Source organism: Moschus berezovskii, chromosome 28 (genome assembly GCF_049115385.1).
Source record: "Moschus berezovskii isolate FMDL1 chromosome 28, NW_MosBer_1.0, whole genome shotgun sequence".
Lineage (NCBI taxonomy): Eukaryota > Metazoa > Chordata > Mammalia > Artiodactyla > Moschidae > Moschus > Moschus berezovskii.
Genome location: NC_142487.1, coordinates 23,866,894 through 24,011,072, shown reverse-complemented (window position 1 = coordinate 24,011,072; position 144,179 = coordinate 23,866,894).

Genomic DNA, 144,179 nt, shown 5'->3' with positions numbered 1-144,179 from the left:
TCGAACCAGGGTCTTCTGCATTGCAGGCAGATTCTCTACCAGCTGAGCTACAAGGGAAGCCCAGACATAGGTACAGATATGAATATATAACATATATTCATAAAATACATTTTATAATTATATATATATCAGTTCAGTTCAGTTCAGTTCAGTCGCTTAGTCGTGTCCGACTCTTTGCGACCCCATGAACCACAGCACGCCAGGCCTCCCTGTCCATCACCAACTCCCGGAATTCACTCAAACTCATGTCCATCGAGTCGGTGATGCCATCCAGCCATCTCATTCTCTGCCGTCCCCGTCTCCTCCTACCCCCAATCCCTCCCAGCATCAGAGTCTTTTCCAGTGAGTCAACTCGTCGCATGAGGTGCCCAAAGTATTGGAGTTTCAGCTTTAGCACAAGTCCTTCCAATGAACACCCAGGATTGATCTCTTTTAGAATGGACTGGTTGGATTTCCTTGCAGTCCCAGGAACTCTCAAGAGTCTTCTCCAGCACCACAGTTCAAAAGCATCAATTCTTCGGCGCTTAGCTTTCTTCACAGTCCAACTCTCATATCCATACATGACCACGGGTAAAACCATAGCCTTGACTAGACGGACCTTGGTTGGCAAAGTAATGTCTCTGCTTTTTAATATGCTATCTAGGCTGGTCATAACTTTCCTTCCAAGGAGCAAGCGTCTTTTAATTTCATGGCTGCAATCAGCCTCCGAAGTGATTTTGGAGCCCAAAAAAATAAAGTCTGACACTATTTCCACTGTTTCCCCATCCACTTCCCATGAAGTGATGGGACCAGATGCCATGATCTTCGTTTTCTGAATGTTGAGCTTCAAGCCAACCTTTTCACTCTCCTCTTTCACTTTCATCAAGAGGCCTTTGAGTTCCCCTTCACTTTCTGCCATAAGGGTGGTATCATCTGCATATCTGAGGTTATTGATATTTCTCCTGGCAATCCTGATTCCAGCTTGTGCTTCTTCCAGCCCAGCGTTCCTCATGATGTACTCTGCATATAAGTTAAATAAGCAGGGTGACAATATACAACCTTGACGTACACCTTTTCCTATTTGGAACCAGTCTGTTGTTCCATGTCCAGTTCTAACTGTGGCTTCCTGACCTGCATACAGGTTTCTCAAGAGGCAGGTCAGGTGGTCTGGGATTCCCATCTCTTTCAGAATGTTCCACAGTTTATTGTGATCCACACAGTCAAAGGCTTTGGCATAGTCAATGAAGCAGAAATAGATGTTTTTCTGGAACTCTCTTGCTTTCTCCATGATCCAGCGGATGTTGGCAATTTGATCTCTGGTGCCTCTGCCTTTTCTAAAACCTGCTTGAACATCTGGAAGCTCACGGTTCACATATTGCTGAAGCCTGGCTTGGAGAATTTTGAGCATGACTTTACTAGCGTGTGAGATGAGTGCAATTGTGCAGTAGTTTGAGCTTTCTTTGGCATTGCCTTTCTTTGGGATTGGAATGAAGACTGACCTTTTCCAGTCCTGTGGCCATTGCTGAGTTTTCCAAATGTGCTGGCATATTGAGTGCAGCACTTTCACAGCATCATCTTTCAGGATTTGAAATAGCTCAATTGGAATTCCATCACCTCCACTAGCTTTGTTCGTAGTGATGCTCTCTAAGGCCCACTTGACTTCACATTCCAAGATGTCTGGTTCCAGGTGAGTGATCACGCCATCGTGATTATCTTCGTCGTGAAGACCTTTTTTGTACAGTTCTTCTGTGTATTCTTGCCACCTCTTCTTAATATCTTCTGCTTCTGTTAGGTCCATACCATTTCTGTCCTTTATCGAGCCCATCTTTGCATGAAATGTTCCCTTGATATCTTTAATTTTCTTGAAAAGATCTCTTGCTTTTCCTATTCTGTTGTTTTCCTCTATATTACATATTCCTTATATATATTCCTTCCTTGTGCATGCATGCTCAGTGATGTTCCGCTCTGTGCATCCTATAGCCTGCCAGGCTCCTATGACCATGAGATTTTCCCGGGAACAATACGGAGTGAGTTGCCATTTCCTCCTCCAGGGGAACATTCCAATTCCTGGATCAAACCCAAGTCTCCTGTACTGCAGGCGGATTCTTTACTGCTGAGCCTCTAGGGAAGGCCATATATACTATATACCTACCTATATGTGGCCTGAGAAGGCAATGGCAAGCCACTCCAGTACTATTGCCTAGAAAATCCCATGGATGGAGGAGCCTGGTGGGCTGCAGTCCGTGGGGTCGCTAAAGGTCGGACACGACTGAGCAACTTCACTTTCACTTTTCACTTTCACACATTGGAGAAGGAAATGGCAACCCACTCCAGTGTTCTTGCCTGGAGAATCCTAGGGACGGGGGAGCCTGGTGGGCTTCCGTCTATGGGGTCACACAGAGTCAGACACGACTGAAGTGACTTAGCAGTAGCAGTAGCAGCATATGTGGCCTGCAGAAGGAAATGGCAACCCACTGCAGTATTCTTGCCTGGAGAATCCCATGGACAGAGGAGTCTGGCGGGCTACAGACCATAGAGTTAGACAGAACTGAAGCAAGTGAGCACACAGGCACACACATTACCTATATATGTATATACTATATCTACATAATATCTTCATCTCTATGTGTATTATATAAAGGAATAAACGTTACCGTGACCAAGGACCTTCTAATATCTACATATTAGCTGACTGTCAAACCTAGCCATCTTGTTAAAGTCTAGATGAAGTATATTTTTGCTGCTATTGCTGGTATCATTTTAGTGAGTTTCCAATTATAATACATGTGTGATTGCACATGTATTTCAACTTTTTCCACTTTTTGCTTCCTTACCATACTTTATCTGATTCTTTTTTGCTAACTTCTAACTGCTTTTGGAATGATGGAGTTTCCTCTATTCTCATGTTCTCCTCTACTGGTTTGTAAGTTTCTATTGTTTCAGCTATTCTTAAATTTTTAACAGGAGTCCAGACCTAAGAAGGCCCAAAGTTAAATCAGTGTTTCTACTCTGCTCTTAGATGGCAAGAGCCTTCAAATACTTTAACTCTGATTACCACCCTCCCACCATCCACACTATTTTGTCCAGTAATTTTTTCTACCTTATTTTCACATCCTTTCGAATCATCATAATTGTTATGGCTATTTTATACGATCATTTGTTGCCCATATACACTCACGTGTTCACCCGTTCCTTTGCTTACCATCTTGCATCTGCTTCCTCTGGAGTTGAAATCCTTTTCTTCCTGAGCTGCATCCCGTATTCTGTGCTTCCGGCACGGGGCTGATGGCGGTGAGCACTCAGTTCTCAGCTGATCATCTCTTTCACTCTTATTCATGAGTGATAGTGCGGCTGGACACAAAACCTACAGGCTGGCAGTGGCTCCCCTCGGTGCTTTGAAGACTGTCTTCCTCATCCTCCTGCTGCTTCTGAGAAGGTTACAGTCAGTGTCAATGACAAACCTAGACAGCGAATTAGAAAGCAGAGACATTACTTTGCCGACAAAGGTCCGTCTAGTCAAGGTTATGGGTTTTCCAGTGGTCATGTATGGATGTGAGAGTAGGACCATGAAGAAAGCTGAGCACCAATGAACTGATGCTTTTGAGCTGTGGTGTTGGGGAGAAGATTCTTAATAGTCCCTTGGACTGCAAGGAGATCCAACCAGTCCATCCTAAAGGAAATCAGTCCTGAATATTCATTAGAAGGATTGGTGCTGACGCTGAAGCTCCAATACTTTGGGCACCTGATGCAAAGAGCCAACTCATTAGAAAAGACCCTGATGCTGGGAAAGATTGAGGGCCGGAGGAGAAGGGGACGACAGAGGATGAGATGGTTGGATGGCATCACCGACTCAACGGACATGAGTTTGAGCAAGCTCCAGGAGATGGTAAAGGACTGGGAGGCCTGGCATGCTGCAGTCCATGGGGTCGCAAAGAGTCAGACACGACTGAGCAAGTGAACAACAACAACTCTTTAAGATTTTCTGTTGATCTTTGGCATTTTTATAAGCTGTGTCCAGGTATCACCTAACCCCACTCAGGCCTCCTAAACCTGAGATTTCGTATCTTTCTTCAAACCTGGAAGATTCTAAGCCTCATCTCCTCACAGGCTCCCTCTGCCCCATTTTGTCTCTTTGTTTACTCCTTTCCTTTATTCCTTCTGGCACTCTCCTAAGAGCACTCTTCCTCTCCTTCAAAAGCTATTTTTCTTGTCCTACTCTCTCTGAGCTACAGTTTGGGAAAATCTTGACTGAACTGTTAGGATCCCTTAGTTAAACTATCTGGTATGCTTTTTACTTCACTATCTTCAATTTTAGAAATTTAATTTCAAAGCTTCCCATTCCTTATTTATGCTGTTTTATGCTATTCTGACTTCTTTCCTTAGTCGTTAAACATATTTAGAGTCTTCCTCTAACAGTCTATGACTTGAAGTTCTCTGGGTTCTAATCCTTTCATTTTGTGTGTAGGTGGGCTGTCATCCACTGGAGACTGTTTCCTCCCTGTTTCATAACTGTGGGCTAGGCACTCATCTTTCGGGTCTCTGACCCACCCCACCCCAGCATAATGTGCTGTCATGCTCAGCTCTTTAGTCCTTCTCTGGGTTGAAGATTCTCTCATGCTCCTTACTTCTTTAAGGACTCAGCTGTCTACTTAGAACATGTTTCTAAATATTTTGTCCACCTTTCTGGTGTATTTTTTTTTAATAGCAAAACTTCCTCATATTATTTAATCCCAACTTTTGCAAGAAGCAGATGTTACATTTACAAGAATTAAAATGGCAAGGACAAGAAGACATGATGTAAATGGGGTTTCCCTGACAGTCCAGTGGTTGGGACTCTGGGCTTCCAGTGCAAAGGGCACCTGTTCATCCCTTGTTGGGGAACTAAGATCCCACAAGCCACATGGCACAGCCAAAAATGAATAATAAATAATTTTAAACTTTTAGAAAAAAGACACGATCTAGAAGGAAATTAACTAATGAACTAAGAAACTAGAATATATGCATTGTTTGCCCTTCCCAGAACTCTCTGTCTGGCTTACTTGGATTCATTCTTCAGCCTCCACTTAAACAGTTCTTCCTTAAGGAAATCAGTCACTTCTTGTTTCTAATCCCACTACTCTATTTTCTATTATCCTATCACAACTCCCACGGTGCCTTACTGGAAACATTTACCTCCTGAACATCAGGAAGGGAGACCGAAAATGAACAAGCGTAAAAATGTTTCTGTGAACAGTCCACACACGTGAAGATAAACATTATGGGAAAACATAAAGCCTGGTGAGGAGATGGGGTATGATCGCATGAGCTGAGCTCTGGTGCCTAGACCAGAGACCTGAGCGAGACGGGGGAGCGGACAGAGGTGTGTCTGGGGGTGGAGCACAGCCCCCTGCAGTGATGCATGCACTGTGTTTGGGGAGAAGGCAGTGGGAAGGGAGGGGTGGGCGACAGGAAGACGGGAAGCCAGGCAGGACAACATAGCAAGGACTTCAAGTCTCGTTACGGGTGAAGTTTGATGCCCCTGGAAGGTGTTTGAAAGATCTGGCACACGTTTCAGAAGACGACCACTGATGACTCTGTTGCCACCAGAGCAGAAACAGGGAGACCCAGTTAGCAAACTGAGGCAATTGTTTAGGCAGATAAAGGACGGTGGCTTGAGTCCATCAGTGACCTCAGGGGTGGAGAGAAGTGATCGGATCCTGGATGCACTCTAAGGGCGGCGTCCAGCAGATTCACAGACCATCACTCTAGCTCTGCATTTGTGGAGGGGGGGAGGGAAGCCTTGGATAAGTGAACGAATGCCTTGTCTCCAGGTCCTCACAGACACCGTTCACAGTGTTGAAATGGAAACGGTGTGTCTTGCTGTTGCAGTCCAAGTTGGCCTAAAAAAGTTAATAAATAAAGTAAAATAAAATAAGGTGGGCCCAGTTAAATACCGTTCGCCGCACTGTATCGGTACTAGATCTCCCGCTTTCTGGCCCACTACTTGATTCGCTTATTCAATCATTTATGTTACTTTTGGGTAGATTTTAGACCTATTATCCATCTTATGTGAGAACTCAGAATCGCTCATGTCAGCTCCCTGACCAGCACTCAAATAGGCCATCAGTAAATTTGCCTCAGTCATTCATTTGTTCGGAAACCCTTATTTATGTTTTTAAGAAAAATGTACTTGGCTAAATATTTTAGTTTTAGAATGAACACTGGACAGTTTTCACTTTATTGTCAATTTGTTTCAGGACAATGTTCATCAAAATAAACTGTAAAGTTCACTGCTCAATAAAACACATCAAGACACATCTTCCAAACAACTGGCCTCTTGAAACAATACAGTGACTATTTAAAATGTTACTGTGGACATATCCACCATAGCTTTTAACAGATTTCAAATAAATTTAAAAGTGACAGAGATAAATGTCTTAAATGAATCTGTAAATTCATTGATAATTTTCTAATCAATCCCACTCTTATTCAATTATCTTTTGAAAATTTAATTAAAATTTTAATGAATGCCATTTATGAACCACAATAATGTCTTCTAATTATGGGATCACACCAAGTGAAGTCTGCTGTTCCCAGAACGACCAGTTAAGATGTCCAGAATCACCAAGGATACTCTATCTTTTCTCTATAATGTACATAACATAGAAAATTGCCCTTGTGATTAGTATGGTTTATGCTTCATATAGTGCATTAGCAGCGTCTCAAATGCTGACACTATAACAAGTGGATGGCTACACAGCCATGCCAAGCAAATCAGTGCCAAATGTGTCTGGCTTCCATGGTGGCAACCTCACAGAAGACATACTGTGACTTAAAAACGTTGATTCAGAGGAAAACTTCACAAATCACAACATGCTGGCTTGGAAGGAACTTGAAAGACTGTGTTTCCAGCCCTACATCCATCTTAGACTTTACTTGATTTGGAACGGCTACACTAATCTTCGTAACACATTTGGATTCCAACAGTCTGTGGGGCTGTGGACTGGGGTGAATCTAGAGATGGTGGAGCCACCTTACTGGTCTCGAAGTTTCCCACAGGTTGCTTATAATTTGCAGTTGGCTCCCCCACCGAAGCCAAATAAGACCTCTAAGACTCTACCTCGCTTAAGAGAAAGAACATGAAAAGCAGGGTGCAGCTTGTGTGCTGCACTCAGGCTGTGTTGGAGACGAAGGGCAAGGATAGTGAGACCATCTCGAGCATACATTAACAGACCCCTTCTTGCGAGATCACGCCGAGGGAAAGCAAAGGAGTTTTCTGTTCTGTCCTTGAAAGGAATGGAGTGGCCTCAGCCAGAGCACTTTTTCCTCCCTGTGCAAAACATTCTACCCTTGCAGCACTATAAATGGAGTTCGTAAGCTTGTCTTCTCTCTGCCCCCCTCCCCAATCCATTCTGCACGACAGTGAGTCTTTTCATCCTTTCACAAGGTTACCTTCCCATCCAGAGAAACCTGGCCCATACCAGGCTGTCATCCACGACAGTAATCACTGCATCAGCCTTCGGTTAACGATCGTGGTAGCTAACATTGATTCCACACTGATGAGAGCACAGTATTACATCACTGAATTTCATGGTGCCCCATGAGGTAGGTGGCAGGGATAGCTGCGTTCCACAGATGAAGGCGTGGCGATTCAGAGGGGTTGAGACTCATCCCACTGCCTACCACCAATCAGCTCCAGAGCCAGAATTCAGATCAAGTGTCTGATTCCTACCCCAGTCATTTAACCCCCTAATGAAAGCACGTTTGATGGCCACAGGACGGTGGGGATTGCTACACTGAGAGCGCACGCACCTGTCCGCACACCTGGCACAAGTTCTTGGAATTCCAGACACCCCTTAAAGCACAGGCTTATGTCAACAAGAGTGTTCTAGAGGAGCTGAGGTTATCTGGGAATCTGGCTGCCAGCGTTCAGTCTCTGATCTGCCCTGCTCCGTCCAACAACACAGAACGGCTTTCTTGCCAGCAGCCAGCAGCGCAGGGCAGCCAAGACTAACAAGTGCAGGCTACGGGACCCCATGAATAGCACCATTCTCTGCTGGCCAACACTGGCCCCATTGTTTCAGGCAATGAATAGAGCTGTGTGGAAAAAAAAAATTCACACACGAAGCAAAAGCAGCAAAATGCGTCTCTTTGCGATGGTTTCGAGACTGGGTGAAAAATCACTCTTCACCTGGTGCTGATCTACATATTCTTTCACAGACAGAAAGCCCTTTCTGGCAAGGGAGGAACCCTTCTCCAAAAAAAAGAAAAATTAGAAAGTTACAGGTCACGGTGCAGGTGAGAGCATCAGGACTCGGCCCCGAAGCTGAACTGCGTTTATTCATGACAACGCGAGGGAGCAGAGAGGGATGGGGCCTCGTGCAGATTTAGGGTCATCGGGCTGCTTTCCCACCACCGTCTTCATCTATTCAAGACAGGCAGGTCTCACCTGCATCTTCCCGGATGACAGAGGGCAAGTTAAGCACATAGCAGTAACTCCTGTAGAGTCCCAGGCTCTCATTTCAAGGTAAATATTAATAATTGCCAGACTCCTACTTCCCTTCCAGGGTCAGGCTCAGTCCCTTTCAGAATCATTTCTGGTTTTGCCTTGCTGGGCTGCAGTCATGACAACCAAGGGAATCTATTCCTATCTCTGTCTTGTGGGCACCCGGAGATGAAATCAGAGTCCCACCAGCCACTACCTTAATGTAACTTCGACACGTGGAAAATCGATTCCTCTCTTAAGATCAGGCACTAACATACTTCTCGACAGGCTGGTGAATTCTAGGTGAATCGCCTTCTCAGCCTCAAACTATGTGTCAACTCACCGTGGCAAATAGATGCCCTGTGATCCAGTCATTCCTAATAGAGTGCTGAACACAGGATTGTTTTGTCCAACCTAGTGAAACAGTCGGCACATTCAGTCTCCCCAAAATTGATTTCCCTATTTTTTAAAATAATTCTATTCATCTATTTTATTTATTTTCGGCTGTGCTGGGTCTTTGTTGCTGCGTGGGCTCTTCTCTAACTGTGGCCAGCCGGGGTTGCTCTCCAGTTGTGGTTCGGGCGTGTGGGCTTCTTCTCCTTGCAGTGGCTTCTCTGGTGGAACACAGGCTCTTGGGCTTCAGTACTTGAGACTCACTGGCTTCCAGAGCACAGGCTTAATAGTGTGGCACACGGGCTTGGCAGTGCCGAGGCACGTGGGGTCTCCCCAGATCAGGGATCAAACTCGTGTCTCCTACATCACTAGGTGGATTCTTTACCACTGAGCCACCAGGGAAGCCTGACATCCCTATTTCTGTAGAACTTTCAGAAGCAGCCTCATATAGTGACAAGGGCACACTTGGGCTTTGGATGCCAGCCGATTGAAATCCCGGCCTGTAGAAGATGTGAAGCAGCTCTGAAGGGTGACTGTGCTGTGTTGTCCTGGAAAGACCCCATTGGTACTTGATGTCCTGATGTAACTGTGACTATTACCTTCTTTTACTCCAAAGAGTGTCCCATTTATTTTTTTAAGTCTCTATTGAATTTGTTACAATACCGCTTCTGTTTTATGCTTTGGATTTTTTTTTGGCAGCAAGGCATATGGGATCTTAGCTCTCCGACCAGGGATCAAACCCACATCCCTCTTAAAAACTGAATGACCAGGGAAGTTCCAAGATTGTCCTGTTTAAATAACAGATGCTAAGATCACCCCCAGATTATGCCACTTGAAGCAAACAACTTAACTTCGGTCAGCCTTGCTTTCCTCCTTTACTGAATCAGAACAATACCATCCACCTCCTAGGACTAGCGTCAGTGTCATCGAGAATATACGTGCATCTCCCCAACCACTGTCTGAGGCATAGCAGGGACTCAATAAAAGTGGCTATTACTATTTCTTCCGGAGAAAGCGCTGTAGGCAGTGTTTCCAGGTGCTTGAGAAATCATTGTTGTTGCTATTCAGTCGCTAAGTTGTGTCCGACTCTTTGCAACCCCATGACCTGCAGTACACCAGGCTCCCGTTGTTCAATATCTCCCTGAGTTTCCTCAGATTCATATCCATTGAGTCAGTGATGCTATCTAACCATCTCACCCTCTGCTGTCCCCTTCTCCTTAAATCGTGGACCACTGAAATAAAACATAAATTTTAAAAAATTGAGGGAATAGCATTGAGTCCCTAAGGTTTTATTTCGCCAAATAAAGACATTAGAGGAAAATATATGCCCCCAATTGCAGACATCTTTTCATGAAATACAGGTTATTTTTAAAGCTGAAAATGGAAGAAAGAAAACCTTAGGATAAAAATCCATTTAATTGAAGGCACTTATAATTATCTTTTAAAACTATTAATATCAGAATTTGCCACTCCAAAATATGCCGCTTTGGCATAGGATTATTTTGAGCTGAAGGCAATTGAGAATGAACAGATCCAGGAAAAATTCTCAGCCTTTCCCTTATCTGCCTAAAAAGAAGGAATAAATTTCTTTGTGAGGAAGGTACCCCTACCCCAACCAAGGACAGAAGAAAGATTCATCACTGAAGATGGGTAGCCAAGAGCAAGATGAGTTTTCATAAGCAGATCTTACTAAAACAGACCTTATTGGACTTCCCTGGTGGTCCAGAGATTAGGACTTCACCATCCAGTGCAGGCAATATGGTTCAATCCGTGGTCAGGGAGCTGAGATCCCACATCACGGCCACAAAACACAGAACAGAAGCCATATTGTAACCAATTCAAGAAAGACTTTAAACATGAGGAAATGGCAACCCACTCCAGTATTCTTGCCAGGAAAATCCATGGACAGAGGAGTCTGGAGGGCTACAGTTCATGGGGTCACAAGAGTCAGACACGACTTAGTGACTAAACCAATACCACCACATTAAAAAAAAAAAAAATCTTAACAAAGCCAACCTTGCTGCTGTGCTGTGCTGTGCTGTGTTGCGCTTAGGTACTCAATCGTGTCTGACTCTTTGCCACTCCATGGACTGTAACTCTGTCCATGGGGATTCTTCAGGCCAGAATTCTGGAGTGGGTTGCCATGCCCTCCTCCAGGTGATCTTCCGAACCCAGGGATCAAACCTAGGTCTTCCGTATATTCTTTACCGTCTGAGCCACCAGGGAAAGCCAAGAATACTGGCGTGGGCAGCCTATCCCCTCTCCAGGGGATCTTCCCTTCTGTTTATTCCCCCAGGAATTTCCTAGTCACTTCCCCACAGCTTATTGTCCCTAGAAGCCCAAACTTTACTTTTGTTAAGAAGGTATAAAAGCCCTTGGGTCTAACTGCTTTTTTTAGTTTCACTTCTTTTCTGTGAACTCTCACACATGTTAGTTTTAATAAAACCGTGTGCCTCTTCTCCTGTTAATCGGTCTTTTGTAAGTCTCATTCACACGTCCCCACTCACTACATCTACGAGGGTCAAGTTTTATCCCCCGACACTCCCTTTACTCTTCAGGCAGCAGCCCCATGAATGTCCACAGACTCATCATGGCCCAGAGTCAGAAAGCTGGGAAAACACAGGCCTGGAGCCACATAACTCAGTCTGTCCCGTTCCCCATCCTGTCCACCGACCTCTTTTCCTTCCTATCGTCTCATTCCCACACTTCCCAAATATTATTTTCATCATTTGGCAACTTCATGATATTAAGCATTCTTCACTCTTTAAGCCCAGTGCTCAGCAGGCTATGGGTGCTTTCAAAATACGTGGCTGATTTCCAACTTCATGTCTTCTTAGGTAAAAATTTAAATTTTACCAGCTTAGTTAAACATGATTGTTACTCCAATTCACCTGTGTGTTTTTCTGTATGTTTTGGATATTATTGGAGATCCCAATCAATATAGCAAAAATGTAGGTGATTCAATTAAAAAAAAAAAAAGCTTTGCATCGTGCCTGTAAGAAAGTGGCTGCCATGCTTCATGTATGCATCCTCAGTGTTTTTGGCATCATATGACTTAGTTTGGCCTTCAATCTGTACAGAATTCAGGAGCAAAATCTCATTTTTCTTCCCCCTTCAGCTTTCTAAAACACTCACCTTCGATAAAAAGTTGGGAAAAACTGATTCAAGTACACGGCTTTAAGAAAGAAATGAGAATATCTTCAGGAGGTCTCCCCACCTCCATTCAATTTATTTTTTCCTCTGAATGCCAGTTAATACCTGCAATGACTTTTCTTGCATTAACCTAACAATGCTTTTAAAGATTTAATATTACCCTCTTTTCCCTCAAATAATATTTGCATAAGCCATAATTAAGTTTTTGGAGCCTTATTTTTAAAAAAAAAAAAAAAAACCTATTGAAAGAAATAAAGCAGTGAGGCAAACACTGTAAATTGGAGGAGCTAATCACACAAAAAATGATAATAGCTTCCAAACTGTTAAGTCAAAGTTTACTTATATTTCCTGAATATTATGACTATTAATATTTTAAGATCTATTTATACTAAGATATATCTTTGCTTTCTAATTTGCTCTTTTATTCAAAATGTTCTTTAACAGTGAAAATCTTGTAAGCCAATATCATAATCAAGCTATTGAACTTTTAAATTGAAGCCAGGTTCTTTTTAATCACCTCATTTTCAAACATCGGGAGATGAAAAAGCACTTATTCTAAGATGCAAATTTTTAATTGTTTAGGAAAAAAGAAGCTTCTTTGGACCTGAAATACCAATATGAAATGCCCTTTAACAAATATGAATCTTTTGAAAAGATGCAAATTCATCATTATGACTTCAAGTCTACCATTAATTTTCTATTTAATACAAAATATTACATTTCATTGTATTACCATTTTGTATTTTGCTTTATCAAAGTCCTCAGCAACTTTACAAATTCTTTAAGGAATGGAAATGTGTAATTTGAGCTGTGTCTGAACCAGCACTCACCCATCTTGGTAACCACACAATTCCTGTCACAGGAGGTTGATAAGCAAATGACAAGAAAACTTACACACAGTTTCACTACATTTTTCATACAACATAAATTCCAGCAACATTTACTTTGATCAGTCCTGTCACTGGAATGTGTTTTGCAGGGCTCCACAAAGTTCATTAGATGGTTTAAATCAGAAGGGCAGGAGGGGAGGGCAATGAGCAGGATACCTCCGTAAAACAAGGAAAGAATGAAGGAAAACCAGCGGCTGAGACAAGATGGCCGCCCCTGGACTTGGGCCCATTCAAGTCCTCCTAACACAATATTTTCTCAAAAATTTGGGCAAAAAAATCACATTAGCAACTTCTTTTTGAAGGAGACAGTTGTTTTCAATATTTTGCACAATCAAATGATAAAATGACAGGAACTTTAAATTAAACCTTAGAATGCTACCAAACTAAGCTTTTTGTGCAGAGCTGGGCTGGGAATAGCCCTGCAGACATTTCTTCCTTTATTTTTTTTTTATCAACTTAACAAATGTTTGTTTTCAATTCGTTTTTGACAATGGATTTAATAAACTCTTTTACCTAGTTAAGATTTATGAAAAGTGTTTCTCCCTCCACTTATCTCATTTCTAGAATGTGTCATTTGCATAATGGTAAGACAGGGGCATTTTCATTCTTGCCTTTCAAGCACTTCCATTCTAATTTTCATGGTAATAGTAAGTGCACTTAGCAACAATGGTCCATTGATCCAGCGTGTCTCCTACCTGCCCTGGAGCAACTGGGCAATTGTTAACCATAGAAGCCACAAAACAGATAACGGAATCGACCATTAGTGTAAAAGCGCTGCCTATAATGGTTTCAATAATAATTAATATGCAGGATAGCTAGTCCTGTCACACACCATTTCAGACTAGAATTGCATCTGTCAGTCCAAATCCTGACTCCATTCGGGGCATCTAGCACCGAATCGAGTTAGACAGCTAACTGAATTAAAACAAAAATCTACAGATGCATGATAAATGCACAGGATGTTATGTCACACATGAATGACTCCTGTACAGGCCAAATGACAGATGTATTTCCGCGACTCCAGGCCAGGCTCCAGCTCAAACCACTCTTCATTTATCAATAATTGGGCCCTAATTTCATTTGGCAGTGGTGGAGCAGCGTGCTCAGCTTCCTCTCCAATAGACGAACACTAATTAGACTTTTTTGGGGGGGAGGAAGGTGGGAGCCAATCTTCTGATTTTATTTTAGATAGTTAACGATAAGCAAGGTTCGAGCTTGTCCTTTGGAAGGGAAGGGTCTGTTTCACCCACAGCTCATTATTAGTGATAATACCGTGCAGTGGGAACTCTTCAATTATTAATGTTCCAATTTGATAAAGATGAGACACATAGAAGAAGCCAAGTGGAAAAAGAAATATGAGGATGGATTGAGCTTATACATCAAGTCTCTTAAAGCACTTGCTAACTTTTCTTACATTTTGCTGAGTTTTACTTTGATTTTTAGGTCTGTGTATGAGAGAGAGAGAAATACACAGACAGACAGATTCACAAACATCTTAGATGGAAAAACATTATAACAGAAACTACAGAGCAGTTCTTTTGTAAACGGAGAAAACTATTAGGATTATTTTTTCCAGTTATCAGTGAATTTTCAGATGAATTTTAATGTGCTTGCTTTTATGTTAGATGAATTCATTGTTAATTGTCAGTAAAATGCCTAAAAGTTCCTAAAAGGGTTAGTGCTCCCCTCTACCATCCAAGTAGGAAAAGCCCTCCCCCAAAGGGTTTCCAATCATGTGTACAAGAGAACACACTAAGTCTCTCCAGTCTTGTATAAACCACCACCAGAATCACCAAAGGTACATGGAAATATCTGTCTGTTGGGCCTTATCCCCACACCCACCCCCAGCTTACAGCTGCATTATGGGGATAAACATTCCTTCTCGCAAGGCTCACAGAGTCCAGCTATTTACTTGTTCCCTTTTTTAAGCAACAGGTAAACTGGCATGGCAGATCGTGCGCTCTGGCTTTGCCCCGCATGCACCTTTCTCTCTTGAAGTTGTTGTTGCTGGTGGCTCATTGGGATTTAGAATTGGCTCTGCTTTGCAGAGTCTCTTGAACTTCCTGCCTCTCCCTCCAAACGCCACCCACAATGAGTGGCAAACGGGTGTCCCGCTTCTCCCTCAACTGTGAAGCACAAGCTTCAGGTCAGCAGGACTCTTAGAGATCCGCTCTTGAGATGATGCTCTTCCCTACCACTCAGACAGGCTTCAGGATCACGTCTGTTATCCTTCACTGGCATGGGTGAGGTGGCCATGCTGTCCGGAGGACTGACTGCTATGCCCAGATGATCTGTTGAAGTTGGCCGCCTGATCCAACATACAGCATAATTGAGGAGGACGAGGAACAGAATCCGTTCCCGTTTCACCCCAGTAACTATGCCAAATTCAACAGAGAGCTCTCCATATGGTCGAGCACAAGTGAGGTAATGTGGATATTATGCCATAATAAATGAAGTCTCATAGGTTTCAATGGCTCATAGTAGCTATCAGGAATCTTTCCTAGCAACTCATGGGAAACTGAGCAGCACACCATAAATGGGAAAGCCATAAATAATTTTTCAACTCCACCAGGGTTGTGGTGAAACACTGCACTTGCATTATTCACTCTAAACACTGGCACACATGGCGGCATGGCTGCCATCTTGTAAGCCGCCTCCCCTGCAGAATGCAGGGCCACTGAAGGATTGGTGCTGGGCTTAAATGTGCTATTTGCAGTTCCAGAGTAACGAGATTCTTAAAGAATGTTGATACTTGTACTTCTAGGAGATATTCAATAAGAAGTTGAGTATTCTACTTCTTAAGAAGAAGTTGAGTATTCTACTTCTTAGAAAACTTAAGAAGAGTAGGAAAGTAGAGTATTCATGGGGTATATCGCAAAGAGTCGGACACGACTGAGCGACTGAACTGAACTGATCGTATTATTACCTAAAATATCCGTTGACTCTCCCTGTGTGTGTTAGTCGCTCAGTCGTGTCTGACTCTCTGCAACCCCATGGACTGTAGCCCTCCAGGCTCCTTTGTCCATGGAATTCTCCAGGCAAGAATGCTGGAGTGGGTTGCCATTTCCTTCTCCAGACTCTCCCTCTGGGTGGATTCTAATGGATTCTACAATATTTCCTTACCCCATTGACCCTAAGCTTGGCCACATGACTTGACCAGTGAGATGGGACTGAATGTGTCATTTGTCCATTCTCAGCATGAGCTCTAAAAGCCATCATGTGATTCGGCCATGAGGTCAGAACACCCCAGAGAGGGGCTGCTCCATCAGCCTGGATCTCAGAGGGAAGACATGTGGAGCAGAGCCCCAGCCAGCCCATGGATGATAAGCATGTAACCTGAGCAGAACGAAACTGTTGCTGCTGTCAGCCACAAAGATTTGGGGATAATTTATTACTGCAGAGTAATTTACCTTAAGATGGCTGATATAGATCATAACACATGTTTAAGATAACATGGACTATTTCATTCTAATTACTTTAACATTAACATTAACATTTAACACTGGCAACCCATGAACCTGAACAAATGATGATAAGAGGATTGGTTTTCAGTGACATACATCCTAGTCTCAGCTACCACTGACCCTTCCACTTGCACATGATTCTTTGGACTGACCTGCAGCATGTGTCTGCCATTACTTTCGCTTGTGAGGCTGATGGTGTGTCCCTTTCTCCTGCCTGTGTGATCTTCTCCTCATGTCTCCAGTACAGTGTCCTTCCCTCCAGGGTCCCTTTAAAGAGAGCATGCAGAGGACTAAAAAGCATTTCAAGATTTGCTGATCTGGGCTGGAGTACACTAGTGCGAGTGCATAGTGATAACACAGTCACATTGAGCTTGCAATCTGTCATGTGCAAAAGGAATCGAATTAGTTGTCCCAAATCCCTCCTGGAAAATGCATGCCCAGGGATACTGTACTCGGGAAGAGGTTCCGAGAACTGAGTTTGAGGTCAAGGGTGAGGAAGCCTGGGCTAGAAGTCTACACCGGGTAGGGCCATGATCTCTTAGGATGGAGTCAAGGAACCGGCACCTAAGTGAACACACTGAGCAGAGCGATGGGTTCAGGCATAATGAGCCTGGAAACCAGAGTTCAGAAGAAGGCGGGGAAAGGGAGGGAACTCTGCGTGAGGGTCCCAGAGGCTCTGCTGAGCCCTGAGGCATCACATAATGTGCTCTTGGTTGCCCTTGGGGATGGAGGTTTCTGTTAAGAACCCAAACCTGTTAAGCCCTTCATCAGCCTACTGTGTTTATGTGTTGACACAAAACTGTTGTAGCTCTTGCACCAGGGTGTATGGTTGTGATCAACTTCTAGAAAGGTGAGCCTGGAAAGCAGTAGCCCAGACCCGTGAATATCCTTGACACTCTGCAAGGTTTCTGATCTGTGCCTCCAGGGTTCTCTCAGAGGCCTGGAACTACTCATCATGTCCTGGACCAGAGCCTTTCAACGGAAGAAATGAGGACAATTAAACTGGGTTTTTCCTAACGTTCAGTTCAGTTCAGTCACTCAGTCGTGTCCAACTCTGCGACCCCATGAACCATAGCACGCCAGGCCTCCCTGTCCATCACCAATTCCCGGAGTTTATCCAAAACTCAAGTCCATTGAGTTAGTGATGCCATCTAACCATCTCATCCTCTGTCATCCCCTTCTCCTCATGCCTTCAATCTTTTCCAACATCAGGGTCTTTTCAAATGAGTCAGCTCTTCACATCAGGTGGCCAAAATACTGGAGTTTCAGCTTCAACATCAATCCTTCCAATGAACACAAAATTGATTTGTGTGTGTATATAAATTTATATAACTGATGGCTTTTGGTCTTTAAATTTACCTTTTTTTATGTAACAATGATGATAATATTTGTTCATTTTTCTACTTTAATATCCTCATTTGGTAAAACAAAAAATAGCAATTCCAAGTCAGCCTAATTTTTATTTTCACTGGCATGTGAAATCAAAATCTGGGAGTCACTGATCCACATGGCAGTTTGCCACACTGCCAAGGTTTCCATTGGATTACTACCCTGGTCACAGAAAAGCTAAGAGATTTACCATAGACACAAATCTGATGACACTGGGTGGACCTAGGAGATGGGAAAGATTAAGTCTTTTCTCCTCTCCTGCCTGTAGACTCCCACAGCTGGGAAGACTGTACAAGGACAGAAACCCATTTTATCTAGGACTTTCAAGGACTCTGAGAAAGCACATATGTATGTGCTTTCCCCTGGTGATTTTGCAAATGACCTCACCCAGGACTGATCTTTAGAATGGACTGGTTGGATCTCCTTGCAGACCAAGGGACTCTCAAGAATCTTCTCCAACACCACAGTTCAAAAGCATCAATTCTTCGGCGATCAGCTTTCTTCACAGTCCAACTCTCACATCCATACATGACCACTGGAAAAACCATAGCCTTGACTAGATGGACCTTGGTTGGCAAAGTAATGTCTCTGCTTTTTAATATACTATCTAGGTTGGTCATAACTTTCCTTCCAAGGAGTAAGCGTCTTTTAATTTCATGGCTGCAATCAGCATCTGCAGTGATTTTGGAGCCCAAAAAAATAAAGTCTGACACTGTTTCCACTGTTTTTCCATCTATTTCCCATGAAGAGATGGGGCCAGATGCCATGATCTTCGTTTTCTGAATGTTGAGCTTCAAGCCAACCTTTTCACTCTCCTCTTTCACTTTCATCAAGAGGCCTTTGAGTTCCTCTTCACTTTCTGCCATAAGGGTAGTGTCATCTGCATATCTGAGGTTATTGATATTCCTGTACCTAGAACGTCACTAAAATCATAAACTTGAAATATCTGTTCTTTGTGATTAGTAGTAATCTTCTTGGTGGCTCAGGTGGTAAAGCATCTGCCTGAAATGCGGGAGACCTGGGTTCAATCCCTGGGTTGGGAAGTTCCCCTGGAGAAGGAAATGGCAACCCACTCCAGTACTCTTGCCTGGAAAATTCCATGGCCTGAGAATCCTGGTGGGCTACAGTCCATGGGGTCGCAAAGAGTCAGACACGACTGAGCAACTTCACTTTCACATGCATTTCTTAGCCAAAAAAAATTCATTTACAACATATACTGGCTCCTCTCCTACCTCTTTGGAACAGTTTCTCAGAATTGTCTCCTGTGCTATAGTCCCCAGTAAAAATCTAATAACACTTAAACTCATAACTTTTATGTTGTGTGTTTTTAAGTTGACACCCCTTTATGGGTAGAGCTTACTCATATTGTCTACATCTCCTGAAGAATATCTGTGCTGGTTAGCATTTCTTGTTGCTGGTGTAGAGGGGGAAAATAATTTTTCCTCTACCTTTCTGAATTCTTAGCTGAGACCCCTGTGACTGGAGACAGATCAACAAGAGAAAATAACCATCAAAATTTTATCAACATGTGTATCACATGGGAGAGTCCCAGGGAAAAATGAGTAACTTTTAGGGGTGGCTTAGAATTCATACTTGAATATCATCTTAATTAGGAAAAGGAAGGGAGGATGTATGCCTCTTAAGGGAGAGGAAACAATTTTTAGAGAAGATGAAAGAGCCCCCAGAAAAATAGATGGGTGGGAGGGGTGATGTTTGTGGCAAAGTCTGTCTGGGTGTGGGGCCTACTTCTGTCTCCAGGATAAGAGGTGCTCTTCCCTAGTTAAATACACTCCCAAGTCAATGAAGTGCAAGTTGCTCAGTTGTGTCCGACTCTTTGCAACCCCATGGTCTGTCCATGGGATTCTCCAGGCAAGAATACTGGAGAAGGGTAGACATCCCCTTCTCCAGGGGATCTTCCCGACTCAGGGATCAAACCTGGGTCTCCTGCATTACAGGGAGATTCTTTACTATCCTGAGTCAGCAGGCAGGCCCAAATATACTCCCAGGGCGGGGATTATGACAATGGAGTTCCTTCTAGAGGATCCGGTCTTCAGGAAAATAAAGCAGATTCAAGGAAAGTCTCCCCTGCATTTGCTTTTTTTCAAGTGCCTACAACTCAAAATAATCAATATAGCAAAGTGGCATATTTTGGGGTAGTATGTCCTTCACTAACAGCAACGACTATTACTGCTTTCACTGAAAGGATTTCATTGAAAGGATAAGGTATCTTTTCAAAAACTACCTTTGGGATCGTTTCTAAAAATCAAACTATGGAGAGAAAATAGAAAGATACGAGTTGCTCTAAGGACCTAAGTTTCAGGAAGTTAATCTTTGCAGCATGCCAGCCTTGGGATGAATCAACTCCAATTTTTTTTTAATCTTGTCATGCTGTCATATTTAAATTCCAAAGAGGGTCAAATATCATGGCTAATGTCATGCACCCATCCTTTTCCTGAGGAGGGCAGGACACCCTATTGGACAGTTTCATCAGAATTGTAGGCAATGAGAGAGGAAGTCCCCCAAAAGGAGGCTGAGGGGCTGTGACCAGAAGGCAAGGGGTGGATTTTGCAAGGACAGAATAATAGATGCCCACTGCAGTCTCCAAAGAGATCTTTCTGCTCTGCATTCCAGACTTAGGTCTCCAATGAATTGCCTGTCTACCTGCCCCCGCCCCCCGCCCCCAATCAAACTGATCCTTAGCAAGACAGTATGTTGTCTAGAAACTCACACACTCAAAAAATCACTGGCCTGAGAGGTACTTGCTATTTCAGCAAAAATAACATCTTAACTTAAAAATCATTTCAGGGTTGCAAAAATTAACTCTGCCTAAGGGGAAGGTGGATATGAGTTTGAGTGAACTCCGGGAGTTGGTGATGGACAGGGAGGCCTGGCGTGCTGTGATTCATGGGGTTGCAAAGAGTCAGACACAACTGAGCGACTGAACTGAACTGAACTGAAGGGGAAGGTGGAACTGCCTTGGGTTTTACCATGAGGGAATTTAACAAATCTGATCAGTGACCTTAGGGCAAACTGTTGAATGGTAATAAGAGACAAAATTCTGGCTTTTAATCATATTATCTCTCCCAAATCATTCACCAACCTGAGCATTTTAACCAGCCAAATAATTGTGGCTGAGGCTCATTCGGGCTCCCACTGTAGAAGTCAAAGACACCAAAGGGAAAAAAAAAAATGTGCATTTGAAAACTTTATAGTGATATTTAACTGTTTAAGACAATATTCTGAATGATATATCTTACATGAAAGCTAACATAACTTTTTATTTCTTATGACTGAATACTCCACAGATTATCTTATATCTTAGGATCAGTATATGCTACAAAGCTGGTTCTAAATATAATACTTACAGATGATTTCTAAAAGAAACTTCCTTCTGGTAGTGAAAGAGTGTATCCCATCTCATTTAATTTTTGATTATTTAAGAATATTTGGATTTCACATTATTTTATAGCATTTTGTGCACGGCCATCAAAAAAAAAAATCTTAATGAGTTTTTAGTGCCATAGGCCTTATATTGTTTTGTGTTTTGTTTTTTAGTTTTTTTTTTTTGTACACATAGCCAATTTAATTTTCAGCATAGTAGAAAATAGATTTTTTTTTCCACATTGCAAAAGAGGGAAAACAGCTTGTTAGAATTGGATGCATGACTTTTACAAAAGAGAGTAGGTGCCTTGTTTAAATGTATTTTAATGGAATATGGTAATAGATTAATTAGTTCTGAATTTTCTAGCAAGTTATTTCATGCTCACCATTCCACATGCAGGTCCCACAAGATTTAAACAGAAGTTAAAACTCGTCGTGATAACCTTTGCCTCTGTGCCCTTGATAATCATCTGCTCTCTTTTGTATCGATTATCGTGCCAACCTGTCAGCTCTTGGATGCTTTATGCAAAAAGATGAACATGCTGACAGCCAGAAAGTAGGCAGGGAGGTGGAGGATAGGGGATATTAGCAGGAGTACTCCCCTTGTCTCCTAATAATCAATTGAATTCCTCTCAGAGTGCATGGTTTGAGCTTGGAATGAATCGTTTGCAGTCTGCTCAGAAATACGGAGTCATATGGAAAAGCTGACAAACGTTGGATGAACACAAAGATTTCCAAGGCGTTCTGTTTTAAAAGTACAAAGGAATAGGAGAAAAAGAGGCACTGAATCTTTGCAAAGTTGAAGGTCCACAGGCTTTTACCATCTTCCCTTCCCATACCATCCCCTGAGCCATTAGAGTGTTTCAAAAAATAGTACATTTGCCCTTGATTGGAGAGTCAAGCCAACCTTAGTTCAGTTCTGCCTCTTTTATGACCTTACCCCGAGGGAGGTGCTGGGCAAATGGTCCAAATTCTCTCAGTCTGAGTTTTCCTGCAGTGGAATTATGAGGATTAAATGAAATAATACATTAAAGCTTTTGGTCTATAGAAGGTGATCCTTTAGCAGCTTTAAAATTAGCTGTTATTTAATGAGAGGCTATATGTCTCAGGCACTTAACATGTACTTATTCCATATATAGGAATTCCCAGGTAGCTCAGTGGTAAAAAATTCACCTGCCAATTCAGGAAATGCAGGAGTTTGAGCCCTGGGTTGGGAAGATCCCCTGTAGGAGGAAATGGCAACCCTCTCCAATTTCCTTACTGGAAAAATCCCATGGACAGAGGAGCCTAGTGGGCTACACTACATGGGATCACAAAGAGTTTGATATGACTGAACAATTGAACAAAAACAAATACACCTTACTAACAAAATTTGAGACTTTAAAATGTGAGTCATGAAAGCAAATCGGAACCCCAGAAAATTAGATCAACCATCACAATTTCAGAAATATTCTCTACTTACTACTTCTATCAGGAGCACTAATATTATTTTCATATCTGATATATATATATAATGCTTCTTAGTACCTCAGGAAGGTATACGAAAGGCAGGATGGTACACTGGGAAACCTGCTGGACTTGAACTCAAGAGATCTGAGGTCCAGGCCCTACTCTCCATGACTTCTCAGGACCTTCATGTCCTTATTTGAAAAGCGCATCTGATCATCTCTAAGGTATCTTCCAGTTCTGAGACTGAAGGATCTGCATCAGCTCAGGGGCACAGTAACACAGATCACATGCTTACTTTTCTAATTGCACAGGTAGCAGTGTGCCTAATTTTTAATCATCACAGATAAAAATAAAGGCATGGAAACCATTCTCTTCCCTGCCCATGTGCGAGCACTCGATGGTCATTGCCTCTCCAGCCTCTCATGGGGTCCAGCACACAGCAGGTGTTCCCTCAAAGGTCACTGAGAGCCACTGCTGCTGCCAGGGATGACAAAGAGCGTGATGACCATGAGACTGATGACCATGATGGTGAGACAACATCCCAGGAGGCCAAAGGAGAATGTTTCTGGGGGCTGCTTCTTGCATGTCACACTTTTCCCCTCTACTTACTCTAAGTTTATTTTCAGCAGCTAACAGAGGTCTAGTTCAGTTCAGTTCAGTCGCTCAGTCGTATCCAACTCTTTGTGACCTCATGGACTGCAGCACACCAGACCTCCCTGTCCATCACCAACTCCCAGAGCTTGCTCAAACTCATGTTGATCAAGTTGGTGATGCCTTTCAACCATCTCATCCTCTGTTGTCCCCTTCTCCTCCTGCCTTTAATCTTTCCCAGCATCAGAGTCTTTTCCAATGAGTCAGTTCTTCGCACCAGATGGCCAAAGTATTAGAGTTTCAGGTACAGCATTAGTCCTGCCAATGAATATTCAGGACTGATTTCCTTTAGGATGGACTGGTTGGATCTCCTTGCTGTCCAAGGGACTCTCAAGAGTCTTCTCCAAAACCACAGTTCAAAACCATCAATTCTTCAGTGTTCAACTTTCTTTATGGTCCAACTCTCACATCCATACATGACTATTGGAAAAACCATAGCTTTGACTAGACAGACCTTTGTCAGTCAAGTAATGTCTCTGCTTTTTAATAAACTGTCTAGGTTGGTCATGGAGAAGGAAATGGCAACCCACTCCAGTGTTCTTGCCTGGAGAATCCTAGGGACGGGGGAGCCTGGTGGACTGCCATCTATGGGGTCGCAAGAGTCAGACATGACTAAAGCGACTTAGCAGCAGCAGCAGCTTGGTCATAGCTTTTGTCCCAAGGAGCAAGTGTCTTTTAATTTCATGTCTCCAGTCATCATCTGCAGTGATTTTGGAGCCCAAGAAAAAAAGTCTGTCACTGTTTCCATTGTTTCCCCATCTAAGTGATGGGATAGGATGCCATGACCTTCGTTTTTGAATGCTGCGTTTTAAGCTAGCTTTTTCACTTTCCTCTTTCACTTTCATCAAAAGGTGATTTAGCTCCTCTTCACTCTGTGTGTGTATGGGCATGTATAACTGGACCACTCCACTGTACACTCAGTTCAGTTCAGTTCAGTTCAGTCACTCAGTCGTGTCTGACTCTTTGCGACCCCATGAATCACAGCACGCCAGGCCTCCCTGTCCATCACCAACTCCCAGAGTTCACCCAAACTCATGTCCATCAAGTCGGTGATGCCATCCAGCCATCTCATTCTCCGTCGTCCCCATCTCCTCCCACCCCCAATCCCGCCCAGCATCAGAATCTTTTCCAGTGAGTCAACTCGTTGCATGAGGTGGCCAAAGTACTGGAGCTTCAGGTTTAGCATCAGTCCTTCCAATGAACACCCAGGATCGATCTCCTTTAGAATGGACTGGTTGGATCTCCCTGCAGTCCAAGGGACTCTCAAGAATCTTTTCCAGCACCACAGTTCAAAAGCATCAATTCTTCGGCGATCAGCTTTCTTCACAGTCTAACTCTTACATCCATACTTGACCACCATAGCCTTGACTAGACAGACCTTGGTTGGCAAAGTAATGTCTCTGCTTTTTAATATGCTATTGGTCATAACTTTCCTTCCAAGGAGTAAGCGTCTTTTAATTTCCTGGCTGCAGTCAGCATCTGCAGTGATTTTGGAGCCCAAGAAAATAAAGTCTGACACTGTCTCCACTGTTTCCCCGTCTCTTTCCCATGAAGTGATGTGACCAGATGCCATGATCTTTGTTTTCTGAATGTTGAGCTTTAAGCCAAACTTTCACTCTCCTCTTTCACTTTTATCAAGAGGTTTTTGAGTTCCTCTTCACTTTCTGCCATAAGGGTGGTGTCATCTGCATATCTGAGGTTATTGATATTTCTCCCGGCAATCCTGATTCCAGCTTGTGTTTCTTCCAGCCCAGCGTTCCTCATGATGTACTCTGCATATAAATTAAATAAGCAGGGTGACAATATACAACCTTGATATACTTCTTTTCCTATTTGGAACCAGTCTGTTGTTCCATGTCCAGTTCTAACTGTGGCTTCCTGACCTGCATACAGGTTTCTCAAGAGGCAGGTCAGGTGGTCTGGGATTCCCATCTCTTTCAGAATGTTCCACAGTTTATTGTGATCCACACAGTCAAAGGCTTTGGCATAGTCAATGAAGCAGAAATAGATGTTTTTCTGGAACTCTCTTGCTTTCTCCATGATCCAGCGGATGTTGGCAATTTGATCTCTGGTGCCTCTGTCTTTTCTAAAACCTGCTTGAACATCTGGAAGTTCACGATTCACATATTGCTGAAGCCTGGCTTGGAGAATTTTGAGCATGACTTTACTAGCGTGTGAGATGAGTGTAATTGTGCGGTAGTTTGAGCATTCTTTGGCATTGCCTTTCTTTGGGATTGGAATGAAGACTGACCTTTTCCAGTCCTGTGACCACTGCTGAGTTTTCCAAATGTGCTGGCATATTGAGTGCAGCACTTTCACAGCATCATCTTTCAGGATTTGAAATAGCTCAACTGGAACTAATATAACACTGTAAATAAACTATCCTTCAGTTAAAACAAACAAGAAACAGAACATTGAAAACACTTCTTGGGATTCTTGGAAACACATGGATCAGGGGTTCTGGGCTTCCTTTAATGAAGGACCCAGGAAATTCAGTCTAACATAAATAATTTGAACATTAAAGAAAGTATGATCTCACAAGATACCAGAGGCAGGTAAGCAATATTTGGAATCAGATATTTTCTAAGAATTTTATGTTAGGGAATATTATATTAGCTTGCATTCTTTGGAAACTAAGGTTTAAACTACCCCTGTGTGTTTCTGGCTCCCCAAAGCTGTCTCTTCCCCTCAGAGACAGCATCTTCTCTTTCACGCGCCTCAGCCAGTGAGCAGTCAATGACCACCTTTTGAACGAAATCTCACCAAATTAAGATCAGGGTGCCAGTGTTCTAAGTCCCTTTTCATATTCCAAATAAATCAGTGTAAGAACTAGAAAGGTATCTCTCAACTCACGTAAATCCCATTTGATTTTTTTCTTGTTTCCATTTATTGATTCTAGAGAACATCTGTCCTGAGTTCATGAGTCTTGTCTAATTTCTGTTAAAATTGCTTTGCTTAGTTACCTATAGCAATGATTGTGAGCAGTCTCTGTGGTTCTGAAGTAAACTATATTAGTAAAAATGCCATGCCTTTTTGGGTAATTGTCTCATAATTTACTGTGGAGCTAATTTTCAAAACTCTTATAGATATTAAGAAAACACGGCATAATTTCTGACGCTGCACTGTATTTTATTTGCAAGTCTCCACTCTTTCAGACCTTTTAAAAATAATAGTAATCCATCAACCAAATATTTAGTGAACAGGGCTAAGTCTGAAAACCATGTCTCCTGAATTTCCAGTCCTGGGGCAAACCACTACTTATGTAGTGGTTTCTTATAATAAATGCATTAAAGACATTAAATTAGAAAATACTCATTAGAATCAGTGGTGAGAATAACATTGCCTGGAATACAAATTGTCTAATCTATTGCCCTATAGTCCCAAACCCTCTATTCTGGTTAGAAAAAGAGTCCTCACTTTTGTTCTTATCGGTTTATCAGTGTTTACTAATGCAGAGGGCTTCCCTGATGGCCCAGTGGTGAGGAATCTACCTTCAATGCAAGAGAAACAGGAGACACGGTTCTATCCCTGGCTCGGGAAGATCCCCTGGAGGAGGAAATGACAACCCACTCCAGTATTCTTGCCTGAAAAATCCCCTGGACAGAGGAGCCTGGTGGCCTACAATCCATGGGGTCGCAAAGAGTCAGACATGACTGAATGACAGAGCACAGCATTAATGTTGAGAGAATGATCACTTCTTATATAACCATTAAGTAATAAGCTCAGAGAAATTACATGTGCAAATTTTTCTTTATTCACAGGTTTTCTTCCCCATACCTACTTTTCTAAAGTGATTAAAATGAAAAGCATTTCAAGACCTTCTTTCCATCCTTTAAAAGTGTTTAAAGAAGAGTCCATAGGCACTGTGATTTCCAAAGACAATCTTAATTAACTGTACTCCTTGAATGAAAGAAAAATGGAAGCAAATAGCAAATGTGATGGGCCATGGTTTAAATGCACCTTACTCAGTGGTCGCTCCTCAGGATAGCAACTAAATTTGGGGTTGTTTTCTACTTACATTCTGTTGATGTTAACTGCACAGGAAAACTTCAACTTACAAACTAAAGGTTTTAGTCCTAAGCCCAAATATGTTATAACAAACGTTCCTTCAAGAAATAGTCTCTAAAAGAGGATTTTCCCCTCCAAGTGGGAAAAACAGGTTTTGTATCCAGACACATTCAAAGCTGATGGCTCTCAAACTGAAGTGGATAGATTTCAACTTAGAACCTGGAGTTGTTAACTTGATTTTGCCGTGTTTTTAAGAGAACTTTAGAAGAAACTCACATATAGTTTCTTTGACACACAATGTGTGGTTTGGAGAGTGTTTTGAAGACTTTCGTGTAAATTAGTCAAACACTATATTTGAAGGCATAGGATAAATCTTCAAAACATATACACAGCTTTAATAATTGGTTTGAACCAAATTAAAAATGTTTGGAACATCTGTGGCAATTGTCTCCAAGTTCATCCTCCAGTTTTGAGAATTTAAAATCACATTTGACATTTTATAAAGTTCTTTAAATTGGTTCATAGTCCTGCCGAAAACCCTATGTTTCCTTTAACATAATTTTGACCCTCCATCATCTTGAATAGAAATCCACTGAATAAAAAAATCAATCAGCCAAGCTGGCCATAGAAATTGCTTTTTATAATGTGGGCTTTCAGGAAACTTACAGACTTATGTATTCACATTTTAAACTGATAGACATCAGGGGAAAGTGCTTAATAAGATCCTCTCAACCCTATTGCACACTATGTACGAAAATTAATCTTCTATCTAAAGAGTAAAAACTATAAAACTCCCAGACAAGAACATAGAAGCAATCCTTTCTGACCTTATGGTAAGTAATGATTTCTTTGATATGACACTGAAAGCATAGGTAACAAAAAAATAGATAAACTTTGTCAAAATTTTAAAAAACTCATGCCTCAAAAGACACCATCAAGAAAATGAAAAAACAGCTTAAGGAATGGGGGAAAACACTGACAGATCATGTGACTTCTAAGGGACTTGCGTTAAGAATAAATAAAGAACTCTTGTGTGCTCAGTTGCATCATACTGAATGCAGATGCATGGATTTAGCCCACCAGGCTCCTCTTTCCATGGGATTTCCCAGGCAAGAATGCCAAAGTGGGCTGCCATTGTTTACTCAAAGTCATCTTCCCAACCCAGGGATTGAACCCACATATACTGCATTGCAGGCAGATTCTTTACTATCTGAGCTACCACTCAACAACAAAAAGAAAATCTAATTTTAAAAGTGGGCCAAGAATTGAAATAGACATTTTCTCTGAGGAAGATATATGAATGACCAATAAGCATATGAAACGATGTACAATATCATTAGGCGTGTGACTAGAAAATGCACATCAAAACCACAAGAGGTACCACTTCAAATCTACTACAGTACCTAAAATTAAAAAGGATGTTGAGTCATACACTGCTGGTAGAAATGTAAAATGATACAGCTACTTTGGAAAATAACCTGGCAGTTTCTTAAAACCGTAAACATAGAGTTACCACATGACCCAGCAATTCCATTCCTAAGTATGTGCCCAAGAGAACTGAAAACTTATGTCCACACAAAATCCTGTACATAAATGTTCAGAGTAGCATTACAGATAATAGCTCAAAACTGGAAACACCCCAATGTTCATCAATTGATGAGTGGGTAAACAAAATATTGTATATTCCTATAATGTAATATTAGTCAGAAATATGAAGGGAAAAAGTACCAACACATGTTACACACGGATGAACTTTGGAAACATAATGCTAAGTGAAAGAAGCCTAGCACAAAAGGCTGCATATTGAATGATTCAATTCCATTTAGATGAAATACCCCAACTAGACAAATCATAGAAACAGAAAGTACATTAACAGGTTTCCAGAAGCTGGTGCTAGGGGAGAATAGAGAGTGACTGCCAACGGGTGCTGAAGATGCTTTGAAATTAGATGTTGTTGATAGCTGTACACTGCAGTAAATACATTAAAAACTGCTATACTTTAAAAAGGTTAATTTTATTTTGATAAGTCATTAAAAAATATATCCTCTTGTAACAGATAGTTCTTTCTATCTTGTATATCAGTGAGGGTGGTTGGTCCACCGGTCTATACAGATAGCAGTTTTTAACAACACTGCCTCTTAGGACAATAGATTAGCTAATTCAGGGCAGGGGGAAGGTGTTTCATCAGTCAAGCATGAGACATAGCATTAATACCATCAACTCGTGTACCAAATGCTCATCCTTTAATTGGTAGCCATTGCAGTCTAGAGACACATCCTTTATTTTAAAGTCAACGGCCTCTATTCTTCACATCTGCTGGGACACTAGTGAATGCCTCTGGTACTGCTATTTCCAAGTAGCCCCCAGAGAAGCCAAATCAGATAAGGATCAACTTCAGTTAGACTGCACTGGATATAGTTCACCCCCTCTCAGCGTTAGCTCCCTTCGCATCATTTCACCATCCAGAACTACATAAGCAACCACTGAATGTGAAAAGGGAGACATCCATTAAATCAGAACAATAATTTAAATCATTTGGGGAGAAACTTTTAGTAAGTATGTGTGTTTGTGTGTGTTAGTTGCTCAGTTGTGTCTCTTTGCGATCCCATGGACTGTAGCCCATCAAGCTCCTCTGTCCATGGAATTCTCCAGGCAAGAAGACTGAGTGTTGCCATTCCCTTCTCCAAGGGATAGTCCTGACCCAGGGATAGAATCCAGGTCTCCTGCATCATAGGCAGATTCTTTACCATCTGAACCACCAGAGAAGCCCTTAGTAAGTATAGTCATTTTTAAATGAAAATGGTATTTGTATGTTAAATATTAGTTTACACATCTTGTAAAATACTTATGTGAAACTTTGAGGGAAACATAAAGAAATTGAGTTTTCATAAAATCCATTATTCTAATATTTTATAAAAGCTGCTATACTCCAACCATATGGAATTCACAGAAGTATCTGACTATGTGTGCTGAGTCAGTCGTGTTCGACTCTTTGCGGTCCCATGGACTGTAGCCCGCCAAGTTCCTCTGTCCATGGGATTTTCCAGGCAAGAATACTGGAGTGGTTGCCACTTCCTACTCCAAGGGATCTTCCCAACTCAGGGATCAAACCCCCACCTCTTGTGTCTCCTGCATTGTCAGGTGGATTTTTTACCACCAGTGCCACCTGGGAAGCCCAGTGTCTGACCATGTGGCCTCTCTCATCAAGGAACCTAATATGTAGTTCCAGAAGCAAGACTACAGCATGTCAAACCATTGAAGACTATGCAACTAGAAGCTGAAATGACTAGCTTAATCCATTTCCTTACAAATGATAGCCACTAAGAGGTAATGGAATAAATCAAGTCCTTCATTATCTACAGAGACATCATCCTTTTGATAAGCCCCCCAAATTTGGAGTTAGTGAGTGTGAGTTTTGGCTCATTAAAGTCACAAGCACTGTTAGGTAATCTGGATGAGTCAGGAATGCAGATATACAGTCAAATTGGTGGGGCTATTAACACACAGCACACCTGTCTTTTGACTGTAGAACCTGTTGTTTGATCTAATGATAATCTATAGAACAAGTTCTGAAAGAACCAAAGAAATTTTCCAAGGCTCAGCTATCCACCCCCAAATGGGAAGTACAGCTCAGAGAATGTCATAATGAGGGATCCTACATTTTTCCCAACTGCAACAAGTTAAATGCTCTCACTCCATACTGATGACTGCTGCTCAGATGTTCCCTTCTGAAGTAACTCCCTGGAAGTGTGTATGCATAGACAGTCTCCATGGCTAACACATACACATGCTTGGAACTGGGAAGCATACGGAACAGATCTGAGGTCATTAGAAGCTAAAAATATGGAACCCTCACACTTGCCCAGAGCAAGCATTCTCTAGCAGGAGTGTCAGGGGGGTTATAACAAAGTGAACCAAACAGCCAGTCTACTCCTTAGTATCGTGCACTTTATGGACACCAAAAGAACAGATGGCGACCTCACACACTGTACTTTTAGAAAGGAAGGGGCTCCATTCTCTTTAGTCTTCTGTGTATCCCACAAGCGTTTACCTAGTTCCTTCTGTGTGTCAGAATCCATGCTCGGCAATGGGATGGAAAGATGAATAAGACAATCCTGGCCTCAGGAGGTTCACAGCTGAGCGATGAAGATAGACGTGGGGATAATAATTAGTCACAGCGCACTGTCATAAGGGCTTTAATAAAGATGTGTGTAAGCAGTTATGAGAACCGTGTCTCACACCACTGTTGGTTAGGGATATCTTCCCAGAAGGGATAATGCGCTGAAGCAATTTTGAAGGAGGATCTGGAGATAGCCAAGCAGAACCATGAGAGGAGTACATCCCAAGAAAACTACAGGTAAATGTACAGAAGCATGTAGGCAAGAAGGGTACAAACAGGAACCAAAGGTTGCCTGGGGGCAGTAATGCAGATGAGACTGGGAAGACAGATGAGGGTCAGACTGAAAACTGCCTTGACTTTGCCCAAAGAATTGACACTTTGCTATGACATCAAGGGAGTACCATTCAAGGATTTTTAGCAGGAGAATGACATAATGAAGGGGTTTTTTCCCTATAGCATCACTTTGTTTTTAAAGTCTACCCTGACGACTTGCAGGCTGGGTGAGGATTAAATAAAAGGTTCTGGTCATTTAGGGGAAAGGCAGGGAGAACAGGAATGACGTTGTAGGACATGGAATGGAGATACCTGGATATCTTCAAGAGAGAGGAGTAGAACCAAGTGGGCCATAGAAGTGAAGGGGAGAGAGGAAGGGATTAATTGTGCGAGCTTCCCTGATGAAGAGGGTGAATAAAGGCAACTACCTTGGGGAGAAAACGAATTCTGTTGTTGGAGTGAGATCTACAAAAAGCAACCGGAAACATGATTCTGGACTTCAGAAAGATGTGTCTTTTGAAGTATACATCATTTGAGCATATCCCAGATATTGGAATAAAGGAAGATGTCCTGGGAATGTTGGGAATAGATAAGCCTAGGGGATAACGATGTGTAAGGGGATGACAGAGAGGGGAGCCAGTGGAGGAACCTGAAAGGGTGCGGTCAGAGTGTGACAAGGGGCAGGAGACAGCATCCAGCAGAAGCCAGAGCAAGGGGCGCCGTCAAAACCAAGGGACAGGGTGCCCGATGGCGCAGAGGAGGGTCGCACGCTCTCGTAGGAAGTGGGAGACTCAGCCAGACAAGCAGGCAACTCAAGCAGATGGAAAGGCAAGGGGACGCTTTGGTCTGGTTTGTTGGTGGGTTTGTTATCGAAGAGATGTTCATATGTTTATAAACTGGGCAGAAAGGTCAAAGGAAACGGAAGAGGTTGAAGACACTATGTAGATGAGAAGAAAAGGCACACAAATCACATAGCCCTAAAAAGCAATATAAAAATAAGTCAATACAAAAAAAAAGTAAGTCAATAGAGTGGGTACCGTATGAATTATATAGATTAAATAGTGGACTGTGATGGCTTGTAATGGCCAGACAAGTTTTCAGAAAGACATGAAACATAAACAACCCTCCTTAAGATGGACTCTGTTCCCTCTTCACAAGTTCCTTCTTCACTTCTATCTCCAAATGATAATCTGTTGTGTCTTCCCTGGATTGACCTTTCCTTCTTATTTATAATCATATTTATAGGATAATATATTACCTATGATGTAGGTTTATGGTAAGGAAGAAATGACTGAACACAAATAGTAGGGCATGAGTTAGTATTGAAAGCTTCATATATTGCCAGGCCTCCAACGAATGTCTCTTTTGAAAAGCAGTCAAGTTCGCAGCAAGACCACCATCTACTCTACATTCTCCATGATGGATTGTACGTGCTGGGAAAATGTAGAGATGCTCTCCTCAAGGCTATTTTAAGAACTGTTCTTATAACATGGTTCATCAGGTATTAAACTAGGTAGAATAAATATAAGGGATTTTTCTTCCTTGGATCTTTTTCTGCACTGGCTGTCAGTTTCCTGAAGAACATCATAAATCACCATGACAGCTCCAGTGGCTGGTCTAGAGTTGGTCTGACAAAATGAGGAGTCAGAAATTTGTTTGTAATTCACAAAAGATTGTCTCATTTCTACTCCCTGTGGTAATTGTACTCAGATTTGCAAATGGCACGTATATCCAAGAAGTGGGGAAGGAAGAGGGAGGTTGTGTTGGCAAGGATATACATCCTTTTCTGAACGTTGATGGGGTTAGGCAAGTTAATAGAATAGGAGGTGCCAACGTGATCAAAAATAATTCTCACTAAATAGTACTGATACTATTACTATTATTAGTAATTGATATTATATTTTGGATATTATAGCATAGAATATTTTTATACATCACAACTCAGAATTCTCATATCAAATCCAATCTGCACAGATTTGGACCACATCACAGCTATTGCTTCCTTGATCTGTGTGTAAAAAGGATGTTCTCTGACTGGCGCTGCCAATGTGTGTGTTGTAGCCCTTCCTGTTTTCAAATGCTAATAATAGCTCACTTCGAGAACTTAAGATGTACCAGGCTCTGCTCTAAGCTCTTTACATTAAACCTATGTGGAAAGAACTATTATAATCTTCATATTAGAGATGAGAAATCTGAAACATTGAGGGGGCAAATGAACTTTCCAAAAGTCACATGCCGAGTAGGCGGTGGGAGTAATGGATGCCAGGCCCTGTGTCAAATGTCTTTACATGGATTATTTATTTAATTTTTACCATAATCCATGCGTGCATGCTAAGTTGCATGTTCAGTCATGTTCAACTCTTTGCAACCCTATAGACTATAAACCACCAGACTCCTCTGTCCATGGGATTCTCCAGGCAAGAATACTGGAGTGGTTGCCCTTTCCTCCTCCAGAGGATCTTCCCCACCCGGAGATGGAACCCACATCTCTTATGTCTCCTGCACTGGCAAGTGGGTTCTTTAGCACTAGCGACACCTGAGAAGCCCATAATCCATATGAGCACCTTATTAGGTATTAACATTCTCCCTTTTTTTAAAAGATGCAAAAGACAGAGTTTAGAAATATGTAACAGGGACAGAATCAAGTCAGTTTAAAGCAATATTCTGTACACATGGAACTAATAATGATAAATAGGTAGCTTATAGAGTATAATTAGGACACCGAAGGCATTTCCACATAATGAATGCCTTAGACGACTGAATTTTGCACAGTTAATTTCTCAATCATTCCTTTGAAATTTAATTTATTTTTGGAAGTGATCTTTCTGTAAAGTATAAGTAATTCCTTAATAGTTAACATACTATATAGATTAGTCTTGATGTATAAGACAGTATTATAAACTTCAGTTGTAATGTTGAAATACAAAGCCCTTAAAGACATCTAATCCTGGCTTTTTGCTGCTATATCCATGGTACTCTTCTCTTTATTATACTTTCTACCTTTCATATGCAGACCGCTAGTTCCCATGGATAGGGGAGCCTGGCAGGCTACAGTCCATGCGATCGCAAGTCGGACACGACTTAGAAACTAAAGAGAGAGAGAGACAGTTATTGTTCATGGGCTTCCTAGATGGCACAGTGGAAAAGAATCCGCCTGCCAATGCTGGAGATTCAAGAGACACAGGTTCAATCCCTGTGTCAGGAAGATCCCCTGGAGGGGGAAATGGTAACTTGCTCCAGAGGAGTCTGGTAGGCTACAGTCCATGGGTCTCAAAGAGCTGGACAAGACAGAGCAACTAAGAACACACACACAGTTACTGTTCATAGTCTGCTAAGGACTTGAAAATCAAACATTTCAGAATTGTGATCACGTGTAAATAGATGTCTAATAAACCTTGGAAATATACATATATAGTGTACATATAAATATTTCTAAAAGCTCAACAATTCACTCCTAGTAAAATTATAAACAAGATGTTTACAAAGAAGCAAATTTTAAAATATTGATATTGAAAGTAGAGAAAGTAATGAAACCTTATTATCAGAAATTGTTCATCCATTTAACACATATTTGTTGAGTGCCTCCAATGAGACAGCAATTTTTATGGTGGCAAATATAAAGTCAACACTTGAAAATGGTTTGGATTTCCTTATGAAAGACATAATATTCATATTGTAATGCAAAAATATTGAATGTAAAAATAACATTCAATGGCACTGTCTCTGCAAAAGACACATAAAAGGAAAATACCTTGGAAACATCAAAAATTCAAGGAAGGTTGGGTTACAGTCAGGGAGAAATGGCAATATCAGGCAAAGCAGAGAAGTCACTGAATAGGACTGATAGGGTAACTTTATGTTGATGGCAATTACAGTTTTCATAGCAGGTATAAGAGTTATAAAGCATTACACTGGACTTCCCTGGTGGTCCAGTAGTTAAGAATCTGCCTTCCAGGGCAGCAGATGCATGTTTGATCCCTGGTTAGGGAACTAGGGTCCTACAAGTCGTGGGCACCAAGTCCATACGTGGCAAGTAGAGAGCCTGCGAGCTCTGGAGCCTGCACGCCACACCCAGAGAAGCCCGTGTACCACAGCGAAGACACAATGCAGCCAAACAGAGAAAAAAGGAAGAGCTACAAACCATTAAACATCAACAGTACTGCATCAGGCAACACACGTGAAGCCCAGCTGTCTTCTGCCTCCTTACCCCTTAGCACCGTTTGGACACAGCATCAAGAGGGAAATGTGCCCTGAGGCGAGGTCAGTGACTGTCGCCCGTGCCCCACATGACTGGCAAAATCCAGGAAGACCTGCAGCATCCATCCTCCCTTAAGTCAGGTTTCCTGACTATCTTGATCTCACTTTAAGCAGTCACTAGAACAAAGAGTCCCGCCCTATTCCCAAATAAGCTGCATAAAAGAACAGTCCTCAAGAAATCAAATTTCAGAGGTATCTGCTCATCCATCTAAGAATCACCAAACATTTCAGCAAGGTGACACAAATAAAGATGCACTAAACACAACGCATAGAAGAATTTACAATAGAGGAAACAGAGTTAATGAAACAATCACTGCAGTATTTTAATAAAATAAATATATATTTTCCTCAGAATGACATTAAAAAGTATTACATCTATAAGAATAATTATCTGGATATATAAGAATTAAAAACTTGATTGTTAAAATTTAAACTCTGTCCATGGACAAAATAAAATGAGGTGTACTGCTGAAGAATTAATTAGAAAGAAAACTGTTATAAAGATTTCTCTAGACATAGTACTGGAGGGAAAAAAATGAGAAAAAGAATAATTGAGACATGCATTAATATCTGCAGAAATTTTAATATTTATCTAATAAATCTAGAAAGAGAAGATAGCAAGAATGAAAAGAATATGACTAACCAAATAAAAATAGATAATTTTCCCCAATTTAAGAAAGACATGAGTTCCTACATTGAAAATCTCTACCAAATGTTTAGCAGGATGAATTAAAAGCAAAGAAAACTTCCAAACCTAGTCACAACGTAGTGAATTCAGAAAAATGTTGAAAAGGTTTAAAAAGTTTCCCAAGAGGAAAAAACCCACAAATTATCCATAGCACAACAAAAATCTGATTTTCATTTGTAATAACAGCCAAAAGGAAGTGGGGGAAAGCTCTTTCAGAAAGGCAGAATAAGGATATCTGAAAATCCATTCCACCATCAAGGCAATGAGAACACTGGGGGAATAAAATAGCCAAAATCAACATTTTTAGCAATCTGATTATTAACCAAATGCTTGCAACATTGAGGAGCATTCATTTTAAATGGTTGAATCTCAGTAAAACACTGTATTAGTTTTGCTATTGCTGATGGAACAAATCACCTTGAACTTAGTGGGTTAAAACAACAAAAATTTGCTATTTTATTTTTGTAGGTTACCAGTATGACACAGGTCTCACTGATCTAGAATCCAGGTGTTGACAGGGCTGTGTTCCTTTCTGGAAGTTCCTGAGAGAATTTGTTTCTTTGTCTTTTCCAGCCCACATTCCCCAGTTCATGGCCCCTATTCCATTTTCAAAACCAGCCACATTGCATCTCTCTGACCCTTCTTCCATAGTCCATCTCCCTCTGACACAGAAGAGAAAAGTTCTCTGCTTTTAAGGGCTCACAATTAGATTGGGCCCAAGCTAGACAACCTAGGATAATTTCCCCATCTCAGGGCCCATAATCTTAATCACAACTGCAAAAACCCTGTGCCATATGAGATAAAACATTCAGAGGATCCACAGATTACAGCATGGATATTCTGCTTAGCACAAATCGAGTTTTGTGATGTCTGAACTTACCCTACTTCCATCTCCTTAGCCTCACACCACTATGGGTCTTCCCTGGTGGCTCCGTGATAAAGGATCTGCCTGCCAATGCAGGAAACACAGGTTTGATCTCTGGGTTGGGAAGAGTCCCTGGAGTAGGAAATGGCAACCCACTCCAGTATTCTTGCCTGGCAAATCCCATGGACAGGGGAGACTGGCAGGCTACAGTCCATGAGGTCATAAAAAAGTAGGACATGACTTAACTACTGAACAATTAAGACATTATTATAGCTATGAAAGCCAGCAGCTTAACAGTCATTGAAGAGAGGCAAAACAGATTTGGAGTCCCCCCAAAACTTATCCCCAGATAATTGTCCCTGTTAGGGCTGTCTGGCAGCTCCCTAGAAAATCCTCATTTTCAGGGCTTGTCTTTATTTAACCTAATTCTGATCTTCCTCAGTGAGAACAACTCTACCCCCCAGGGCATTTGTGAAAAACAAGCCACTGCCTCAGAGAGCATAACAGCTGGGGTAACAAGAGGCTGAGTTAAACAAAAAATGTGAAAGGAAAATATGGGGAAGAAGATGCTTTTTAAAGACTTTCAAAAGTTCCAATGTATTCTTGAGATTCCAGCAAGCCACACCCACTTGCAGGGTTGTGTGCATTCCCAGGAAAAATCTGAGAGGACTCTAATCTCTCCTCTGGGCTGTCCTTGAGGCTCTGCACAAACAGGAAGTGAAGACTAAGGCAGAGCTCTAAGTTGCCAGAGCCCTGAAGCTGTGACCCCAAACACACACACACACTCAGAGAGAATAAGGCTGGGAGAGTTCTTGGTTGAAGATAAGAAAGAAAAGATACGTAAGAAAATTTCCATCGAGTCATAAGCTGACTGCTAAGCTATCCAAGCAGAGCATTCACCGGACATACAAAACAAAGAATAAAGACTTTACAGTATTAATTCAGGAAAGTCACTGAAAAAAAAAAATAAAGAGTAGTTGCAACGACAACAGTGGACCCTGGGTGGGGAAGGAGTGAGTATGCATGTGTGTGTGTGCACAATTTTCAGAATGTCCACTTTAAATTATTTAAAATGTCCATTTTCCAATTAAAAAAACTGCAAGAAACACACACACACAATTTTATTCAGGGCAAAGGAGTCAACAGAAACTGTCCCTAAGGAACTGCAGATGTTGAACTTTCTAGACAAAGAGTTTGAATCAGGTATTATGAATACGTTCAAAGAATTAGAGAAAATCATGTTCAAAGAAAAGAAACGTATAAGAATGATGTTTCAGCAAATAGAGAATATGACAATGAGGTCGAAAGTGTTAAAAAGAACCAAACAGAAATTGTGGAATTGAAAAGCACAATAACTGAAGTAAAAAAAAAAATTCACTCAATGGGCTTGACAGCAGAGCTGAGCTAGCAGAAAAATGAACTGCCAAACTTAAAGATAAGTCAAGTGAGACTATTTAGTCTAAGAAACAGAAAGAAAAAGAATAAAAATAAATGAACAAGTCTCAGAGATTTCTAAGATATCATCAAGTATACCAACTTACATTTACCTTTGTCCCATCATGTGGAGTCCTAGATGTACCTTGCCCTCCCCTTAGTCAAAGATGACAACCACTCCCTTTTTTGAAGTGTACCCATCCCATCGTAAATCATCATTGGGTGCCCTGAACCAAGCCTTCACATGTGCCTGGTTCCTGGCCTGTTTAGAGGCTGGTTCTTCATACTGAGCTTATCTTGATTTCAATCTCTGGCATTTTGTTCAGCATACTTATTTTAAAAATTTCAATTCCATTAAAATATTATTTATCTTGACTACCGAGATTTTTAATGTCTTAAATTTGGTGTCTGGGACCACCTCACTCACTTCACCCTTGTCCTGACCTTATTTCCAGCCTTCCTTTGATTTTGTGAGGAAATAGTTCTGTTTAAAATAACAGAAACTGGAAACCAAAGAACCTTGGCTGATTCAAGGAAATAAAACGATAAAGCACTAACACGATACGTCAAAAAAAATTCCTGCACACGTGAACACTGAAGGAGGAAAACTGTAAAAACTAATAAGGTCTCTTAGTAAGGTAGTCAGTCACAAAATATACAAAATCATTAGTTTTAATACAAGAAATATCAAATATCTGGAATAAATATAATGAAAAAAGTATTCCATTTACTTTACAGATATATATGTCCTAAAACTGAATTAACAAAAAAAATATTTAGATCCTGTATAAGGAAAATTACAAAACATTTTTGAGGGATATAAAGTAGGTCTAAATAGCCAGGGAGATACACTATATTCTTGGACTGGAGAATTCAATATTATTAATATTTATACAGCCTTTTTACAAATATAATTTCAAAAAATTAAATTTAAAATTTAATCTCATGCACTTATAATCAAACCCTTTGAAATGCTTTAACTAAAATTGTATCCTAAAATTCATCTAGAAAATTAAATCTGTTACAGCCAGGAAGTTTTTAAACAATAAAACACCCATCCTGTCAGATTATAAAATGAATTATAAAACTGTAAAATTTAATAGTGTTTAATAGTATAGCTTTAGTCCTAGAATAGATAGACCAATGAAACAGATTAAATAAATAAACTAATAAAAGTAAATAAACTGATGTGTAGATATAAGAAATTAGTGCATATTAAAATAGTAATTTCAAGTGAGACAGATGGATTAATCAATAAGTATTATTAGAACAGTTAGGTTGCCATTTAGAAGAAAGTTAAAATTAGAATTCAGGTCACCCATGCACCAAAACATATCCCAGATGGATTAAAAGAGGTTAAGTGTAAAATATTCAAACACACATACAATGTATGATGACTATTTAGGCAAGGGTTGCTGTCTCTAAATAAGATAACAAAATGAGATAATTATGGAAAATATTGGTATATGTATCTATATGAAAATATAAAATATCAATTATCTAATGACAAAAATGATGCAGAAGTGCTAAAATAAACCATTAAACAGAGGGAGAAAAAAATGGCAAAGTTTGACAAATTCTTTCCTTGAAAATAAGCCATTTTAGGATTTTATTCTATCAAATTTTAAATAATTGATAATAAATGGATAATAATTCCAATTTATGTATTTATTTTGCCACTTGTGCTGCTTGTGGGATATTAATTCCTTGATAAGGGACTGAAGAGTGAAAACATTGAGTCCTAACCACTGGACCACCAGGGAATTACCAACAATTCCTTTTTAAATAGATGGCTAGCACAGAAAAAGGATGTTAAAAAAGAAAAGAAAGAATTGAACATGTCTTTAAAATAAGAATATATGACATAATAATCTCCCAACAAATGTCATACACAAAGACACAAAGAATATTCAAATTATGATTTCTCCTCTCATAACTCAATATTGACAGGGTTTGAGAGGGAAAGTTATGTTAGTCTCAGCATATGCTAAAAAATGTATTTGAAACAGTTTAAACACTCTTTTCCAGCAATAATTCTCACAGAGCTAAGAATAGAAGAAAAATTCCTTAAAATGAATAAATACAGTGTGATAACAGCTGTTAGTTTCCCCAATCTCTATTCTCTCCTTCTCCCATGGTGGGAGAATTTTTAGCTGGCATGAGGGCAAAACTCAAGCTGTGCATTTTATAGGGCACATCAACAATCTAGAATGATGGCAGAGATAAGCCACTATGCCACTCTGCACTGCTTACATCCGGATTTAGTATGCATCACTATTACTTTGAGTCTTTGTATTATGGCAGCTAAACCTACACCCTAAATAATACAGACAATTACCAGAAATCTAAAGCAAACATCATGATGTTATTTTTCAATGATCCTCATTAAAGCTAGATGTTTGCTGTATCTGCTACAAATTAATATGATACTAGCGAAATAGCCAATCCAATAAGAAAAATAGAAAGGGGAAGGAATGAAAGAAACTAAATTGTCGTTATATTCAAATGTATGATGGTCTATCACAAATTTAAAAAGATTAACAGTAAAGCTATTAAAAATCTCTCACCAAATTCAACGAAAGGTCCATTTGTTAAGTGTCTATAGATGAGTGATAAGAAATTTTAAAATGCAATGTGAAAACAAGATGCAATTCATTACTGCAAAAGAACTTTAAAATATCTAGAGGTAAGTCTAACAAAAAGTATGCAAGAGGTATACGAAGATAAATGTAAAACTTTACTGAGGGATCTTGAGGATGACCTGAGTGAGTGAACACACTGCGTTCCTTGATTAGAAGACACAATATCATAGAGATCAATTTTCCTCAAATAAACACAAAACTGCAAAATAATCCCAGTCAAAATTCCCCGAAAATAGTTTCAAAGAAACCCTACAATCTGATTTGAGAGAGAAAATACAAAAGATTGCCTGTGAAATTTTTTAAAAAATAACAGTTAAAAGAGACATTCCCTATAAGTTACCAGAATACTATACATATAGTAGTTAACATATTATTTTACAGCTTCAAATTACATGTATTTTATTATAATTAAATACTTTATTTATGAATAGAGTAATTAATGCAATGGCACACTAACATAGGAATGGACAAATAGATTCTGGACAAAATAAAGTTGAAGAATATGTGTGTTATACACACACACACACACACACACTCTTACAATTTTTAGCATATGGTAATGGAGACACTTCCTGAAGGAGATAGACTATTCATTTATTGGAACTGGGACAACTAGATAGAAAGAAAAAAACAAACTTAGATTTTTCTCTCACACCACATATAAAAGTCAGATTCTACATAGCTTGAAAGTTTAAACATTTTTAATCTATAAAATTATGAAATAGAAAATTGCAGGAAAATCAGAAGGCAAAAATAAAAATTATGACAGATTTTACCATATGAAAATGAATAACTTCTTTACAAGGAAAGACAGTAAAACAATATTAAAAGACAAGGGACAGATTAAGAGAAAATATCTGCAAACTCTGTAACAGATGAAGGCTTAATATATGCAATGTGTAAAGAGACAAATAAGCCTAACTTAAAATTAAGAAATTAATTTGAAGATTCAATTCAAAGAAAAAGAAGTGCAAATGGTCACATACATCAGAAAATATGTTCCATTTCACTAGTAATTAGGAAAATACAAATTAAAACAACACTGAGATTATATTTTTCACCAGATTGGCAAATATTTGAAATGTCCATAACATCTAGTGTGAGAAAACAGAATTTCTTATTCCCTGTTAATAAGAGTGTAAATTGGTACAGCCTTATTCAAGGACAATTTGGCAGGAACTATCAAAATTATGAATACCCTTTCACCCCCATTCTAGGAGCTTACTCCAGAGAAATACATGCAAATAAACACAAAGATATCTTCACAGATTGACTTTTGAATCTTTTTTGAATCACAGTAAAATTTTTAAATTGACCCAAATAACCTTCCAAAGAGGAATTTTCTGGCACGAAAAGTTTTCCCCTTTCATCTCTCTCTTTTTTTTTTCTTAATGAGAACACATTCACATACCTACGCATTTAAAAACAACACACAGAGGCTTCTCTGATGGCTCAGTGGTAAAGAAGCTGCCTGCCTGCAGGATACACGGGCTTGATCCTTGGTCTGGGGGGATCTAATTAAGCCCTTGCGTTACAACTGCTGAGCCAGAGCTCTAGAGCCCACAAGCCGCAGCTACTGCGCCCAAGTGCGGCTGAAGCCCCTGTGCCTAGAGCCGGTGCCCCGCAACAGGAGAAGCCACAGCAACGAGAAGCCTGCTCCCCGCAACTAGGGAGCAGTCCCCGCCCTCCACACCTAGACAAAAGCCCTCCCAGCAACGAAGACGCAGCACAGCCAAAAGTAAATACATAAATGTTTGTTTGTTTTTAATAAAACAATACAAGGTGATAATGTTCATGAAAAAAATGAGTATGTGCTGTGACCCGCCATGTACTTTGATGGTGAGATTAGTTTCCAGGAAATTAAGCCGATGCAGTTAGAACTAAATGGCATCAGGAATTTTAGGAACTTAAAATTCTCGGAGAAGGCAATGGCAACCCACTCCAGTACTCTTGCCTGGAAAATCCCATGGACGGAGGAGCCTGGTAGGCTGCAGTCCATAGGGTCGGAAGAGTCAGACACGACTGACCAACTTCACTTTCACTTTTCACCTTCACGCATTGGAGAAGGAAATGGCAACCCACTCCAGTGTTCTTGCCTGGAGAATCCCAGGGACGGCAGAGCCTGGTGGGCTGCTGTCTATAGGGTCGCAGAGTCAGACACGACTGAAGCGACTTAGCAGCAGCAGCAACAAAATTCTAAAGTTTACCTGGAATGAAACAGCAATAGCCACGAAGAAATTGGGGGGTGGTAGGGCAAGGGATAGCAACTTTATTTGGAAGGCCAGTACATTGAGAAGATGGTAGACAAGCACCCCAAAGAGCCATTTTACTGGGGTTTGGATGCTACTTTTATTTTGTATAACAAAGGTTTTTTTTAAATTTTTTTTTTATTGAAGGATAATTGCTTTATAGAATTTCGTTGTTTTTGGTCAAATCTCAGCACGAATCAGCCATAGGTGTACATATATCCCCTCCCTTTTGAACTTCCCTCCCATCTCCCTCCCCATCCCATCCCTCTAGGTTGATACAGAGCCCCTGCTTGAGTTTCCTGAGTCATAGAGCAAATTCCCACTGGCCATCTATTTCACACATGGCAATGTAAGTTTCCATGTTACTCTCAACATACGTCTCACCCTCTCCTCCCTTCTCCCCACGTCCATGAGTCTATTCTCTATGTCTGCTTCTCCACTGCTGCCCTAGAAGGAAATTCTTCAGAACCATTTTTCTAGATTCCATATTATATGCATTCAGTTCAGTTCAGTTCAGTTCAGTCTCTCAGTTGTGTCCGACTCTTTGTGACCCCATGAATCACAGCACGCCAGGCCTCCCTGTCCATCACCAACTCCCGGAGTTCACTCAAACTCATGTCCATCGAGTCAGTGATGCCATCCAGCCATCTCATTCTCATTACTTTGCCAACCAAGGTCCATCTAGTCCAGGCTATGGTTTTTCCAGTGGTCATGTATGGATGGATGTGAGAGGTGGACTATGAAGAAAGTTGATCGCCGAAGAATTGATGCTTTTGAACTGTGGTGCTGGAGAAGACTCTTGAGAGTCCCTTGGACTGCAAGGAGATCCAACCAGTCCATTATAAAGGAGATCAGTCCTGGGTGTTCATTGGAAGGACTGATGCTAAAGCTGAAACTCCAATACTTTGGCCACCTCATGCGAAGAGTTGACTCACTGGAGAAGAGTCTGATGCTCGAGGGATTGGGGGTAGGAGGAGAAGGGGATGACAGAGAATGAGATTATATGCATTAGAATATGATATTTATCTTTCTCTTTCTGACATACTTCTCTCTGTAAATAGGTTCTAGGTTCATCCACCTCATTAGAACTGACTAAAAGGTGTTCCTTTTTAACAGCTGAATAATATTCCATTGTGTATATGTACCACAACTTCTATATCCATTCATCTGTTGATGGACATCTAGGTGGCTTCCATGTTCTAGCTATGGTAAATAGCGCTGCAATGAACAAAGGGACACATGTGCCTTTTTCAATTTTTGTATAACAAAGAAATTTTTGACAAAGATAAGAACTTATCCCACTAGAGGCTGAAATTATATCAATATAAGTAAGGTACCTTGGAGATTCCCAGGTGGCCCAAGTGACAAAGAACCTGCCTGGCCAATGTAAGAGACTCAGGTTCAATCCCTGGGTGAGAAAGATCCCCTGGAGGAGGGCATGGCAACCCACTCCAGTATTCTTGCCTGGAGAATCCCATGGACAGAGGAGCCTGGAGGGCTACAGTCCATGGAGTCGCAAAGAGTTGGACACAACTGAACAACTAAAAATTTCCCACGTGTTCCATTGCACTGCCTTGAATGGAGTAGCTTTTGGGCTTCCCTGATGGCTCAGACAGTAAAGAATCTGCCTCCAATGCAGAAGACCCAGGTTCAATCCCTGGGTAGCGAAGATCCCCTGGAGAAGGGAATGGCCACCCACTCCAGTACTCTTGCCTGGAGAACTCCATGGACAGAGGAGCCTGGTGGGCTGCACTCCTTGGGGTCGCAAGAGTCGGACACAACTGAGCGACTAACACTGAAGTAAAGGGTGTAGCCTTGGAAAGAAGAACTTACAAGCACAGCAATGAAACAGATTAGAAACTGAATTTAAAAACTTAGAGCACCAGCTTCATAAGGACAATGGAGAGATCCAGTGGAGAAGGGATGTAGTGACCTAACAAGTACTATTGAATTTGGTTAGACATTTGCAGAATGGGTTATGTGAAATATGGTCTATTTATATTGCCCACCATTCATTAAAATAAGTTACAAATAGATTAGAGATATGAAAAATGTCAAACCATAGAAAATCTAAAAGAAAATATAGATGAATATTTATAAAATTTCTAGACGGTAAGAAGTTAAGCAGGAGAGAAAATTATCAGTGAAAAGATCAATATGACTGCTAAAATCATGTTTCTATATCTCAAGACATAATTAAAATGGACAAAAAGCAATAAAGTTGAAAAATTATTTGCAGCAAATAAGTTGAGCAAAAAGTTGGTGTCTTTTAGTAAATAAAGAAAAAGAAAGAAAAGATAGCACTAAGTTGTGTCCACCTCATGGACTGTAGCCCGCCAGGCTCCTCTGCTCATGCCATTCTCCAGGCAAGAATATTGGAGTGGGTTGCCATTTCCTTCTCCAGGGGAACTTCCCAACTCAAGAATGGAACCCAGGTCTCCCTCATTGCAGGCAGATGCTTTACCAACTGAGCTACGTGGGAAGCCCTTTATGTAAATAAAGTATTCATATAAATTGATAACAGATCCTCAAAAATAGTCAAAGACCTAAAAGAGATCATTTACAAAGTTGGATTCAAACAGTTTTAAAAAAAGAAAAACTAATAAATGCAAAGTAAATCAGTATTTCAATTCTATTTTTTGCCTATCTTATCAGATGAAAATTAATGTTATTTATTAAGGGTTTCCCTGATGGTTCAGACAGTAAAAGAATTTGCCTGCAACACGAGAGATCTGGGTTTGATCCCGGGGTCAGGAAGATTCCTGGAGAAAGGACTGTGTACCCACTCCAATATTTTTGCCTGGAGAATCCCATACACAGAGGAGTCTGGAATGCTACAGTCAGTCTATGGCGCCACAAAGAGCCAGACATGACTGAGAGAATAACACACATATACCCATTAATTAAAGAACTACCCCATCCCAGATAGCAGAGTAAAGAGTTTAGAAATCAATTTGGCATCTGCATCAGAAGTCTATATGTGTTTCCACAATGCAGGTTACTTCTGAGAATCTATCCTAGGAAAATAATTCTTAATATACACAAGAAAGCTGCATGCACAATGATTTCATGGCAGCATTATTATAATAGCAAGAATTTGAAATCATATAGAAAAATTTGAAATAATTCAACAATAATGGATTAATTAATGATTAATCCATTAATTAATCTACTCAGTACAATATGCATATATTAACAGTGACTTTAGTTTGTACTAAAATGATAAAATGCCAAACATAAAATATTATTTAAAAAGCCAGAAAGATACTTCTACAGATGAGACACTCTCAATTCTCTACAAAATGCAGAATTTAAAACATAAAGACTGACTTTCTATGAGTGATAAGTTTTGGGTAATCACCCCAAACATTTAAAATGTTTTCTACATTTTCCAACTCTCTAAAATAAATGTTTATAAAAACTAAAACTTTATTTTACGAAATTGTCTGGAACAATCTGACGGACATTCGACCAGATAAGCTGCCCGAGCACAGGACTCTGGGGATGCTCATTAGAAAATGATGAGTTAATTAAAGTTGTGCGCTTCATCTCTGTGGCAAGGATTTCCTTTAATCCAACAGTGATTTTCTCTCCATTTGCAGAGTGTGGTTTCTGGATGAAAACCTGAGAACAGACTGACCCTCTGGCCACAGCTATTCACGTCAGAGACGTGCATTTGCAGGTGCGGGCTGTTTGCTTTGGTTTGCCAAGTCAAAATAGCTGAGCTTCCCGCTGTGGTGAGAGTTTCCAACTTCAGACGGGGCAGGAGAAATTCTAAACTGTTTGCCCTCTGCACATGTACTGAAATATTACTGAAATCTACCAATTTTTCCCTGATTTTTTTTTTCTGTGCTTTTATCGCTACCCTGAAAATAAACATGGAGAAGGCTAGCGTACCAAATGTGCTCTGGGGAACCTGGCAAAGGGATGTTTTCCTGAGTTGTACTGGTACTCCAGCGCTCCTGGCTTGACTTGAGAGCAAAGAGAGGGAAATATAAGGGCCATGTTTTTCCCCTCCAGGACGTTATTACAGACTTGAATGACACAGTCAGACTTGTACCAAAGCTGCCACACAGGAAGTAGGGACACTTTCACAAGGAGCAACAGGAAACCAGGAAAATCTTGGGACGTATTCCCACCCCAGTTTGTCCAGGGTCAAAGACTTTGGACACTTTGCTCTCTAGCTCGACCTGCTCTCTCCCTAGCGGTTGAGCACGAGCTAGTGCTTAGTTGCTCGGTCATGACCAACTCTTTGTGACCCCGAGGACTGTAGCCTGCCAGGCTCCCCTGTCCATGGGATTCTCCATGCAAGAATAGTGGAGTGGGTAGCTCCATTCTCTTCTCCAGGGGATCTTCCTCACCCAGGCATTGAAGCCAGGTCTCTTGAATTGCAGCCAGATTCTTTACCATCTGAGCCACCAGGGGAAGCCCATTTGAGTACTAGTTATTGCTAGTTAGGGCCACAAAGCTGAAAAGCACCATTGTCTATGGTAGTAGAGAGACAAATCCCTTCACAGTCTCTTTCTGGGGTTTCCATACAGATCACAGAACACATCCCAGGACTACCTCCTGGTTGCACAACTTTCTCATGATTTCCCCACATCATGCACACCCTAGCCATTTCCCCTGCAATGTGGCTATTTTCACCCACAGAAAATCCAAAGAGTGTTGAACACAGAGGTAAGCAAGAGTATCTCTATGCTGCTGCTGCTAAGTTGCTTCAGTCATGTCCGACTCTGTGCGATCCCATAGACAGCAGCCCACCAGGTTCCCCCGTCCCTGGGATTCTCCAGGCAAGAACACTGGAGTGGGTTGCCATTTCCTTCTCCAGTGCATGAAAGGGAAAAGGGAAAGTGAAGTTGCTCAGTCGTGTCTGACTCTTCACGACCCCATGGACTGCAGCCTACTAGACTCCTCCGTCCATGGGATTTTCCAGGCAAGAGTACTGGAGTGGGTCACCAGTGCCTTCTCCGAAGAGTATCTCTATAGCATCCCAAAATAATCTGGGGGAAAAAAATCCTCAGTGAGTACATTCTGTGGCCTTGGGTTTTAGCCGTTTCCCAACAGCCTTCTGCTGTTGCACTGGAGGCCTGTATAGACATTTTAGGAGTAGAAGGGGGCCAAGGGAGCACCCCACTAACAATGAGTCTTAAGGATTCACCAAAGTGTTGAAGAGCTATCACCAGATACCTGGTCATACTATTCCCCAAGCACATCAGACCCCATATATAACAGGAAACAGTGGTCGAAATGAATTTGGTAACAGCGCAAGGAGAGGAAGATCAACAACTACAACACCCTAAGAAAGAAAACAGAGTTGAGAACATCACTGAGGTTTCTTGAAATGCAGTTAAACCCAAGAGTTTGTCATTGAGGAGCCTCGCCATTCCTTTAATGCCTATCCTGGGCCTGAAAGCCTATCTCAGTAAAACAGATGAAACAGCAGGAGCCAGAGCTGGGCTGGATACTGGGGAACATAAAACAAGTAGAAAGGATGAAAGATGAATGCAGGAACTTGCTTTCAATTAATTTGTAACCAGGTTATGTGGTTCATAAGTAATGTTAAATCAATCACTTAACTATCGTTTTTGTTGTTGTTTAGTTGCTAAGTCGTGTCTGACCCTTCTGCAACTCCATGGACGGTAGCCTGTTAGGTACCTCTGTCCACAGGATTTCCCAGTCAAGAATACCAGAGTGGGTTGCCATTTCCTTCTCCAGGGGATCTTCTCAACCCAGGGATTGAACTCAGGTCTCCTGCTTGGCAGGCAGATACTTTAGCACTGAGCCATGAGGGAAGCCCAACTATAGTTTAATTATTCCATTTATTTATTATGTGGTTCATAAATAAAGTTGGACATATATCAAGAGTGATGAGTGATGAAGAAATAAATGCTGGTTGTGTAACTGTACAAGATATGGTTCACCACTTTGTTTCCACTGGGACACTTGAGATGATGCTGGTGATGATGATGATGATAAGTGATGGTGGTGATGATCATGGTGATAGATAACACCCCACTATTCACATACTGGGCTTCCCTGGTAGTTCAGGTGGTAAGAATCCACCTGCAATGCAGGAGACCCTGGTTCAATTCCTGGCTCAGGAAGATCTGCTGGAGAAGGGATAGGCTACCCATTCCAGTATTCTTGGGCTTCCCTAGTGGTTCAGCTGGTAAAGAATCTCCTGCAATGCAGGAGACCTGGGTTGGATCCCTAGGTTGGGAAGATGCCCTGGAGAAAACAACAGCTACCCACTCTAGTATTCTGGCCTGGAGAATTCCATGGACTGTATAGGGTTTACAGAATTCCATAGACTGTATAGAATTCCATAGGGTCTCAAAGAGTTGGACACGACTGAGCGACTTTCACTTCACATATTAGCCAGCTTAATTATTGTAACTCTAAGAGGCTAATTAGAATCTCCATTGTGTAGGCAAGGAAGCTGAACTGTAAGGAAGTTAAAAAACTTGCTCTCACAGCCAGCATGTGACAGTTCCAGAGTTTGAACCCAGATGAACTGGTTTTAGAGACTATGCTCTTAACCTTAGCACTCTGCTCTCATCAAGTGAAGAGTTTGGATGACACAAGTCCCATGATCAGGGGCTGCTGTGCTTCACTGTGTTCAGAGGATGCAAGGTATATACAAATTTTTATGATGTGAGTGATATTTGTTTCTTTACTGAGAGATTATTAACATACCAAACAACTTACCCTTTTGAACCACAATTCAGTGGTTTTTAATATATTCACAAGTTGTACACACATCACCACATGACTATCTAATTCAAGAACATACTTATTACCCTAAAAAGAAACCCTGGGCCCATTATCAGTCACTCCCCATCTCCTCCAGCCCTAGGCAGCCACTAATCTACTATCTATCTCTAGAGATTTGCCAATTCTGAATATGTCATATAAATGAAGTCATACAATACATGGCCTTTTGTATCCAGCTTGTTTCACTTGGCATAATAATGTTCTCAAGGTTCAGTCATGTTGTAGCATGTATCGGTAATTTTTTATTACTTAATAAAAGTGTATTGTCTGGACATACCTAGTTTGTTTATCCATTCATCTGTTATGGCTGTTTGGGTTGTTTCCACTTTGGGGTTATGGTGAATAATGTTGCTATGACTATTTGACTATCCATGTACAAATTTTTGTGTGAATGTGTTTCCACTTCTCTTGGGTATGAACCTCAGAGTAGAATTGCTGGGTCATATGGTAACTCAGTCAGAAAGTTGAATGTTAGGATGGGGTTTAAGTCTACCAGCAGACGTTGTGGGTTTACCTGGTGGCTCAGATGGTAAAGAATCTGCCTACAATTCAGGAGACCTGGTTTCGATCCTTGCGTCAGGAAGATCCCCTGGAGAAGGAAATGGCAACCCATTCTAGTATTCTTGTTTGGGAAATCCCATGGACAATGGGGAGCCTGGCAGGCTGTAGTCCATGGGGCTGCAAAGAGCTGGACATGACTGAGTGACTAACACACACACATGGCAACTCAGTTAAAGTTTTTATGAGCAAGTGATATTTTAAAAGGTAACTTTCAATATGTTCAGATTTACTTTTTTCAAATAAACTGTGTGCAAACTTTGATACTTTAGAATTACTTTTAAAATGACTTGCTGAACACTAACAAGTGCTTATAGTACACTGTTTCAAAGAAAAAAGGCCCATGGGAGACAGAATAGTAGAGAAGAGGTATTCATATGATGCTTGCTAATTTCTCAGCAGAAGAGTAAGCATGTAGATTCAACAGAATTGAGCAAACCCAGCTGTCTGTTCTGCTCTTCCTTTGGTGAGGAATACCAAAGAGGCTAAAAAATCTGAACTAACTACGTGTTAGACAGCTCTGTTAAAAGGCACAGTGGATTCTACACCCCTCTAAGGAGCTGTACCTTCCATCTTCTTACCTTGATTTAAATTAAGGAAAACAGAGGGCCAGCGGATTGTAGGACCTTGGAGTTCTACTGTGAAGAGTGAATTTTTCCATTGTTTGTGTTCAAAGTTGATTTCCTTTCCTTAGACTAACTTGAATATTTTCTTGTTGGAAATATTATAATAAAAAAGGTAGCAGTGGAGCCTTTCTATAGGTAATATGAATGTTCATCTATCTTTCCAGAACAATCTCAAATGATACCATCAAGTGAGCAGACTGACCTGGAGGGGGACATGGGGGGACATGGCATCTGATGAACTCAAGTGTTGTCCAAGAGGACAATTACTGTCTCCATGCCTCCGTCCTCAATTTTTCTTTAAATAAGGTCAGTCTTTAGAGGATAAACTCATAAATCTCTCAGTGTATTTTGCCCCCCAGGATGAGAGGGGCTGAATTTACCTATTGCCAGATTATTATTTGTTTTCAGCAAACTCTGCTGCTACCAAAAATCTGTACCATGTGATTTGAGAGAAGAGTATATTCTTTCTGCAATATGTTTTTCTTATTAGCTGTCTGCCAGGGCTATTATAGGGAGAGAAAACGGAAAACTTCAATCTGTGACCATATGGCCAATGTATGTCCCTTTCTTTGGTTCCTGGGGAAACATTCTTTTTTAAATTTCCAAACTGGGTGACTGGCTAATTTTATTTTCTTGACCAACAGTGCCATAGTTGCTTAATTTGAAAATTTCTTATAAAGTATCTCCTTTTAAAATAGGAAACTTCATGGCATATTGGCTTTGAAGTCAGGGAGAATGGGATTTGAAACTTGATTGCTGTTCAATAGTTACGGGTTTACACACATATACGCTTACACAGACATTTATATATCTTTGGGAAAGATATTTGACCTCGCTGAGTCTCGATTAAATGAAATGATGTAGATCAAATTCCCTTAAGAGTGCTTGCACATAGTAACAGCTCAATAAACAAGAGATTCTTTTTTATTAATTTATCACTCTGTGATAAAGGCTCTCTGGATAAAACAGTATGGACAAGTTGCTGAGGTAACAGGCGGGATCAGCCAATCAGCTTCCTTCAGACTCTGCTTTCTTTTTATTTCTTCCCTGGACATCATGCTTTTGTGTCTATTCAACCACAAACACCGGTCTGAGTAACCCCCGTGAACATATCTGGTCTGCTTGTAACAGCTCTCCGGCTCCACAATTAGCGCCCCTAACGTGCCCAGCGGTGATGAGCGTGGAAACACGGCTGCGGGAAGTCGCCCTCACCCCGGACCCGCTTTGGTCTCTCCCTGCTGGCTCCAGGCATTTGCTGCGTCGGCTCTCCGGCCTCCCGCAGCCGGCTCCGGGCCCGTGGCGCTGGCTTGCTGCGGTAGAGACCGCATTAGCTCATGGTCTGTAGCCGAGCCGCAGTCCCAGTTCATCTGATTGCTTCGCTCCCGAGCACGGGCGAGCTCGACCAGCTCAGCAGCTCTTTATGACATCTGGCACAGACAGCAAATTCCTTCCAGCTCAGCTCGCGGAGCTGGGCTCTGTCCTGCCTTAAAACCAGCCCCAGCTCCTCAATTACCTTCTGCCCTTAATCATGCCCTGCCAATTCCTCTTTGCTGGAATCCGGATGAGGCTGCTGCATATGCCAGGGCTGAGAATCACTGGTGAGCACTGGCCTCCTCCTTGTCAAGATGGCGCTTGTTACTTGGCCTAGGGAAGCCTGGCTCAGACAGGGCTCAGCACAGGTAGGAGGAAGATATGATCACCTTGGGGAGAAATCTTCCTATAAGTCTGCTGTGTCTTGAAAGAGGGACAGAGCTGCCCACTCTCTGATGTGGGCTGGGCTGGTGTCCGGATCCAAAGATCACAGGGTGTGGCTCTGAAGAAAGGCTATTCTCAACACACCCAGCGAGCAAGCACATGCGCCCTCACCGGACGGAGGCCATGGCTTTCTGGCCTTTGAGATCACCTCCCTCAGGAAGGGACACTCTCTCTTTCAGACCTGAACTCAGAGAAGTCTTGCTACTTGGGAGAAGCCCCTCCTACAGGACAACTTGCCTCTCCTTCTCTCTAGCAGAAGGACTTGCCACAAGGCAAACACAGGGGGGGAAATGGACTGTGCCCCTGAAGAGGGAGGAAGAGGAGGTGGCGACATTTACCTCAGGCTTGAGAGAAGTCCTGCAGAAGGTGCCCTTGAGTTTGCCCAGCTTTCTTTCTTTCCTCCTCTGTCTCTCTGTGGTTTTGCTGTATGCTTGCCCAGACATAGCATCCACAACAGCCTTAAAACTAGAAACATCTCTGGCCTCACAGGAAGAAGGAGAGCTCCCTGAGCATACTCTCCAGAGGGTTGGTGGGGAGCAGGAAATGGAGTCAAAGGGCACATCTGGAGCAGTCATCCCTCTTCCTGACACTTAGACCGTCTTCTCTCTCTCCTCTTCCCTTTGAAGATAGGGACTCACACACTCCAAGATCCATTTCCTCACACTCCCAGGCGAAAATATCCAGATGAGTGGTATCCTCGTAGAAAGGGATCAACTTAATCATTAAAATATGCATGCTTGTTTTGACATTCCAAACAATATTCAGCCCGAACAAGTTTCCGGAGCCCTGAGCCGTAATAGACCATGATATGAAGAAGGGGATGGGAAAGAGTAATATAAAAAAAAAAAAAATCACTGATTACCACACATTCTACAAGCTCAGAATCTCTCAATAATGCATCTCCATCGAGTCCCCTACGCAGAGCCATTCCACTGAAAACCAAGTCACAGTTCATCCCCCGTCCAAGTTCTGCTTTAGAAATTAAGACACTGTGTATGGTGCCGTAGGTATTTTGGCCACATCATCAGCAGAAGTCCTACCATATTCATCAGCATTAGATGCAGGATGACCTTTTTATTCTTATTGGGTGGGACAGTGATTGAAGGCCACACCCAGGAATGTTTCCTGGTCTCCTATTTAAGACTGATGGGTTTCCATGTTTGTAATCCCATTCATTTTTACTCAAGTGATTTTAGATCCACATGGATGTCAAGGATAGCTGTAAGGATGAGATGGAACTCTATATGGGAAGCTCACGAGAAAGGCTGTGGTCGCTATGGAAATTCAGGAAGGGGGGACCCAAAGACAACTATAAGCCATTCCCTGTTCTTGAAATATTAACAGTGTAGTAGATGGTGTCAATAAACTAACAATTACAATGGAGTGTGGCACACAGAGCCTGAACAAGACAGCTAAGTACTCATATGAAGGGGAGGTTAATTCTTTCCCAAGATGATGGAGTCAGAGAAGACCCCCCAGAGGAGGTAATCTTGTAAGGCAAAAGTAATTGTCACTCTCATTTAAAAGATGCGGCACCCATGGCTCAGCAAGATGAAATGATTTCCTGAAGGTAACACAGATATTAACCCATGAACAAGGTCTTCCGGCTCCTAGACTCGCTGTCTTTCCGTGACACCATAGCTGCCGTGGGTGCGGGATGGGGGTGGTAGTGGGAGGGGGAGTTAAGTAGAGGTTTTCAGGGGTGGTGGGCTGGGAGTAGTCAGAGAAGGAGCAAATCAGCTTTTCTGTCCTGATCATAGCAGGAGAAAGCTTAAGAGCCTAAACAGCAGCTTGCAAGCAAGCAGTAGGAATAGCCAGCTATATGACATGAACGCAAACACTAAGATTTCTTGTTCAAAATTTCTTGACAAGAGGATGGAGTATCTAAAATTTAAAAAAAATATAGTAAATGTTAGGAATCATCAACATTATTATTCCTATTATTGTGCTTTTAAGGTACCAGATTATGTCCTGAGAAAGGAAACACTGAGCATTCAAAGGATTAGAGAGTAGAAGAAAACACAGGCCTCACTGTGGAATCAAAGAAGATTCTGTTGTGGAAGCTCATGGGGAGAAAGCTGTAAGTGGGAAGAGGACCCTACACCAGCCTACCCATCCTGCCTCCTTCAAGAGGTACATATGTGCTGGAAGTGTCAGAAGCATCTCTCCAAACTGCCCATCCTGCCTCGGCTTCCATCAACCAGACATTTATCAAGCAACCAGAGGATCCATCCATCAACATGGACAAAAATGCGGTCTCTGGAGTGAGACTGCCTGCGTTCAGAGCCTGGCTCTGTATCTTAGCAATGGTGTAACTTGGGAAATTTTCCTCATCATTCTGCACCTCCATTTTTCCCAGATAAAAATTGAGCATAATAATTATAGTAGTAACTTACCTGATAAGGCAGATATGACTTAAATAACTTCATCAGTTAAATTAAACATGTAAGAAGCACCTTTGCAAATATTACTTTAATGATATAAGTGCTGTCATTGTTATAATTAGCATTATTATTAGTGTGAGCTAGGAAATAAAGCATAATCCCTGCTCACGATCTAGTAAAGGAAGAGACAGAGATGGAGACAAGCGTAGCAGTGGCACGGATGAAGGTGAGGCGTACTGCACTCTTGAAGAGGTAATATCCAAGTTGACTTTTCAAGCAATTAGGATAAGGCGTTCAAGAAAGAGAAAACTTGCCAAAAGAAGAGATATGACGTGACATGGCTTTTAGGCAGCTGTTTGTATTCAAGACAGTGGGAGAAAAGAATAGGAGGAAAATGAACAGGAGAATTACATGGTGCCTTAAATACCAAGTGAGAATCAGATCACAGGATCCGACTTCAGGAAGGGAGTGACATGTTAAGACCTGTATCCATGCAGGATAGCTAGAAAGAAGTGTAGAAGGTGGGTTGCCAGAGAGGTTGAGATGACCAGCAGGGGAGACCTGTTAGGACACTATTTTAGGAATTCAGAAGAAAGGATGAGTGAAGATGAGGTGTTAGGGATGGACTAAAAAATATCAAATGGAAGAGAAGTGACTTGGAAACTGATTAAATGGAGAATGGAAAGGGAAAGCAGTAGATAGGGAAGATGCCCAAGTTTTAGGTTGGGGCACCTAAGTGGGTCCTGGTGCATTCACAGAGATGGGATAAAAAGATCTGAGGGGGGATGGGAGAGAATATATTCAAATGGAAATCTTGTTTTCAACTTTAAGTTCAGTGAAAACTAGTAAAGAGGTACTATTTTAAATTTAGCCAATTTAATTCAGTAAAAGCTAAATATGCACTCCCTAAAAGTATGCATGTGTACACACACACGGATACACATGCACAGGGATACTGCTGAGCTTGCTGCTGCTGCTGCTGCTGCTAAGTCACTTCAGTCGTGTCCGACTCTGTGTGACCCCACAGACGGAAGCCCACCAGGCTCCCCCGTCCCTGGGATTCTCCAGGCAAGAACACTGGAGTGGGTTGCCATTTCTTTCTCCAATGTGTGAAAAGTGAAAGTGAAGTCGCTCAGTCGAGTCCGACCCTTAGCGACCCCACGGACTGCAGCCTACCAGGCTCCTCCATCCATGGGATTTTCTAGGCAAGAGTATTGGAGTGGCTTGCCATTGCCTTCTCCGCACACTGCCTCAATTAAGATTCCAGTGAAACTGACGCATCAACACATTGCTGATAGGGGAAGAACTGGTACAAACCCTTGAAAACTAATTGTACCATGTGACTGAATCATTTTGGAAGATTTTAGTTACGCTTAGTAGAAAGCCCAACTCAATTGACTTAAAAAGCTTTTGCACATTGAAAGAAACCATCAACAAAAGAAAAAGGCAACCTACTGAATGGGAGAAGATATTTTCAAATGATACATCTGAGAATCTGGGCTCCCTGGTGGCTCAGTGGTAAAGAACCCGTCTGCCTTGCGGGAGACCTGGGTTCCATCCCTGGGCTTGGAAGACCCCCTGGAGGAGGGCATGGCAACCCCCTCCAGTATCCTTGCCTGGAGAATCCCCATGGACAGAGGAACCTGGCAGGCTACATTCCATGAGGTTTCAAAGAGTCAGACACGACTGAGTGACTAAGCACAGAGAGCTCATCTGATAAAGGTTTAATACCCCCAAATATATAAAGACCTCATCCAATTCAATATCAAAATGTCAGACAACTCTTTTTAAAAAATGGGCAGAGGACCTGAATAGATAATTTCCCAAGGAAGACATAGTGATGACCAAAAGATGCTCAGCAAGAATTATCATCAGGGGTTTGCCCTGATCAAGTCAAAGCTAGAATGATATACCACCTCACCCCTGGCAGGATGGCTATCATCAGAAAGACAGGAAGTAATCAGTGCTGGTGAGGATGTGGAGAGAAGCGAACCGTGTAGGCTGCTGGTGGGAGTCTCAGCTGGTACAGCCACTGTGGAAAACAGTATGGAGCTTTCTCAAAAAATAAAAACAGAACCCCCACACTGTCCAGCATCCCACTTCTGGGTACATACCTGAAGAAGACAAAAACAGTCATTTGAATAGATATGTGCATCCCAATATTCACAGCAGCATTATTCTCTATTGATAATAATTCTAGTAACTATTAACTAGGTTGCTTCCTAGTATTCCTAGTTATGGAAGCAACCTAAGTGTCCATTGACAGATGAGTGAATAAAGGGGATGTGATATTATTATTCAGCCATAAAAAAGGATAAAATTTTGCATTTTGACATACGTGAATGGACCTGATGGGTATTATGCTTAGTGAAAAAAGTCAGACAGAGAAAGACAAATACTATATGTTTTCACTTATATGTAGAATCTAAAAAATACAACAGATGAACAAAAATATAATGAAATAGAGACAGATCCACAGATACAGAGAATTAGTGGTTTGCCCGGGGGGAGATGGTGGTGGGAGAGGCAGAAACTACTAGGGGACTAAGGTAGGAAGTACTAGGTATCAACTAAGCAAGTTTTAAGGATATAATATACAGTACAGGCAATATAGTCAACATCTTACAATAACTTTGCATGGAGTACAATTTATAAAAAATATTTAATTACTATGCTATATACCTCAAACTAATAAAATACTGCAAATCAACTATACTTCAATAAAAACGTTGGAAAATGCTTTTCTCAAGCACGTATAAATTTGATCTTATGCCGAACATATTTTTCTTTTAAAAATCCCCGTAATTTCACATGACAAGAATTGCAGAAGGGAAGAAGTTTAAGGCTGGATTATTCAGTCACTCAAAGTGTAATGAAGATCAAAGTTCTGTCCGTCTTTCTGTTCTACCATCTGTATGTTTAATAGTTCTCCTTATTATCACATAATGACTGCTGTAGCTCCATACATCACATCTTTACCCACCAATAACTAGAAATGCTGGGGGAGTGGGGGAGACAATCTCTTCCCTGCATCTGTTTTTAAAAGTTAAGAAACTGTTTCCTGAAATCACCCCTGCAGACTTCCCTTCACCTATATTGAAAAAGCTGTGCCATGTTTTCACATCTGTTGAGTTAAAAAGTATCCTTATATTGGGGATATTTTAGACAATATAAATCCCCTTGTATTGGGGATTTCTACATGACCCTACCAAAAAAAAAAAGTGGTTGTTTTTTTTTTTGTTTCCTAACTTCTACTAAGCCTTGTAGATGTCTTCAGCACATTTGTTTTCCTCAATTTCTTTGGAAAAAGAGTCAGCTAACCCAGCTTTTTATGCCTGAGGACCAGAAGATGTACATCTGGGAAAGGCCAGTGAACTTGAATTAGTCTTTCCTGTTTCTGAGTCTCCTTGCACAACGGTCTTCCTCCTGTGCACGACCTTGTTGTCAACTGTCATCCTGAAATGTTTACAAATACAATGTGAAAAAATAGGATGAGGTCACAGCCCAGGATAAACCTTAAGCCATGTCTTTAGGACAGTTGCCATAGCAGAAACGTATCCAGGATTGAAAAACACTCCTGAGTCACAGGAGTCTTATCTGGTCCAGAAGCTGCAGAGCACCTGGTGTGTGAAACTCACATGTCACAGCACACGGGGGCCGGGTGCAGTCAGAAATCCCTGCAAAGAGGGGAAGCCTCTTTGCTGGGTTATGACCCCAGGTCCTCTGTCACTCATTGTGTCCTCAGGAAAGAAGGAGGGGAGGAGATAGATTTGGTAAACAGCCAAGGAGACGGCAAAAATGTAAAGCACGTCACTCACAAATGTTCATTTTCTGAAATGGTGGGAAGTTAATGCCTCGGTATAGGACAGATGGGGTTGTTGATATTCTTTCCGCAGATGTGCAAACAGTTATGTAAAGACATCTAGAAGAGTTAGGCGGGCTGTTGGGGTGGTTTCAGGGGAGAGGGACTGGTCCTGGGGTTGTGTGCCTTTCTGTGCCCTGCCTCGTCCTCTGGGGTGAATATATGCTGTGTGAAAAGTTTCATTGGCTCCAGAGCAGTGGCCCTTACTTGCTTTTGAGCAATGGAAAACTTGGATAATCTGGTGAGAGAATGGAATTTCTCCCCACATAAGTGCTGCTATTCACATGAACACACAGTTCTGTACCTGCTGTTAAAGTCATTGGAGGGGCCCTGAAACTCATAAATTAGGGTATCCATGGAACCTCAGGTTGAGACCCCTTCTAGAAAAGGGGTTGAAGCTGAGACCTTCAGTGGAGGAAGCAGTGAACGAGCTGGTTGGGATTTGCTCTTGGCTCAAAGAGTAATTAAAGGAAACCCAAGGTTCCTCTCGGTGGTGTCCCTACTTACCCCCTCCCCTCAAAAGTCTAACTCAACTCCAGTTATCCTGCCATCTTCCCATTCCAGCCATTGCCCAGAATGTACTCAAATTCCTTTCTTATTCTATTGGGCTTAAAGTCTACACACTATTCATATGTCCAGACAGGTAGTATTCTCCCACATTTCACCGATTCTAAGTCCCATAAATTTTCACCACATCCCTGCAACTGGAACAAGTCTTAACGTAGAAATAAACTAATTGAGAGACTTTAGCGTGTCTTTCTCAGTAACACAAAGCAAGCAGATAAGAAAATGAGGAAGTACGGAGAAAATGTAAACCATAAGAGTAACACGTTTGATCCAGTAGGCATATGTAAAAAGTGAAACAAATGACTGCAGCATATATGTTCTTTTTGCATATACATCTAGTAGTCGCTAAAATTTACCAAATGCTGAGTGATAAAAACAAGTTTCAACAAATTTCGTAATACTGACAACTAAATATGTTCTCTGACCACAGAGGAATTAAGCTAGAAATAAAAAATAAAAACTGATAAATTGCTAATAATTTAGAAATTAATCAATACAATGATGAACATTTCAGGAATCAAAGAATAATTTACACCCAAACAAACCATTTTTGTTCAGGCTTCAAAGTTTCCCATTGTCTGAATCCTCTCTACTCATCCAATTCTGTTCCCATCTCATTCCGACTCTATGTTCAGAATTTTTTATTCACTAGCAACAAAATATATGGAATCCTGTATTGCTCCTCTAGTCTAATACTAACCTTTATTAGGAAAATACAAGTGAAGTGAAGTGAAAGTCTCTCAGTCGTGTCTGACTCTTTGCAACCCCATGGACTATACAGTCCATGGAATTCTCCAGGCCAGAATACTGGAGTGGGTAGCTATTCCCTTCTCCAGGGGATTTTCCCAACCCAGGAACCGAACCCAGGTCTCCTGCATTACAGGCAGATTCTTTAACAGTTGAGCCACCAGGGAAGCCCAGGAAAATACAATGCCAACACTTACTAGAAAAGAATTCTATCTCTGTGCTTTAGGAGGGTAGCAGAATTCCACTTCGGGACAGATGCCTCTGGGGGAACAGCTTAAAGGACTGTTACAAAAGGCTTCCCTGGTGATCTAGTGGTTAAGAATCTGCCTGCCAATGCAGGGTGCGTGGGTTCAATCCCTGATCCTGGTAGATCCCATACGCTATGGAGCAATTAAGCTCATACATCACAACTATTGAGCCTGTGCTCTAGAGCCAGGGAACTGCAAAAAACTGAGCCTTCGTTCCACAACTACTGAAGCCCGTGTGCCCTGGAGCCCGTGCTCAGCAATGACAAGCCACCTCAATAAGAAACCTGCTCACTGCAACTAGAGAAAGCCTTAAAAAAAGGCTTTAAAAAAAAAAATCTTAGAAAAAGAACTCTTGGACAAAGCTGGGACACAGTGTTTTGTCTGGAATGAAAGCAGTTGAGACGGTTTTTATTGTGCATTTTGTGCCACGAAATGATAAGGATCTTCCCTCCTTCTCCCCACTCTCCAGAAATGCTTTGAGAGATGAAAGTTTGGGGAGTTCTGAAAGAAAGGACTTCCAAAGAAGAGGTGATAGAGGAGCTGAAAACAGGGAGGATGATCTGTGAAATCACGGCGGCAGGTCAGACCAGAAGGTCTACATGGTGACCTTCTCTGGGTTGGATACACGGATGGCAAGGAAGTGAGTTCCCCCTCAGTCCAGGGAGTAGACGTGGCTTTCCCTGGCTGCAGAGGGGAAGTGCGGAGAATGACACGGGCCCAGAGAAGCAGGAGTGGGACAGACCTGAGACATCATCAGGTGATACCCTGGGGATGCTCATGGGGCTGGAGGCAGGGGCCGGGGGATGGCTAGTGCAGAGGTGACAGCAGGAAAGGGAAGGGCAAAGACCAGGGATAAGGAATTTAGGAAGGCAGAGTACCTCAAGGAAGTTTCATTCCCTCCTCTTCTCTGAACAGCTCTCAGTGGTGTGAGGATAGGAAAAGGAAATATGACCCAGAAGCTGGGGGGCTTAGAGGCAATGGAGCTATATCTCAATTTAATGGCAATGGAGCTATATCTCAATTTAAAATTTTTACTTTTGCTTCATGTATCAGTCTCATTTCTCCAAGTAGAATTTTTAGCTCCTTAAAGAAGACCAGATTTTGCCATTTCTATCTAATCTATCTCCATTAATATCTGTCTACACAGAGAGACACACACATGTGTATATGTATGTGTTATTTATATTCACATATATTTGTGTATGTGTACATATGCACACAGACACATATGTATGTAAACACACACTCATATCTAGTATATCTAACATATCTTTTAAAGGTCCCAGTCTCAATTTATCTTGCACATGGAAGGCCCTCTCCAATATATTACTAAATAGCTTGGGAAAGAAAGATTCAGCAACCAATACTTTTGTGCATATTTTGCTTCAAATTACTTATTTGGTGCTGGGAGGCAAATCTTCCCAATTTTTGTAGCCAGTCTTTGCCATGTGATGATTTTTGAATGGGAATCTCCAGTCACTATGATAATACTTTACAGCTTTTATTTCATGTATAATTTCTTTTTAAGCATATATATAGATTTCTTTTAAAATGTGGTATCTATATAGATTTTACACAGGTATGATAAACTTCCTGTTTTTTTAAAAAATGCAATTTCTTTTTGGCAAGCAGATTGCAAGCTTTTCTGTTGGCATTTCCACAGAAATATTTAAGTTCACAATTGACATAATGTATATGCCAAATAAGAATTTGATGTTTCATCAAAACTGGCATTCATGTGAATATGTAGGTTACCCTGATAATCAATGTGTCCCCTAACCTCTATTCAATGTCATCAAAATGTCAGTTTCCAAAGCAAACTGAAAAAATTATTATATCAAAATACAGTAAGAAGTACTGTTTGCTAAATATAATCAACTGTTATTTGCTTCCAAAAACATTACATAAAGACAAAAGAACGAGTACTATTTACTCCTGGGGTTCAGTGACAAGAGAGAAAGAAAGAACGCAGAGTGCCAGCGATGGGAACTTGAAGTATAAGAGGCTCTTCTATTGCTCTGATGAATGGGCTTGAATAAGGCACTTTATTTTTCTGTGCCTCCATTTTAAGTTTTTGTCATAATAATAAGGCAGCTTTTTGATGTCTTCCAGGAAGCCCCCTGGTTACTAATGAACTTCTGGCAGTTACTTTCCAACTTAGTGTTTATTACACTTGAGTACTGTTTACAGACCTTTTAAAGAAAAAATTGTGGACCTCAGTGCTATCCTAAATGAGATATAATAATAATGCTCCATAAACATGTACTAAAATAAAACTTGCTATAAATTTCCACAAAATAATAATAGATAATGTTGACTGAATGCTTTTCAAGTGCTAGCAACCATACCAAGTTCTCTATGTGCATTAGCACATTTATCTTTGTGTTTTTAACATTAATGAAACTATATCACCAAAACCACATAGTCAATAAAACTCAATTTGACAATGTGAATTTAAATGTGATGGATTACATTGTTTTGCTAAAACTAAACCTTTGATGTGGGGTTTAATCATGGGGGAAAAATGAAGCCTTTAGTTTTAATCTAAACCAGTTTTTGTGTTTTAATTTTAGTACTGGGTGTTCATTGGAAGGACTGATGCTAAAGCTGAAACTCCAATACTTTGGCCACCTCATGCGAAGAGTTGACTCACTGGAAAAGACTCTGATGCTGGGAGGGATTGGGGGCAGGAGGAGAAGGGGATGACAGAGAATAAGATGGCTGGATGGCATCACCGACTCTACGGACATGAGTTTGAGTGAACTTTGGGAGTTGGTGATGGACAGGGAGGCCTGGCGTGCTGCGATTCATGGGGTCACAAAGAGTCGGACACGACTGAGCAACTGAACTGAACTGAACTGAACTTAATATTGATACAGAGAATGCCTATTTACAAACAACTACACTGGTGTGCTTGTAGTGTTAAGGTTTTATTTGATAATGGAGGATAACAAAGCTTCACACTTAACCAAAGCTCCGATGATGAGCAATGCTCTAACATCAGCTCTAATAGAGTGTCACCTGATCTCTCTGTAAAGCTGACCTGTTCACTTGGAAATAAGGTTAAGATGATAGCTTTATGAAAATCTGAGTTAAATGGGTACCTAACCCAATAATTAGGCTTCCCAGTTAGGAAGGCTTCCCAGGTTTCAGTGGTAAAGAATCCTCCTGCCAGTGCTGGAGATACAGGTTCAATTCCTGGGTCAGGAAGATCACTTGCAGGAGGAAATAGCAACTCACTCAGGTATTCTTGCCTAGAAAATCCCACGCACAGAAGAGCTTGGCAGTCTACAGTCCATGGGGCCCCAAAAGAGTGAGACATGACTTAGCAACTAAACAACAACAACAATTCAATGATTCCTGGAGTCAGAAGTGGAAAGTTCCCCCTCATATGGTTATGACCCAGTGAAGATGGAATCCTGCTATGGCTTGTTCAGTCTTTGAGTTCTCATGACAATATTATGGTAGATTTCATGACTCAGTTCTTGCATTAACTTCTCCATTTGGACTTCAATGAAACCAGCATTCATATGGTGAGTTGTCTAGCCAGCTAACCTTCACCCCCCAAAAAATGCGTTTGTAAATATAAATGTAAACTTAAGTATTAGAATAACTAAATAAAATTCTAAATTTCTCAAAGAAATTGTGGGTGCTCAAGGTTTCTTAGTCTTCAGTTAAAGAAACATAGTACACCATTCACTTGCATTCTAGCATATTCTGCCTGGTGCTGTTATTTAACCTTTCATATATATTTCTTCCTCTTATTTTACATGGGATCAATCTACAAAGCTTTTGAAAAATACAAGAAGTGGAAAACCTGTTAAAAATATACCTATACTTATTTTAAAATAACTTGGCTTAAGATCATGCCAACTTCTGAAGGTCTTGTGTTAATGTATTTTTCAAGATACGTTGGTGAAGATGGAGGCAGCTTACTCAATCAGGGTGCGAGGTGGTTCCCATATAGACCTGATTTTCCATGAAATCATGTTTTTGTTCTCAAGATATGTGCTTGCAATGGTTAATTTTTTAGATACCTGTTTAGTGAAACCACAAATATAAAATGCTAATTTTCCCTCCACCATCTTCTCTCTATTCAAGAATTAAGCCTTTTTGTTCTCCTTACTCAAGGTAGAAAGTAATAAATCAGAAAGAAAAAAGAAGGATACGCCTTCTGGCTTTGTGTTATGAAAGCTATGGGGGATAGTGAGGCATAGAGAAATACCTGGGACCAGCCGTCCTGTATCTCAGCAGTTGCACAGTGTATACAATTCAACACAACACGCACACAAAACACATCTCTCTCGTAAAGGATAAAAAAAATTCCCTGTAGCAAAAACCTTCCAGAAGATAGAAAGAATAGTATAATAAGTATGAGTGAGCACTGTTTGGGCAACTTTGCATGAAGAACTCTGGAGAGGTGAAGGCTAAGGTCCCTCTGAGAGTCGAGGGACCAGCTCTCCGCTTTCTGAGTAGACCTCTGAGGAGGCCGCAAGTCATAAAGAGGAAATGATTACACGGTGGAGTGGGACTCCAGGGCTATAGATTAATCCATTCTTTTCCAACCCCTTGCTTCAGAGTGCTGTCATTACTGTATCTCTGAGTGTGGCAGAGAAGCAGGGCCAAGAAACCCTCTGTTAAGGGTGCAGGCAAATAAGAAAGAGGATCCTGCCCATAAAAGCAGTCTGTATGAACAGAGAGCTAGGGACCATGTAAAGTGATAGGCTCCCAGATTAGGCAACATTACTGAAGGTTAGAGGACTTGATCCCACACACACACTGGTACTTTATTCAGTTCAGTTCAGTCGCTCAATGGTGTCCGACTCTTTGTGACCCCATGGCACGCCAGGCCTCCCTGCCCATCACCAACTCCCAGAGTTTACTCAAACTCATGTCCATCTGACAACTTAGATACAGTACCAGGACACAGGAGACCTGAAATTGACACAGATTATTCTGTCATGTAACATTGATATATTATGTTACACATCACTGAAAAGTGAAAGTGTTAGCCATTCAATCCTGTCCAACTCTGCAACCCCATTGTCTGTAGCCCGCCAGGATCCTCTGTCCATGGAATTCTCCAGGGAAGAAAACTGCAATGGGTTGCCATTCCCTTCTCCAAGGGATCTTCCCAACCCAGGGGTTGAACCCGGCCTCCTGCACTGCAGGCAGATTCTTTACTGTCTGAGCCACCAGGGAAGCCCACATATGTATGTAATATGTTATATATAACAGATGTCTTTTATTATAATAAAATATCTATTTTTATCCTTTGTAATACTCTTCACTCTAAAATCTACTTTATCTTTTCATAGTAAAGTCTAGCTTTCTTTTGACAAGTCTTAGCATGATATATCATTTTCCATCCTTTTACTATTGTTTGTGTCTTTACATTCAAAATGCCTTCTTTTTAGGCAGCTACAGTTGGGTCATTTTTTGATCCAATTTTACAGTCTCTACATTCTAACTGAAGCATTCGATCATTTAAGTTTAAGATGATCACTTGTATGGTTTAGTTTGAATATACCACCTTATCAGTTGTTTTCAGTTTATCCCATTTGTTTCTTATTCCCCTTTTCCTCTTTTATTTTTTGACTTCTTGTAGATTAACATTCAGTTCAGTTCAGTTCAGTTCAGTTGCTCAGTCATGTCCGACTCTCCGCGACCCCATGAATCACAGCACGCCAGGCCTCCCTGTCCATCACCAACTCCCTGAGTTCACTCAAACTCATGTCCACAGAGTCAGTGATACCATCCAGCCATCTCATTCTCGGTCGTCCCCTTCTCCTCCCGCCCCCAACCTTTCCCAGCATCAGAGTCTTTTCCAGTGAGTTAACTCGTCGCATGAGGTGGCCAAAGTATTGCAGTTTCAGCTTTAGCATCAGTCCTTCCAATGAACACCCAGGATTGATCTCCCTTAGAATGGACTGGTTGGATCTCCTTGCGGTACAAGGGACTCTCAAGAGTCTTCTCCAACACTACAGTTCAAAAGCATCGATTCTTCGGCGATCAGCTTTCTTCACAGTCCAACTCTCACATCCATACATGACCACAGGAAAGACCATAGCCTTGACTAGACGGACCTTTGTTGGCAAAGTAATGTCTCTGCTTTTTAATATTCTATCTAGGTTGGTCATCACTTTCCTTCCAAGGAGTAAGCGTCTTTTAATTTCATGGCTGCAATCAGCATCCACAGTGATTTTGGAGCCCAAAAAAATAAAGTCTGACACTGTTTCCACTGTTTTTCCATCTATTTCCCATGACATTACTTTTTATGATTTCATTGCTATCTCTTTTTTGAGGGCTTATTAGCTAAAACTCTTTGTTTTGTTATTTTAGTGGTTGCTTTACAGTTTATTGGCTACATTTTTAACTTACCAAGTGATGTTATACAACTTCATGTATTTAAATGATATTGTACCACTTCACATACAGAACTCGAGTTTTACAATAAAATAGCATTCTGCAGTTTTCCCCCTCTCAAACTTTGTGCCACCATTGTCACATACTTAGTTTAACACTGTCCACACTGAATTGTTACTTTTCTTTAGTCAGCTACGCTTTAAAGTAATTTAAATATTAATTAAATGCTATATTTTCACCAATATAGATTCCATTTCCAGTCCTCTTCATTTTTTGTTTAAATCCATATTTTCATCAGGTACCATTTTTCTTCTGTCTGAATGACTTTAACGTTTCTTTTAGTGCAAGAATTCTTTCAGCTTTTATATGTTTAAAATGTCTTCAGTTTGACTTAGATTTTGAAAGACACTCTAACTGCATATATAAATGCATATTGACAATTTTTTTTCCTTTCATAAATTTAAAATTTACACTTCATTACATTTTAACTTGCACTGTTTTAGATAAGAAATTTGATGTCATTCTTATCTTTGTTTCTAAGTATGGGAGTTTTTTTTTCTCCCCCTTTGTCAGCATTTAGGATTTTTCTCACTGTCACGTTTTTGAACAATCTTTTTTGCCCTGGGGTGGTTTTTTCTACATTTCTTGTGCTTGAGGTTCATTGAGATTCTTAGATCTTTAAGATTACTGTCTTCCTCAAATTTGGAAAAATATCACCTGTTATTTTTTCAAATACTTTTGTCCCCCTTCATTTGGGAGACTCTATTTATACCTATACTAAGCTACTTAAAATTGTTCCATAGTTCACTGATGCTCTGTTAATTTTTTAAAATTTTCTTTTCTCTCTGTTTTATTTAAATAATTTCTATCACTGTGCCTTCAAATTCACAATGTTTTTCTGCAATGTCTAATCCTGTGTATTTTTCACCTCAGACATTGTAATGTGTATATCTGAATGACCATCTGACTAGTTAATTTTTTTCTACTTAACTTTATAAATGTATAGAGTACAGTTGTAATAACTATCTTTGTCATCTAATTCTCATGTCATTTAAAATTCTTTTTTCATTAGTCATTATGTTTTCCTTCTTGTTTTCATACCAAGTAATTTTTGATTGGACGTCAATCAAAATTTGGATGCCAGATTAATTTCACTTTGGGGGCACTGAATATTCTTGCATTTCTATACATATTTCTCTTGAGTTTTACTCTGTAATATAGTTAAGTTACTTGCAAACTGTCTCGTCCTTTTCAGTCTTACTCTAAGGCTTGCTAGGCAGGACTAAGGCGGTGCTCACGCTGGGGCTGGTCGTTCCTCCCTGTGCTGCTGTTCAGTCGCTCAGTCACGTCTGACTCTTTGCAGCCTCTTGGACTGCAGCACGCCAGGCTTCCCTGTCCTTCACCATCTTGCAGAGTCTGCTCAAACCCATGTCCATTAAGTCAGTGATACCATCCAACCATCTCACCCTCTGTCGTCCCCTTCTCCTCCTGCCCTCAATCTTTCCCAGCATCAGGGTCTTTTCCAATGAGTCAGCTCTTCTCATCAGGTAGTCAAAGTATTGGATTTAGCATCAGCATCAATCTTTCCAATGAATGTTCAGGGTTGATTTCCTTTAGGATTAACTGGTTTGACCTCTTTGCCGTCCAAGGGACTCTCAAGAGTCTTCACCAGCACCACAGTTCGAAGGCATCAGTTCTTTGGCACTCAGCCTTTTTTATCATCCAGCTCTCACATCCATAAATGACTACTGGAAAAACCATAGCTTTGACTACACAGACCTTTGTAGGCAAAGTAGTGTCTTTGCTTTTTAATACGCTGCCTAGGTTTGTCATTGCTTTTCTACCCCCGTAGTGAGGCAAGATCCTTCTCTCTCTACCCTGAGAATCATGGAATTCTTCATTTGGCTGATGGAAACAGGTAATATTTTCAAGTCTGTGTGACTCCGAGGCACTTGTATCTCTAATCATGTCAGGTGAGTTTTATCCCGGCTCTGAAAAGTTACCTCAAGTACATGTCTGGTCAGCACTCAGCTCATCTCTGAGGGGCCCCTTGGGTAAACCTCTGGAGCTTCTTCTCTGCGCAGCTCTCCATTCTGCCATACTCTGCCCTGGACAAGGCAGCCCTCCTGATCTCGTCAATCTCTCAGCTCTGCCTCTTCACCCAAGGGATTCTTCTAGGTTCTGCTCAGGCTCCCTTGCCTGCACTGCAGGCTAGAAATTACCTCAAGGTGGTAAATCTGGGGGCAATTGCATAGCAGGCTTAATTAATTTGTTTTAAACTTATTTAGTAGCTTGTTCATCAGTGTCTTGCAAATCATTGTTCATTGTTCCATATACCTTGGTTTTTTGTTGTTGTTGTTGTTTCAGGCAGGAAATGGAGAATAACAGAGAGTTCTGGTCATTAGCATGTCTCTAAAATAATGACTTTGACATTCCAGTTCACTATTGAGTCTCCAACGCAATGGTAGTGCAGTATCCATATAGCATTTTCTTGTCTAACTGATAGAGGAGAATATAAAGTAATGGATGAGTTTCCGTGGAATAGCATGTGTCCAGGTGTACTGGAGTAAAACACCATTGATTCCAAACCCTCTAATTGATAAGAGAAATCAGGCAATCATCATAGACTAAGTTTATCTTTATTCAGTTGATTCTGTCTTTATTAAAAAAGACAAGTAGACAGTGTAAAGGATAGCAACAAGAAAAGATTTAAAGTATTCAAAAGGAAAACTATCTTTCACTTAAGCAGATAATTATGAACAAAAAGCTTTGATCATTTTAAATGAACACTGTCTATTTATTTAAATAAATTACTTAGGAAATCTATCAAGTAGCTAAATGAGTGAGATCCTTTAAAAGCCTACTTGAGTTATTCCGTCTCATCAGTAGTTTTCCGCAAATCCTTTTAGTTATTGCATCAAACACAGATGAGAACCCCTACATGGCAGATGGTCCCTTTCTCTTTTATACCTTAAAGTGACATTTTTTTTTCCCGTTAAATATATTCACCAACTCAGCCTGCTTTTCTAAGTCTAAATTATATATTGATAAACGAGCAGTTTTTAAACAACTGAAATCTTTTGGTGTGAAGATAACAATATTCATATTCAGGGAATGTAAGCTTTCAGAAAACAAGGTCTGGAACTCCCCTGGTGGTCCAGGTTTTAAGACACTACACTTTCACTGTAGGGAGCACAGGTTTGATCCCTGGTCCAAGAGAACTGGGGCTGCCCAGGTGACGCTAGTGGTACAGAACCTGCAGCCAGTACAGAAGAGACTCAAACAGAAGAGACTCAGGTTTGATCCGGAGAATCCGCTGGAGGAGGGCAGGCAACCCACTCCAGTATTTTTGCCTGAAAGATCCTACAGACAGAGGAGCCTGGCAGGCGACAGTCCATGGGGTCGCACAGAGTCGGACATAAATAAAGCAACTTAGCACGCACACACACACAGGGAACTGAGATCTCGCATGCTGCATGGCACGGCCAAAAAAAAAAAAATCTTCCCTGAGGCCAGCAAGGCAGTGCCCATTTGCCAAAATAGCATCCTCTGACTTTCATTTTAGTCTCTCAGCAGAAAGAAGAAAATTATAAACTGAGAAAACTTACCCTCAAATAAAGGTCTGCCTATTTCTATCTTTAAAAGGTCTACCTATCTCTCAAAAGACAAAGCAAATGAAGCAACTGATAAAGGATTAATCTTCAAAATATACAAGCAGCTCCTGCAGCTCAATTCCAGAAAAATAAATGACACAATCAAAAAATGGGCCAAAGAACTAAACAGACATTTCTCCAAAGAAGACATAAAGATGGCTAACAAACACATGAAAAAATGTTCAACATCCCTCATAATCAGAGAGATGCAAATCAAAACCACAATGAGATACCATTTCACACCAGTCAGAATGGCTGCTATCCAAAAGTCCACATGCAATAAATGCTGGAGAGGGTGTGGAGAGAAAGGAACCCTCTTACACTGTTGGTGGGAATGCAAACTAATACAGCCACTATGGAGAACAGTGTGGAGATTCCTCAAAAAACTGGAAATAGAACTTCCATATGATCCAGCAATCACACTCCTGGGCATACACACCGAGGAAACCAGAATTGAAAGAGACACATGTACTCCAATGTTCACTGAAGCACTGTTTGCAATAGCCAGGACATGGAAGCAACCTAGATGTCCATCTGCAGACAAATGGATAAGAAAGCTTTGGTACATATACACGATGGAGTATTATTCAGCTATTAAAAAGAATAGCTATTTATTATACAGAGCCTATTTATTATACAGAGTGAAGTAAGCCAGAAAGAAAAACACCAATACAGTATACTAACGCATATATATGGAATTTAGAAAGATGCAAATGATAACCCTGTATATGAAACAGCAATAGAGCACAGATGTATAGAACAGTCTTTGGGACTCTGTGGGAGAGGGTGAGGGTGGGATGATTTGGGAGAATGGCACTGAAACATGTATGTTGTCTTATGTGAAAGGAATCACCAGTTCAGGATCGATGCATGTTATAGGATGCTCGGGGCTGGTGTGCGGGGATGACCCAGAGGGAGGATAAAGGGAGGAGGGACGTGGGAGGTGGGTTCAGGAGGGGGAACTCATGTACACCCGGGGCGAATTCATGTCAATGTATGGCAAAACCAACCAATATAATATTGTAAAATAATTTGCCTCCAATAAAAAATAAATTACTTAAAAAAAAAAAAGGCAATGAGAGAGGTGGCTTTCGCAAACATATTTCAGTTTGCTTTGTTAAACACTTAGGAGAAAATTTCATAAATCCTCCGTACTTCTAAATACCGTATTTCTCTGCCTTTCAGGAATCCATGAGCGTTTACCCTGCTTCCTGTTGGGAGTCTGGAGGAGACTGAAGCAGAGACTGGGATCAGAAAAGGCTTCACCAGACATGAGGTACCAAACATGCGACTTGAATCATAGATTGCATTTCAGGGGTGGTGCCAAAGTGGACAGTCAGAACACAAATTGAGGGACAAGCAAGAAGAGGATGCCTTTAGAAAAGACTCAGTAGGTGATTTCGCTAAAGCATCAGGTTTATGTGCAAGAATAGAGAGACGCCGGCCCCGGCGGCGCAGGCGCGGCGCGAGAGACGCCGGCCCCGGCGGCGCAGGCGCGGCGCGAGACACGCCGGCCCCGGCGGCGCAGGCGCGGCGCAACGAACCACGCAGAGGCGCGGCTGTGAGGAGCTACCCCACGCCTGAGGCCAGGGCCGGCGGCCAAGAGGAGCTGCCCCAGGTCCAACAGGCGGTGGCTGCGCGGGCGGAGGAGGGCCGAGAGGAGCTACTCCGCGTTCAAGGTCAGGAGGGGCGGCCTTGAGGAGATACCCCTCGTCCAAGGTAAGGAACAGCGGCTGCACTTTGCTGGAGTGGCTGTGAAGAGATTTTCCACATCCAAGGTAAGAGAAACCCAAATAAGACGGTAGGTATTGCGAGGGGGCATCAGAGGGCAGACACTGAAATCATAATCACAGGAAACTAGCGGATCTGATCACATGGACCACAGCCGAATGTGGTCCACTGGAGAAGGGAATGGCAAACCACTTCAGTATACTTGCCTTGAGAACCCCATGAACAGTATCAAAGGGCAAAGTGATAGGATACTGAATGAGGAATTCCCCAGGTCGGTAGGTGCCCAGTATGCTACTGGAGATCAGTGGAGAAGTAACTCTAGAAGGAATGAAGGGATGGAGCAAAAGCAAAACCAATTCCCAGCTGTGGATGTGACCAGTGCTAGAAGCAAGGTCCAGTGCTGTAAAGAGCAATATTGCATAGGAACCTGGAATGTTAGGTCCATGAATCAAGGCAAATTGGAAGTGGTCAAACAGGAGATGGCAAGAGTGAATGTCGACATTCTAGGAATCAGTGAATTAAAATGGACTGGAATGGGTGAATTTAACTCGGATGACCATTATATCTACTACTGTGGGCAGGAATCCCTTAGAAGAAATGGAGGAGCCATCATGGTCAACAAAAGAGTCCGAAACGCAGTACTTGGATGCAATCTTAAAAATGACAGAATGATTTCTGTTCATTTCCAAGGCAAACCATTCAATATTACAGTAATCCAGGCCTATGCCCCAACCAGTAATGATGAAGAAGCCGAAGTTAATCGGTTCTATGAAGACCTACAAGACCTTTTAGAACTAACACCCAAAAAAGATGTCCTTTTCATTATAGGGGACTGGAATGCAAAAGTAGGAAGTCAAGAAACACCTGGAGTAACAGGCAAATTTGGCCTTGGAGCACGGAATGAAGCAGGGCAAAGGCTAATAGAGTTTTGTCAAGAGAATGCACTGGTCATAGCAAACACCCTCTTCCAACAACACAAGAGAAGACTCTACACATGGACATCACCAGATGGTCAACACCGAAATCAGATTGATTATATTCTTTGCAACCAAAGATGGAGAAGCTGTATACAGTTAGCGAAAACAAGACCAGGAGCTGACTATGGCTCAGATCATGAACTCCTTATTGCGAAATTCAGACTTAAATTGAAGAAAGTAGGGAAAACCACTAGACCGTACAGATATGACCTCAGTCAAATCCCTTATGATTATACAGTGGAAGTGAGAAGTAGATTTAAGGGACTAGATCTGATTGATAGAGTGCCTGATGAACTCTGGACGGAGGTTCGTGACATTGTACAGGAGACAGGGACCAAGACCATCCCCATGGAAAAGAAAGGCAAAAGAGCTAAATGGCTGTCTGAGGAGGCCTTACAAATAGCTGTGAAAAGAAGAGAGGTGAAAAGCAAAGGAGAAAAGGAAAGATATAAGCATCTGAATGCAGAGTTCCAAAGAGTAGCAAGGAGAGATAAGAAAGACTTCCTCAGTGATCAATGCAACAACATAGAGGAAAACAACAGAATAGGAAAAACAAGAGACCTCTTCAAGAAAATTAGAGATTCCAAGGGAACATTTCATGCAAAGATGGGCTCGATAAAGGACAGAAATGGTATGGACCTAACAGAAGCAGAAGATATTAAGAAGAGGTGGCAGGAATACACAGAAGAACTGTACAAAAAAGATCTTCATGACCAAGATAGTCACGATAACGTGATCACTGACCTAGAGCCAGACATCTTGGAATGTGAAGTCAAGTGGGCCTTAGAAAGCATCACTAGTAACAAAGCTAGTGGAGGTGATGGAATTCCAGTTGAGCTATTTCAAGTCTTGAAAGATGATGCTGTGAAAGTGCTGCACTCAATATGCCAGCAGATTTGGAAAACTCAGCAGTGGCCACAGGACTGGAAGAGGTCAGTCTTCATTCCAATCCCAAAGAAAGGGAATGCCAAAGAATGCTCAAACTACCGCACAATTACACTCATCTCACACGCTAGTAAAGTCATGCTCAAAATTCTCCAAGCCAGGCTTCAGCAGTATGTAAACCGTGAACTCCCAGATGTTCAAGCAAGTTTTAGAAAAGGCAGAGGCATCAGAGATCAAATTGCCAACATCTGCTGGATCACGGAGAAAGCAAGAGAGTTTCAGAAAAACATCTATTTTTGCTTCATTGACTATGCCAAAGCCTTTGACTGTGTGGAACACAATAAACTGTGGAACATTCTGAAAGAGATGGGAATCCCAGACCACCTGACCTGCCTCTTGAGAAACCTGTATGCAGGTCAGGAAGCAACAGTTAGAACTGGACATGGAACAACAGACTGGTTCCAAATAGGAAAAGGAGTACGTCAAGGTTGTATATTGTCACCTTGCTTATTTAACTTATATGCAGAATACATCATGAGGAACGCTGGGCTGGAAGAAGCACAAGCTGGAATCAAGATTGCCGGGAGAAATATCAATAACCTCAGATATGCAGATGACACTACCCTTATGGCAGAAAGTGAAGAGGAACTCAAAAGCCTCTTGATGAAAGTGAAAGAGGAGAGTGAAAAGGTTGGCTTGAAGCTCAACATTCAGAAAACAAAGATCATGGCATCTGGTCCCATCACTTCATGGGAAATAGATGGAAAAACAGTGGAAACAGTGTCAGACTTTGTTTTTTTGGGCTCCAAAATCACTGCAGACGCTGATTGCAGCCATGAAATTAAAAGACGCTTACTCCTTGGAAGGAAAGTTATGACCAACCTTGATAGTATATTAAAGAGCAGAAACATTACTTTGCCAACCAAGGTCCGTCTAGTCAAGGCAATGGTTTTTCCCGTGGTCGTGTATGGATGTGAGAGTTGGACTGTGAAGAAAGCTGATCGCCGAAGAATCGATGCTTTTGAACTGTGGTGTTGGAGAAGACTCTTGAGAGTCCCTTATACTGCAAGGAGATCCAAACAGTCCATTCTAAAAGAGATCAATCCTGGATGTTCATTGGAGGGACTGATGCTAAAGCTGAAACTGCAATACTTTGGCCACCTCATACGACGAGTTGACTCACTGGAAAAGACTCTGATGCTGGGAAAGGTTGGGGGCAGGAGGAGAAGGGGACGACGGAGAATGAGATGGCTGGATGGCATCACCGACTCTGTGGACATGAGTTTGAGTGTACTCCACGAGTTGGTGATGGACAGGGAGGCCTGGCGTGCTGTGATTCATGGGGTCGTGGAGAGTCAGACACGACTGAGCGACTGAACTGAACTGAACTGAATACCGGAAAGGGAAGTCTGACTTCACCGTAAAAGGCTTCAACACTAAGCTGAAACACTTGATCTTAATTTAGCAGTTGGTGGTGACCATTAGACATCTCTGAATCAAGAAATGATATGAAACACTGAAGGGAAACTAGTTAATATTTTACTGTACTTCCTTCCTGTCTTTTTTTCTACACATATTGAATATTCATTTTGGAACTTTCATAGTTTCAGTAATACCATATATTCTGAATTGTTTTATAATACAAATCTGTACTATTTTTAAGGCTTCATAGCACTACAAATCAATGGACCCCTTTTTACTCAACTGTTCTTCTATTTTCAGACATTTCATTAGGTTTTTAAATTTTTTCATAAAAACAAGATAGGCAAAATATTGATTATTGTTAAAGCAGGATAATGAACACATGCGTTCATTTACCTATTTTAGTTCTGTATGTTAGAATTTTCCATCTTACTAAGTTGCAATGGTTTCACTCTAACAAATAATGTTATTATAAAAAATAAAATGATGCGGAAGGGATGTGCTTTAGGAGGATTAATCTATGAAGCCGTGTTTGGCTAGGCAGTGGGTAGAGCGAGAAGGAGAAGAGGACCCTGAAGATCTCACAAGAGGTGATGGTTCCCTAGGTCAACATGGCCTTCGACAATTTGCCACGTGCTTTCACATGCAGAGTCCTGTTTGATCTTTACAATAAGGCTGTGCTGTAAGCAGAGAAGTTACCCTATTTTAAAGATAAGAGAATCAAGGCTCTTCAGGTCCTCACAACTATGCCGGTATTTTTTCATTATAGCATGCTGCTTTTTCGTGCCTTTAATGGTGTTCAGCCTAGAGATTCTAGGAGTTTTTTCAAGTGCTGCAGTTGGAGGCACCAAAAGTTCAGCCTCTTCTTACCATAACTGCTTTCTCTTATTTTTTCCCTTCAGTTTTATTAATTTATTTTTGGCTGCACTGGGTCTTCATTGCTGCAGGCAGGCTTTCTCTAGTGCACTGCAGGGGCTTCTGATTGGAGTGGCTTCTCTTGCTGCAGAGCACAGGCTCTAGAGCGTGTGGGCTCTAGAGTATGCAGGCTGCAGTAGTCTGTGGAGCGTGGGCTTGACTGCTCTGGGACATGTGGAATCTTCCCAGACTAGAGGTCGAACCCCTGTCCCCTGCATTGGCAGGAGGATTCTTAACCACTGAAGTACCAGAGAAGTTCGGCTTTTCTTATACACTGGATTTTATATACGATTTCCTTTGATAAAAGGGTTCTAGAGACCAAACAAATAAAAAAATTGCCAATCTGAAGAACTTTGCAATTGATTAACTACAGGGTGTGATGGAGAGAGGGAAGTCAAGACTTAGCTTGTAAGATCATTGCCTAGGTTGCAGAAACAACCGAGCAGTGGCAACACTAACAAGTAAGGAGGAGGGCTGGCTTAGGAGGCAAATAGGATCATGATGGTTTTGGACGAAGATACAGGCACTATTGAAGCATCCTGGAGGATCTGAAGGAAAACAGACCTAATTTCTACTTACAAAGATTTGACATTTTAATAAAAGATTCTAGTAACTGATGCTTGACTGTTAAACTGAAATGAACAACTCAGTCAATAAGAACTTCAAAGAAAGGGAATAGTAATCAACTGAAGTAGTCAGAGACGTCTTCATGGGACTGGAACTGAGCTCGACTATACACTATGTTGGGATGGTAGACAGAGGATTTCTGTAAGGAGAGTCAGGCACTTATGTTACTTGCTAACCCTGGGTGGCATTAATTCATAAAAGGTAATGCTTTATCATTCTGCAAATGTGTTAGGATGAATGCATTGTCTGCCATTACTAGTATAGGAAATCGCAGAGTGAGGTCATTTCAGAGGATTGCCCATGGGCCCAGAGAAATCACATGATGAAAGCTGGATGTGCGATGGTATTCACGACAGCAGCCAAACCAGCACTCAGGTGCCACTCACTGGCTTTTCCACCACATCGACTGATGAGGTTGACTCTAGGTCAAGCCACACAGTAGGGTGTAAACACCCAGCTTCGGGGATGTTTCTACAGTATCACTGAGAGGATTAGACAGGAATTAACCTTATCCAGGAAGAGGAAGCAAGGAAAGCAGCAGGTACCACCGGCAGAGGAGACACAACAGCAGAAGCTGAAAAAGTCATGATGGTTCCCTGTCCATTCTTACTGTCACGTGGCAAGTGAAAAACGGCTGTGTCTGCAGGCTCTGCATCTACTGGGCCTGGCCGGGAATTCTTTTCAAGCCAGTTCTTTGTATAGGATTTCAAATGTCCTCCTGCTCTTAGGGCAACATGTAAAAAATTTGGAGAAAACAGCAAAAATACAAATATGCCCCACAAAACAAAACTTTGCTTCCTGAAAGCATTTCCACCTAGAGAGTCAGCCTGAACAAAGAACCCTCAAACATTCCCTTTCCCATTGTTTTGAAAGACTGTAAAAGTTTTCTAAATGTAATTTTTATCACCTTTCTTTTCTTCCTTTTTTTTTTTTACCATTTATGAACATATGTGTTTTTTATGATATTCATAACATGCTTGTGTCACAAGATTCAAATTTAATTTCCTGCAATTACTGCACAATATGCATGGCAAAAAATGATATAAAAATGACAGAAAATAATGAACAGTTACTCCATTTCTGCTAAGTTACCTTTTGGAAATAAAACTCAAGCATCATCCATTGGGAGCTTTTGATTGGCTGTCACCAGCCCATGTTGTTTAGAGGCATTGGTAATAATCGTTAGAAGTTTTCAAATCTTCTGATAGTAACAGGATTCAGTTTATTGGGAAATTATCATCCTGCACATCCAGAGATTTAAGAGAGGTTGTAACTTCCTTCTAACTACTCAGGAAATGTGGAGGTAAGGTGGTTAGCTGGTGGTTTATCAACGATGCTTTGCACCTTCTAATTTGGAGTCAGATGTGCTTGAACTAATTTAGTCATGTCATTACATATCTCATTTCTTACAGGTAGCAATAATGAACTTGTAGACAAAAGCTTATTTATAACAGAGGTGGAAGAGAAATTCCTTCCTCCTATGAACCCCATGGAGCACTGAAGCACTGTGATTAAACTCTGAATCTGGAGTCATCAGACCTGGCTTTAAATTCTTGGGACTTCCCAGGTGGTCCAGTGGCTAAGAGTCCAAGCTCCCAATACAGAGAGGGCCTAGAGTCATTCCCTGGTCAAGGAACTAGATCCCACGTCACAACTAAAAAGTTTGCATGCTGCAACAAAGACCCAATGCAGCCAAACAAATTAAAAAAAAAAAAAATTCTTACCTACTGCTTGGCAACTGTGACTCTGGAACAAGATTTTTCAACCATTCTCAGCCTCAATGACCTCACTGCTAAAATGGACATGTGAAAAGTTTATACCTTTTTTAATCTTGCTGGAGATCAAATCAGATAATGCATATAATGTGCCTGGCATGATAAAGGAAGCACTGGCTATCTGTTAGGTATTGCCATAAGAAATTTGATGCTGCTCATAACAGCAGAGAGGACTGACCAAGGCTTTCTCCCATGTAGAGAACAACAGCTCCTGGGGATGGAGGTAGATGTTGGTGTGTGGTTATTTCTGTTCCATGAGTGACACCTCCCACCTGTGTTTATTTGCTGAGTTCTAATTCAGGCATCCAAAAGAAGGACAAAATGTGTTTTGTCTTACTAGGTGTAATTTTCATGAAATGTCATCCCTGAATTGGCTTAACGTCTCCCAAATGTTCATGAGTGGGAGAACATTCTCAAGTAAATAAGGAAAGAAAGAAAGGAAGGAGGGATAGAGAGGAGAGGGAGAGAGGGAAAGAGAATTGCAACACGTGACTGACCTTAAAGATAAATTCCTTGGTGAAAACAAAAAGATTAACCAACATGATCTCCTGCTAAATAAGGGATGCTGATGCCCATCATGTTGGCATCTGATGGGCTATAGTTCTGTAAAACATGAGCTATGCTTCAATGTTCTTACTCCATTAAAGCAGAGAAAAGACTTCATGAATGGGATTAGGGCTCTCTGTTCCAACTACTTGGTTTCCTCAGCAAACTCACTGCCAATAAGATACCCAGCTATATAAAAATACACAAATAAACAAAATGACAAAGCGGCAGATAGTGGGGATTATTTAAGACTCCGTCATGTTGCCTGCACTTCCTAGCTGCCCACGTTTCTTCCCATTTCCCCCATTACTCTAGGTATATCCAGTCTCCCAGCCCTTGGGTCGGAGCTGACAGAAATGCATGCATCTGCATGGGTCAAGAAGCCTTGGAAGTTCACGCTCAAGGAGAACAAAGGTGGGAGCAGGACAGGTTCTCTGAAAGGAACTGAATGAGAACTGGGCCAGTTCTGTACGCTGGCTGCCTGGAGCCCCAGGCTGAGGGTAAGTGTGACCTCGTTTCTAAGCTCCCTGGGAACAAGCACCCATCAAACAAGACTACTGAAGTCCTCCACGGGCCCTGTCCAAGAGCCATGTGTTTACACCATCCTTGATCCAAATGTTAGGGGCTCACATTAGCTTCCAGAGGCAGGTCAGCATACAGAGGCAGCAGTGACAAGCGAAGTAAGGAACTGTGGCCACAGAACCATAGTTTTCATGGAAAGCTCATGCCTGTAGGTGACCCGTGGGCATCAGCTAGTATCACATCGTCTCTCTGCAGTAGATACAGTTGAACAGTGAGACTGGGGCTATTGAAACAACCATGGGTTGATCGCTGATTCATACCATCACTGCATTCACCCCCGACCAACACATCCTCTTCTTTTACTAAATTGAACTAAAATCATTTAACTTCTTTTTTAAAAAGTCATTTGTCATGGAAGCCCAGGTCACCTTGCTTAATCGGAATTCCAGAGACATGTTTATCACCCAGACATTTTTCATGTTTTAAATTTCATGAGCCTCCCATGGTTATTGAAACATTTTTAATGAAAACACAGCCATAATCATTTTGAAGTGATTGAACATGTGGATGTCTTGCCTAGCATGGAGTTCATTTTTAAATGTGAGTAATAAGCCAGTGGCATGGAAACAGCAGGTTTCCACCAAAAAGCCATCTTGAAATCACATTTTGCACAGACCCGTTTCACGTAAACAGAAGTCTCTCGTCACCAGAATTTCCACTTCACTTCACAACAATGAAACAATCCACTGGTATCTGCTTTAGTCCAAGGTTTTTCCGTGGGTAATGTCCCCAAGCTAGTTCCCTTCAATGAATTAAGGGCCCATGTATGGGAAACATGAATAGCTCTGTTGTAATGTACATGTAAACATTCACGGAGTTGATTTATTGTGATCCCTGTTTTCTTTTGAATTAATACCAAATGTAAAAGAAAATGCTTTAAAATTAAATGTTTCATAACAGTCGCTCATTGAAAACAGTACTGGCAGATGTGAGCCGAGGATTAAAACATTGGTTCAACACCATCAAAAGTGTAAGTCGGCGACCTCTTTGCGGGAATAGAGGTTTCAGATGTGAAAAACTTTCCCTAGATTTCATGAATGCAAGCAAAAGCCCATATCATTCTCTGCGCTCTGCGGAACACATTTATTATATACTTTTTCAGTGCTGTCTCCCTCGATGTAATAAAGGACAGTGACAGAATCGAATTATCCAGAAGAGGACACGTATAAGGAAAAGTGGAGTTTGGAAAGTGTGCTTAATGAGGAGCAAAGAAGTAGATATGATTTTTTTTAAAGAATCTAAGTTGTCCTCTTGGAATTATTAGAATAACTGGAGAGAGGCAACGTGCTTTTGGCTGTTCCCTAGAGCAGAACAAAGAATGGGGTGGAAGTATCAGAAAAGCAAATTTGGGGACTCCTTGGTAGTCCCCTGGTTAAGACTCTGCATTTCCACTGCAGGGGCATGGGTTTGATCCCTGGCCTGGGAACTTAGATCTGGCATGTCATGCAGCCAAACAAAAAGAAAGAAAAGCAAATTTTGCCACAATATAAAATGGATATTTCTAAAGATCAAAGATTTGGTTTTCCTATTACAAGGCTCGTCCTAGCAAAGGCTGGTCTCTGTACTTCTTCTTCTATAAAGGGTGTATTCCTGCCCTGGGAGGAAGAGGTACTCCCTTTAAAGGATTCTCAAATATTCTAATTTCTTCCTTACTGCTCTTTGGTTTGGTTTCATTCAGCTACGGAATATATACGTAGCTTGTGTCTTAACAACCAATGAATGTATCTACTTGGAAATTGTGTCAATCAAATCTTTTTATAGATGAAAACATATTATAAATACACTTAAGGAACTCACTATTTAGAGGAAAACAAAATGTAAATCTTTTGTTAAGTATCCTTTTGCGGTACAAATAATTATTTCCCAAAGGAAACTTTTTGATTTCCTTGAATTGGATTTTCTTACACAGAGACATCTGTAAAACCCAGCAGTGTGGGATGCCCCACAAGTGGTAGAAAAATTCTGATTCTGTTGGTGTTGGGGATGAAACAGTGAGGCCCCACCCTCCTCCTCCTCTCATTGAATAAACACTTCATTAGAATGTTTCACACTGGAAATATTAACACCAAATTAATGAAATTCAGTGCCATCAGAGAGCTACAACTTTAACTTCTTGTGCCCTGTGTGGGAGTCCAGCGTCCTCTTTGCCAGAGTTCCATCCCAAGTCTCGTGTTAATTAACTATGGATCTACTTCACCTGCTTGAACTTCAATTTCCTCATCTGTAGAATGGTAGTAACAGCACTGTGTGCCCTTGCCAGGAGGCTGACATTCAATGACACGATCACACATACAGTGTGTAACTTTAGTGTGCCCTGGAGGAGCAGCTGTCCTTCTAATCAGAAACAGTTGAATATAGAAAGAATCTTTCTCTTTTTTTAACTTTTTTTTTTTTATGCATGCCATTTTTTAAAGTCTTTATTGAATTTGTTAGAATATTGCTTCTGTTTTATGTTTTGGTTTTTTGGCCATGAGGCATGAAAGATCTTAGCTCCCCAAAGAGGGATTGAACCCTCGCCCCTGCATTGGAAGGTAAAGTCTTAACCACTGGACCACCAGGAAATTCGCTAGAAGGAATCTTTAAAGAAATCTTAAATCCAATGTCAGATACCAAAGTATCACCTGGCCACACACTGCGGGGCAGTCATTTGCCTCTCATTTCTCCAAAAAGATTAGGAGTTAGAAGTATATCCTATCTAGAGAGATGAATGACAGTAAGTTCTCTAAACTCATGTTTAGAGAAACATTTAACAATATTAACTTCTACTCAGGCAGAAGTTAATATTTAAAGGGATTTACATAAATAAAAATTTATTACGTAAAATAAAATTTACATAAATAACATAAAATCTTTTGATAATTTATAAAATCTTATTGGGGGGGTGGAAATTTAGGATTTTGCTCAGTGGCAGAATCACATTTTGCATGTTCTTGGCACCATTTTTTTTTTAAATCTTTCTTTTTCTGCTAAAAGGTCTGCATGGTCTCAACATTGCTATCTTGGTGAGGTTTCTAGTGAGTGGCAGGTAACTATTTTCACAAACATGGATATTTACCCCATCAGATTAATGCCTAACTGGTCTCTGGAATGTCCACAATCACAAATACATCCCAGAATATACAATTATGTTCTGCAACCCAGCATTTTATATTTCCAACAATCCAACATCTAGAGTTATTCTCTATGAATGATGCTTTTCTTTCGTCCTTTCTTGAGTAGAACAAGTCTGCTCCGGAGAAGAAAATAGCCATGACAACTTGCTGTGTGAACCCTGGCAGGTCACTCCCTCTCTGGGCCTCCATTCTATATCTGTAAATGAAGAGGTTGGATAAGACCAGGTGTTATCAAATTATAACCTGTGGGCAAATCCAGACTCCTGCTTGCTTCTATATAAGCTTAAAAAAAAAAAAACACAATAGTTTTCATTTCAAGGTTATTGATAAACAATCAAAAGAAGAATATGTTGTTACATGCAAAAATTGTAAGGAATTCAAACATCTGTGCCACAAATAAAATTTCGCTGGGACACAGCTGCCCCTGTTCATTTATATATTGTCTATGGCTGCTTTCATGTTGGGCTTTGCAGGAGGCAGTAGTGGTAAGGAATCCACCTGCCAATGCAGGAGACACAAGAGATGCGGGTTCAATCTCTGGGTCAGGAGGATCCCCTGGAGAAGGGCATGGCAACCCACTCCAGTATTCCTGCCTGGAAAATCCCATGAACAGAGGAGCTTGATGGGCTACAGTCCACGGGGAAGCAAAAGAGTTGGACATGACTGAAGCGACTTAGCATCCACACACACAGGCGTTCATGCTAAAATGGCAGAGATGAGTAATTATAATGGGCCTCATAGGGCCTGCAAAGTCAGAATTATTTACCATCTGCCCCTCTGCAAAAAAAGTTCATTGACCCCTATACAATTACTAAGGCACTTGCCAACTCACGTCACTCATAACTTCTCACTACTTTAATCTTAACTCTTTCTTTCCTTGAGCTTTAGATGTTAAGAATTATAGAAACAGCATCTAAAGTGAAGAATACCAGCAAAGTGATATGGCCAAGCCAGGGATGGCATGCAGGCGTCATTTAATGCCCTCCACAGCTTTCTGCTTTTATCTCCACTGCGCCATCTTTCCATCTGAATCTCTGCCCCTTGCCTTTGACTTTGGAACATTATTTTACAAAGATACAGGCACACCTCAGAGATACTGTAGATTCATTTCTAGACCACTGCAATGACGGGAATATCATAATAATGTCAATCACACAAAACTGTTTGGCTTCCCAGTGAATGTAAAACTTATGCTTACACTATACTGTGCAATAGCATTAACGCACATATAAATAAATCAACGCACACATCTAATGAAAAAATACTTTATTGCTAAAACTGCTAAAATGTCAAAGGTCACCACAATAAATATAATAACAATGAGAAAGTTTGAAAATTTTGTGAGAATTACCAAAACACAAAGTGAGCAACTGCCATTGGAAAAATGGCACTGATAGACTTGCTCAGTGAAGAATTGCCACAAACCTTCAACCTGTCAAAAAACAAGGAAACAAAAAAACACAAGCAGTATCTTCAGAGCACAATAATGCATGCTAAATCACTTCAGTCGTGTCCAGCTATTTTTGACACCATAGACTGTAGCATGCCAGGTTCCTCTATCCGTGGAATTCTCTAGGCAAGAATACTGGAGTGGGTTGCCATTTCCTTCTCCAAGGGATCTTTAGACTTGCTCAATGCAGGATTGTAACAAACTTACAATTTGTTTAAAAAAAAACAATATCTTCAAAGCACAATAAAATGAAGCACAACAAAACAAGGTATGGCTGCAATAAAAATGTCAAAGGAATAGCAGTGGAATTAAAACCCTAACCTCATACCAACAAAGGTCCATCTAGTCAAAGCTATGGTTTTTCCAGGGGTTATCTATGGATGTGAGAGTTGGACTATAAGGAAAGCTGAGCACCGAAGAATTGATGCTTTTGAACTGTGGTGCTGGAGAGACTCTTGAGAGTCCCTTGGACTGCAAGGAGATCCAACCAGTCCATCCTAAAGGAGATCAGTCCTGGGTGTTCATGGGAAGGACTGATGTTGAAGCTGAAACTCCAATACTTTGGCTACCTCATGTGAAGAGTTGACTCACTGGAAAAGACTCTGATGCTGGGAGGGATTGGGGGCAGGAGAAGGGGACGACAGAGAATGAGATGGCTGGATGGCATCACTGACAAGATGGACATGAGTTTGAGTAAGCTCCGGGAGTTGGTGGCAGACAGGGAGGCCTGGCGTGCTGTAGTCCATGGGGTCTCAAAGAGTTGGACACGACTGAGTGACTGAACTGAACTGAACCTCATCTGAGGCTATTACCCTTCCCTTTTTTGTTCATGACCCCTTCCAGCAATTCAAATGATTATTTTTAATACTCACTGAATATTCACTATTAAATAGCAAGAAAGTCTTGAATCTGGAAAACGGTCATTTGGGCCATGACCATAGTCATAGCTGGCAACATCTCTCTTTTTCCATCACTTTCAATCCCTTTCCTAACTGCTTTATCTGGGGGACAGTTGCCATTAATAAACAAACATTCTCCTGTAGGTTTTATAATCAGCTATAAACTGTTGCCTGGAATCTTTTACTAGTCATGGCATGCAGGATCAAGTTCCCTGACCAAAGATTGAACCTGAGCCCCCTATCATGGAGTCTAAACCACTAGACCACCAGGGAAGTTCCCAAACATCTACTCCTAATCTGAGCTGAGAGAGCATCTCTGTCAGCATGGCACATGGATCTTTCCCTATAGGAATTCTTTTAAGTAAGCAACCAGATTTTTGTTTTGGCTGATGTATGAGGGTCACAAGCTTAAATCTCAATGAAAATCAATTTTAGACCTTTCTCAGTAATGGGGGAAAAAAAAAAAGAGAGTATATATCATCTCCTCAAGGCCATGAGAGTACATTTGTAACAAGAATTTAGTAAGTCATTGATAAATTCAGCAAAAGCTTATCTGTGGCTTCTGGGTTCAAGATCATATGCCAAACACCACAGGATACAGAGAATGGTCTACAATGTGAAGGGCAAGGCAATGAAGACAAGGAAGAAAATTACAAGATAACCGTAAGGGGCCCAGTGAAGAAATGCCTACGGGAGTTCAGAGGTACATTTTCTGGGATGAATACAGCCTGCTTATTGGAGAGGTGGCATATGACCTGGGCCTTGAAGGCTTGGGAACATTTCACCAGGAAATATGAAACAGGTGCTCTTTGACCTGGGTGGAGACACCAGGCCCCAAATAGAGACCCACTGAACTTGTTTCTGAAAATTTGTCTAGCAGGTATTTTTTCTCAGTTTATCACTAAAAAAGGAAAAAAAAGGAAAGAAAAGGGCGATAGTTTTGAAGTCAGGATTTTTCTGCAGTGCTATGTCTCACCTCATATCTTTAGAGTTCCAGTGTCCTTTGAAGACACTGCTCTGAAGCTTTTATAAACTAATCTGAGGACATTTGTACCTAATTTATCCAGAGATGATAGGTCCTTGTACTGTACACATGGTCTGCATATTCTGGATTACTAAACCCATTTGGACGATTATTTTTATTGTTTTTATGATGGTGATAAAAAGGAAGTGTGTTGCATTTGCAAAGCTTTTTTTATACATTATTTATACCTAGATGATCTGGTTGCATGCTCCTAAATAATAAAAATGAATGGATTTATCTAAACTCCTAGCATAACACAGGTGTAACAGAAGAGTTTTCGTCTGTCATTATGAGGACTGCTAGGGCAAAAGGATTAGGGGAAAAGATTTTGAAAATCAAGAGTTCTTGTTACTGCCTCTTAATGGACTAACAATTTAGACCTAATTGATCACAGCTTTAATTATGCATAATTTCCATATACCAGTTTAGCCTTATGGGATGTTACTAATCAAATTAAAACTCATACAAAGCAATCCCCAATTACAGAATGTTTTGTCTGTCTTTCGGGTTTGGGGAGTCAGGGGCAATGTGGTGTTGATGTCGTTTTGGCTGTGACCATATCCACAGCCAGACAAGCAGGACGAATCACATGCCTGCACCATTTAAATGGCTTTGAAAGACTCATTTTTCCAGAGCTGCACTGCCCAGAGGCCTTCTGAGATTGAATGTAACCAAAAAAGGAGACTTTAAAATATTTAAGTTAAAAAATGATGATACAGTTGTGTTTCCAGTTCAAATGGATGGGTCTGTTGAACCCTTCACACAGGGTTTGTGGGCTGGCCTCATTCGTTACCAACAGAGAGTCAGTGGAATGTTATGGACTGAATGTTTGTTGCCCCTCAAAGTTCATCTGTTGATACGCCCCCCTCCCCCAATGTCATGGTATTAAGAGATGAGGGCCTTTGGAAGGTAATTAGCAGTAGATGAGGTCATGAGGCTGGAACCTTCATGAATGGGGTTGTTTGTTGTCACTCAGTTGCTGAGTCTTGTCCAAATCTTTTGTGACCCTACGGACTGTAGCCTACCAGGCTCCTCTGTCTATGGAATTTTCCAGGCAAGAATACTGGAGTGGGTTGCCATTTCCTTCTCCAGGGCGGGTCTTCCCAACCCAGGGATTGAACCTGAGTCTCCTGCATTGACAGGCAGACTCTTTGCCACTGAACCACCAGGGAAGTCCATGAGTGGACTCCTTGTAGGAGTCCCAAGACAGCCTGCTTCTCTGCTGTCTGCCAGGTGGGGACACCATGAGAAGACAGCCATCTGCACTCCAGGAAGGGGGCCCGCATCAGACACTGATCTGTTCGGCCCAGACCCCAGAACTGTGAGAAGGAAACCTCTGCTGCTTAAGCCCTCAGTCTACGGTAATCTGTCACGGCAGCCTGCAGTGAATGAGGCGGGGAGTGATGACAATCCTTGTGACCCCTAAGAGCACATGCTTTGTTTCTGGTCAGTGTCAAATCATGAGATTTTTACTGTGTTAGGTTACAGACCAAGGAAAAGATGAGTTGGCTTTCAGGACTTTTTTTTTTTTTTTAATGTGGACCAGTTTTAAAGTCTTTATTGAATTTGTTACAATATTGTTTCTTTTGTGTTTCGTGCTTTGATGTTTTGGCCCAGAGGCTTATGGGATCCTAACTCCCCAACCAAGAATCAAACCTGCACCTTCTGCATTGGAAGATGAAGTCTGAACCACTGGACCATCAGGGAAGGCCCCGGAATAGTGAACCTTCCTGCAGTCACCTCCATAAGAAAACGCACCAGCCTTTCCCACCCCAAACTCACGGCCTAATCCATCCCCATACCCTTTCTCGGCACATGTAAAATGATTGTCTATTCAAAGCACTTTTGAACCAACAAAGGGAGGGACACTTTTTGAAAATATTCTGTGGTCGCTAAAGGCTGCTAAAAATGTCACAAAAAGCTGCAGGCTTCTTCCACGTATCCGGCAGCCTTCTGTTGGGACTGACAGCAATTCTCATACTATCCTTAATTGTTCTCCACAATGGAAATGTGAAAGCATCAGTCTCCACAAGCCTCCAAGTTCACCAGCAACCTAAGTTTTCAGACAGTCTTTCAGTAAAGGAATTCAGAGTCCCTTTCATTGTTCCACCTTCCAATTTCACATTTCCTATCTCTCTCTTGTGGGAATAGCATCCTCCACTGATATTCCCAAGCACCCTACAATTACCTACTTTCTAACACTTCACACGCAGTTTTGGTCTATTTATGACTAAATTTCCTGGGGACAGAAGCATCTGATTTACATAGTATCCCTAATATCTATCTCAGACCACTGTGTAGAGTAAGCGTTTGATAAATATGTTGAAAAAACTTGTAATTCCTGTGTGTTGGGCCCACTTTGAGCAACCTCCATTTTACCTGGCACCTAATTTGAATCAGAATTCAGCTCATAAGTGCACTTTGAAGCTCTAATTCCATAATACTTTGGACAAAAAAATTTTAGTAACATCGCATGTCGAAGTAGGAAGATTCACACCAAACACTACCTGAACGTCAGATTCTTATTGCTGATTAGACATTTTTGGTCATCTCACCAAGTTTGGTTTTCTCAACCAATTTCTCATCTCCCACCACCTTGCTTTCCCCACAGCCTCTAAAAGAACCCCCTCAATTGTCTCTGCATGTCAGATCCTCCCAGATCTCACCTTCCTCAGCGTATAGAATGTATTGGGGAAAAGGAGGAGGAATTCAGTGGTGCTGAACTGATCACAACAGTGGATGAATGAACAATATTATGCCAAAAGCTAACTGGAGAACACATTGCTTACCTATTCAAGCTACTTTATCCTTTTTTTTTCCTTAGAACAAAAGTCCTAAATCCAGGCTTTTTGCTTTCTTATTGCAAATTTTCTTGATCCCCTAGAAATATCTAGAGAAATCTGTCAATACTGTTTCAAGGTAGACCCTCCCAAAAACTTTAAAGTAACTTCTTTAGAATTATTTAAAGTTATTGCCTTGAAGAAATAACTTCTAAGCTTGGGAATCAGCCTCTTACCAAAAGTCCTTTGTTCCTTAATGAAGATGGAATTTTTAGGCAAGATGGAATTTTTAGGCAACTCTGGGCATTCTGGTGGAAATTCTGGGCACATGATAATAATATCTACATCATTAGGTAACTAGGAGGACAAAATGAGATTTGATACTTTGTAACATAGAGCAAATAAATATTAGTTTTTACTAGTAATAACGTTAATTCATGCTAACATTGACTATACACCAAGGGAACATTTCATGCAAAGATGGGCTTGATAAAGGACAGAAATGGTATGCAACTAACAGAAGCAGAAGGTATTAAGAAGAGGTGGCAAGAATACCCAGAAGAACTGTACAAAAAAGATCTTCACAACCAAGATAATCACGATGGTGTGATCACTCACCTAGAGCCAGACATCTTGGAATGTGAAGTCAAGCGGGCCTTAGAAAGCATCACTATGAACAAAGCTAGTGGAGGTGATGGAATTCCAGTTGAGCTATTTCAAATCCTGAAAGATGATCCTGTGAAAGTGCTGCACTCAATATGCCAGCAAATTTGGAAAACTCAGCAGTGGCCACAGGACTGGAAAAGGTCAGTCTTCATTCCAGTCCCAAAGAAAGGCATTGCCAAAGAATGCTCAAACTACCGCACAATTGCACTCATCTCACATGTTAGTAAAGTCATGCTCAAAATTCTCCAAGCCAGGCTTCAGCAATATGTGAACATTTCCAGATGTTCAAGCAGGTTTTAGAAAAGGCAGAGGAACCAGAGATCAAATTGCCAACATCCGCTGGATCATGGAGAAAGCAAGAGAGTTCCAGAAAAACATCTATTTCTGCTTCATTGACTATGCCAAAGCCTTTGACTGTGTGGATCACAATAAACTGTGGAACATTCTGAAAGAGATGGGAATCCCAGACCACCTGACCTGCCTCTTGAGAAACCTGTATGCAGGTCAGGAAGCCACAGTTAGAACTGGACATGGAACAACAGACTGGTTCCAAATAGGAAAAGGAGTGCGTCAAGGTTGTATATTGTCACCCTGCTTATTTAACTTATATGCGGAGTACATCACGAGGAACGCTGGGCTGGAAGAAGCACAAGCTGGAATCAAGATTGCCGGGAGAAATATCAATAACCTCAGATATGCAGATGACACTACCCTTATGGGAGAAAGTGAAGAGGAACCCAAAAGCCTCTTGATGAAAGTGAAAGAGGAGAGTGAAAAGGTTGGCTTGAAGCTCAACATTCAGAAAACTAAGATCGTGGCATTTGGTCCCATCACTTCATGGGAAATAGGTAGGGAAACAGTGGAAACAGTGTCAGACTTTATTTTTGGGGGCTCCAAAATCACTGTGGATGCTGATTGCAGCCATGAAATTAAAAGACGCTTACTTCTTGGAAGGAAAGTTATGACCAACTTAGATAGCATATTAAAAAGCAGAGACATTATTTTGCCAGCAAAGGTCTGTCTAGTCAGGGCTACGGTTTTTCCAGTGGTCACGTATGGATGTGAGAGTTGGACTGTGAAGAAAGCTGATCACCGAAGAATTGATGCTTTTGAACTGTGGTGATGTAGAAGACTCTTGAGAGTCCCTTGGACTGCAAGGAGATCCAACCAGTCCATTCTAAAGGAGATCAATCCTGGGTGTTCATTGGAAAGACTGATGCTAAAGCTGAAACTCCAATACTTTGGCTACCTCATGCGATGAGTTGACTCACTGGAAAAGACTCTGATGCTAGGAGGGATTGGGGGCAGGAGGAGAAGGGGACGAGAGAGAGTGAGATGGCTGGATGGCATCACCGACTCGATGGACATGAGTTTGAGTGAACTCCGGGAGTTGGTGATGGACAGGGAGGCCTGGTGTGCTGTGATTCACGGGGTCGCAAAGAGTCGGGAACGACTGAGCGACTGAATTGAACTGAACTGAACTGAACATTGACTAATGGCTATTGTAATCTTAAAGAGTTGTCTAAAGAATTTTGGCAAAAGGTCTTATAAAAATGGCCTTACTAACCATTAGCTTACTATGCCAGCAACTCAACTTAAAATCAGAGTGGTTTTAATAAAATCATTAATACTCCTATACCCCGAGGCATCTTGACCAAGACCTTCTAAACACCCTTATTATGAAAGACTCAAATTCTCTGACAAGAAATCCAATTGCCATTTTTCTATTAAGCAGCAAAATATCATGGTTTCCTTTTTCTTTCCTCCTTTTTGATTATTTTATTGTAGTCTCAAAAGCAAGAATGATCATGTTGATGTTTGGTAGAAATCAATACAATAATGTAAAGCAATTATCCTTCCATTAAAAATAAATAAATAAAAAGCAGGATGAGAATCATAGAAGGAACTGATGCCTCATTGGCTAATCAAGTTGGCTAAGAACATGGTGGCTTTTTTCAGGATACTTTGGAAGCAAAATTGGAGAGAATGTCAAAGAATCTGGAAACTGATTTCAAGAGAAAGATGTTTGTGGTTAACTCTGCAAAGTGAAGGAAGTCTAGCCTCAACAGAGATTATCTGGGTCCACAGCACAGAAGACAACAAGTGTAAGAGTAGGGATAGAATCCAGCATTTTGATAGTGCAATGACGGCATGAGAGCCAAGGAAAGACTGACCTTTAAAGGACCACCTGGGAGACTTCCCTGATGGTCCAGTGGTTAAGACTCCATGCTTCCATGGCAGGGGGCATGAGTTTGATCCTTGGTTGGGGAATGAAGAGTCACATGCTGCAGAGTGGAGCCTAAATAAATAAATAAAACCAAGGACCATCTGGAAGATGCTATTCTGAAACCTAAGACTAGGGATACTGAGTTTGAGTCATTTGTGCCTTAGTTCACTGGAAAACCTTGTAAGATGAGACTTCAAGGAAAGAAGGGCTTTAAAATCCTATAAACAAGTGTCCCTACACTTCTAGGAAATCAAATAGCTCTTACCAAACATGTGATGAATTAAGTGCAAATGATTTAAAAACATGTGGATTAAATTTTCTTGAAAGCACATATGAGTTTTTAAAAGTTAACAGCAAAGTTGCTTTATAAAAGTCATTTTGTTTTTTTTTTTAAACCCAGTCAAAGGAGGAAGATCTTTGTTTCCTCCCATGAACCTATCGATATACTAAACACTCTACTGATGATCAATTATTGTTCAAAGTCTATGATTTTCCTTGAGAAAGAGAGGAGAGTGAAATTCTGTATTACGCATTAAGGCAAGACTTAAGAGGTAACCAAACAGAGTACAGGAAGGTTTGGGCTTCCTTATATCCATCAAAGGACTGCAATAAAAACAATTTCAGGACAAGTTTTGAACTAGCCTAAATGCTATACGTTATCTTCTTTAATCTTTTGAAGAAGGTCTGTAATGGGAAGGAAAACAAAATGTGTGATCAGAAGTCTCGGAACTCAGTTCTGGCTTTTCCACTAACAAGCTGTGTGATCTTGAGAAAATAACTGGCCATCTCGGAATCAAGTTTACTAATATCTACTTGAAAACACTGTTGTGAAGATAATTCCATGACAGAGGGTCTATAAAGACACTTGGTGAGCTGTTAACATTTTTAAAAGGTATTTTTTCCATTGATTCCATGGATTTCACCTGTGCTATGCTGTGCTAAGTCGCTTTAGTCGTGTCCAACTCTTTACAACCCTATGGACTGTAGCCCATCAGGCACCTCTGTCCATGGAATTCTCCAGGCAAGAATATGGGAGTGGGTTGCCATGCCCTCCTCCAGGGCATCTTCCTGACCCAGGGATCAAACCCACGTCTCCTGCATCTCCAGCATTGGCAGGCGTGTTCTTTACCACTAGCACCACCTGGGAAGCCCTTCAGTAATACATCAGTTCAGTTGCTCAGTCGTGTCTGACTCTCTACGACCCCATGAATCACAGCACGCCAGGCCTCCCTGTCCATCACCAACTCCCAGAGTTCACTCAAACTCATGTCCATCAAGTCGGTGATGCCATCCAGCCATCTCATTCTCTGTCGTACCCTTCTCCTCCTGCCCCCAATCCTTCCCAGCATCAGAGTCTTTTCCAGTGAGTCCTCGTCGCATGAGGTGGCCAAAGTATTTCAGTTTCAGCTTTAGCATCAGTCCTTCCAATGAACACCCAGGATTGATCTCCTTTAGAATAGACTGGTTGGATCTCCTTGCAGTCCAAGGGACTCTCAAGAGTCTTCTCCAGTACCACAGTTCAAAAGCATCAATTCTTCAGCAATCAGCTCTCTTCACAGTCCAACTCTCACATCCATACCTGACCACTGGAAAAACCATAGCCTTGACTAGTAATACATAGAAGGATCTAAATATCTACCTAATTTCTAATACATTGGTAATATTTCAAAACTAACTGAAAGTCAAAGATAGTTTTCCTTTAGGTCATCAGGCTCACAAGCTAATGATCTATAAAAACTTCACTAAATCCTCCTTTGAGCTATTCTGCATTTTTCATCCCTAAGAACATTTTCCAAAATGTATTCCTTGAATCAACATTTATACAAGATGATATGGTCTCCAAACAACACTGTGTGATCAGAAAAGTTTGCAAAATACTGTAAATTCTTATAAAAGTCAGATTGCTCTGGCATATCTAAGTCACTGAAGAAGAATGCTAAAAGGGAGAATCATGAAATCTTTTTTTTATTTTTTTTGAGACCTATTAAGAGTTTTTTGAACCATGGTGTTGGAGAAGACTCTTGAGAGTCCCTTGGACAACAAGGAGATCAAACCAGTCAATCCTAAAGGAAATCAATGCTGTATTTTCATTGGAAGGACTGATACTGAAGCTGAAGCTCCAATACTTTGGCCACCTCATGCGACGAGTTGACTCACTGGAAAAGACTCTGATGCTGGGAAAGGTTGGGGGCAGGAGGAGAAGGGGACGACAGAGAATGAGATGGCTGGATGGCATCACCGACTCTGTGGACATGAGTTTGAGTGAACTCCGGGAGTTGGTGATGGACAGGGAGGCCTGGCGTGCTGTGGTTCATGGGGTCGCAGAGAGTCGGACACGACTGAGCAACTGAACTGAACTGGACAACAAGGAGATCAAACCAGTCAATCCTAAAGGAAATCAATGCTGTATTTTCATTGGAAGGACTGATGCTGAAGCTGAAGCTCCCATACTTTGGCCACCTGATGCAAAGAGCCGACTCACTGGAAAAGACCCTGATGCTGGGAAAGACTGAGGGCAAGAGAAGGGGTTGGCAGAGGATGAGATGGCTGGATGGCATCACCGACTCAGTGGACGTGAGTTGAAGCAAACTCCAGGAGACAGTGAAGAACAGGCAAGCCTGGTGTGCTGCTGTCCATGGGGTCACAAAGAGTCAGACATGACTTAGCGACTGAACAACAAAAATACCATGGAAACATTTTGACAAATCCTTTAGGAAAAAAAAATTTTAATGTATAGATTGGGTTTGGCATGTAAGCGTTTCTTTTTATTTTCCTTAAAACAATTTCTCCAAATTTCAAGAAATGATCCAAGAAGAGAAATTTCCTATTCCAGGATTTAATGTGAAAACTGTTGTTCCACAATCTATATTTTTAAGATTTTATTTTAGCATAAGGCCTGCATATAACATGTCCTATATAAATATTAACATAAACATCAGTCTTCTTTTAACTTTCTCTTCTAAATACTTTTTTTTTTCATTCATGCCTCATATAAAGTTGTTCTGTGCTCTAGACAATTCTAATTACCTTCTTTTCAGTCTTTTCCAGCTGTTTATCTCTTCCTTGTTGTAGGCAGATCAGAACAGTTCCTGAAACATTTCAGTCGGTGGATGGACCTCGTAGACCTTCTTGGTGTAAACGCAGGAGACAAGATGATTTTCCCATTGGACTCTAGTCTGTACTCACAGCCACCTCATATTTCTGTTTTTTTGTATTAAAAATGAGGCATATTGAGACACCAATATGCTATGATTTAAGAACACTCCATAACATTTCTTTTGGGGGAATTTTTGCTACATATTGCCTATGACAGCAATTTGAAGGAAACATTTTTCAAAAACTTCAATTTTACTGATCTGCCTTCTCAGAAGCCAGTTCCTTCCCCACTGCCTTCTGCCTTTTGCCCTTTCTCAAACTTTAAAGTTTGCCTGTTTAAAATTCTACTGCCTTTCTCAAACTTTCTCAAATTATTTCCTCCTTCATAGCTTCTATTGTTATCCTAGCAGTCCCGATTATGTTTCATTAGACATTATTCACAAAAGAGAATCCTCAAGGAAAGAAAAAAAAAAGGTTCCATATCATATAAGTTCTGAAATTGATACATATTGTCTCTTTCTTAAGATTGCTGGGGCACACTGGCACATAAAGGCTCTGAGAAGTCCTGTAAAAAAAGAAAACCTGGTGAACAAGGATTAGTCCAGTTTTTTCAAAGGATTTGATCCCTGCCTTCTTTCAGGAGTCTTTTCAAGTTGAAAAGACTCATGTTAGTAAGCTTATGACCCCCTAACGTACCAGGCAGTGCCTTGCACTCGATAAGCACCTAGAGAGAAATAAGTATTTCTGTCCAGTAACAACAGGGTACAGTTGAAGCAAGAAGTGGAGGACTGGAACTACGCTTTCCAGATGCTAAATGGCAAAAACCAGAAAGCAATCTTGTCAAATTTAAGCAGAAGAGGCTTTTTTTTTTTTAAGAATAATGACTAGCTTCCAGTAATTCCAGGATAAAAATTTAGACATGACACAGCCAGGAACACCCTAGGATGACAAGGATACTCTCTAAAGCTGTGATTGAGTAAATTAAAAAAAAAAAAATTAGTGGTCCTGGTGGTCCATTGGTTAGGACTCCATGCTCCCTCTGCAGGATGCTTGGGTTTGATCCCTGGTCAGGGAACTAGATTCCCACATGCCACAGCTATTAATTAAAATCCTGTGTACTGCAACTAATAAAGGAACAAATGAATAAAATTAAAGTTTATTGTTATCACTCTCTTCTCATTTTTTCTGTTTTGTTTTGCTTTGTTTTAGTGGTAGCAGTATGGTGAGTGGCAGAGAGACCTGGGGCTTGAATCCCAGTTCTTTCTAAGCTTCTTGCCTTGGAAAAGTCAATCATACTGTGTGAGTTGGACAAAAGAAAATGATGAGAAAACTTTGAAGGGCTCTTATGAGGTTGAAATAAGGAAATATATGTTAAACTCTTGGTACACAGCAGGTGATTCATAAATGGAGTGATGGTGGTGATGGTGGTTTAGTCACTAAGTTGTGTCTGACTCTTGTGACCCCATGGATACCTTCTCAACAGAAATGTGCTTCTAATTCAGAATGCATGCCTTTAATCACTCGGGGGCACTGAAGAGCCAAGGAAGGGGGCAGGTTAGAAAGGCATGGGCTTTCCCTGGAAACGTGCACTTGTCACCCCTTCTCCCGGCGGGTCACAGACAGGGCCTTGAGGCAGAGGTCTGCCTTGTACCCAAACCCCCGGGACTCTGACCATTTCCTGCCTTCTGGAGAGCCAGCTGAATGTTTGGACTAAAACACTTCAACTTCAAAATTTAAAAAGAGAAAATGATTTACTGATTCTAATTAAATTTTTTTTATGTATAGCAGAAACTAGTTAACTTTAATTTAGGACTGGCATTTACATCCTGCCTAGGAAGTGGGAATCCGAGGTGGACAATTCATTTTCATTTGGGTGAAAAGCATCATTTAAATGTCAGAAAACTGCATATTTAACATTTGCAGTAATTAAGGGGCTTTAATTTAATAATAAATCTCTCTGTCTTTATCTATTTACACACTTTGCTCTGTCCTGGCCTGGCACTTTCCTTAGTGAATCAACTATCACTAATTGCTTCTTTTTGAAGTGTAAATATGTTTTAATTCTTCTTACAGGCCAAGTAGCACGTTCACTATTTAATTGGTAATTACCTTTTCCATGAATTACTTCCTTTGGGGGGCTTCTCTCAGGGGAGCAAAGAATTCTGTTTACACTTTGCCACCGCAGAAATCAATCTCCCTCTTGTTCTGAGGGAGGCGGCTTTATGATGTCCCCCGCAAACAGGGCTCCTTCTGGGCTTGTGTTTCAGCTCAGGGGACACCTTCTTCTGAGAGTCACACTCATTCCAGCCCCACATGGGGAGTACAGTGTCTCACGGGAATCCTCTGTGGATGGAGACTGAAAGACCATAGACATACTCTGAGATTTTAGTTGGCCTTACGTTGCAGTATGCGTGTTTAGTATTTTTTTAAAAATCTTTCATCAATTATGGTTAAATTGCATTTAGGGGTGTGGCTGGTGGAGGACTGTCCTAAGGAAAACTACGCAAAGTGCTGGGTTCCAAAACACCCACTGGAGCTTTGATGAGGCTCACAGTCACAGGAAGGAATAAGAGGCTGGAATGCCCTTTGCAGAGTAAATGTTAAATTACACATCCTGGGACGAGCATGAGACGATCATTTCTACTAAAAACAAATCAATAAAATATCGAGGCAGCTCCTACACATGATTTTCTGATCTACTGGAATATACAACAGAGGAGGAACAATATGATTTAGCCTAATGTGAGCATTACCCTTTAGCCTATTAAATTCTCTTTGTTGTTTTACTTCAATAATGCATTCACTTGACACAAAATCCAAGAGAAGCAGACAAATGTTCTGTGATAAATTAATCTCTGGCTGAAATCCTTCAGTCACCCAGATCTCCTCACCAGAGCTAACAGCTATCCACTATTTTCTTCTGGACTCTTCTGGAGATAATCTTTGACATGTAAGTATATATCATGCATATTCTCTTGCTTTTTTACAAATGACAGCAAGCTATACACAATGCCTAATTTTTTTCACTTGACAAGGTTTCTTAGCTATAGTATTACATATGGAACGGACTCATTGTCTTTAAGGGCTGCTTAGAATTCCACTGCAAGAATTTACCAGTATTTACTTTGTTGTTGCTATTCAGTCACTAAATCATGTCTGACTCTTTGTGACCCCATGAACTGTAGCCCGCCAGGATCCTCTGTCCATTCAACATTATAGTGGAGCCCTAATCAGCAAAATGAGATAAGAAAAAGAAATAAGAGGAAGCCAAATTGTAAAGGAAGAAGTAAAACTCTATTCACAGATGACGTGAAAACTCCTGTAGAAATTCCTATGGAATCTATAAGAAAGCTGCTAGAAGTAACACACGACTCAAGCAAAGTTACAGACTACAAGATTCATATAAAAAACCAAGTGAATTTCTATACATAAGCAATGAAAAAAACAGAAATTGAAAATCAAAAAATAGCATTTAAAACAGCAAAAATCTTGAAACACTTAGAAGTAAAACTGATGAATAATGGGTAAGGCTTGCATGCTAAAACTACTAAACAATTTGAGGGAAGTATAAAAAACCTTAAATAATTTGAGAGAGATATCATAGCTATGGATCTGAAAATTCAATACTGTTATTATTTCAGTTCTTCCCAAGTTGACATAAAAATTTAGTGCAATCCAAGTCAAATTCACAGCAGGATTTTTTGTAGAAATTGAAAAACTGTTTCTATAATCCAAACGGCAATGCAAAAGACCTAGAATAGCCAAAACAACTTCAAAAAGAAAAAACAAAGTAGAATGACTCACACTACCTCATCTCGGGGCTTATTTATAGAGCTATTGTTTTCAAGAAAGGGTGAAATTGGCATACTTATATACAAGTAGATCAATGGAACACAACAGAGTCCAAAAATAAATCCATACATTTGTCGTCAATTAATTTTTCAAAGGTGCACAGACATTTCAATAGAGAAAAATCATCTGTCAACAAATGGTGCTGTAAGAACTGAGCATGTATGCGTGTGATCTGTAAAACTGAACTCGCCTATAGAAATAAATATGAAACTTGAAAATAGAAAACTGCTAGAAGAAAATCTAGGAGAAATCCTTGTGACTTAAGTATAACTTTCTTAGGCACACAAACACAAAATGCAAAAGTAAAAGCAAAAAATGATAATAAATTGAATCTCATCAAAATTAAGAACACTGCTCTTTGAATGAGACTGTTAAGAGAATGAAAAGACAAAGTATTTACCAAACCAAGAGAAAATACTTGCAACTCTCATTTCTGATAAGACTGCTTTCTAGAAGCAATAAAGAACCCTTGATTTTTAGCAATAAGGAAATAAACAATTAAAACTTTAAAAGCCAACATTTTAGGAACGTAAATTTAGAAGCTAGAAGAAGGTAAGCATGGTTGAGCTACAGAATGGAGGCTGAGAAATTAATTATAATGAATCCTCAGGTTGTTTTTTTTTTACTTCATTAGTAAACATTCCAATATATGTCCTTAAACGATAGAACTCTTTTAATAAATATAACCACTTCAGGGGAAGGGGGTGACAGAGGATGAGATGGTTGGATGCCATCACCAGTTCAATGGACACGAGTTTGAGCAAACTGCGGGGGATAGTGAAGGACAGGGAAGTCTGGCGTGCTGCAGTCCATGGGGTCACAGAGTCGATCACGAATAAGTGACTGAACAAGAATAACAAATACCATTATCACATTTTAGGAACAATGCAATCTGACAATCCAAGCAAAGTAGTTGCAATATATTATATATCTACCATGGGGCAGAAATTTTATTAAAGACATTGCTGAACTCATAGTCGCCCTATAAGATAGATATTAAAATGTCTGCTTCAAAATAAGGGAACTGAGACTTAAAGACATTGAATGATATGTTCAAGATCATGCACCTCAAGAAGTTGCAGGACTTTGGATCAGACCCAGATCTTCTATCCTTAATATCGTGATTTTCAACTGTAGTATGAAGTCTTTTAGTAATTGAAAAAATAGTGAAAAAATATTTTTAAAAATTCCAGATTGTATTAATTAGGCTATAGTCTAGCCTCCTGTAACTAATTCAAACACGGTAGAAAACATCAACAGTATGAATAAGATAGACATTTATTTCTCAGTCGTTAAGCAGTAAAGAAATGAGTGGTCCAGGACCAGTAAGACAGCTTTACTCCTGAGGTCATTCAGGCACCTCAGCTACTTCTGTCTTGTTGCTTTGGTCTCTCCATTGATTTCCAGATCCACATAAGCAAAGCTAGCTAATTATTACCCCTTCCTGCTCACAGCAAGAGTAAAGAGACATAAAGCTGATTCCGTTTTTGGAACCGTTTGCTGACTATCCTCCCAAAATCTTTCCTATGCTTATACACACACATGCACACACTTATTTCAGCCATTTACTTTTCTGGCATTTTAAATATATTTCTTCAAGTCTCTATTACGTATCTATCTCATTTACAGATAACTGCATTGTTTCCACAAAATGGATGTACCATCATTGAAGCAAACACTCCCTTCTGGGAGAACATGCAGACTATTTCCAGGATGAGCTACTGTAACCAGACAAGGAATAAACAGACTTAAACAAACACCTTTAAGGTTCTAGGGCTTCCCTGGTAGCTCAGACGGTAAAGCGTCAGCCTACAATGCAGGAGACCCGGGTTCTATCCCTGGGTTGGGAAGATCCTCTGGAGAAGGAAATGGCAACGCACTCCAGTACTCTTGCTTGGAAAATCCCATGGATGGAGGAGTGTGGTAGGCTACAGTCCATGGGGTCACAAAGAGTTGGACACAACTGAGTGACTTCACTTTTTTTTATTAATTTAATCCAGAAGATATACAACTCTCTTATACTAACATCCAATGATTTCAATCTCAGGAATACACCTAGCCACCAAGAGGCTAAGATGTGTCTTCTCTAGCTAGGTGTCTAAAGAATTATACTGCTAAAGGAAGAAGAGGTAGAAATTGGAGGACAGTTAAATGTCAGTTGACCGTTCTTTCTCTAGTCATGTGTTCCTGACACAACAGATCTGACTTCTACCATGGAATGACATTGGGAGATTTGTGGCTGTCAACTCAATGGCCAACCCAAGTGGTAGCTCCATAGCTCCTGTACTCATCTCTTACAATTTGTTTCTCTCCTAGCCCATAGCCAGAAAATCGTGACGCTGTGAGCCTGGAAATCTCAAGCTACAGTTCTTTGTATACAGCCTGTGTTTGTATACATATATATACAGCCTTTGTATACATAACCAGCCATCCAATTTGAGGAAGGAAGTAAATATAACAGGATGGTCTTGGACTCCCATCAAGAGGAAGACACCAAAATTAAGTCAGACTTAAAAACTTTTAACTAATAATTTAATAAGAGGTTAAAAAAAATCAAACCAGCAGAGGCGGGTTATGAAAGTGAAGAAATGTCTTACTCTGAGCTAATCTCAACTACTGTGGCCAACAATAATTCAAAATTATTTATTGATTATCCTTGCTGCTGCTGCTGCTAAGTCACTTCAGTCGTGTCCAACTCTGTGTGACCCCATAGACGGAAGCCCACCAGGCTCCCCCGTCCCTGGGATTCTCCAGGCAAGAACACTGGAGTGGGTTGCCATTTCCTTCTCCAATGTGTGAAAGTGAAAAGTGAAAGTGAAGTTGCTCAGTCATGTCAGACTCTTTGCGACCCCATGGACTGCAGCCTACCAGGCTCCTCCGTCCATGGGATTATCCTTAATCCCCATTAAATTTTGAATAGAATAAAAGACCAAAGCTAGAGAAAAATCAAAATAAATTCAAAGCTACCCTTAAGAGCAATTCACCATTATTAGAGTTATTCAGAGCTTGTAATAGCTTTTTTTTTTTTCAGGGCCAAGTTGATCTTAATGATAACATGATGCTGTCCTTTCAAAATCCATTTACTTCCTAAACATCAGAATAATGTCTGAAACACAGAGGAAACCTTCAATTATGAAAGGCAGAAAACCCTAAATTTCCTCCTGGGTAGACATAAGACAAACTTCGATCACAAGATGGAAGGAAGGTCCAGCTTCCCATACCAAATGGCAACCCACTCCAGTGTTCTTGCCTGGAGAATCCCAGGGACGGGGGAGCCTGGTAGGCTGCCGTCTATGGGGTCGCACAGAGTCGGACACGACTGAAGTGACTTAGCAGCCTCAAAGATATTTCAGTAATACAAAGTAAATGACAAGATGGCCACACACTAAAATCCTGGTAGTAATTTCATAATACAGAAATTTTAATTATGGAGATGACTTATATTTATTGGGCAATAACTTCAAAAGAGGATCTCTAACGAAGACCTGGGGTTTCTAGAAGTGCATTCAGAATTCCTTGAGAGTCAGGGTATGGCTCAAAACTCAAATGCTGAGAGTCTAGTGGAGATGGAAGAAAGGCATGGGGTATGCCATTGAGTTTAAGAGTGAGGTTTTGCATCTATTCTCAGAGTTTATTAATTCCATCTTTGCTTTCTGCTCAAATAAAACTTTTCTAAGACCTGAGCAACATCTTTTAGAAATTTTAGTCAGGCAGAAATGTATTATTTCATTCACCTTCCAGGACAGCTCTGTTATATGAATCTACAACACATATGTAACAAGCCATGATGCTGTGCGTGACGCCGCTGGCGGAACTGAGCAGATTAGAAATGACGGGAGCTACTGGCAGAGTAAACACAGCGCTGTGGGATCCTATCTTGTGTCACGGTTCTGAAGGACAGCCTGGCTGTCTCAATTACCTTGCTATGTATTAATAGCATTGCTCTATTTTTACATACGGAGTGAAACACCCCTCTAGACCAGAGGCTACAAACTAGAGACGGACAGACAGGCAGATTCACACAAAGTCATATTTTGATGGACAGCACAGTTTATCTTTTCAAAATTGAATTGGTTCTTTTCATGGAAACTTGACATGCTCTTTATCATCCATTCCTTTGAATACTCCTCTTGTTTTGTTTTCTGCCTTGTAAGTTCTTATTTCTCCAGGATAGAAGACATATAATCCTTCCCCCAGGTTGCCTTGAAGCAATAGTATGTGTTCACCCCATCAGATACAGGAGAGTGAGGCTTCAGTTCAAAAGTAACCACCGCAAGCCGTCCACTCTGATGAAGGTGACAACAGCGGGGGGAGCCCTTCTTGCACAGTAGTTAGAATCGATGGTGTGAGTTTCCACATCAATGCTGATTGTTAGCTATAGTAGTCTCTTCACTAGGCCAGTCCTGCAGCATATTTTGGGTGCCATTCTTGGCTGCATAATCTCTTAAGACTGTTGCCTTAGTGTGGTTTATCTGCTATAACAAAGCATCACAGGCTGGGTGGCTTATGAACAACAGAAATTAATTTCTCACAGTTCTGGAGGCTGAAAGTTCTCAATCAGGGAACCAGCATGGTCAGGTTCTGGTGAAGATGCTCTTCCTGGCTGCAGACCTGTGTCCTCACGTGGTGGAAGGGGCAAGGCAGCTTTCCAATGGCCTCTTTTATAAAGGCAGCATTCTCATCATGAGGACTGGCCCTCAAGACCTACTCACCTCCCAAAGGCCCCGCCTCCTAACAACATCACCTTAGGGGTTAAGATTTCAACATGTGAATTCTGGAGGGACACAGACACTCAGACCATAGCAGTGATTCTCTGGTCTCCAGGAGCCTGCGTGCATATATATTATTTAATAAATCCCTTTGTTTCTTAAACTAGCTAGAGGGGCGTCTGTTATTTGCAACTGAACAGTCCAAATGACACATTTTCTAACCTTAAAAAATCTAGAGAAATCACAAAAATATCAGAATTTCTGGTTTATTTTTAAAAAGCAGTCTGGCAATCCTAAGTTTATATTCCTATAGGCCAACATTCAACAAGATCACTCATACTAAGCTTTGATATTGTGATTTATAATAAGAAATATATTTTTGGTCTTCGTCCCATTTCTAGCACTGAGTTTTTAAAACCCTTGGAATTTCCTGAGAGATAAGAACTATAGGGACATCTTTTATGATATTTAGTCCTCAGTTCCTGAAGTTATAAAGACATGAAAGTGAAACGTTGTGTTTTTATCCAAGCAAGCTCCTTTCCACCATAACTGGGTTTATGTTAATGACATGACTTCTGGAAAGTATCTGAAGATGGGGACTGGTTGCCAGGGGAACCAGGTTGAAGCTTTCAGTCCCTCTCCTGGTTTCCAGGGAGGTGAAAGGGGCTAGAAGTGGAATCAATCACCCATGGCCAATGAGCTAGTCGATCACATCCTTGTAATGAAGCCTCCATAAAAAACCCAAGAGAAGTGGGTTAGGAGAGCTTCCAGGTTGTGGAACCAGAAAGCTTCCATGCGCCATGATGCTGGGCACCAAACCACAAGGATAGAAGCTCTTTAGTTCAGGACCTTGTCCTGGGTATCTCTTTAACTAACTATCGACTTGTAACTTTCAGTATCTTTTATAATAAACCGATAAACTAGGAAGTAAACTAGCTTCCTAAGTCCAGTAAACTGCTCTAACAAGTTAATCAAACACAAAGAGGAGGTCATGGGAATCTCCAATTTATAGCCAAACTGGTAAAAGGCCAGGGAACAACCTGGACTTACGATGATTGGCATTTGTAAGTCAAGGGCAGTCTTGAGGTACAGAGCCCTCAACTTGTGGGCCTGGATGCTGTCTCTGGGCAGATGGTGCCAGGATTGAGTGGACTAGTAGGACACCCGCCGAGCCTTGGAGAATCTCTTGGTGGAATGAGGAATCCCCCACACCACACCCCCCACCACACACATGCTGAAATGGGAAGGAGAAACTCTAAGCCACTTTATATACATCTACTCTAAATACTTCAATGTTTAATTCCTGTGTTCATTCCCCAGGGGTCCCACCATCATCTCTAGTCAGAACACCTTCTTAGATCACATATTTATAGCACCCGATACCTTGACCAGTTCAAAATATGGTATTTTTATTCATTTCTTTCTAATTAATATAAGTACTTATAGCCTGGGTCAACAGATCATCTTTAAGAATTATGACTTGTTGGGACTTCCCTGTTGGGACTTCTCTGGCAATCTAGTGGCTAAGACCCCATGCTCCCAATGCAGGGGGCCTGGGTTCCATTCCTGGTGGGGACACTAGATCCCACATGTGGCAATTAAAGATCCCACATGCCACAACTAAGATCTGATGCAGTCAAACTGTGATTTATTAGAAAGAACTGATGCTTTCAAACTGTGGTGCTGGAGAAGACTCTTCAGAGTCCCTTGGACAACCAGGAGATCAAACCAGTCAATCCTGAACAAAATCAACCCTGAATATTCAATAGAAGGACTGATGCTGAAGCTGAAGCTCCAATACTTTGGCCACCTGATGCGAAGAGCCGACTCATTGAAAAAGACCCTGATGATAGGAAAGATAGAGAAAAGGAGGAGAGGGGAATAACAAACGGTGAGCTCACTGGATAGCATCACAGATTCAGTGGACGTGAGTCTGAGCAAACTCTGAGAGATAGTGGAGAGAGAAGCCTGGCGTCCTGCAGTCCATGGAGTCGCAAAGAGTAGGACACAACTTAGTGACTGAAAAGCAAGAGAAAAGATAGGGAAGAAACTAGAGAAGTCACCGGGCACGGTGTTCACATTCCCCAGAAGCTCGAGAACTTCCTGTGTGCATCACAGAAGCCGCTGATGAACAGTTATTTATTCACTGATTCATCCATTCAGAAAATATTTGCTATGTAGGCACAGTGCATACGGTAAGGTTCTAATAATGACCCAAATGTTCCTGAATGATTTGTCTTTACTTGCCTATCATGAGCGCAATTTTTGAGGAATAATCAAAAAATAAAAAGGAAAAGAAATAAGAAAAAAGAAAGGGGGAGAAATAAGGAAAGTTAAATAAATAAAGAAAGAATGGAAGGGAGGGCAAGGCTGGAGATGAGGGAAGTGGGGAGTATTCAAGTCTGTCTGTAAATGTGAGGTTACTGGTTGTCTTCATGAAAGAAGGATATGCTGGAAGTGGTTTCCTGAACTAGTCTGACCCATGATTCTCTATCAAACTGCCACATTACTCCATCAGATACATCTAATTGTTAATTATGTAGATTGATTATGGAACCCAGCCACAGTAAACCAATTAGACCATATTTAACTGTCTCCTCATTAAAAATTGCCCTCCAGAATGTGTGGTGGCGTTGATATGCAAACTCAATTGTTATGAAAATCTTAGTACCTGGAGTGGGAATAATGAATGGTTGAAAGGTGACTATATGTAAACTATAAACAGTGACACTTCACAAATCAGATCAATGGTGGGTGAAATTGATTTATTAATAATAGACACATTTATTGTCACCTTAAATCATTAATCATTAACCATAAATAGAGATGATATTATGCATTTGCTTTGGAATTAGATATTGGCTATCAAACTTAGCATGATTTTGTTGTCATGAGTCAGGGACTTACTAACCCTGAGTCTCAATTTCCCCATCTGTAAAACAGAGATGATAACATTTATTGTGAAATGTTTAATAAGGAATAAAAGAGTAAATATACCAAACTGGATGGATGTGAAAGGACACACCCTGTAACTGCCTCTTCCTCCCGCCTCAATACACATGCCATCCTCCTCAACTCGCAGAAACACAGAAATTCTAAAGACCAGCTGCATAGCATAGTATTTAATAATAATCTATAAGAAAAAAGAATCTGAAAAGAATATATAGATAGAAGCGTGAATAACTAAATCACTGTTCTACAGACTTGAAACTAACACATCATTGTAAATCAACTATACTCCAAGGTTTAAAAAAAAGAAATATAGAAGTTCTGGCTAAGACCTTGGCAACAATAAAAATTGTTAGCATCATGAACACATGTGTATAGTCTCATTCCTTCCAAAAGTTCCATCCAAATAAAGGAGTAAAATGCTATAAATCTGTAAAGACCTATTGAACAGTAGAGTCAACGAAGTGTGTCAACGAAAGTTAGAAAAGAAGAAGAAGATAGGATGGTGATAACTGGCTCAGCACAGAGCAGAAAATTACAGCATAAACGCAGGAGTGTGGTATCATGCCAAGCCAGCTCCTTTGTCAGGCGGAAATCTAGAAGCCATCAAGAAATAGAATTGCCTGATCTGGTGAAACGTGGTAAAAGGGGAAAGAGGCACGGGCTAAAACTAGGGGAACTGGTTGAAAACTTGCAAATCCAACCACCCACCCCTCCTTCTCCCCCAGCTGGACAATGACCCCATTGTCACATTAGGGATGCATTCATTTCTCTGGGGATGAAAACACATAACTAACCGGGAAGGCTTCAGACCTGGAACCCCAGGCCCAGCAGGGCAAGTGGTTCACTGACCAGGCTGAGTAGTTAGCCCTCTGCCCCATCGCTCCCACACTTCTCCCAGAGCTCTCCTGGGAGATAGAGCCTGTCACTTCTCTTTCCAGAGAAGGAAAATGGGTATGGAGAGTAGGGGAGCTGTCTGGGGAAGAAAAGAGGTCCACGAATTTCTGCGTTTACAAGTTTGAACTTAAATACAAACACATAACCCTCTTGATTGCTGCAGCTTTGATTGCTGTGGCATGGAAACCGTCTAAATATCCGTCGACAGATGAGTTGATAAAGAAGCTGTGGAACGTATATACAACGGAATGTTACTCAGCCATAAAAAAGAACAAAATAATGCCATTTGCAGCAGCACAGATGGACCTCGAGATTGTCATTCTATAACAAGTGACGTAACTCAGACACAGAAAGACAAATGTCGCTTATGTGTGGAATCTTAAAAAAAATAGGGGGGATACAAAGGAACTTACAAAACAGAAACAGAATCACAATTGTAGAAAACAAACATGGTAACCAGGGGGTAAGTGGAGGAGGAATTAATTGGCTGAGTAGTTAGCCCTCTGCCCCATATGGACAGACATATACACACTGCTGCTGCTGCTAAGTCGCTTCAGTCGTGTCCGACTCTGTGTGACCCCATAGACGGCAGCCCACCAGGCTCCTCTGTCTCTGGGATTCTCCAGGCAAGAATACTGGAGTGGGTTGCCATTTCCCTCTCCAATATACACACTGCTGCTGCTGCTGCTAAGTCACTTCAGTCGTGTCCGACTCTGTGTGACCCCATAGAGGGCAGCCCATCAGACTCCCCCGTCCCTGGGATTCTCCAGGCAAGAACACTGGAGTGGGTTGCCATTTCCTTCTCCGATATACACACTACTATATATAAAAATAGAGAACCAGTAAGGACCTGCTGTATAGCACAGGGAACTCTACTCAATACTCTGCAATGGCCTATATGGCAAAAGAAACTTTATAAAAAGAAACTTTACAAAAAGAAACTTTATAACAAGAGTGGATACATGTCTGTGTATAACTGATTCACTTTTGCTATACAGCAGACACTAACACAACATTGTGAATCAACTATACTCCAATAAAAAATTTTTTAAAGTACAAAAACGAACCATCGTCATATTGTTTAAAAGAAATATTTCTGCAATAAACAACACAAAAGATATTTTATACAACACAAAAGATATTTTTAACAAAAGTCAGAAGGACGCTGCTCTGAAAGTATTGATATTAGATAAAATACATGTGGAAAAAGCACCAACAGAGGCACTATTAAAAATAAACACGGCAGTTAGCAACGAGTCGGTGATCACATTCCTCTTCACTTCAAATGTTAGCCTAAAGAATTAGAGCAAAAACTGACAGAATTCTAAGCAGAACGTGATACAGCCACAACTGTAGTAGACATTTCAACACTAGTCTCAGAAACTGAGTTCTCAACCAGACAAACAATTAGTAAGGCTATAAGAATTTTGATAAGAATTAACAAGCTAGTAGATGTCATAGACGCTTTATTTTCTTGCAGACTGTTACAGGCTCATTGTCTAGAAGAGTGCTTGGCCCATAACAGATACTAAGTATTCCCTGAATGAATTAACAGATGAATAGAGAGAAAACTTTACCTAACAAATAGAAAATACGCATTTGTAAGTACTTGCATGCATGCCTGCTAAGTCACTTCAGTCGTGTCTGACTCTTTGTGACCCTATGGACCATAGCCTGCCCAGCTCCTCTGTCCATGGAATTCTCCAGGCAAGAATACTGGAGAGGGTTGCTATGCCCTCCTCCAGGGGATCTTCCCAACCCAGGGATCAAACCCACATATCTTATGCCTCCTGCATTGACAGGCAGGTTCTTTACCACACATGTATTAAAAACTGACCAGATACTAGGCTATACAGAAAACCAAAAAAAATCACAAATGATGGAGTTGGCATCCTATGACAAGTTGGTGTTCATAACGACTTTTTAGAAGAATGTAAATCATTCCTTTCTGACCATTTAAAAGAAGTTTGTATTTCCAGAGAGTAAAATACCAACATTACAGAAAGGAAATGTGTGAACATTCTTAGTAGTTTCTGCTCTGCCAGAGTAGCTCGATTTGTAACTGGACCCAAAGGAAGCACGTCCCTTAACTCTAAGGAAGCTTCAATGCTCTGTTTTATAATCTTTCTGAGCTGCCCAATTTGTATCTTCAGCCCCTTCTAAGACTTATCTGTTGTTGTTTAGTCGCTCAGTCGTGTCTGACTCTTTGCAACCCCATGGACTGTAGCCCACCAGGCTCGTCTGTCCATGAAATTTTCCAGGCATGAATACTGGAGTGGGTTGCCATTTCCTTCTCCACGGGATCTTTTCAACCCAGAGGTCAAATCTATATCTACCTGCAACAGCAGGTGGATTCTTTACCACAGAGCCACCAAGGAAGCCACAAGACTCATCTGCTGATCAGTATAAAAGTCCTGTCCATCTTTCCTTTTTACCCTCCCCAAATTTGTCAACCAAAGAATGCAATGTGGCTTATTTTTAATAATAAAAAGCATATCAATTCACCCTATAGTAGGTTAAAAAGACAGCTTCAGTAAAGAAGATATGGTCCATATACACCATGGACTATTACTCAGTCGTAAAAAAGAACAAAACTGGGTTATTTATAGTGATGTGGATGAACCTAGAGTCTGTCACATAGAGTGAAGTAAGTCACAAAGAGAAAAACTAATGCACATATATGAATCTGGAAAAATGGTCCTGATGAACACATTTGCAGGAGTAGAGATGAGACAAAGAGAACAGTCTTGCAGACACAGCGGGGAAGAAGAGGGTGGGATAAGTTGACAGAGTGGCACGGACATACAGACATGACCATGTGTAAAACAGACAACCAGTGGGGACCTGCAGTGTAGCACAGACAGCTCAGCTGGGAAAGGAGGGCCAAGAGAGGGGACAGACGCATACACAGAGCTGACTCACCCTGTTGTACAGCAGAAATGAAGACAACATTGTAAAGCAGCTATACTCCAATTTAAAAAATAAATTTAACACTAGAAAAAAAAAAGACATCCTCAGAAAGTTTTCACCTCGAGCATATGGCAACATTTCCAGGTATAGAGTGAAGCCCAGATAAAATACACCACAGGGTAGGAACTGCCACCTGAAGGAGAGCTGATAAACACACACATGTATAAATGGAATCCAAATTTAAAGAAGAAGGTACTTTCTGAAATGCCACTCGGTGTTTAAAGTTGGCCTCTTGGGGTTCACAATTTCTTCAGAAGGGAAAGAAACATCCTACCTTGATCTGGAATGGTCTTGGCATTCTCCCCCTGATTCCTTCCCAAGTGTAAGGTCTCAATATCTATTCAAACTGTCACAGTCCTTCAATTAACTCTGCTTCAGAATATACCCCAGTTCACTACTGTAAGACATTGTGTGGCTTATAAATGACTTAAGTTTTGCCCTCACTGATAACATTTTCCCAAAGTCAAACAGACTCTGCTTCTGTCTCTCTCCTTTTCTTGGTATAGCTGCACTTTATTTCAATACTTCTCTTGTAATTGAGCAATTCCATAAAATCAAATAAAATGATTTATAATGGAATGATTACTCCAGGGTAACATTTCAAGTGAAATTAAGATTGAAATCTAATTTAAAAGCTTTAATGTAAATGGGTCATTAGAGGAGGCTCTCCGGGGAATTTGCAATTAAACTAAAGTGACAAGGGTTTTGTAGGGGTGATAGACCTAAAGGTGTTAGAATACTGATACATGCTCATTTCAGATGCAGCTGGCCTTATCAGGACTGCTCAACAAGATCAGAGTTGCTGAGTGAAGGCTGCAATCAGAGTCGAACAAAAACATTCCAATCCATTACATGAATTTCTTTGAAAAAAAAAGTTTCGATTTATGGAAGGGATTTAATGAATTCATTATGCTTAATTGACATTAATTAATTGAATTAACTGTTGTTAACCATCACCATATTATTTTCATTTCAGTATCTTACTTTTACTAACTATAGAACTATTCATTTCACAATAACTAAGTTTTCTATTGATGCAATCTTTGATATATGATTTGTTACTATATTACAATCTCTACACACAATAATTGCTGGGAAAGATTGAGGGCAGGAGGAGAAGGGGACAACAGAGGATGAGATGGTTGGATGGCATCACCAACTCAATGGACATGGGTTTGGGTAAACTCTGGGAGTTGGACAGGGAGGCCTGGCATGCTGCAGTTCATGGGGTCGCAAAGAGTCGGACACAACTGAGCAACTGAACCAAACTGAACTGACACACAATAATAGAATACTCTTCCTAGGCTCTTTGAATCCTACCCATCTTCACTTTCAGAGGTTTCCTTTGTGCCTGTGTGGGTCTTTGACAATTAGTCATTTACTTTATTTTCTAATTTCCTTCCATTTTTGTTTTTAGATCTATTTAATAATGAAGCTTTCATGTGAATAGGTCCTAGTTCTCCAAAAAGAAACCATGCTGAATTATTTTTTCTATGGTTGGAATACTGCCCTGCACAAAAGAAGGGTAATAAATAAATTAAGAATGTGCTGTGTGCTCAGTCGCTCAGTCGTGTCCAACTCTTTGTGACCCCTTGGACTTAGCTCACCAGACTCCTCTGTCCCTGGGGATTCTCCAGGTAAGAATACTGAAGTGGGTTGCCATGCCCTCGACCAGGGGATCTTCCCAACGCAGGAATCAAACCCAGGTCTCCTGCATTGCAGGCAGATTCTTTACCATCTGAACCACAAGGGAAGCCCAGTTATATCAGGAGTTAACTTTTAATGATCATTTTAAATCAACAAGGCATTGTTAAGCCCTTAATGTAAATGATCTCATTTAATCTTTGCAATCATTCTAGATAGCAGAAATATTATTATCTCCATTTTTTTAAGCCTATATATCGAAGTTTAGAAATGTTTCAGTAACTTGTTCAAGGTCACAGAGTTAATGAGTGGAAGACACAGAATTTAAAACCACAATTACATGTAACCGAAGCCTGTGATTGTATCTATTATGCTCGACATTTGAAGTTTGAGGTGAAACATGATCAACAGGAAAACCAAGGTTATGATGGTTTCTTTCTATTGTGTATATCCATACATCTGATTGATTTTGTACATTACCAGATATAATTGGCCCCAGTTTTTCAAAGCTGGACTCATTCAGAAAGAATAAAAATAAAATTCCTGAGCCATCCAACAGATGTTTCCAAATGTTTAGATTTATTTTTATGAAGGTTTTCTAAAAATCAATTTCAATTTATACACTTTATTTTTGTGGATGACAGAGATTTGAAAAGCTCTATTGAGAGCGGTGGCTGAAGTTTTACTTATTGCTTTTGAAACTCTCCAATTTTATGTATTGATATATGACAGCTTTTGCAGAAGAAGCAACACAAATGGTTCATAAACCACTCTTTTTTTCTTGGATAGCACCTAGAAGGCAAGGGTCCGGTGACTGGAGAGGTGTTCAGATCATGAACCATATAGCTCAATAGCAGAAAATCAAGAGATTGCAAAAACCTCTTCAAGGAAAGGCATTTGGAGAGAAAATGAACAGTCTGAGATGTATACTTTTTTGCCATCCTCTCATAAGATACACAATCTTTCCTTCAGATCATTAAAATAATTAAATCATTCATTTCAACGTTGTCATATTTGGCAGCTTGCAGAGATCTGACTGATGGAGCAGTGGGGGTGAGGGTAGATTAAGCTATAGGTAATAGTTTCCAGAGAGAAGGAGAGAGCCAACAGCTAATAGATCATTAAGCACCTAGGTAGTTAGAAATATTGGCAACTCCTTTTAGCTTGTTCTGCCAGAACTTCACATGAAAAAGCAGATATTGTTGAACTATCTCCAATAATAGTCAGGTATCTGCCTGCCCTCTCAAGAATGAGCCTGGGTTGGCTTTTACGGTCAGAGAAATGCTGTCTGGTTATGAGGAGTCATAGTTTAATTCCACCTAGAGCTGTCTTTTTGGAGAATTATGTTTTATGTTGTGAAAGACGCAGAGGAAATCTTCTGGGAAAGATTTACAACCACAGCCTTCAGGCCACGTGTACCCTGGCCCTCCACTCCAGCCATCCTAGTCTTCCAATGCTCTTTGCACGCGTTCAATTTCTTCCTGCCTTGCCTGCCCCAGGGCCTTTGTATGTGCTGCCCCTTCTACCCAGACTCCTCTTTTCCAAGCTATTTTCATCCCTTGTAACTTCTCATCTTTTAAATTTAAGTTTCTATTCGAGTGTTGCCTCCAGAGAAATTTCCCTGACCATTCTGTGTACACACATACACACAAACACAAAATGGTATGATACTTACAGAGAACTCTCTTTCCTTTTTAAAGTCAACCGCTAATGAAAAAAGCAAGACGGAGAAACTGTCACAGGTTAGAAAAGACTAGGAGGCCAGATGAATGTATACAGTGTGGTCTTCCGTATCAGATCAGGGGGCAAAAAATAATATGAGTGAAAAGCCTGATGAAATCCAAATAAAGTCTCTAGTTTAGTTCACAGAACTGTATTGGGTTGGCCAAAATGTTCCAGAAGTTCCAAAAAGTCCCATAAGAGCACATGGAAAAACCTGAACAAACTTTTTGGCCAAACCAATACCAACGTTCATATCTTAGTTTTGTCAAAGGTACCACAGTTAAGATTTCAGCACTAAGAAAGAGCTGGGTGGAAAATATATAAGAATTCTCTATACTATCTTGGCAAGTTCCCTGTCAATTTAAAATTATTCCAAAATAAACAGTATAGTGAAAAAAATTAACTTCTACATAATGTCTATACGTTCCAATAACTTTCCGTGTCGTGAAGCATGACAATCAGCTAGTTTTCCTGTTGCTTTGGTTTTCTTTCCCTTTCATTGCTCCTAGCATGTTCAAAGCTCAGTTTTCCACAGTAAGACTTCTGAGAGAGGGCTTGCATCCCAGATTCGTTCAAGTGGGGGCGTGATGGATGGGAGGTGTCATGAGAAGGTACAACTCCTGATAATCCTGGGCACTGGGCTCAGTTCCTTTATTTCTGGGGTGTACTCCTCATGACTCGCTGGGCACAGGCATCAGAAAATTTCCTCTCTCCCTCCCTCAGATGGCCTATATTAGCCAGGTGTTTTGACACACTCAGAGATTTATTAAAAACTGTGGGTGTCACATTCCTGGTGGCGAGTTACAAAACATTCTGTACGGCCAGATGTTCTAAACGTAGAGACACATTTTCATTTGATATAAAAGAAAGTAAGATTTGGTTACAGCAGGTAACAGCAGTGAGCAAGGTGTTTTCTTAACCCTTTGGGGACACAAAGATGAATCAGACACTGCCCCCAGAGAACCCAATATGTGTCTTCAGAAGGCCAGCTTTTTTGAAAGAGAAAAGCTATGTTATGACACAAAAATCACAGAATGTGTGGCCCCTTCCAATAACCTATATTTTAAGTAAAAGCTCTGCAACCCAGACTCTGCCACTACTAGCTGAATAACACCGGGCAAGTTCCTTAACCTGTATACTCTAGTTTGTTCATCTGTAAAATGGAAACAATAATGATACTTTCACATGTGGATTTAATGAGTTAATTTCTGTAAAATCCCAAGAATAGTGTCTGGTACACAGACAGGTGTGTACCCTGGTGGCTCAGACGGTAAAGAATCTGTTCACAATGTGGGAGACCTGGGTTCAATCCCTGGGTCAGGAAGATCCCCTGGAGAAGGGAATGGCTATCCAACCCTGTATTCTTGCCTGGAGAATTCCATGGACAGAGGAGTCTGGCAGGTACAGTCCATGGGGTCTCAAGGAGTTGGACACCACTGAGCTACTAACACTTACTTTCACTTTTCACCGAGAATAGTGTCTGATACACAGAAAGGACTCAATAAATCCTAGTTGCTATCATTGTTACTAAAATAAATATGTGAATAGCAAATAATGCTAACAGGATTAGAATTAGGTTGAAAAACTACCATCTATTACAGCTCTTCAATAATTTATTGTAAGCCATTCTTCTACATTATAGTTCATGGAACCTACCAATAAAGTAAGAATATCATTTTATTTGCTGATTTGTGCAAAGTATAAGCAAAAAGGTAATGTACACATCTATTCTTTTCCTATAGAATACTTTTCCCCTCACTTTGCCCAAAAGATGTTTCTCAAAGTAGAATGCAAAATAATAATTCTGTCATTTGAGAAAAAACTCTCATTAACTTACATTATTAGTTTCATATGTGATTGATCATCCTTCCTGAGATACGAAATTCTGGTATTTCCTGTTTCTTTAGTGTTCCTATCAGGTAGCTAATGAAATATGTGATTTTATAAGGCATTTTTCCACTACCACTATCATTTCAATATCCTAGATCAATGAAATGGCGCTGATGATTTGTAACAATCTTCAGGTATTGCAAGATAAAGCTTCTGCCATTTTAACTGGTAGGTTAATTCTGATAATGTTGACGACAATCTGGAATGAGCTCATGATTTCATACGAGACAGAATCCCTCAAAATCCCTATGCTGCTAGAGAGAGAACGAAACCTCCCCAGTAGTAAGACCTGCCTGTCCTGCCCCCTGCCTTACTTTCTGCCATCTTACCCCAGAGGTGGGTCTTAAGGAGAAAACAAAGGAAGAGAAGAGTTGTGTGGGTTTTTTAAGCATTTATTTATGTATTTACTTATTTAGCGGCATCAGGCCTTAGTTGTGGGCACACAGGTTTCAGAGTGCATGGGCTCAGTAGTTGTATATGCAGGCTTAGTTGTCCCATGGCATGTGGGATCTTAGTTCCCTGACCAGACATGGAACCCATGTCCCCTGCATTAGAAGGCAGATTCTTACCCACTAGACCACCAGAGAAGTCCCCGGGGAGGAAAGCTCAGTGGGCTTTCTATACAGGCTTGTCAAACCTCAGAACTAGGAAAGCAGAGATTATGTCCCCAGAACGCTGTCTTGTAAACATACCCTACTACTTTGCTTAACATGCTTAGCTTTATGGAAAGACTCCCACATGACAGAACAAACATTCTCAAAGAAACAAGTAAAACTGACCCTTGAACAATCCAGGTTTGAAACTCATGGGTCCACTTCCATGTGTGTAAAGTTGCTTCAGTCGTGTCCGACCCTTTGTGACCCCATGGACTGTAGCCTGCCAGGCTCCTCTGTCCATGGGGATTTTCCAGGCAAGAATACTGGAGTGGGTGGCCACGCCCTCTTCCAGGGGAATCTTCCCAACCCAGGGATCGAACCTGCATCTCTTGCAGCTCCTGTGCTGGCAGGTGGGTTCTTTACCACTAGAGCCACCTGGGTAACTTTGGCCAAGGTCACTCAAATTTCATCTGTCAAACAGGTAACATTTCATGCATCAATGCATAGAAGACCCCTAGGTTCTATGACGGCCTGATGTACATTCTCATTCCAGCAATTCTGAGAGGCCTCATGAGAGATGAGGACACCCAGGCTGAGGAGAGAGGGTCTTACTCAAGGTCGCAGTAATTGCCAGAGTGGGAGATCAAACCGATATCTCCTCTGACGCTAAATAATAAAATTAGCTACCCTGCTGAGCTCCTGCTAGAAGCCAGTACAATGCCCTCTCCATATTAACTGATGTAAATTTTGCAGTAATTGTTGGAGGTAGTACTATCATCAGGGCTTCCCAGGTGGCCCTAGTGGTGAAGAACCCGCCTGCCAATGCAGGAGTTGTGGTTCAATCCCTGCATTGGGAAGACTCCCTGGAGAAGGGCAGGGCAACCCACTTCAGTACTGTTGCCTGGAGAATCCCATGGAGAGAGGAGCCTGGTGACTACAGCCCATGGGGTCCCAAAGAGTCAGACAGACTGAAGCGACTTAGCACGCATGCCCGCAAGTACTATTATTATCCTCACTTCCCAGACTACAAAATCCATTCTGTGGATACATTTCTCATCGTGTAGCCCCCTCATTTATATGTGCATGTATGACATTTTCCTAAAGTCTTTGTGACACATTTAAACACAAAATGCTAATATAAGCCATGCACATGTTTCCCAAAATGTTTTGAGTGGGTTTTCCCTTTCACTCTAGCTTCCCATCAAATACCCTTTCTCCAGGCTCCTTTGTGGCGTATGGAGAAGGACAGAATTTATCCTCAACTGACAGAGCTCCTTTAGGTCTATATGCGCATGTGCTAAAATGCCGATCTCATTTACAAGACATCACTACCAGTGTAAAAACTGTGGAGTGGCTTCCCTGGTGGTCCAATAGGTAGGAATAGGCCTGCCAATGGAGAGGATATGAGTTCGAGCCCTGGCCCAGGAAGACCACCTATGTCATGGGGCAACTGCACCTTATCGGCCATAACGACAGAAGCTGGAGTGTCCCAGAGCCTGTGTGCCGCAACTGCAGGGCAGTCCCTGCTCACCGCAAATAGAGAAAGCCGGAGAGCAGCAGCAAAGACCCAGTGCAGCCGAAAATAAATGAGTACAAATTTACAAATAAAAATAAACACTGATTGTGATTTTCTACCACCTCTACATTTTCCTCCTGAAGAACAGATAACATTTTATTGTTTCAAACCACCAAGAAGCCACAAATTTAATGAGAAATTAATGACCAGGAGAAAGATTTCAGTCAAATTCTGAACCAAGTTGAACCTTCGGGTTTTTTAAATGTTCAATCAAATATCACCATCCTGGTGTGTGAGTTTATTTCTTCTTGGCATCATGTAACTTCCTGTTTCTAAGAAAAAAGGATTAAAGTGTCCCATAAAAAAAAAAATAGCTCCAAAAGCTTCTTGGACATCAAAGGGACCTTACACAACAACATTTTGATGAGTTAAGTGTAAAGGAATCAAAAACACATGGATTAAATTTCCCATAAAACCCACATGTGTTTAAAAATCAAGGGAAAACGTGCTTGGCCAAATGCGTTTGGGGTTTTGTCAAACCCCGAACATTTGAGGAATAGTGTGAGATGTTTAACGAACACAAAACACAGCTGGATCAGTCTGTGTCATTCCAACAGCATATGCCAGTGGGAGATGATAAGGAAGATAAACCCACAAAACTGTAGCTTGGGCCTAAAAACCACATCCCTGATGATTGATAAGTAACTTGTGGCTTTCAAATATCTACTTTTTCACTGCCTCTAAACTTAGAAAATTACAGTTTATATAACCTGTTAGAAGTCGCTTAGTAAAGAACTCTCTACTTTAAAAAAAGGGGGAAAAGAATCATCATTTTCAACCTTCCGATTTTCCAGCCTAACCAGATGGAATCTTTTCCACCCCTTTCAAACCTTAATCAAGTTGCCCCATGCTTTGTATTATCTTTGACTTAGCTTTGCTAGACTAAGCACATTATTAATTGATTCTTTTATTTACAATACTATTGCTTGAAATATATACTAGGGTGTATAATTGAATTTGGGGTTTACTGTAATTAAAAAAGTCAAAAGAGCAATAAACATAAACATTGGTAAATAATTGCCTCTGAGAACCAGCATAAATCATCCAGATTAAATGATTTTATATCACATTTCAACTCCTTAATTTTAATTTATGATCGCCAACCTACTTCAGTCATTGCTGACTAGAATTTCTTGTCATTGCTTTCCATCTTTAGAGGTGATGGCAAGGAACTCCTGAAGATTCTCTTTTTCTGGGGGCTGAAATAATGGATCCATGTCTTTTCCTTCCTATCATTTTCCTAGAGCATTCTACTTATTTTAAAAATTAGCCCAAGTAATGGGGAACACAATGTGATTGTGGATTTAAGTACTTTCTCAAATCTACTTTCCAATTTAATAGATAAGATTTTCCATTTGGGGGAACATCTAGTTTATAGATGTATAAATAAATAGAAACAGTGACAGATTTTATTTTCTTGGGCTCCAGAATCACTGCGGATGGTGACTGCAGCCACGGAATTAAAAGATGCTTGCTCCTTGGAAGAAAAGCTATGACCAACCTAGGCAGCATATTAAAAAGCAGAGACATCACTGCCAACAAATGTCCATATAGTCAAAGTGATGGTTTTTCCAGTATTCACGTATAGATGAGAAAGCTGGACCACAAAGAAGGCTGAGCGCCAACAAATTTATGCTTTTGAACTGTGGTGTTGGAGAAGACTCTTGAGAGTCCCTTGGACTGCAAGGAGATCCAACCAGTCAATCCTGAAGGAAATCAGTCCTAAATATTCATTGGAAGGACTGATGCTGAAGCTGAAGCTCCAATACTTTAGCCACCTGATGCAAAGAACTGACTCACTGGAAAAGACCCTGATGCTGGGAAAGAGTGAGAGCAGGAGGAGAAGGGGACGACAGAGGATGAGATGGTAGGATGGCATCACCGACTCGATGGACTTGAGTTTGAAGCAAGTGCCGGGAGTTGGTGATGGACAGGGAGGTCTGGCGTGCTGCAGTCCATGCGGTCGCAGAGAGGTGGACACAACTTAGTGACGGAACAACAACAAATAAACAGATGCTTCCTCTGGCTCAGAGATACTGAATGTCACATTCTGAGGGGTAGAATAATTACTGTGAGCACTGACATGATTTCCAAGAGGGTACGAGAGTTCCTGATCCCATGGTTTGTGCTTTCTTGACCACCCCCGCAAGTAGTTAATCAGCAATATTGCAAATTCCTCATTTTTCTTTTCAATAACAGCCAACACAGAGTACTCTGCAAGAATATAATGCAATGAAAGTTTAAACAAACACAAAGTACTTTTCCCAAATGAAAGCACACAGTTATGGGAACGAAGTGCATATTTTTCTACTCAGTTTCAGTCACTGCAACATGAATTAACAGTTTCTACACACTAGAGTCCCAGTTCTGTTCTCCATGTGATAATGTGCAGCAAGGTCACATCTCCAGAGCTAACCCTGTTCATGAATAAAAACAGCAAAGGCAACCAGGAGAGAATTTATCGCTAATCGTTCGCTTAGCCCATCATTTGCTAAGATCGGAGTCAGACATTTTAAGACATGAGCTTTAAAGCTCACAACAACAACCTGGACAGGGGGATTTCCATTGCTTCTGTTTTACCACTGAGGATGTTGAATCTCAAAAACATTAATTTGCTTGCCCATGAATAAGCAGACAGACGTGTTTGGTCACAAAGCCCATACACTCTCCTCAACTCTGTTGCCTCTTATATATTTAAGGCAAATAAAAGAAAACAGTGGCTGTGTCTTAGGAGACTGAGAGAGGGACCACAGGACAGTCAAGAGGAATATAATCCTGTCTTAAGAGGCAGCCTCTCACATCGATATGGTTTGTAGTTTCTGAAATCACAGATCCTGTTCTGTTGCCCACCCTAACGGCTATTCTATGTCCCAGCGTGATACATCTTTCTCTCCAGACATGACTTGGATCGGTTTGCTGCATTTATACTTTTTTAAATTTCCTTTGCACATGCTCAGGGCATCATTTTGGAGAGCAGTCAATTGCTCAGGGAACTGATTCCATGATGCTTTCAAGGCTGTCACCTGTTTCTCATTATTTCTTTCCTGAGCTTAGTGAACGGACATGAGTGTTCTCTACGGTGGGAATGAAAAGTCTGTGGTCAGAAACACAAAATCACACTCACCGTCATCGTGCTCTTCCTATGATAGTCTCGTCTCCCTGGTCAGCGTGATGTGTCCTGGAATGAAGAGAAAACCTGCTCAGCAACAAGGACTTTAATTCACTGCAGCCTTAGAGGCCTTTCTGCTAACGTCCAGGGTCAGGAACTAGGCTGATGGGTCACATGAGATTGGCAGCACATGGTAAAATAATTAGCAGGTCATCCTGGACTCGAGCAGGTCTGTCCCATGAATGAGAACCACAGATATTTTGCAGCAGGCCAAGATCATAGAACGGCGCCAAAACCCAAAATCACTACATGAGACCAGAGCAGCAAAGGGAAATCACGCAAGAGGAGCAGCTCCTCCAAAAAGAGAGGAGAAAAATGTGCTGTCTTGACAATCAGAGTAATTTGAATTAAGTTAAACTAAGATTGGAGGAAATGAGAAGAGATAGAAAAAACAGATACATTCAGCTATAAAATACCAAATACATGCATTTCAGGCAGTTTAAGAAAACTGGAACCAAATATCTTTAAAAGCCTAACATGAGTAGTCAATAGATAAATGGACAAATAAAGAGAATAGACACTTTACAAAGAAATATAAAGGAAAATATCCCCTTTCACTGGAAATAAATCTATTTTTTCAAATGATGTATTCTTCTGGTCAGTTAAATTCATATTTTTTAAAGTGTATAATTCCCATTGAAGGTGAGAATCAAAGGAAATAAACTCTTTCAAACATTACTGATGGTACTCCGAATTAGCATAAATCTTTTACAAAGAAATCTGGCAATGCATATCAAAGTCCCCCAATATTTATATATTTTGGCTGCCTTAGTAACTGACTCTAAGGAAAAAATCTTTAGTATACATACAAAGATATTCATTACAGCATTGTTTATGGTCAACATACAGAAATAAACCACTAAATATCCTGAAAAGGAAAAATGACAGATCCAGTCAAAGAAATATGACAGCAAAAGTGATTTCGTGTATGTGTCTGTTATATTTATTTTTTTTTTTTGCTTTCTATTTTATATTGGATTATCAGTGTTGTGGTGGTTTCAGGGGCACAGCAGAGCAACTCAGCCATACACACACCTGTATCCATTCTGCAAAAGTGATTATTATGAAGACTAAACACTTTGGAAATGCTTTTGTAATCATATTAATTGAGAAAAAGCAAGCAAAAAATTGTATGATAATAAATACAAACACAATTTTGTATGATAACAAATACAAACACAATATTGTATCAGAAAAAGGAGACTGAAAAGACATATACTAAAATAACAGCAAGGTTTGTACAAGCATGGTGAAACTCTTGCTATTATATATTTTTTCCTCATTTGCCACACCTTCCTCAATGTGATTGCATCACTTTTATTAATGTGATTTTTAAGGAGTAGAGCTAATATTTTAAAATCACTATCTTTTAAAATAACTCATTGAAGGATCAGGAAAAAAACCCCAAACACTGACAAGACATACACAGCATTTATATTTAAGGGAAAGATAACAGGAAGGCATCTAAATATGTCCTATAATTTATAAAGAGATAAACCTCTTTTATCTGGAAGACAATGTATTGAATGTATTGAAATATCCAGAAAAGCTTGGTAAAGAGGAATACATGCCAAAAGAAATGAATTTCCTTCTAAAATAGGTTGAAATGTACACAGATAAGGAAGTGAAGAACAGATTTCTATGTGGTAGCCTGGGCTACAGTCTTCTCTGTTCTTGCCATTTTAGGCCATATGGACTCAGTAAACAAGTCTGTTTGACATTGTTTCCGAGTATCTTCCCTGAGGCCAGAAGGCTCTATTAGACTTCTTGAATCCTATTCTGACTCTGTAATTCTACAGACTATATTAAATAATAAACAATTAAGTATTAACTAATAAGGAGACGTCCCTGGTGGCTCAGTGGTAAAGAACCGCCTGCAGGAGACGTGGGTTCGATCCCTGGGTCAGGAAGATCCCCTGGAGAAGGAATGGCAACCCTCTCCAGTATTCTTGCCTGGGACATCCCATTCACAGAGGAGCCTGGCGGGCTACAGTCCATGGGGTCACTAAAGAGTCGGACAAGACTTTGTGACTAAAACAACAACAACAAATTGGGATGGCTCATGGCATCATATTGGGTAGGTGGTACTGGAAGCCAGTTGGGGATAGGAGGGGGCAGAAGAGGACAAGTTCTTCCACCATCCTCAGAAATACCTTCATCCTATGCTTGTAGACACCACATCAAGACAATATTCCATCTGGCTCCAGAAATGAGAAGTTAAAACATAGGTGTTTCCAATGTAGGTGGAGCAGACAGGAAACAAAATCAATTGTACAAAGGGCTTGCTATTTTGCAGAGTGTGCCATAGATAAGGGCTTCCCAGGTGGCGCTGGTGGTAAAAGAAACTGCCTGCCAAGACAGGAGACATAAGAGTTGCCAGTTCAATCCCTGGGTCAGGACAATCTTCTGGAGAAGGGCACGGCAACCCACTCCAGTATTCTTGCCTGAAGAATCCCATGGACAGAGGAGCCTGGTAGGGCTCGAACAGAGTCAGACAGGACTGAAGCGACTTAGCATGCCCAGCACACCCATAGCATGCCCAGCACACCTTAATGAAGGTCATTAAGAATTTAGATATTGTCTGTGATATTCTGAAGAGTTAATAATCTAGTTGGGAAGATAAACATAACTGCATAAAGGAAGAGATAGTTAATTTCTAAACAAAAAAGAAAAGGAACAAAGGAGGCAAGAACTATTATAGAATAAAGCCCTTGGTTGGTGTAACATTTGCTCCTGAAGTATACAGTCTAACATCTTTGCCCAAGGAATGCGTCACAGAAACTTCACTGGGAACAGCAAGACATCAGAGTGGAGACGTTATTTGTCTCTCTGGTTGTAGGCATTTGTTCATGAAATATACACCAAACGATAAGACACTCTTCATATTTTAAAGCACATTCTTATAAGCCTCATGGCTCATCAGTTTTACATTCTTAGTGGTATTTTGTTAATTATATTGGTAAGATTCAACATGTTTTTAAGAAGTTGTATTTAACAGGAACTACCCCTGTGCTAGAGTCAATAATTTCTCTTTGGCTGATTATGGACCAAATCAAGGGACAAGAGAAGCCCTGAGATTCAATACAGTAAAGTGCGCTGCGCTCCTCAAATTCACAAGAGGACTCATTAAACTCGATTGTCCATCCCTTGACTGAATTCCAAACGATTTTGATGTTTGCGTGAGAGAGATGCTGCGTAAAGATAAAAGAAGAAAGACGGACTTATAAACTGCTTCTTTATACCCTTGTCTACTTGTTTGCTTTCTTGCTCTTAAATTTCAAAATCCTACAGTAACTGAAAAGGGCTTATCTGTGTTCTGCCGAGAGGGGATTTAGGCAATAATGAAAGGAAATTGAGGTTCAGCTTGAAGAATGCCTGCCTGTGCTGGCATGGCAAGTATGTTGTTTTCTGGAAAATACATGCAACTCCCCTTCCCTAAAAACCCTGTGTTTTGTTATGATGGTAAATACGCCACCTTTTCCTGTGGGCCTGCTGTTCCCCTGCTTGGTATTTAGCAGAGAGGACAGAAGTCTCCTTTCGTGCCAAGGGTAAAGCCTCAGATTGATGAGACTTTGCGAATGAGAGCTCATGGCAGCCTTTTAGAAATATCATTATTGTCCCTGGAAACAGAAGTAGACATCTCCTCTTCATCCAGACTTTCAGAGCATCTATGTCCTCAAATGACTCCTGGAATTTACAGAGTTTGAAGCCAGTGATTTAAGGTGCTATATGTAGCTCATACCTGCAGTTTAGGGTAAGGTGAAAGCAAAATTTTCAACCAAACAATAATGTGCTCAAATTATTCCTTCCGTCTTCTTTAAAATACAAAAGATTGCACCTCAGACAAGAAAAATTACTATAAAATACACTAATTGATTAAATATATACTAGAATAATACATCTACATGTAAGCTGTGCACTTACTTTTCTAGCAATCCAGTCTTAATTCAGAAAATATCATACACAAATATGAAACTTTAGCCAGAAGAGGCCCTTAATTTCAATGATATCAACCATTATTTCCTGAAACCCAACGGGCAGGAACTGACATTTACTGGGAACTCACTCTGGAAAAGAGATGATATCAAATCATTTGGCGACAGAAGATGAGATGGCTGGATGGCATCACTGACTCAATGGACATGAGTTTGAGCAAACTCTGGGAGATAGTGAAGGACAGGGAAACCTGGCCTGCTACAGTTCATGCAGTTACAAGGAGTTGGACACAACTTAGAGAATGAACAACAAATGTCTATTATCTCCATTAATTATCAAGACCTACTTTTGAAATAAATGTCATTGTCCCTATTGCACAGATAAGGAAACCGAGGCAGAGAAAAATTAAGTAACCTTCCTAAGGTAATTCAGCTGATAAGTGAAAAACCCAATAATGAATCTCAAATTTTATGCTATTTACTACATCATTGCTAGATAACTATTACGGAAGTACTGGTGGCTTATAGAATTCATTAATTCACCTCTCCTTTAAAAAAAAATTATGCATCTGTGAGCACAAAACAGAGTATTCAAGAGATTAAAGAACAACGGAAATAAATACAGAAGGAGCCTATAAAGGTTCCTAGAAAGTCAAAGGGCAGGATTAGCAGGTGTTGTTACAATAGGATGTAATTAAGACATACCATGATAAGCACCAAATATTTCATCCTGAAACATTTAAGAGAATGACGTATCTAGATTAAGATCTTGATAAGAAAATTATTCATATGAGACAAGTTGTACTGGAATTTCATTTTGAGGTCTTTTTTAAAAATATAATTGTGTAAAAGTTCTGGTGTAACGGGTTTCATTGGGAGGGAGTTTTTCTGCCAGTGAGTGAGTGTCTGATGTGAACATCCTGCTGTCTTAGAATGGTGACCACTGGAGAGCAGAGAGCACACTTGATTGATTTTTGATGGAGAAATTGATACATTGATAAAGCAATCTAGTTGATTTTGAGGCAGCCCCTGATGGGATCTACCACACTTGGAGAGAAATGGCTTTGACTTTGGGATTTGGTGACAAAAAAGGAAGAACCTGCCACACCTGGGGCTGAGTTCATGCTGGTTCCTGGTCAAAACATCGGAGATGTTTTAGGCCTGATGGCCGTGTTTCAATGCCAAAGATGGCTTCTCTCGGTTGTATTCTGCTGGCTTCTGCTGACCCCAGTTCATGCCTAGATACTGGCACGGCTCCACCTCCTTGGTTAAGTAGGGGGTTCTAACACTCGCAGATTACTCCTATCCCCGAGCCCCCCACCTTTCCCAGAATCTTCCTGTTTAAACTATTATCTGGTCATAACAACCTGGGCAAGATTCATGAAATCCCCACACACAGTCCAAAAGCATTTTGTCATATTTCTCTACCTAGATGGTGCAATTCACAGCAAGGTGGGTTTGAAGGGATGGGCAGAAGTCGGGGAGCATTCTTTTCATTCTCTTTCTCAAGCACCTTCTGGTGTTTTTTGCTTTCCTGTTTTGCTTTCCTGTTGCCACGACTGTTCAGAAATAAGAAAGCATCCCAAATATTTCGACTTACTACATGGAGACATGTCAACCATGCGTTTGATGACAGACAGTTCTGTGTGTGTGTGTGTTTAAATAACTTTGCCCCATTCTCTAAATCACAGATAATCATGAGCAGAGTTGGTGGTTGGTTTTTTTTTTTTTTCCAAATGGTTGCAAATCCCCAGCCCATGTGATAAAAGATGCTGACATTAATATTCTGGTGTGCAAGCTAATTCCTTCAGCCCAGCTGTGAGGCAGAGGCTCTGTGACCAAGGTGAGACTGCAGCAATGTGCAGTGTACGCAGGGTCCCCTGAAAGGCTGATCTGTTACTGCACCTTGTGCAAATTATGGCAGCTCGACTGTTTCCATGGATGAGCAGAAGTGGCTGTTTTCTTGCTGCTGTGTTCAATTTACTGGCTGCCTCGAAAGATTCAGAGTGGGCCCTAGGTTTGACTATTAACTATTTACATCCTGTCACTTTCTAGACTTCAGTCATCCATGACCCCTCTAGCTAATAGCGGAGAGATCAGTAAACATAATGGCGTGAAGTCCTTCCCTGGTGGCTCAGCTGGTAAAGAATCTGCCTGCAATGCAGGAGACCCCGATTCGCTTCCTGGGTCAGGAAGATCCCAGGGAGAAGGGATAGGCTACCCACTCCAGTATTCTTGGGCTTCTCTGGTGGCTCAGTGGTAAAGAATCCATCTGCAACTCAGAGACCTGGTTCAATCCCTGGGTTGGGAAGATCCCCAGGAGAAGGGAACAGCTGCCCACTCCAGTATTCTGGCCTGGAGAATCCCATGGATTGTAGAGTCCATGGGTCATAAAGAGTCAGATACAACTAAGCAACTTTCACTTTCAGTTTTTCAAAGAGCATTTAGCTCCTGTCTCTGCAATGTGTTCATTAAGCAAATCTCCATGTCGCTTGGGGCCCCGTAGATCAAGCCACCCGGTGTTCTAAAGAGTAATAGAAAGCTAAGTTGCAAAGACTTCTTGCAAAGGAAAAGGACCCCCACCTTCCTTATCACTCTTGGGATATATATACCAGCAATTAACCCTGTACTTTCTTATATTATCATGTAGTTATTATTTCTTGCACATTTTCCCATCTTCCCATATAGATTTTCAGGTCCTTTTGTGTGTGTGTGTGTGTGTGAGTATGTGTGTGTGCGTTTCCTTCTCCAGAGGACAGGGAGCCATTTAAGATTTTTAAGGAAGAAAGATCTTTTTATTTATATTCTTTTTGGCCACACTGCAGGGCATATGGGATCTTAGTTCCCAGTAAGGGATTGAATCCATGCCCCCTGCATTGGAAGCTTGGAGTCTTAACCACTGGACCACCAGAGAAGTCCCAAGGTCTTTTTCCAAAAATTCATTTATTTTATACAATCTTAAAAGGTTACACGCCATTTATAGCTGTTACAAAATATTGGCTGTATTCCATGTATTGCACTTCAGTCTTTAGCCTATCTTACACCCAGTAGTTCGCATGTCCCACTCCCCCATCCTTACGTTGGCTCCCCACCACTGCTAACCTCTGGTTTGTTCTCCGTATATTTGTGGGTCTGCTTCTTTCTTGTATGTGGGGTGTGCGTGTGTGTGTGAATATATATATTCACAAGGCAGTACTACTCCGCCATGAAAAAGAATGAAATGTTGTCATTTGCGGCAATATGGATGGACTTGGAAGGCCTTATGCTCAGTGAAAAAAGTCAGATAGATTTTCAGGTACTCGATTTTAAAAAGTAGTATCTCCTTCAAATCCTCTTCCGCTTCTAACCACCTGGTTTAAACACGACCCTTACTGCATGAAACATAGTGTGAGGCACATAATAGATGCTCCATAGATGCTTTGTGCTACTGAAATTAAACATTGAAATGATTGGTGGGGAAGCAGCAGGCTTCGACACGATTAGAGAGCATCTGGGTCACTGGGGCAGAGTCCTCTTTTTCTTCCCACCCCTCCTAGCCTCTGGATTGCCGTGTGGAACTCTAGGGCTCTGCGCTGGCTCTGGGTACAGCTAAACAAGGCCCTCTGCAAACAGCTCTGCCCATCAAGCCCTCCGGCCCAATCTCTGTGACCTTATGGCACCTTATGGCACCTCCTTCTCCTGCTGCAACCGACTCTGCCTCCTGCCTGTGGAGTGCCTGTGCCTTTTCCGCTTCCTGTTCTCATGTTCCACCTGAACATCCTTCTTCTCCTGACCCATAGCCAGGTGACTCCTCGCAGAAGGCTTTTGTGACCTACTCCATCGAACTGATCGCTCTTTTTGTACCCTCAGGTTATCTGTACACTCTTTAGCATTATTGAACTTATGTGTAAGATCACTCTCTCACCTCCCGGATATACATCCTCAGCAAAGAGGGTTGTCTTGTTTATCCTTGAGTGCTTCTGTGCTAAGTTTCTTCAGTCGTGTCTGACTCTTTTCGACCCCATGGACTGTAGCCCACCAAGCTCCTCTGTTTATGGAATTTCCCAGGCGAGAATACTGGAGAGGGTTGCCATTTTCTACTCCAGGGGTTCTTCCCAACCCAGGGATCGAAGCTGCATCTCTTGCATCTCCTTGCATGGCAGGCAGATTCTTTACCACTGAGCCACATGGGAAGCCCTAGTTTAAATGTAAGCAAGCACATAACTGGAAAACATACCTGGAGAATGTTATAAGGGCTCATCCTACTAGATGAATCAAACAAGATTTGCTCAGACCAGAATCCCTCCACCCTCCCAAATCTGTAGCAATGGCACAGCACCACACATGAAAAAAAGTGCTAGCTTTCTTCTGATTGGAAGTAAATAAGAAGTTTTAATAAGATGTTGATCCATTATTAGAAGAGCTAATGCTTTTTTTTTCTTTTTAATCAAAACAGTGGTGTAATAGGTCAAGAGACCTAAAACAGAGAGGATTGCATTGTCTCTGTTTGATCTTGGACAATTAATTTAACATCCCTCAATTTCTGGTTTCTCAGGCAAACAATGGGGATATAATTCCATAAACCTTGTAAGGTTATCACGGAGAATTAAGAGCCAAAAAGTATGAATTTGTTGAATGCTAATTCCCTTCCCTAACTTCATCCTGAGTTTCCTTGCTATAGGTTTGGGGATATTGAGTGGAGATAACCCAACTGTTAAAGGGATGGTTAAAACGATGACCCGAAAAGCATATACTGTGATCACACTCTAACGTCCCCTGTGAAAAAAGAAGACTTGAGGAATTTAATGCCATGTCTGTAATAGACAACCTTTATCAAAATTTAAGTTGCTTTCTATGCATTCCACACTAAAGAGAGGTTTAGCTTTAGTTGCCTTTTCATCTGCAAAAGCAATGTTGCATCAGTCAATCAGTCGCTGAAATGGTCTTATCTAAGCCTGATGATTCTGATCCAACACAAGTCTGCAGAGATTAACTACCACGGGAGTACACCATGCCAACTCATTCTACTTCCACAGACTTCCCCACAATGCTTCATCTCTCTATCAGCCAGCTGTCATTGAAAGCCCACCAGGTACTGAGGCCAGAGGGTACAAAGAGGCATCATCATTTCCCAGAGAATGCATGATCTCATTGGAGAGAAAAATACAGCGATTACAAGATAGCTCACAATGCCCAGCTATGCACGAGGTGCTCCAAATGAATGACAAAGACCACGTGTGCTCTGGGAGGTCGGAGGCGAGCACGGCCCCGCTGGGCAGCACTGCAGGCCCAGACTGCACTGAGAATGGGGGTTTACATGAGGCCAAATGTGAGAGGCCGCACGGGAAGAACAGCAGGGAGAGGACAGCGGGTCACCGACAAGGCAGGCAGCGTGAAAGCAGGCTGGCGTGGGGCTGCACACGGTCTCACGCAGACACGGTGAGAACGCAGGGCTCCTTGGGGCATGCATGACCCTCAGGCGCAGTGAGAGACCCAGCGACCAAGCCAGGAATCCCCGAATCCTTGAGCAGCAGACCCCGGATAGTAAGTGCTGGGGAAAATGGAATCTGCGATCCGGAGAACATGGATCAACTGTTCTGGGTGAATCTGTATTTATCGCCCTTTGCACCCTGATTTCCACATACCTTAAATTTTGCTTTCAAAATGACAGCTCCTGCTATGAGCAGATCACAGCACTTATAGACAAAACCTGTGTATTGGTGATGTGTAATTTCCTGTCGAGTTGAACTGGGAAGTAAGATAACTAAAACAGCCTTCTAAACTTGTCTTGCTGAGCCCTATCAAAGACGTTTCCATCAGCCATTATCACCTTACTCCGTTTCCTAGAAATGCCAAATATGGAGACCAATAGTGGTCGAGATCATCAGTGGGAAGACCAGAAAAAGAAAATAAAGTAAAAGAAATTTTAATATAAATTTTTTTCTCATTCACAAATATAGCATGATGTGAACACAATACCCAGAAATAATGAGGATGCTGTGAGTAGACTCATTCTGCATGTGACCTGAAGCTGGGAAAAGAGTACAGAGAATCTTCACCACCAATCTAGAACCTACCTTCAGAATCCTGGGCACGGAGGCTTTCTCAGTCTAAACAGACGAATTGACTAAATGTTTACTCTTGAACTTCTTTGAACACTAACTTCTGCTTTTCAGTTTGTCGTGTCAATTTGTCTGAAATGGAAAACTGAATAGTTATTTCAAAAGTACAGATGGAGCCCCTTGTTTATAGTATAATTCTTTACACCAAATGGAACTGCAGGAGGTTCAAAATTTGTAAAGGTCTTCCAAAAATCCAAACACATTATTCATTTCAACAAATCTGACAATTTTTGAACTACAGAAATTTTTGAACAATTTTTTTAGTCCATTCGTGTTAACTGAGGTTAATTTGAAGATACTGCTACTTTCCAAAAAGAAGTAGTTGAATTCCAGAAGGCAATTTACGCCAGAACATAATTCAGTCAGACTCTTCTATCTTGGGTGAACAAAGAAAATACCTGTACTAAGGACATTAAAATTAAAAAAAAAAAAAATCTAGTTGAACTCATTTTACAGTTAGCAGATAAATGCTTTTAACAACGTGGTAATACGTTTTAATCCACTTGCATGAAAGATATAATATAGACATTAGCTTTTCCCATCTCATTAATTCTTATACTATTATAGTTACATTTGTTATAAGCATTTAGTTTTGTGCTTTAAAAAAAATGATTTTTTTCTTTTTTGGTGAGATGGGAAGAGTGAAATTTCATGGAAAAATAAAATGATTTTATTTCATGGAAAAATAAAATGATTTTATTTCATGGAAAAATAAAATGATTTATTTCAGTAAATCGTGTTGACTAGAGAGATTACGACCTAAACTAGCTGATATGTTGACTATCCACCATGGACAAGGTGTTCTCATTATAGGGAATTTTCAAAGCATGCTTTTGGAGAAAGTGCTAGAAATGTACTTTTTTTTTGGTTCTGGGGATTTGGGGCATATTTTTAAACTTTAATGCTAAAGTTGCTACCTATAAAGAAAGATGAACAGAGAACAGGGAAAGCAAGAAGTCCTGCCAATTGTGGGACTTTTAGACTTTTTTTTTCACAATAGAGAAATACAAATTGCTGCTTGAAATAAAATTAGTTTCTATCTTTGGATGCCCTCGATGAGACAGCGTTCGATCTCTTTTAGAGGGGAGCGAAATCCAAACCTGAGTTTTCCCAGTGAATTTTACTGCTGACGGACACAATAAAAATAAGAGGGCTAAGCCCAGGAGAGTAGGTTCCCAAAGGAAAAATAGATGATTTGCAAAGAGACTTCGATAATGCGGCGAACCGGCCACTCAGTGCACCGTTCCGATACCATCACAGATCCTGTAGAGAGAAGAAAATCTAACCCTCTTTCTTCTGAAAAATGAATCTCCTTCAAAACAACAAAAGAGAAATTTGGAATTTCATGAGGATTACTCAGAATCCTCCAAAATAGTCTTAGCTTTGTCAAATCTGGACTTCAATGTCAGTAATTTAGGGCTAGCTTTATGAATACAATGTCTGTCTCCAGCAGCTGGGCCATATTATTTCAGTGACTTTTTTTTTTATGCTGAAGTTGACTATAAGTTCTATGCTTGATTTATGAAGCAAAACACTCTATTTACTGTACAATGCTATAGTGCTGACATGCGGGGTCAGTCCGTAATGCATTTGGAGTGGAGCGTGGGAACAGGGTTAAATGAGCAACATGCAACGGTTTATGAATGTAAAATGTGGCTTTTACAAAAAGAAAGCAAAATTTGAAGGGCCCACATGAAAATTGGGACAAACAGTAGCAAGCTGTTTGAATTTATTTGTAAGCACAAAGATTATATTTGACTAGGCAACTTTGGACGGAAGAGCGGAAATATGTAAAAAATAAATAAAAATGAACATACAGACTTCCCAACAACCCTCAGGGTAGTAGGAAGACTTCTCGTGCTCATCGGTCTCTTCCACTGTAAGAATTGCTTCCTTTTTTAGGAAGTCAGAAATATGGGAAATAAAAAGGGTCAACATGGATATTTTTTAAATTGATCAGAAAACCCTTAGATTTATGCACTAACATAATACAGAGATAATTTCATCATAATCTGAATTTTAATTCTAAAATGAAAATGAGGCACTCACGTAGCTTCCTTCTTACAGAATCAACAAACGAGATAAAGAGATGACAGGGAGGGAGTACAGGACTTTCTCTCCTGTTAAGATTTCTTCTTTTCTTCTGAGAGGAGGGGAGCAATTTTCCAAACGTCACCCAAGGACCATGAAAACCACATGGAGTCCAGGTGTGAAGCTGTTGTTCAGTCAGTCATGTCCGATTCTTTGTGACCCTGTGGACTGCTGCACGCCAGGCTTCCCTGTCCTCCACTGTCTCCCAGAGCTTGCTCAAACTCATGTCCACTGAGTTGATGGTGCCACCCAACCATCTCATCCTGTCGTCCCCTTTTCCTCCTGCCTTCAGTGTTTCCCAGCATCAGGGTCTTTTCCAATGAGTTGATTCGTCACATCAGGTGGCCAAAGTATTAGAGCTTCAGCTTCAACCTCAGTCCTTCCAGTGAATATTCAGGTGTGAGATGGGAGAATATCAAATGGGAAAGAGCTCGTCATACGATCGGCTGGTTTTTCAATCTGTGAATTCCAACCCCCCTGCCATTCAAATCCTTCTAAAATCCTGTATTAAGTAGAGATAACAGAACTTGAGAACGAAACCCTCTAAGTCTATGTCACATGGAAACCGAAGGATGCCTTTCTTCACATGATGAATGTCAGAGAGTGTACCAACAGGGTCAAACTTGTTTTAGGACTATAATACTGGAAGATGTGAGTCCCAGATATTCAACAGCATGAACAGAAAAACAGGCAAGAACTTGGCCAGACCTGAGAAACAGCTGCAAACTCATTGGGAAAAAGGACAGAAAAGGTGAATGAAAAAAACACCTTTGTAGAAACCAATCATTTTGGAGGCCGATTAATCTTGTTTTCATTCCAGATTAGGCTGCCACTACTGCTTAACATCTATCAGAACTGGACACTATTTTACAGTGAAAACAAAACGTATCACTGTCCAACGGATAGCTTTTCAGAAAACATTCATACAGTTTTTTCCAGATTCTCCTCTGACATGAATGGTGTCTATGCCAGGGTTACCACGTGACTACGTGGATGCTGAATCTGAAAGTGGAACAGCCGTTTGCAAAACATGAATGCTGCCTTCAACAGGTTTGCTCTATGAAGAAAGTAATCAAAAAGGATAATGTCCTAAAGCAACTGATTACTGTAAATATATCTTGCAGGGAGATTATTCTTAGACGTGAAGGGTGTGACCCAAATGCTTCAGTGAAACTTCAATTTTTGCTAGCTAGGGAAAGAATGACAAATACCTTCTAATTTGATTAACTCAGTGTGAGAGCTGGTGGGTCTCCTGCCATTGTTGTGACTGATAAGATTCCAACTTAACAGCTGCAGTCAGTGAACAGCGCTGCCTTTATTTGGGACAACACTTTCACTATCAAAGTGAACATGTTATCAGTCTAAGGCAAGAAGAAAGGTGCAGGGGTCCGTGCCCCCAAGAGTCTTGGAAAGCCTCCACATCTTGACTTGAATTAAAGGGTCTGATTTGGTAGGGTCTGCAGTAGGTGAGTTGTGGTTGTTTAGTCGCTAAGTCATGTCTGACTCTTTCTTTGCGACCCCATAGACTGTAGCCCACCAGGCTCCTCCATCCATGGGATTTCCCAGGCAAGAGTACAGGAGTGGACTGCCATTTCCTTCTCCAGAGATCTTCCCGATCTGGAACGAAACCTGAGTCTCCTGCATTGGCCAAGGATTCTTTACTGCTGAACCATCAGGGAAGCCCCAGGAGATCAGTAGATAACCCAACATCAGTGAGGCTGATGCCAACCCAGCCCACAGTACCATTAGATAACTGTTCTTTCTGTTGAAACAAAGTAGGGTGCACAATGAGACTTTTGTAATATTAAAATGTGTGATTGCTGTTCCTCCCCTGGCTCCCACTGACATTCTGAGAAGCCATTTGATATTTTGCATCAAGCAAAAGAAAGACTGAAGGAGCGCAAGCCCACACACGGGTACTGCCTGAAAGCGAAGTCGCTCAGTCGTGTCCAACTCTTTGCGATCCCACGGACTGAACAGCCATGGGATTCTCCAGGCCAGAACACCAGAGTGGGCAGCCTTTCCCTTCTCCAGTACACCCTGCTACAGTGCAAATGCTGCCTCTGCTTAGCTTCCTGGGAGGAGGAGTAAAGGGCCAAGTAAAGGACTCAGAGAAGGAGTTGCGATAAAGTCCCAACTTTTTTGAAAGAAAACTCTCAAAAACTCAGAGGCAAAATAATATTAGATAGAAAATGTGTGAAGGAAAATGCAACATCAAGCAATAAAAATGGAAAGAGTTTTCCAGGGGATTCAGCTCTTCACCCCTTTTCCCCTCTCACCTCTGCATGCTGACACCAAGTGCCTCTTCCCGATCAACGCACAACCTTCCAGTCATCTTTGACTTCCTGTATGCATCTCCTCCACATTCAGAAAACTAAGATCATGGCACCTGGTCCCATCACTTCATGGGAAATAGATGGAAAAACAGTGGAAACAGTGTCAGACTTTATTTTGGGGGGCTCCAAAATCACTGCAGATGCTGATTGTAGCCATGAAATTAAAAGACGCTTACTCCTTGGAAGGAAAGTTATGACCAACCTAGATAGCATATTAAAAAGCAGAGACACTACTTTGCCAACAAAGGTCCGTCTAGTCAAGGCTATGGTTTTTCCAGTGGTCATGTGTGGATGTGAGAGTTGGACTGTGAAGAAAGCTGATCGCCGAAGAATTGATGCTTTAAAACTGTGGTGTTGGAGAAGACTCTTGAGAGTCCCTTGGACTGCAAGGAGATCCAACCAGTCCATTCTAAAGGAGATCAGACCTGAATATTTATTGGAAGGACTGATGCTGAAGCTCCAATATTTTGGCCCCCTAATGCAAAGAACTGACTCATTAGAAAAGACCCTGATTCTGGGAAAGATTGAAGGCAGGAGGAGAGGGGAGGACACAGGATGAGATGGTTGGATGGCATCACCAACTTCATGGACATGAATTTGAGCAAGCTCCAAGAGTTGGTGATGAACAGGGAAGCATGGCGTGCTGCAGTCCATGGGGTCGCAAAGAGTTGCACATGACTGAGCAACTGAACTGAACTTCATAAAATGTACTCTGTCTTGAACAAGATGGAAATATAAAATTCAATAAGAAGGAAAAATAAAATTTTATGGATTTTCCATAAAAAAGAGGTAGATTTTGAAAGGCATTATGTTTCACAACAGCTGAGACATTCATAAAATATTCATTCAAAAAAAGAAAGTAGAAAAACTCATTTTAGGGGAAAGTCTTAATGAATCTGTATCAGTCACCCTTCAGAAGTAGAAAATGTTACCATTGTTCCCAAATAAAAAACCATAAAAATGAAAATGTCAAGAACTATCAGGTCATCTTGGTTTTCACCCTGTCAACTCGAGATCTGGACTTTATTCCATTCCTCACCATGAGTGGAAGCAGAGGTCAGTTGTGTTCCATTCTCAAGGATGACAGAGGATGAGATGGCTGGATGGCATCACTGACTCAATGGACATGAGTCTGAGTGAACTCCGGGAGTTGGTGATGGACAGGGAGGCCTGGCATGCTAAGGTCCATAGCGTCACAAAGAGTCAGACACAACCAAGCGACTGAACTGAACAAGTCTTTTCACAAATGAATATGAAAATGAACCAAATGACATTTCTTTAAAAGACTGGGGTCCTCAACAAGTAATAACTTACTCTGTTTCTCAACCAAAATATCTCAACATTTTTAAGGTCACTGGTTGCACAGTGGAGGTTGCCACTTTCATTCTGTTTCCCTTGAATAAATTGATCTGCTCTTCCTTCCCTTCCTTTATCCTCTAGAACTTACAGAATAAGAAACAGTCAAAGGGGATTCCCTGGTGGCTCAGTGGTAAAGAACCTGCCTGCCAATGCAGGAGACGCAAGAGACAGGAGTTTGATCCCTGGATCAAGAAGATCCCCTGGATTAGGAAGTGGCAACCACTCCAGTAATCTTGCCTGGAGAATTCCAGGGATAGAGAAACCTGGTAGACTACAGTCCATGGGGTCACAAAGAGTTGGACACAACTGAAGCTACTTAGCATGCATGCACACAGACAGAAAAATATGACTCACAAATATATATATATATATCATGGCACTTTAAATATTTGTAGGAACCACTGTCATAAGTAAAATAAGAATTTATTTATAATTTAAAAAAATTTTTATGAATGCATGAATTTTAGAATTATAGACTTTGAGAGCAGGATGGGACCCTGGAAATCCACTCATCCAACTCCATCCTTTTATAAACATGGAAGTTGAGTTGCACAGCTACTTAATAGAATGTGTTCTCTGGGAATGAATATACTGCATGGTGCTAATGGAGAAGGCAATGGCAAGCCACTCCAGTACTATTGCCTAGAAAATCCCATGGATGGAGGAGCCTGGTAGGCTGCAGTCCGTGGGGTCGCTAAGGGTCGGACACGACTGAGCGACTTCACTTTCACTTTTCACTTTCACACATTGGAGAAGGAAATGGCAACCCACTCCAGTGTTCTTGCCTGGAGAATCCCAGGGACGGGGGACCCTGGTGGTCTTCTGTCTATGGGGTCACACAGAGTCGGACACGACTGAAGTGACGCAGCAGCAGCAGCAGCATGGTGCTAAGCTAATTACAGTAGGGTTTATGTAGCTCTCATAGAACTGTGATGAAGTCCTGCGGGGATACATGATCACCAAGTTGCTATCTGTCTTCAATGGTATTAACTCCTCCATCCTGGAGTCCAGAGTATGGAGTCCAGCAGGAAGGGCCAAAGACCTCTGCCCTAGACGTGGTTCTACCCCCAACAAGATGAGTGAGCTTGGCAAGTCACTTACCAACTCCAGGCTTCAGGATCCTTACCAAGAAGGAAGGGACTTGTCAAGAAGATCTCTGAGTTCCCTTCTCTCACTAACATTCTATGAGCCTGTAAACTATTATAAGAACTTCCTTGGTCAAAGCTTACAGGCATTGGCTCCTGGGGTTTTAGCAGAAGCCAGGATTACACAGTCAGCCAATGGCAGTCCTACAATTGGAACCTAATTCTCTGGACTCCTTGTCTATCTACTTGGGTCCCCTGTAGTATACGTAATTAAGCTTGCAACGATTTCCATCCATCCCTAGGAAATGTGGAATCACAGATCAAGACCACTATGGAAAAAAGTAGGAGACAATGATAAAGTCCACACTTGGTAACTTGAGGTCTTCTACCTTGGGAGATATGTCCAAGTAGTGGCCATCATTGGTATTATTGCTGCTGTTATTGTCGTTCTGGTCATTACTAATGACTTATATTTGAGGGATGCCTCAGAGTTTACGAATCACATTGCGAATATGATCTTAAGTCCACAGCTATACTCTGAAATATTTAGAGAGGTTGCTTTTATCATTATTTTATAAGCATGGTGATTGATGCTCTAAGACTGCACTCTCCAAAAAGTTAGCCCTTAGCCACATGCGGTTATTCAGATTTAAACAAATTAAAATAAAAATATAATTCTGTTTCTTGGTCTCATAGCCCCATTTCAAGTGCTTAACAGTCATGTGAGGGTAGTGGCTACCACACTGGATATAACATATCTGGAGCATCTCCATCACTGCAGAATGTTCTATTGGACAGCACAGCCCTAAGAGATTGCAACTCATCTACTCTGCCTAGCTAGTACCTGGCAGAGCCTGAGCTCGGTCTTCTGACCTCAGGTCACGAGGCCTCATCCCAGGGAAGCTTCTTCCGAGCACCTAGCCTACAGAGAGTCCCTTTGCCCTTTAAAGAGCTGTGTTCACTAAAGAAATGCAAACCAACATTCAAAATCTCTTTAAGGGATGCACAGTGAGGCAGCACCATTCTCGTTTACAGAATGTACTGGAAACTCTGACTCAAGAGTTGAATCTCAAGCACACCCACTAGCAATCTAAAAATTAAGTATTTATTACTCTGTGCCTTCTAAACACCAAAGAATTTTTAACTTGTATCAGTATCAGAGCCTCTACATTTCAAACACCAGTTCTGAATCTTGAGTCCATCAAAAAGAGGCAAAAGCAAAACTGGAATTCCACCACTTGGAAACGATAGCCAGAGTGATTTTACTCACAGTTATCATCCATGTTTTCTTTAAAAAAGAAACAAATATCAATAATAGATGTATTAAAGGAGAAAGCTGAACATGATCATTCTTTTCCCTGTACTGAATTTTACACCATTATTAGACTAGTCATTATCCACTTGGGCATCTGTACACATGCAGTTCAAAACTGGAAGCATACATTAACGCACTACCAAAAGGGCAACAAAGCTTAGGGAAATTTTTTGCAACCCATTTTGAAAAACCAAAGGTATATCCTAAAATGGAAACAGCATGACATCTGGAAAATGTGAGTTCTGAGGGTCTATGAGGTCTTGAGTAGACTCTTTGACTGTTTCCTAATTGTGCGGCCTCTAGTGAATCCCTTAGACCCTGTGGGACTCAGTTTTCGCAGCTGGAAAATGGAATCAATATTACCAACCTTACAGGGTTACCTTGAGGACCGAAGATGACGTACACATGTATTTCTGAGCACAGTGACTGGTGACAGACAGAAGGTACTATTATTTCTATTATGACTTTCAAGGGGAAAAGACTCACACACCACATGGTATAGTCACTCCCATTATTGCTTTGGTTGAAAAAACTCAAGCCACTAGTAAGTGAAATTTGTTCACCTAAAAAAATTACCAATCTAAATTGTTACCTAATTGCTAGTCTCCATCCCATCTCACCTGAACTATATTTATTTATAATAAACCTCTCATTGAGTAGCTAACAAAACACTAGATCCAGAAAAGCTTGTTTTTAGATATCAATTACATACATGTATGTTTATATATTTTACCCTGGGGAGAAAAAACAAATACTCATCTTGTACCTATGTTTTAGAAGAACAAGTTCTATAGTAACTTCTAAATTCATTATTAGCAAAGGTTGTATTTAAGATTCCTGTGTCTACTGCTTAATAACCCCCAAATTAGTCTCGATGGAATTAGCTGTAATTAAGGACATTGTGAAATATGGTGGGGCAAACAGAATTACACTGTATTACTTTATTAATAATATTCTTTAACTACACTGTAAATTGCTATTAGGCCTACATATTACTGCCTGGATATGGAAATAGTCTTTTGCTATGCTAATCTAACACAATTTTCTTTTAAATGTAAACAAATTATACTCTATTAATATGCTGTTCTACTTGCATAGTTAATTATTGTAACAGTAAGGAATAAAATTGTTCTGCTTTCTCTGTTTCTGATGGAAAAAGGGCTACATAAATAGTTTAATAGGGAACTAATTATGCAAAAAATGTAGATGCCTAAAATGTGTTTGTAATTACATTAAAATGGTCTTCTGTTCAAATATTGGAAAGCCTGCTAATTGGAGGCTAGCTGAAAATTTAAATATTGTGAATCAATGATTTTAATACAGTACATGTTTGGTTGTGTTTCTGTTCATATTTGTCTTGAAAATGAAGTGAATATTTAACAGTGTTTAATAAGAGGGGGTCCAAGTTTCATACCAATGAAGTTAGTCTCCTGCAGACTGGAATTTTAAATGTGTATTTTACAGAATTCTCTTTAAGGGGTATGAGCAACTTTCGGCTCAGTAACAACAAAAGTATCCTCCAATACTGCTTGGAGGATAAGTTGATATGATAAGAAAATGTGATGCAGACCAACCAAATCAAAGAGTTCAAGAAAATGCCCCACGACAGGCAAACCCGAGTCGATACCGTTGTAAATCGCTAAATTGTTTTAGATAAATAAACACATGTAGCATATCACATGCCTATTCTCCAAGGAATGCCAAGTGCATCACCTTATCCAGCTGTAATTAAGGAGTGTGAAAGACACAGAACCTTGTTCTAAATGATTTTTTTGTGGCAGCTGAGCTTTTATTTTGATGCGAGATGGAGGATCTAAATCTGAGAAAAATGCAATGCTAAAATAAGCCCACTCTTTTGGAGAGAATTTCAACAACCTGTCCTGAATTTTAAACTATTTTGGAAAAAAAGAAGGGCAAACTGTTCATTATAATTTTTACGACAATACAAATGAGAGTACTGCATATGCAACCAGGATTAATTGCACAGATAATTGGGGGCCCAGAAATAACTTTATAATTTAAAATTCTTGCTTACTTAACAGAGCTGTTGCGGGGATCAAGAGATAGAACGTACTTGAAAGCATGTTGAAGACTATAAAGCCCACAAGGAAGGTAGCAAGACAGTCACCATGGTTATTAGTAATAATGAAGAAGATGAAATGCAATTTGTCCTATAATATAATCCCCTCTGGATAGCTCCTTCCATACAAAGTTCTCTAACTAGCAAACTTCTCTAGCTGCCTTGTGGTACAAGGCAATGGTTAAGCTTGAGCTCTGGAAATAACAGACCAAAGCTGTGACCTCTGACTCTATCTTTTAGGGCCCAAAGGACTGATAGATTGCAGGACAACCTGTTTTCATCTCTAGCACCAGGAACAGTCACAATCTGTCAATTGACTCATGTCTCATAACACTGCCACAGTCTTTGACCAAAAGGAATTTTTTTGCTGATTTTGAAAAAGAAAGAAAAAAGTCTCCAACATTAGATTCAAATGTGAACCCTGTTAAGGATACTCACCAACTATTGGGCAAAGCCAACACCGTGCCCTCTTAGCAGTCCTGAGTAGGCTCTCTGCTTTACTCAGCCTAGGGGATCCCTTGTTGTTAAGTCATGTCTGATTCTTTGCGACCCTATGAGCTGCAGCACGCCAGGCTTCCCTGTCCTTCACTACCTCCCTAAGTTTGCTCAGACTCATGTACATTGCCATCCAACCATCTCATCCTCTGTCACCCCCTTCTATCCTTGCACTCAACCTTTACCAGCATCAGGGTCTTTTCCAGTGAGTTGACTCCATGTCACTTGGTCAAGGGATTGGAGCTTCAGCTTCAGCAGCAGTCCTTCCAAAGAATATTCAGGGTTGTTCCTTTAGAATGGACTGGTTGGATCTCCTTGCAGTCCAAGGGACTCTCAAGAGTCTTCTCCAGCACCACAGCTTCTGAAAGTATCAGTTCTTCGGTGCTCAGCCTTCTTTATGGTCCAGCTCTCACATCCATACATGACTACTGGAAAAAAACAAAGCTTTGACTATACGGACCTTTGTTGGCAAAGTGATGTCTCTGCTTTTTAATACGACGTCTAGGTTTGTCATGGCTTTTTTTCCAAGGAGCAAGCGTCTTTTAATTTCATGGCTGTAGTCACCACCCACAGTGATTTTGGAGCCCAAGAATATGAAATCTAACAGTCTCTTCCTCCCCATCCGTTTGCCGTGAAGTAATAGGGCTGGTGGCCGTGATCTTCGTTTTTTGAATGTTGGGTTTTAAGCCCGCATTTTCACTCTCCTCTTTCACCTTCATCGAGAGGCTCTTCATTCAGTTCCTCTTCACTTTCTGCCGTAAGGGTGGTGTCATCTGCATAGCTGAGGTAATTGATGTTTCTCCTGGCAATCTTGATTCCAGCTTGTGAGCCATCCAGCTCAGCATTTCATATGATGTACTCTGTATATACGTTAAATAAGCAGGGTGACAACATAGAGCCTTGACATACTCCTTTCCCAATTTTGAACCAGTCCATGGCTCCATGCTCCAATGCTCCCTCCTTCTCCCGTTAGTCTTCCTCTCAGGCTGAGCCCAAGGTCTCTCTCTGCCTCTCCAAGCCCGTGTTGGGCACGCCACGCTCAGGGACTTCTGCCTCCAGCCAGTGTGTGCTGTCTGTGCCCTCCTTTGGGCACTTGGATTGTTATTTCACTTTCTTAGTCTTATATGCATTTTACTCTAAATGATAATCTGTCCTTCGAGTATTTTATCTATCTTTATGTTTCTAGTATAAAATTCAACCCACATCATAAAAGGGTCTGTAAAGGAGATCAATCCTGGATGTTCATTGGAGGGACTGATGCTAAGGCTGAAACTGCAATACTTTGGCCACCTCATGCGACGAGTTGACCCACTGGAAAAGACTCTGATGCTGGGAAAGGTTGGGGGCGGGAGGAGAAGGGGACGACAGAGAATGAGATGGCTGGATGGCATCACCGACTCT